Here is a 144,179-nt window from a genome sequence, read left to right as displayed (position 1 = left end):
GTGACTACTATATTCCGCTTCTTTCTTACACATACTAGGATTTTTTTCTTCATCTTGTTACTATTCATGTTGTATTTTTGTAGAACTTAATCCAATACGATTTACGACAGGACCTTTGAAGATCCTCCTCGTTTTCTGCTATCATTGCTCTTATCTCTTCTCCATTGATCCTAATTCCGTTTAATCCGATGCCTTATGCTTCTTTATTGCTTCCTCCAGATACATACTGAACAATGCAGGTGAGAGCTTGCATCCTTGTCTAACTCTTTTGTTAATTTTAGCCTCCATATAGCTTCCATCTCACATTCGCACTGTGGCTACTTCCTTCTAGTATAGATAGCTGATAGAATGTTCTTCTGTCGTTGTAATCTATTCCGAGTTTTTCCAGCAGTCCAAATATCTTGTTTCGTTCCACTTTGTCGAAGGCTTTCTCCAAGTCCATGAATGCCACATACAGTTGCTTTTTGGCATGTATTGTTTTCACTAGCATGATTCTAAGACAGATTGTGGCTTCCCTGGTTCCTCTGTTCTTCCAAAAGTTAAATTGATTTTCCAATTGGTGATCTTCAATTTCCCTTTCCATCCTTCGAATTGTTATTCTCGTAAGTACTTTTGATGCATGCGACAAAAGGCTTATGATTCGGTGTTCCTCACATTTTTCATTCGTCAACTTCTCTTGTACCGCGATCATCACATTCCTTTGAAAGTCTTCCGTACTTGTACCTATCTTTGATTATTCTGTATAGATTTTCCTTTGTTACCGAGTGCCTTGATCCTCCGTCGAGCTTGTATTCTCCAGGAGCTTTGTTTTCTTAAGGTCTCTTACTGTTCTATCGAATTCGCTCCTCAGTATGTATGGGCCCTGGTTTTCGTCATCCGTTTAACCCTCGTCCTTCATCAGCTTTTCTTCCAGCGGCCTCGGATCTTGGTAGAGTTCTTCGATGCATTGCTTCCATCTATTGCCAATATCTTCACCTCCTATCGGTATATCCCTGTTTACATCCCTGATGTTGTTGCTTATCATTTTCCGTTCTACGAAATTTTTCTTCGCCAGTTCTTATGCTGTGTCGGTATTCCCCTTCTTCATATTTTCGTTGATTACCTCGCAGAAGCCTTATATCCAATTCTCCTTACCCTTTTTGCATTTTCGGTTGACTTAGTTCTTGGTACACACACACATACGAGTGTGTTTGTGTACCAAGATGTGTGTATGCATATACCGGTATATATATACTTTCACTACATTCACATGGAAATATACAGGTATATACAGGTATATATACAGGTATATATATATACTTTCACTACATTCACATGGAAATAGATATAAGGAAAAGGGATAGGAACACATATGAAGGACGAACACAGTAGAGATGGGGAAGGTGCCATACTTTGAAAAACTCTCCTAAAATTTACTATAATTTTGTGAAATTATGAAAAACAACAATGTGACGTAAAGCTAAGATTCAATTTTCATTGATTTTTATCGCTACTTTTATCCTAGAACCCTTTTTTTAGGCTGAAAACTGAATTTTACGTCTCCAAGATATTTTCATATTATATTGTGTATAAAGGAAGCTATTATTTATTAATGGAATCCTTACTTTAGAAGCCAATGATCATCGTTTGGTTCATATAACTTTTGCTTTCAAGCACATTAATATCTATGAATAATTTATAGTGTAAAAGTATTCTTTATGAAGCATTCACACCTACACTTTATTCATTGACACAAGGAATGATTTTCTTTAAATGCAACGGGAAATGAGTTGTCCGACTACTTCAACATACTTTTTTATTTTCACCAATAATTAATGTGAATGAGTTTTATGTACTGAATTCAAGTATTTACAAAAATAGTTCAAATTATGGGAGGTTAGTACATGTGCATAATTCCAGTAAAATGGGCTCTCTAGGAGTCCTTTATCCTGTTTTCTCACACGAAGGGCGTTAATTCGATTGTGAAAATGTGTTAGAATAAATGCGACTCCAACTAGGATGTCTGTCCTTTTCTGTGAGCTCTTAGCGAACAGACTGATGAGGCGTTGCGTCCGAATCTTAGGAAAGTTAAATTTGATCAGTACTGACGCCGATTTCCTTCCACTCTTCCGACCTAACCCTAATTACCCATCTCTTTATTTTCGAAGGTAGGAATGATACCAGTAGTTTCTCCATGATGCTGCTTTTATGAGATTATCATAGCAGCGAAAATGTGCGATAAAATCCATCCAAATTCGCCATCAGCGTTCGGCTGGTTTTAAGACCGGTATAATATTTTACTTATTGAACGAACAAATTCTAAGTTATTAGCGGCAAACACTTCAATGGATAACTGTAAAATAGTATGTGCAGAACACGATTCTTAGTCTTGTTACTAACCTGATGGGTATAGTATTTTAAGGGAGAGCTGTGCAGAATAAATACTTATGCAGCATTCTAAAAGAAATATCGTTCTGTGTAATCACCAGGTGCTGATTTATAGAACATGAACATACTTGAATGCAATGATTTCAGGCTCTACTTTGTGAAAATTTATCATCACTAAATGAGTAAACTTTGTATTTTTTCACACTAAAATTTATTACACTACCACTGGTTTCGACGCAAAGGCTACATAATCAGGTATAATGGCAAATCTAATGATGCGTCAAAAATGGTAGAAGTGTATTAAATTTGAGTTGGAAATAATACAAAGTTTACTTATTCAGTGGATAACATAACAGTGGATACTCGTTATAATTTAGATTTTGATTAAGTGGATTGCTCTGTAATCCATGATTCTTATTTGCCATCTGGTTGTAAAAACTGAACGTGATACTCCTGCGCTTAATTTTGCCTTATTTTTCAATTCTCCAGCACATAATTGCTAGGAATTCAAACTGATATAAAATCCTGTTGCTGTTCAACGAGGTGAATATTCTGTTTCGTAATTCATCATCATATCGCACGGGATTCCATTTTTCTCTGTATTTGTGGGCTTAATTTAAGCGAACGAGTGATGATCATGAACTCTCCCTTGCTTCGTGGAGTTGGGAAAGGGAGCGAGCGCGCTACCCACAGGTTATAACCCTGTTGGCTTAAGAGTTATCATTTCATAAAAAGTATCACTCAGATTTGCTTTAATTTTTTCGCCACGAGATAGGAAAATTTTCGTTCGCATAGGGCATTATTCTCCTTTCCCATAAGCCCACTGTTGTTCACAAGCTAGTAGATAATTTAATCTGAACAGCGATTTCTTTAACAACGAGGGTTTTTATTTTTTCGGATAATTTCGCCGTTGGGTTTAGCGTACCGTGAACGAAAGTTGTGTGGATTATTCCCGTTTTCTGTTGAGGGGTTCGGCGGGCATGTTTCCTTTCTGCTCTGCTCGGATTCCACCGCCGCTTTACGTAACTTTTCTCGTTCCTCTCCTTCACGCCTTCTCTTCACTCCGCCGTCTCCTAGCGACGCCTCCCATCCCCTTTCTCTTCCACTATTTTCACTCTTAACACTTTCAGTGGTGCCTCCGACCCATTCAACCTTCGACACCTCCCATCTTTGAAGCCCACTCCCTGCTCTCCTTCAAGTTAATAAGCCTCTCTACTTTACGCGCAGCCCAGCCTTTCATCTTCTTCCTTGCTGATAACTTCTAAATCACTTACACGTCATTCGCTCTCACGCTCTATATTTAGGATTCGATTAATCGATCGATTAATTAAAGCAGATTAATGTGGTCGCAAAAACCTTGGCTGCTATCGCATAACTGCTCTTGAGCAACATCTATTTGTTATTTCGTTAAGAATATTGGTTTTGCGAAAATTCCTTTGGAGCATTTTGCTTCCTTATGTTTTCTACTGATTTTCAAAAGACAGCAAATGAGATGAAATTCAGTAATGACTGACTTCTTAAGAGCGTTGAGATACAGAAAAAAATATACATATATCTTCTCTTCATTCACATAGAAATAGATATAAGGAAAATGGATAGGATCATATGCTCGTATAAAGGACGAACAGAGGAGAGGTGAGGAAGGCGGAATCAAGCAGATCACAAGCGCAAAGATATTTCCTTGACCGGGACTTGAACACCGGATCTTTTTACTGGTCGGGCCGATGCTCTGACCACTCAAGCTTTAGAGGAAACGTAATTTACACTGAAACCTATATCTAACTAATATGTTTAAATATATGTATATATATACTCGTGTGTGAATATATATAAAGTCCCAGTACTAAGCCCGACGGCGTGTGAAATTCACACATCAGGGTAAGGGGGCTAGTTCCTTTCTCTGTACCGGTTATGGTTTTCCAGGAAGATCTGGTACCCGAAAAATTACATAGCTTGGGTGGATCTGCAGGTGCTTTCCCGGGAATCGGACCCGGGCCCTCCGGTCAGTGGTTTAACGCTCTACCCCGGGACTACCACGACCCATGTTAATTATATATATATATATATATATATATATATATATATATATATATATATATATATATATATATATATATATAGCGCTAAAAGAAATGCAATGATTATACAAAATAAAAAAGCTTCAATTTTCAATAATCTGGAGAAGTTTAGAAAACCATTATGTTTTAGCAAAATAAGAATACGTATACACATTCTGGGAACTTCAAATATGAAACTCAGCTTCAACCTATGAAGAGTCAACAATTATATTTGCTATTGCGGAAGTAATATATTTAAAAAACGTAGATACGGGTATTTTTAATTGGTATGAGAATGTAGATAAGAGTTAAAGCTTTAAAAAATGGATATTAATTAACTTATCGAGTAAAACATGGGAAACACGATAAGCAATTAAACTGGCGTCCTTTAATGAAGTAACTCGGAACATCGCTCGCTTTTTTCAGAAAATCATTTTAACCTACAACCTTCCAAATTAAATTTGAGCTAGGATAATATTCGGGTATGTTCAGGCTAATGCGGACAATTTCATTAAAGGGACTGAAAGTGACTTCAATAAAAAATGAATTAAGAGTACAGATACCGTTTCATATTAATTACGCCGTTAAACATGATGTGTTCAGGTGTGACTTTGAGGCGCTTCATGTTGCGTGTGAAAGAAACAAACCTCGTAGAGTACACGAAAGTGTTGTCAATTACACCAATTTTTTGTTTCATTAACTATCCAGGCTATATTTAGAGCATACTGCCGGCATTTGTTACCCATTTAATTAAGAAAGTTTCAAATGAGATTCTGTTTATTTGTAAAGAATCTTATAGAGAGAAAAGTATGTGTTATAGGGTTGTAAAAAGGAATGAGAAGGGGGCTCTCCAAGCATAAAGAAAGCAAAGCAGACTTCGGTAAAAGTTCAAACCAATCGAGGTAACATCTGGCACCGACGATATTATTTAGAACCCTCACATTTTAGACCCCCAGAGTACATTATTTAAAAGAACTATGACACTAAATTTAAATGGCCATTTGAAAAATTTTGATTGCAGAAAAAATTAAAAACCATAAAAACATAATATTTCCACCTATATTTCAGAAAACATTTTAAATATTTTCAGTAAATAAACGAAATTCTCTACATTTCACTGTATTTTATGGAGATAATTTTAAGAAAACCTTCCTTCCAATGAAAAAATACAAAGAATGAGATGACGTAGCACTTGTATGTTTATAGTCATATCAAACAAGATCTGTTTTTCCTACAATCAAAGACACCCATGACAGAACGTAAGAGCCGATGCATTAATACTCACAGCATTTAACGTACCCATCAACTCCTAATTCCAACTGTTGAAAAAAACAGAATGAACTAGTAGAAATCATAGCTCGTTGTAATTTTTTTGCAATTACTTATCAACCTTATCAATTTCATCTCTTATAACACGACAGTACAACAATGAGTTACGCAAAGTGTGTGGCAGACATAAACACATTTTAAAAAATCCCAAAATTGGTTTGCCGCACGATAAAGTTAAGAAAAAAAGAGAAAGGCAGTCGAGCGAGCACAGAGTGTGAGAAACAAAGGATTCCAAGCTTCGAGGATTGATACACAAGTCATTGGAAGCTTGTGACGATAAACTTTTAACGTGTAAAGACGCAGAAATGCAGACAGAACACGTGCAGTTGATGGGAGGGGACATGCATAATATAGCTGGGAGGAGAGAAAGAGAGAGAGAATGAGGCGAAGGGAGGCAGAGAAGAGAATAGAAAGATGGAAGTGGGGCCGTTGAAAGGGAAGTGAAAGAGGGGAATGGCGCGGAGAGGAGGTTTTCAAACGGATGAGATGAAAGAAGGGTGAAACTTGTAAAACCAACGCCATGCACTCCTCTCCCGCGATCCCACCACCCTCTATCTTTCCCGCCTCCCACCCACCCCGCAAATCCCCGCCACCCGTCGCACGGTGCACAGGGTGGAGGGAGGGGGGAGAGAGGAACGGGATGCTTCCTCAAAGCCGCCACCTCCAACGCATTCCCCTTCTCCTCCTCCTCCACCCCCCCCCCCGGCCCATCCGCGTCTCTTTACGCCGTTCCCATTCTACAGGGTTAACAACCGCCTGAGTGGACGTGCCCTTGCGGGCGGGGAGGGAAAGGTCGAGGCTCGGAGGGGGAGGCGGTGGCGCTTGGGGAGGGGGTTGGCAGTAGGAGAGGGTGCAAATAAGGGGTGAGAGAGTGAGTACATGTGTGTGTGTATGTGTGTGTGTGGGTGGGTGGGGGTAGGGTGCAGAGAGAGAGGGTGGAAGCGAGCGGCGCAGGCGCCTAGGCGAGGGGAAAGAAGGCATGGGGCCAGGGTCGGGGAAGGGGGGAAGGGGAAGGCGGGGACCGCGAAGGCGTATCGTCAGAAGAACTGGGAAGCACGTCCATTTCGCCTCGCTGGGACGCGCCGGGCGAATGCACCCACCCCACCGCCCCCTCGCCCGCTCCCCCGTCACGCCTCGCCCCAACCCCCATCGACATACTCGAACTCCCACCCCCGATGGCCGGAGCACGGCCACTCTCCCCCCCCCCCTCCCCCGAGAGATGGAGACTACCCCCCAAAACCCCCATTTGCGGGGCGAGGGGGAGGACAAACTGGATGCGGGGACGGAACCGTGCGGGGGATCCCTCTTCAACAAGATGGCCCTTTTTTCTCATCGAAGGAATTAATGAAAGAAGAAATGTCTCGGACCAAGGAATGAACGGGCAGACCGATGGTTCGCTGTCTGGGGCACAGTGAACCGGAGAAGGGTGGTGGGAGCGGGAAAATGGAGAGATGAAAAGAAGACAAAAAAAAGAGATTAGAGGAGATGGGAATAGTTTTGCTTGGGAGGGGGTGGGGGGGGGGGAGACCGGCAAAACGGGCGCCTCTTGTGTTTGCATGTTTAGGCCCGGTCCTACATCTCTCCTCGACCGCACTTGACGCAGCACGAAGCACTCACTCGCTCGACGTTCCTACGCCCGAATCGAGTTAATGTGCCGTCTCGTAACAGCCTGCCTCAACACGGCGCCAAAAATAGCGCGGCTGGGCCCCAGTTCACATCTTCCAATCCCGACCATGTAATGAAATTCAAAACTAATTTGGAAAATAACACGGGAACTACTCGCCTAGGAGGTTAAATATTAAAAGCACGAAACTCTCTTCCCCTCTCTCTATCGCCGTCATGCAACTTGAGCTTTTCCTAACTCATCGCAATCCTTTCCATAGTGGAGAAAACTTACACGCACGGAACATGTTTCCACAGGATCTCGATCCACACTAGTGACCTTCAAGTCGGGCGGGAAAGCCCACCGTCGGGCAGATTAGGGCGTTCCGTCGGCGTTACTAAATGCCACTCCGATGCCGAACATGGAAGGCGGACGTTGACCTTATTTAAATTTGAGAAGAATCATCTTTAAACACTCTTTATACATTGCAGGAATATAATTTCACAATCCACTGTTAAGTTTTCTAATATTGTACCAAAGCAATTTTCAATTGCAACCGTTATAGGCAAATGGATTCGTGAAATTGCAAGCTAACCAAAAGTATAGTAAACTGATGTTTCATAGCAACGGTCATATGTCTCTACAGCTATCTGCAAATTAATGTCCAAAAACATTGCAGTGTTGATCAAAAGCAACACATTAAGGGACTGGTCACGGTTGCATAACCGTGTACTTTTGAGTGAATGAAAACCGAGAATGAAGTAGAAAGGTTCTCAAGAGATGGTCGTAATAAAAGCTTTGTGCCTCCAAAAAGCATAGTCGGCATTGAAAATGCACCAAAAATATTGGAAGAAAATGAAAAATGCAACTGACAAACAAATAATCCTCTCTATATATCTTTTTGTAAAATTTACAATTTTTAAATAAAATTTATTTTTTGGTGACTAGATATTTTTCCCATTAAAAAATAATTCAATAAAAACTGAAATTCGGTATTTTATGATATTATGATCATTAAATAGATCATAAATATCTCTCCTGACCACCATATTTAAAACGGAGATCCGTTAAATATTTTGTCAATGAATTCCATTGCTTCATATTTTCCTCAGACATTGCTTCTTCAGTTTTCTCAGCAAACTATATCCTTGGCCAACGGAGAAACAATACAAGAATGTGCAGGAAAGTGTTAGATAATCGTTTCATCGGAAATTTATCTTTAAAATTCTCCATTATATTTTTTTTTAAGTTTCTGGAAGCATGGGATCCTGACGTAAATTTGGCTTATCGTGAATACTATATAGTTGAAGTCAAACTATACCAGGAAGGTGGATGCCTATACCTCAATGGTATTCTGTGCTACAATAATAGCGTTAAGAAGATTCAAAGGTTGGAATTAACTGGTTCAGTAAAAATACTCATAAAAGCTCATCAATGTTTGTCGTTCTATCAGTTCCAGCTCGTCCTCGTTCCATTTTGATCCCCGGGACCGTTGAGCTTAAATCAGAAAAATACGAGAATATACTATAAAATATTTCACGAATCCTATCTTTAATAAAAAATCAACCATAGCTTATATTTTCTGTAGTTTACTCTCCCATCCTACGCTTGTCTAATAGCCGACTCTGCATAATTAATACGATTTCTGTACAGAAGATGTAATATTTTGAGAAAAATAGTCTGCCTAGAACAATAAGGCCTTAGACCCCTTGGAAGTACTCCCCTTAGGACCTCACACACTTATCCCAGCGTCTCTAGTACTTTTTAAAACAATCGGAAAAATCATTTTTCGGTCAAATGGCCATCGGCTGCCTCGTCGCATTCTCTTTTACCCCGTCAAAGTCATGAATGTCGTGCTCCTGCTTTGGAGGACTTGCTCCTAGACACAAACAACGGCCAAGGTTTTCTAAAAAATAAATAGAGATGAGTCATGGGTCAACAGATATGACCTTGAAACAAAAGCTCAGTCTTCCCAGAACATTTTGAAAAAGGACTTCTCCGATTGTTTTGAAAAGTAAAAGAGACGCTAAGATAAGTGTGTGATGTCTCAAGGGGAGCACTTCGACTAAGGTCGGAAAGACCTAGTTTGTTTGTGTGTACGCATGTTTGTCTCATGGATGTGAATAATAATTTAAACGAAAGAGCGAGAGGGGTAGCCAACAAAAACACAGAGATACACCTACAAAAGAACACTCACACGTATTCCAAATTTTCGGTGGCCAAACCACCTTCTTCCGGGCAAAGAAGGTTTTCTTCTTGTGTCGACAGGATATACAATCAATCAGAAGTAATAATTGTGGTTATTCCTGGAAGGAAGAATTTATAGTGATGGGGGATGGGAACGCGACGGCTTACGGAAGGATAGATGATAGTAAGGTTCGGGACTATGGTTTAGCAAGAAGGAATGGCTGTGGAGAGAAACTATAAGTCTCTGTAAAAGACAGGGCTTAAACATAACGAACTAGCAAAATATATGAACAGCAATATAGGTGTAGGCAGATTTGGGAAAAACCTGGAGATTCAAAGAATTATCACTTTGACTGTACTTGTGTCATGGGAAGTTCTTATACCACACATTCCCTCGAGAGTGGATATGGATTCGGAAAATCATTTCGTGATAATAAGTTTTAACTTGAGATTCAATAGGACAAAACATGAAGGAGTTAATGGAATCTAGATTATTTGATCGCAACGAAACGAAAGAAGCTATTGAAGGTTTTAAAAAACAATGAGTGAGGACAAAGAGACAGGCACGAGAGAATAAATATGGTAATATAGCAAAAAAAGACAACGACAGCTGCAAGTGCAATTATAGGAATACTAAACAAAAAAAGGACATTAAACTATGGATCAAAGACGAGGTGATCAGAAAGATTGACGAGAGAAGGAAATTAAAGATTGTAAAACCAGATTCAGGTATTGAAAATTTCCAAGAATTGAATAATAAACAGAGATTAATCGGGCGAAAGAAGCGTGTTGGAAGACGTAGCGCAAGGATATGGAAAGTTTGCAGAGTAGCAGTAAAATTGGTGCACTGTGGAGGAAGATGGAAGCACTGGTAAGAAGTAATAACAGAAATTCCGAGCAAAAAATCAAATATCAATCAGGGGTATTATTAAGTAAACTAGATTCGAGAGATTTGGAAAGAATATATAAGGGAACAATATGGTAAAGACATAAGACATCAAAGCCAGCAAGTGATGATGTAGAAAGAGGAAATTACGTCACCGTAAATAGCTAGGGTCCAATTGTACATGATTGCGTGATGGAAAGTGCACTAAGCGAATTAAATGAAATAAGACCACGAGGGTAGATAATATTCCCTCGAAACTAAATCAGGAAAACGTGGAAGGAAGAGCTTTTATGGACTAAGTCTTAAGTATTTATGAGGGAGAAACATGACCGGAAGATTTCGTTGGATCAGTTTTAGTCCCTGTCCCTAAAAAGCGAAAGGCAGCTATAGTATGCGAGGAATACAGAAGAATAAATTTGATTTCGCACGGAGGTAAGTGGTTCTCAGGATCATTATCAAGTGGGCGGAGAGAAGGGTAAACGATGACTTAGGGGATAATCAGTTTGGGTACAGGAAAAGGAGAGGCATGCGTGACGCCATAGCTGTTACTATTTATCAAGTACTTTACGGGCAAAGGTATGTCTTGGTAGGGCACAGACTATACAATGATAGTAACGATACATTTACTTGCCTCTCCTACTTTCTTTCATTGCGTCCAATTTTCGGATCCAATTCCAACCCTTTCCTCTCCTGTTGAACGTTCTTCGCCTTATCATAGCCTTTAAAATCCCATTGCCAATCAAAATACTCTGCATCCATCTTTCCTGCCTCCTTTAGATTTCCTCCAACATTACCATCTCCTCCGCCACCATTTCCTCGTTTGTTTACTTTTCTGTTCTCCTAACCCCTTTTCTCCACACCAAGATTTCTTAAGCTTCCAATCTAAGCTTATCATCGTGCTTCAATAACCATGCTTCTGCGCCGTACAATACCACGATCTAGGTCTAAGTTTTAATGAAGCTTTTCATTACATCCTTTTTGAGCGTTCCACTCATCAATTTTCTCCTCCTGAGGAAAGTTAACCTGTCCAATGTAATAATTCTTCTCCAAAACACTTCGGAAATAGATAAATTGTTCCACCTGCTATAGTTTATTCCCTCATCTATCTTCCATCAAAAAAAAGGAAAATGCATTTCTATGTGGTGACTATAGAAAAGTAATTTTGACTTTAAACGCAGCTAAAGTGGTAGTCAAAATCATCAGAGGATGGAGAGGAAGGCAATTGATTACTTGGGGGGATGACAATCAGTTGGTTTGGGTTCAGAAAGGGGAGAGGTACGCGAGACACCGTATCAGTACTGAGGTCACTCAACGAGACGAAAAGAATCAAAATGTATCCATGTGTTCCGTAGATTAAGAGAAGGTATTCGAAAGGCTGAATTTGGTAGACTTAATGAACGCATTGCAGGAAATAGGAGTGGATTGAAGGGATAGGGGACCTTCCCGCAAATTGTACATACATATCTCAGACTACCTAGTCCGAGGGGAGGTTGACGAGTCGGGATGGTCAGCGTTAGGAAGAGGGATTTGATAGGTACGTCCATTGTCACCTGTACTTCTCAACATACATGCAAAGGGGTTGGGTTTCAATATACATGCAAAAGGTTGACGAAGCATAGAAAGAACAGGAGATAGGAATGAAAATCGGTGGATAATTCATAAAATCAGTTAGGTTTGCGATCAGGTTTTAGCTTGCCAGTCCGACAAGGTGTTACAACCATTTCTGAGGGTATTGAAAGTCAGTTCTAGAGATATAAATTGAGAATTAATGTAAACAAGCCAAATGCTAAGCAGTTTTAGAGGAATATTAATATTATATATTAAAATAAGGGTCCAAAAACTTGAGCAGGTAATAATTTATTTATAGTTTAGTCATAAATAGTTTAACCCTAATTTACTATCTCAGAAGTGTTTTGGGTCACAATCGTCAAATTAATAAGGGCATAAGAAGAAGCTTTTACCAGGAGTGCCTTTATGGCAGGGACTTTTAGTAAGAATATCAAGAAAAGGCTCGTTACAACTCATATGGAGCGTGGTTTTTTTAGGGCTCGGAAACGTGAGCGTTAAAGCAAGACGATAGGCGTAGATTGTAAGCTTTGAGCGTGTGGGTGTGGAGAAGGATGGGAAAGGTCAAATGATTACAAAAGAAACCAAAAGAGGGAATAAGGGTATATTTTCATATGTAGTCCTGCGGAAACGTTATCTACCTCAATGGCTTTATTTAATTTAAATTTCCTCAATGCCCTTTCTATCTTGTTTTGATGTATGCTTGGACCTAAGCTATCTAAAATTGCATGTATCCTCCTATCCATGTCCATTCTTACTGACCTTATGTTATCACAATATTGTTCCCTATACATTCTTTCCAAATCTCTCGAAACTGGTTCACTTAATAATACTCTTGATTTATCTTTGACTGTTTGCACGGAATTTCTATTATTGCCTCTTGCTAGCGCTTCCACATTTCTCCACAGTGCACTAATTTTACTGTTCCTCTGTGAACTTTCCCTATCCTTGCGCAGCATCTTCAAACACGCTTCATTTGCCCCTATTATCTCCCATCTTAGTTAATTATTCAATTCTTGGGAATGTTCTCCACGTGAATCTGTGCTTTCAACCCTCAATTTCCTTCTCTCGTCTATATTTCTAATCATCTCGTCTGTAATCCATGGTTTTGTTGTCCTTTTCCTATTTACTAATCCTACAACTTGGTTTAGAGCTTTCGAAAATTTTTTTGGAATGTTAAAGATAGCCAGTAATTTAAAAGGTTGCAAGCAAACTTTACTGAGCTCATTGGGAAGTCAGTGCGATAGTCATGGGCTGAGAATTGATGTAAGCAAAATAAATGTAAACGTTTCGAGGAGGGAAATTTAAGGGTAAAAATAGAAAAGTAACATAAAGAGCAGGTTGATCAGTTTATGCATATTGTGTCTTGTACCAATATGGTCAATGTAGTATGGAGATTAGAAGTAATACGTTGAACAAAGAAGCTTTCACAACAATGAGAGAATTAATGATAGGGATGTAAAGTAAGGATGTTAAGACAAGACTAGTGAAAGCTTTCGTATGGAGCGCGTGACTTTGTACCACTCGAAAACATGGCCTTTGAAGCAAGTTAATAGATTTAAGATTTAAGGCTATTGAAGCTTGAGTGTGAATAAGGATGAAGAAAGTGAAATGGATAGAAAGGAAAGCAAACTAGGAAGTTTTAGGCATGTTTGTGGAAGAGAGATATTAACCACCAAAGGAGGCAGGAAAGATAGCTGCAGGGTGTTTTGGTTTGTAATGGTATGTTGAAGACTGATGTAGACGGAAGAACGTTAGGTAAACGATATATGGGTTATGTAATGTATTAAAACCTAGTTTAAACGGTATACTACGTGTTTACCTTAAACTACCAAATTATGATTATGTTTATATATACACACGCATATATATATATATATATATATATATATATATACACACACACGCATATATATATATATATACACACGCATATATATATATATATATATATATATATATATATATATATATATATATATATATATACATATATTTATACGTATTATTTTACTCTCCGATGTCAGGTTATGCTTTGTTGGGAGAGGCAAGTAAAAATATCGTTAAACCGTTGCAAAGGATCTTTACATCCAAAACCTACCTTAAACGGTAAAATATCATTATTAATTATATATTTAAAGTATTTATTTTCCGATTTTCTTACCTTCATTTGTTCTCCTTACCATGGTGCTACTATAATGAAAGTGAGTAATATTGTATGTACATTAATATAGGTATTTGGAAATCTACTTATCATTCTTTTCACATTCACTCAATCGACTAAAGTGAATTTTTATATTTACTCTAAATTTTCTCATACCCCAATACTCTAATTCACTTTCTGAGGTACTAGGGATTTCAGTACCTTTACTTTATTATTAATTATCTACTTTCAAAAATAAACTTCTTAGAATACATACCTAAAAAATCTATAGACCAACCAGCTCAACCTCTATTGAAATTATTACACTTCCGAAAAGCCTTCTATTTAAGAATTTCCTTACTTTATCCAATAAAAAAATTGTACATTTGAGGTGACAGGGGTTCATATCAAAACAACAGCTCACCTGACCTTCAGAGAATTAAATTGTGGCATACGAGGTCTGTTCAAAAAGTATCGCGACTCCTGTGATTTTCAAAAATTATTTATTTATTCATGAATATCTATTTTCCCCCTTCAAAGTAATCCCCATTAGATATACTTGTGCCAACATTGTTTCCAATCCTCGAAGCACTTCAAAAATCTTTTTTTGTGATCTTGGTCAACTTCGATGCAGTCTTTATCTCGCCAATCGTAGGGTAGTATCGTCCTTTCATAGGCCTCTGCAGTTTCGGGAAAAAGAAAAAGTCACTGGGGGCCGGATCTGGGGAATACGGTGGGTGCGGCATCATCAATTTGTTGTTTTTGGGCAAAACTTCGCGCAAAAGTAGCGATCTGTGAGCAGGGGTGTTGTCATGGTGCAAAAGCCAATTTTTGTTCTTCCACAAATCCGGGCGTTTGTGGTGGGTTGCTTCGCGCAAATTGTGCATAATTTGCAGGTAATATTCCTTATTTACCATTCAACCCTGTGGCAAGAACCCATGATACACCAAGCCCCGAGCCCACGAGCCAATCGATATGTTTATGCCCTCAGTAACTTCTCTAACAGTGATTCATCGATTGGCCAATACTATTTTCTTCACTTCATCAATGTTTTCGTCTGTTGTTGACGCGCTCGTGCGTCCGGCACACTCTTCGTCGTTCACATCTTCTCGGCCCTCTGAGAATATTTTGTGCCACCGATAAACGTTGCTTCAGTCCCAGATAGCTTCTCCATTTGTCACTGTCAACATTCGGGATGCATCCGCGCACCTAATTTCGTTTTTCATACAAAAATTGATACAGATTTTTTAATCCATTTTTTGGAACAGGCAAAAATCGAAGAAAAGCCAAAACACGTCTCAGCAAAATAGCTGCCAACAAGTAACTGAACATTGAAAATGGCCGAACTTTTTGGCATAAGTGAAAGACATAAGTACCAACACAGTGTCACAAAAAAATTGAAAATCAAACAAATGTAACCCACGACAGTTGAAAATATGTGATACGTTTTGAACAGACCTCGTATTTCCTCTGTGCGAACGGAACGTTAATCAGAAACTCACCATCCGGAATAAGGCGTCGTTCTTACTTATAGATGAAATATTTTTAACACAATAAAACATGGATAATCAATTAAATCGCAGTTAGTTCTGACCCAAAAAGAACGGTTTTCGATTCGATAGTTGGTATAATAGATAGAGCCCACCTCGTACTAAGTAAGCCCAATACCCCGAGTAAAAGTCACGTATCAGAGTAAGGGAGCCAATTACACTGTTCCGCCTGAGTTTTCCCTGGAAGTTCTTATGCCCCAAAAATTCACTCAGCTTGGCTCAAGCTGAGGTTATCCCAAGATGTACTGTTTAGGACTGTTTATTTGGGTTGCTATTAGATACTAGTATTAAGAAAACCCCGTCAAATTAAAAATAAGTTGCACGGACTCTAAAACAAATGATTCAAAAAGCGTAAAAACATATTTCCGTAGAATGGTTATGATTTTTCTGTTACCTAATTTGTGAGCGATATACTGAATTTGTTTAAGAAGCGGTCTTATCACATACAATCAAAAAACAATAAACATAACATTGTAAAGTCTTAACATGGATATGTCATACAACATTTCCATACACTTAATAGCTAGTTTTACAATGCCATAGACAAAATAGTTTCACAATAACCCAAGTAATTTTCTTCTTTAAATAGTAAAGTTTTTCTTAGGCATAACATAACTTACAAAATTCAAGCTTGTAAAACCTAGTTCACTTCTATTTGACCTGTTTTGTATTTATTGCTATACACTTTTATGACTTGATAATAAAATGAAAAATCCTACGTAGAGAGATATAGTTTGATGATGAGTCGTTAGTAATTTTTCTTTAATTCTTATTTGACATAATATAACACGTAAAATTTCTCATAAGTGGAAAATTAATAACAATTTTATTTAATAGCTTAAAAAATTAAATTATGTTTTCACCCAAACGTAATGTTGAATTTACTCCTGCATGTGGTATTTGGAAATTGCAGCTAATAGAAAAACTAATATGCCAGCAAAAGTGGTTTCATCCTTATTTTCCTCACAAGCTAACTAAAATCTGTAGCAAGAATGGTATGGGCAGAATTATAAAAATTCGACCGAGTCCAGTAAAAACAAGAAGAAAAATGGGGGAAATCTCCATAAGAAATATATTTGAGAGTGTGCTCCGTGGGCTTGGCGCTCGGAGAACTCACCACTTTTACTACTCATAGCTGGGATGACAGGTCAAAGAAAATGACCCTTCGGCATGCTATAGAAAACATTTTTCCCGCCCGTAGTTTAACGACTAGACCTTTCCTAACAACTGTAAATCGTTCCACTCCAATTCCTTAGTTTCCAGGGCTTCATTTTAGGACCCATTTTCTGCCACCAATCTCCTCCACGAGAAGTACGCAAAGCGACCCCGAGTCAATTACGGAAATAGATGTTATTCATGGCATTGCACCGCTCCTCTCCGCTGCAAGTCAGAAATGTCTCGACTGGGATTTGCTGGGCATTACGACGTGACTACCGGAATAGCGAAATCACCCTAGAAGCATTTTACTCTGTAAAGGAAGGAATTCTCATGATCGAAAATGCCATCAAGTAGTTCATTTCAGCATTTAGGGCAAAGGGTGCACATTTTTAATATCTTAGATGGAATAAGTGGAGTACTTATGAAAAAATAAAAAAATAATGGTAAACCTTCTCTGAACAGAAACTCCATCTCTGCAAATTACAATAATAAGGAAAAATATTGAGACGTTATCACTCGATATGGCGATAACCTTTTTATTTAGTCATATCGCTTCAATTTAGAGAGCCAAAAACGGCAAAAACATCATCGCATGGTCGCCATAAAATTGAAGATAAACTTATCCAAACAAATGGTAAAAATTTCTAAAATAATTTTTACCAATTTTAATCTTTATCATTTTAATCCTAGCAATTGATTCAAATTGATACACTTCCCATCTAAGCAATCGATCACCGCGATAAATCATTATGACATTTTTGGTGCTTTATAAATATATCATATAGAAAAACAAATTGAATGACATTCGCCTAAAATTACGAGATGATTATAAATATTCATCCCGAAAAAAAAATCTATTATATATCTGAACAAAATGAGTCAAGCGAAGATACAATCGAGAATTTCAACAGGTTTTAATGGTAATATTCACCTCCATTTTGATAATTCTGGACAAAGATGGTCAATTCTAATTAATAAATAGAACCAAAATCCCAATGGCGCGGTACGTATTTAAATTACAAAATCGGTATTAAATTCCTAAAGAGCATTTCTAATGCTACAACATATGGTGATCTCTATCACTTATGTTGGTTTCGTTGAGTTGGGCTTCGCCTCCACTATGCTTCTCATCGCGCACAACTAATGTACGCACTAACGCCATAGTATAAACACATAAATAAATGTCACAAGGCACGTATGAGTAAATGAGTCTCAAATAATTATTCCTGCTCGTATGCCTCAGTATTGTCATTGATTCAATCACACAATATAAATCAAAGTTATGAGAAACAAATTAGCACATTTCCACAGATTTATTGTAACGTACAACGCGTTTCAGTTCATCCAACCATCTTTAGGTACAAGGTCTTGTGCCTGAAGATAGTTCGATGAACTGAAACGCATTGTACGTCACAAATAAATCTGTGGAAAAGTGAACATTTTCTTCTCATAATGACAAACTTCCAATACATCTCGCCTGAATCTGTTGAATAAATTAGATCAAAATATTTCAAATTAATATTTTAGCAAACAATTGCTAACTATTTCTACAGAAATCAATCATTTTTATTTTATTTGATATTATATTACATTAGATAGCTTTGAAGATTTTTTGCTTCCATGCTCATAAAATATATTTTGTACGCTCTTCGACTAAATTGCCCATTTCTTCAGCATAAAACTTTACAGACATTTACATCGCATATTTTCGTACACATCGCACGCTTCAATTTGTCGGTTATTTAGTCCACAAAAAGAGAGTAGTTAAATCTATACATAAATAAACAAATAACCCCCAGCTTTTTATTTTAAATAGGTATTGGCATCAGAATAATCCTAATATTCGTCAGTAATCTTCAATGCTCTTTATTCCTTCGATTTCTTTCCTCCCAAGTTCTATTAACCTCTAATATACATTAATCTGTGTGGCAGATTTAATTTAGGTTGATATCTGCCTTCAATGCCTATTCATGGCACAAAACTCTGGTTCCTGGATCAGAAAAAGCATTTGGTAAATTTACCTCTACAATTTTGATGAATATAATAACATAATTTTGTCTCCATCCTAATAACCCTCAAAAAGTAATTACGGCGGAATGGATTAGACCAGCATGAAAACGGAGAAACTGGACTACAATCTTCAAAATAGATAGTCTACTAATCATTCATTACTGAAAACTAAATTCGCTACAACAATGATCCATAGTTTTAATACTGAATATACAAAAATTAGCCAATGTACTCCAAGTAATAAAATGTTCGTATATTTAGCATTATATTCCAAAGTGCAGGATTACTCTTGAGAACTTAAAGTATGAAACATTTATCATAGTTTTTATTAAGTGAAATGTGTGTTCAAATAATTGATAAGCACAAAAAAGAAAAATTTGGACCAGAAATTATATAGGAAACTTTCGGTCAAGCCGGGATCGGTGGAAGCCAATTTTATGCCCCTCCACCCGCCCTCCGTATGGAGGCTGAGATGAAAGGAAAGAAAGAAGCGCTCCAAGTTGCTCGCAGCATTTATTTTTTCAAAATTCTACATTCACACTCAATTCGATTACTAATCCTTTTCTTCTTCTCCAGAAAAACGCGATGAAACTACGCAGCTCGCAATGAGTTTGCATTAGTCTTCATCACGATTATAACGAGAACTAATCTCATCTATTCAGGTCGATTATTAAAAAATATACTACCTTGATCAAAAAGTTCCCGGAATAACCACCGTGTGGCGCTCCCATCGTTCCGATTTGAGTTCTGTTTTTTTTGTTAAATTGGTACATCTGTTGTTGATATTCCCTTTAAATCTTAGTGTCATAACTTGACATTTGCAAAAGTTACGTAGCCAAGAGTACATCTATCTCTGTGTGTGTTGGCGATTTTTTACAATTGCAGAAATGGATTTAAATTTGCAACAACGAACTTGTATTAAATTTTGCGTAAAAAACGGATTTAGTGGCGCACGGACGTTGGAAATGTTGGAAAAGTGTTTCGGCAACGATTCTCTAAAAAAAACGGTCGTTTACCAGTGGCACGAGCGATTCAGAAGTGGTCGTGAGTCAATCGAAGATGATGAACGCAGTGGCAGACCATCGACATCGAAAGTCGGTGAAAAAATTGATAAAGTAAAAGAAATGTTGGTCAATAACCGCAAATTAACCATCAGAGAAATAGCGGAGGACTTGAACATTGCCTATGGATCCGCCCAAGACATTGTGGTTAATAATTTGGGTTTCCGTCGTGTAGCAGCAAAGTTGGTGCCAAAATACCTCAATTTCATGCAAAAAAGAGACCGTGTTGACGTCGCAAAAGACATGATTTGCGAGGCTGAATCCGATCCCACATTCATCAAAAGGATCATTACTGGAGACGAGACGTGGGTTTATGAGTACGACACGCAATCCAGACATCAGGCAAGTGAATGGCGTTCACCAAATGAGCCGAGACCAAAAAAACCACGTCGTTTTCAGTCAAAAAAGAAGGCAATGCTGACGGTTTTCATGGATTACAACGGTGTAGTGCATCATGAATTTTTGCCAGAAGGCCAGACAGTAAACAAAGAGTATTATTTGGGCGTTATGAGACGTTTGCGTGAAGCAATTCGCCGAAAGAGACCAGAAATATGGGCAGAAAACTCGTGGATTTTGCACCATGATAACGCACCGTCGCACAGTGCTATCATTATTCGTAATTTTTTGACGAAAAATGCAACAAATACCATCCAACAGCCACCGAATTCACCTGATTTGGCTCCCTGTGACTTCTTTCTGTTCAATCGAGTTAAAAAACCATTACGGGGAACGCGTTTTAGCAGCCGAGAGGAAGTAATGGAAAAATCGCAGGAAGCACTGATGGACATACCGAAAACCGACCGTAACTTTTGCAAATGTCAAGTTATGACACTAAGATTTAAAGGGAATATCAACAACAGATGTACCAATTTAACAAAAAAAACAGAACTCAAATCGGAACGATGGGAGCGCCACACGGTGGTTATTCCGGGAACTTTTTGATCAAGGTAGTAATATCAAGACGTCAACACATTAAAGAAAAAATGTGGGCAGAGAATTTAGTTGTAGAAGGTTATAAACTGGATAAGGCACATCGAATGTGAGGAATCGATAGATAAAATTTGAAATGATTATAAAAAGCCGGGAACCGAAATGGAAATGTTGAAGAAGGAAACATGAGAGCTGTAGAGGAAACATTAGAGCATCAAGCACGATTAAAGTTTAAAAGCTTTAAATTACTGGAGAAAAGAGAGAACATTGGCACTGACTTGAGAGAATAACGTACACAGTACAGAGGAATATGAATAAATACATATACATGGTAGTTGGAGTGATGCAAAGTTACGAATGATATCCAGATAGGTAAGAAAGGGAGATACAGAAAGGTGAAAGAATAGTCAGGGAATGAGAATACACAAATTATTCCGACTATAAGATTTAAGACAAAAACTTTATTGATAAGTCATAATAGATTTAAAGAATGTAGAGCAAATGCATTGAGGAAATTTATGGAAAAGACGCAGAGCCGGAACTCGTAGATAAAGGCCAAGAATGCGACGGGGATGAGGATGGCTTGGTTCTAGGAATATAAGATTTTGAGACAGAAAAAGCAATACTGGAAATGGAGAAGAATATAGCACATAGATAGATAATATTCTTTTAGTTACTAAAATATTCGAGAAAAATGTACAGCTAAAACTTCGTTACAATAATGTTAATCGAAGACCATTTGGGTTTGAGAAGAGAAAAGGTAAATGAGATGCACCTGAGATCAAGGAAAATAAATAGAGAGTAATTTGGTAATTAATAAAGCCCTATTTATTTAGGTGGTGGATTATGGAATGTCTTTTGACAAAGTAGATAGAAAAAAGTCAAGAGAACTATTCAAAATATAAGAGCAAACTTTAAAGATGTTTTATCGGAAAGTTTAACACCCATCATGATTTACAAGTTACGATAAGGGATTGTGGAATGAAATCGGAAGAGATAATAATGGGAATGAGGCAGGCTTGTCTGTTATGATAGGGTTGTCATCCGCTATCCTAGCTTATCTATCCTGGAAAAGGTAGGAAGGGTGAGGGAATAGCTGAAAGAGGAAATTAAAGTAGGCGAAGAGCTGATTTAGTCAAAATCGCCAATAATAGAGATATGGTAATACACAAGAGTACAAGACGAAAGCAACAATAAGAATAAGAAAACGTACTAACTATTATAATTATAGAAGACAGTACCATAATAAAGCAAAAATAATGATGACCTCAGTAAGAAGAGTGTCAAAGTGAAACAATCAAAGAGGAGGGCATGGGAATTTAAATATTTTTCTTTCTTTTCGGGCCAAAACAGGCACTGGACTGAGGGTATTCGGAGAAAGATTGCGTTATGCAAAGAGGCACCGAATAAAAAAAGTGAATGAGCGACCAAGATTCTGAATAGTGACGTAAGAAAAGATCAGTCAAGGAATTTAATATGGGGCTCGGAAACTTCTTTCTTAAAGGGAAAATGGACGGCTATACCGGATGCTTATGAATTTAGAATGTAGAGAAGGATATGAGAAAATAAGAAGAAGCGAGGACCAGACAAAAAATTATTAGGAATGTTAGAAAGAGAGAGGAGTTTGTTGAGAAAAATTCTTATTTATGTATACCAAAATAGTACAATTTAAGCGCCCTGCCAGCCTTTTATGAAACAACGAAGACTGCAGAACAACTGGCTCTGTAGTGAGATATTTAAGGCGGAGATAGACAAAAGACATTTTGGCAAGCAAAGTAAGAGGTTGGAAAAGATTAGGAGAAATAATGGGAAGTGGAGCGTATTGGGAACAAAATGAGGAAAAGTTTAAGACGAAAGATGCTCAAGTTTAGCCCTTTGGATGGTAATAAGATTTGTCAGGAGCTGGCAAAAACCTACCTCGCATATTAGGCAGCCTATTAAAGAAAAATGTCAAGACTTTCACAAATAATGGCAGGACTAATATCAGTTTTCAGTAGTAAACTCAAATATCACTCACCCATGTTGCTATAACAAATATGTTTGATGTTTTCACTTTCACTTTATACTTTTTTATTAGTAAAATTATAAGATAAATACACAAATTACTAACCTATTACAATGAGTTATTTTCATCAAAAGTGTTGAAAATTTTACCAATGCGTTTGCAATAAAATATTTTATTTTTTCACAAAATGTGTTCGTTTTTAGTAATATATTCTAAAACTGCAGTAATCAACCCGAAGGCTGGTTTGATTTTCGTGGGAGGAGCTCACCAAGTACTAGGTCCAACGGAATGTAAAATCCACACATCAATGAAGTGGAGGCAGTGATTGTGCCGCCTATGGTTTCCCGGGAATATCTGGAACCCAAAAAATCACCCAATCTGGGTGAAGCTGAGGGTGCTCAGAGGCGTTCCGGGTAATTTAACTCGTGTCCTCCAGTCAGTAGTCCAACCCTCTACCCACTGGACCACCACATCTCCCAGTTATATAATAAATACTGTAAATATTATTAAAGCGTGATTTCCGGTTTTATACTTCCGTTTACGAATATTTCCTTTCATTATTCTTGCACAATGTGATTCACTGTCCACTCTGCTGTAAAGGAAATTTAAATTTATTCGGCAATTTTCATTTTTTATCCTAATTTTAGCTAAGAAGAAAAAATATGTCTTCGTATTAATTTTAACTGTTGAAATAATGCTAAAACGTATAATTTATTGTGTACACATCTTAGAAATTAATTTGCCTTACAAGTACCCCATTCCAAACGAAAATGAATGATTAAATTGCGATAAAACGGTTCGGTGTAAGTTTATACCACAAGACTTAGCCGAATTTGATTGGAAGCGTTGTTTATGTGACTCCAAGGCTAAATATTAGACATATAATGAGAATAAAAGTCCAAGGTTGTTGATGTGGGAATAGGATAGAGCAAGAATAGAGAGAAAGAACAACACAAATGATAGATCAATCAGTGAAATGAAGAAGTATTTGGAAGAAATAAATGTATAAAAATTGTATTTTAGAGATAGGCAGACGTAGAATAATTTAAGTGGCAAGAAATAATGCTGTTTTGAGTGTAGAGTATGAGGAAGTGCTTTTTAAGTCTACTTCCCGTGGACTAATACAGCACTTCTCAGCTATAGTTTCTTGTGTAATAGTTTCCAGAAACTGTCCAAAATCTTCATTAATTCGATTATACTTAATCACAATAATAATTCAATTTCACCATTATTAACATTTTTACCTTGAAAGCTGTGCCCTGTCAAAATACAGTTAACCTTCGAACATAAACATCATCAGCTGAATGTAAGGATGACCTATCCCTAAGCCAAAATTCATTCCTGAAACGCAAAAACTTCGGAAAACAGGAGAGAAGAATTGAATACAATAATTTTACAGTTCATTAAGTTAGTAGCACAAAAAATATTAAATATACAGTCCACGTTAAGTATACACATACAAAATGTAACTAAGGTGACTTCGCCGGATAAAATCATGTAATATAATTAAAAAATCACTATTGGAAAATCATTATAAAAATATAGCAGGATAATTTACTGCACTAATGGGAATGCATTAAAGAACTATACTTTGATATTATTCACACATTATACACAAAACAGATGTTCATAGAAGCAATAACACTGGTCAAAAACATATAGTAAGAATAAAAATCGAATCATATTTAGTATAGATACACTTGTTGAAAAAAATATAAGACAAAGGGGCTCATTTGGTCCCTTCCCGCTCAGCTTTATCATAAATTAAATAATTTAGAGAAAAAAAGCAAGATGAGGTTAAAATACGGGTAATAAAGAGATAAAAATTACCCACTGAACTAAAAATGTCGCACAGTTAGCTGAAAAGAAATATTCCACAGCGACAGGCGATACGGAAGCTGAGATGAAGCGGCATGAGATCAAACAAATAAATTTTTTATAGAGCTTAAAAGTCTTTATCCGGATAAATATACACATAAGAACACAAATTTCGAAAGAAATAATTAGGCCAGCAGTATATACAGCAGAAATAAGAGCGAACACAGAGGTCGCACGACGCTTTATAGAGAAAAAAAGAAATGAAAACGCTTTAAACTATACAAAAACTAATCTTTAAGAGACTGAGTTAGAAGCAACGAAATTCGGGGCAGCTTACAAGCAGAGAATATATAAAACTGAAGAATAAAGCTCTCAAAAGATTGGAATAAGGCACATGGAAGAAAATATTGTGATGAAAACAACGGCGGTGGAATATATCCCCACTAAGGTAAAGAGATATTGGACTACAGGAAAAGGTGAGCGTGATAATCTGGAGGAAACGGGACATACTATTCCTTTTATTCTATCATTTGAACTGCATCACCTATGGAGGGCAAAGTGCCTTTTTTATAATTGGGCAATGAGAAAATACAACATTTTTATTCTTAATGAATTCATATACATGAATTTTGCATTATTTTCAGTAGAGGAGTCATTATTGTCCTTATCTTTAGTAGCCATATATATATATATTTTCCCATTTGCAGACTGGGATGCACATATTTTAGCTTCTTCTTTGGGACATTCATCACCATGGCAATAAAGAGGAGGAGGATAACTAGAGTCAATTTAGAATGGAGTTACACTCTACCGAATCCTAAAAATTGAACGGACGAGTGAACAAATATTTTTTCAACTAAATTATTCTCCTAATAGACCGTAGACTTTCTTAAGTAACATAAGAAATAATTCCCATATTTTCTAATGCTATCATTTTCTAAAGTATTATTTTACTCACAGAATAGGGAAACCTTTTTTTTAATTTATCTAAATTAAAAAAAATAAAACTCTATTAACTCTCCGAAAAGATGAGTTTCTTAAAAAATAATTCATATCTAGAAAACATGAACAATCTAAATTAGTGTTTATCTCACTAAATTGTGAAAATAATAAATAAATGAAATTCTCGAGGAAAAAATGTTGAAGCCGTAAACATTCATTCAACCTGGAATGCAAATCTAGCAACAAAGAAATCTGTGCACAATCACAGAGTTTTCTGCAATTAGCACTTATAACTTTAGATAGTAGGCCGATTTTCGTGGAGTAAGATTCATTACATGGACAAGAAAAAAAAATTACCTCTTCACCTCGGGGAATGCAAAATGTTTCCCTGTCCAACGTGTCTCATACCATGAAATTCTTTTGAATACCAAATACATTTTTTGAGAAGCATGAGTAGTCATTTGATTTAAAACATATATTATATTCGAAGGTAAAATATTAATTTGGTATTGATTAATTAATTCGAAGGTAATATTAATTTAAAAATATAACCTGACTGAATGAAGGACTGTTTTTTTTTAAGTTTCTAGGTAGCAAAACAGATTTCAAGTGAAAATTTCGATCCCTAAATCGCTGTGTGGCCAGAAACGCCATTTAAGCCTCAAGCATGATTCTACTTTGAACCAAAATAGCCATCCCTTCCAAAATAAAAAGCCAGATGAAGTAACAAACCAGATAGCTATCGTATCAGAGAGGAAAGGATGGGAGGGATCAATCTGCTGGAGATTGCGAATCACCGCTTCTCTCAAAAGCAATTTCCGTCCCGAAACCGTCCCCCTTTGGCAAATCAAAGATTTGATCTGAAACGCGCTGTTCCAAGTTTTCATCCCCCTTGCTCCCGAGGGAGAGGAAATGTTTTCCCAGCGGACAAGAGCGACTCGGTGGTAGAGACGGGCCCCATCTAACTGCACATTATTTTAAAGCATAAACGTACCGTATTGCTCTCATCCCGACTAATCGGCAAGAGAGGCCGAGGCGAAGGAGTTTTTCTGACCGGTAGGAGATAAGAGGCGGCGACCCTGGGGTGAAAGCGAGGGGCAGCGGGGCAGGAGGGTAGCCGGCGCGCGGCGCGATGCCCGCGGCGCTGCGCAGGCCACCCCGGCGCCTCGGGGCATCCCGACCGTATACGGGGTCAAGCGGCGCCGTCTGCTCGGCGGCGACCGGAGGAGGTTGAGACTTCTCTCGGGGAGTGCAGGCACGTGCGTTCACGCGGACGACAGAAGACTCGGGTCTACACGGGCAGGCGAAAGGGGGCGTTCACTCTTGCCTTCTCGTTCGTCGTTTGCAAGGAATTCCGATGGCTCTCTCGGGAGAAACAACACTCTCACTGGTCACACTACTTATCTCTCCGTAGTGATTCTTTCCTCCCTCAATGTGGGGGGATGAAATCGACCAAATACGGGGGGGGGGGGTTTGAAAATAAAAAATAACCACTCGAATATCCAATAGGACAGGTTCCGTAGCTTCCTCGCGAAAATCCTTTCAATCCTTGTTTATCCTCGTCAAGCTCCCGGGACGGAAAGTTTAAAAAAAAGTTCACTATACCACAAAAACTGTTTTAGGCCGACGGCCGCAACCAGCGGTTTCTCTTGCCGCGAAAGTGTCGCCGGATGGTTCACGAGACACTGGTGGGGAGGTCTTCCTTTCCCCGGCCGTGCCCTCTGCCACCCCCCAGGCTTTTTCCCCTCTTCGCCTCCCCTCTCTGCCCTCGAACGGCTCCTTGCCCCCAACCCTCGCCACGCAACCCGCCAGCCAACACTTTGATCGATCAGGGAATGTAGATTGCGGGGAGGGGAGGCCACCGGGGCTCCTCTGCTTCTAGCGAGTAGTTTGCTCGCCTACACTCACTCTTCGTGGTGCCACCGTCACTTTTCGAGACCTGAGCCTTTCCTGCAGAATACACACTACTCAAGTGCCCAGCTACTGATGTAAAGGTCAACGACTGCTTCGTCTTTGAAACTCCACCGATTCCGCGCTCCAACTTGGCGTTTAGGTATCACAGAACGGGAGAATTATGTTGTTATGCGGTAACAGCGCCGCAAAAATTTTCTTCGATGATGATTTTTCCCGTCCAGGTGGAAACAAACTCATAGGTATTTTACAACGCAATTTCTTCCCGGACGCTTTTCAAAATTCCGATGTACAAATCCAGCTTAATTCTCATTACCGTACCCTTACTTCCACACACCCTGGTCAGCGACTTCCCCCACACGCCGCTTTCGACGCCAGCGCGGCCACACTCAAAACTCTTGCTCCTAAGTGTTGGTGTTGTGATCACGCTGTAGATGGCAGCAAGGTACACAATGGCGCCAACTGCAAACCGTAATGAAAACAAATACCCCGTGTGAAAATTTCCGAGACACGATATGTGTTGCAAGTAATTTTTGTGTTCGTGAAGTTTTCTGTATCTAATAAAATAAATCGTTTACGGTATTTCCTTTGGTAGTTTTTCATCATAACAAACATGATAACTCTTCCGCAGAATGACTATATGAACAATCGACTATGATATTAAGAAAGTATAATTATACAAGTATAGGTTCTTGATTGTAATTAATTGTATAAATACTTTATTTTCATGCCAAAACCCGTTATGCTAAACTATTGGTATTTCAATATAGACTATATTAATCCATATTGATATAGAGCGGTAATAAATAGGTTTAATTATTTCCATTAATGCTCCATATTTTTTTTAGAAATAGCATTATCTAAACTGGACTCTTAGTATAGTTTGAACCGTTCAAAATCCACATTACATGTGTTGTTATCGGTTGCCCAGTGTATGTACACAACGGGAAAACATTCCGTCATTGTATTTTCAAAAGCATTTCATGCAACTATTGCACAGTTTAAACAAATAGTCAAAAATTAAATAGCAGCAGAATTATTACAAAAATATTTACCATACAATTAGTACGATATGTTTACAACAATTATTATTTTCAATGATTTCGTTACTCATTTGTCAAAGTATCTCGATTCCTGAGCAGACGAAGGTGAAGTCCGAGAGGCGCAACAAAGTCGCCGAACATGGAGCCTTGTTCCTCATCGAAAAGAAAACCTTTAAATTATAATAAGAAACGGAAATCGCATTTACTTCAGAAATTGTACCAGAGAGAGGTAGATAATAATATTTTTTACTTATTTAAAATGTTTTTAAAGCTGCTACAATGAAATCTGGTGTTTACGATCGGATGCAATTTTCTTTGTCTGGGCAGCCGTTGAATATGTCAAACGATAGGCATCAGATAGTTACGCGTGAATAATTCTTGGGCAGTTAACGAAATAAATTAGTTAAACATTTTGTTTTAAAAATTACATATTTCCGTGTTATATTTTCGAATTATGGGATAATATTTTGATTTTTAGTGTAGTAATATGATAATGAAAATGCTATGTTGTTCGTGTATTTTTAAAATGCTAGCTTTAGTGTGATGTTGTCTAGGACTGCAATATTTTGCATATATGTTTGAATTAATATTTTGCCGAATTCCATGGCTACTATTGTATTAATTTCGTTATTGTATACTCGCCTGGCAGATACAAGGCTCGTATGGTCCTTTCGTGCGAGCTGCAAATCAACCTCTGTTCAGTCGATTACCTCACCGACTTGCTTTCAACCTTCGAGAACTTGTTCCTGAATCTGCTTTAATTGCTGGGTACGTATGTAGTATTTTTTTATTATTTTGTTTCGTGAAATCTCGTTTTAATATGCATAGCCTTAAATTTCCTATATTAAATCAGATTTCATTGCATTTGTTAGGTGGTGAGAGTAAGCGTTGCAGTAAAATGTTTTCCAATTTTTTACGTTGATTGTATTATTTCAGTTTCAACTAAGCCTGCAGAACCTTACTTGCACCCATTCCGCGATGAATTATTCGCTTCGTTCTCCGTAACTATTTACATTGAAACTAGTATCAAAACAGCTAAGATACAGCAAAATCTTTCGAAATAAATAGGTACATTTTACGTTTTCAAGTGCGGTGTAACTATTGGTACTCAGTTACCACTAATATAAATTAGTTTGTCTTTGCTAGTCCTTTTGCTTATGCTTTCATATGCCATTTTCGCTTTCAGGCAATATTGTTTATACCTTCCCTATCCCACAGAAAAAAAGTACCGCTTTTGCTAAGTTTGTACTTACGTTATTAGTTTGATTGGGATACATATATTTGGGCTTCCATAGTTTTTCATTTTCTCCTTGGAGCAGCTGGCATGTTGCATTTACAAACCATTGTGTGTAGTGCAGGGGGTGGTTCATGCACAACCAGCCATAAAAAAATTAACATGTTACATTAAATTTCTTGGCAGCATGATGCTTAAGTCAGTAGAGCCTTGTTCTTTTGACTGAAGGGTCCCAGCTTTGAATCCAGGTGGTGCCTTGGGACCCCCAGTTAAAATGCAAGCAGCTCAAGATTCTAGATACCATAATATTGTGAAAAACTACACCAAACCGTTGGACTGTAACTCTACCCTGAATATGTTGGGTTCACATTCCATAGGCTTTCTGTGTGGTGATCTTTTCCATCACCTACCTTATCAACCTTAGAGTTTAAAACTGATAGGTTTTTTCTCTCTATTTTGTTCCATATCCTTTCATTTTGGAGTTTTCAAGTCTTGTGAAGATAAGAAAATCTAAACTTAATTGAGTTTTAATCTTGGATTAAGATATTTGCCATTTATATTTCATGATAAAATTTTCTATTCTCTTATATTTTAAATTTATTTATTGTATTTCTTCACATTTATCTTTAAATTCTTTCATGTCACACTCATTGAACTTCATATCTGCTGAAGTAGTTGACAAAATTGAAAAATTTAGTGTTCTTGTGCATATTGATGACAAGAAGATTATTTTTCGTGAATATGTTAATTGTTGCAGTCAACGATATGATGAAAACGAGCTAATTTAAAGGATAACAGAAGAAATTTGATTGAGGTGTCAGGATAGTAATAAAGCATTATTTCCTTAGTGTATAATGTGATGAATGGATAAGTTAGTACTTCCCCTTGTCACCTATAAAGATGGTTGATCATTGGAACAAATGGGGATTGACCCTTTCCTCCACCCAACGCTGTACATACCTTTTAAAGGTTTTTTTTTAAATAGCCTCTGTCAGTTTAATTACTGTTGTAAATTATTAGGGAACCCAGATCAGAGAAAATGAAATTACTCAAGGGAGAGTAATGTTTTCAGTTCAACATTCCAATGTATTCTGTTCAATCTAACTTCACAGTGAGCAAGGAAAAATGAATAGGTAAAAACAAAATAGCTTTGGTAATGAGGCTAGCATTATGAAAATAGATAAAAATTTCAACACCCTTCCTAAATTTATCTATTTCCTTTCAAATAACATATTTACCATGGAAATACTTTCAATCCTATAACCTTTGTATATTTATGTTTTACTTCGCATAAACCTTTTGTCAAAATATCTGCAATTGCATTCCCTGTGTATCCACAGCACTAATTTCCTTTCTAACACTATCTAATTTTTCTCAAGCACAATTATGCATTTAATCAATATGTTTGATTCTGTTGTGATACATATGGTACTTGTCCGTATTTTGTGCTGACTGATTGTCATTGACTGAAATTATGAATCCCTTTAATCATTTCAAACCACAAATCATACATTGTGGCTTCTGTCATGCCTTTTATCAATGTCATATATACTGCTTCTTGATAATTGGCTGGGCTACAGCGGGCTGCTTCTTATTTTCCAAGTATATACTTGCTCCAGCTAGAGTAAATACGAAACCAGGTACATTAAACCAAACCCCAAACACATAACTTATTAGCACCTTACAAAACTTTTAAGCACCAAACACATGACTTATTTTCCTTAAAGATATCGGAATACATGCTCTGCCCCATCCAGTGGCCAGCAGTATAATGTTGAATATAGAAGTATTTACTACATGAGCAATGCCAGGTGTGCTGTAATCTACTAAATTCCAACGAATTGTTGATAAGGCAGGTCTTGTGATCTCATATGACCTTCAGGTTTAACCAACTTCTTGCTGCTGTTTATTGCAGCTTACAGATTAACAAATTATCATGCTAAACCCTTCCAATATGCACTCAATGTATTGCTTTTGGTATACATAAATGTCTCCATCTTTCCCTCTGATTCTTAGCCTGAGAATCTTTTTAGCAATTCATTTTAACTGTTGTCATCAGACTTTTATTTGTTCTTTGTTTCACTCTTGAACACTTCTTTGTAAACATTAAGAGGGTAATAACATACATCTCCATCCATTTAAATCCTTGCAAGCTGCTGCCAGGACATGTAGAATGCAGGTATAATCTGAAAATCATTAGCAATTTTATAATATACCCGTGGTTCATCCTGGACTGCACCCCTATCTATTAAAGTATTGTCTTCTCATATTGCTTGATGGAAGACCATTTAAAACCAATATGTACCTTATTAACCAAACATATTTACTCCCCCATGCCTTTAACTGTAAAACATTCAGGTTGCTTTGTACATATTTTATTATTCTGCTTATCATGAAAGAAGGCAGTTTTACATCAAAATGGCATATGCTCATATCCAGTTCTACTGCCAGATCTACAGTTGTTTACTATATTCAAATCCATATTTTTATGTAAAGTCCCTGCTTCTGAAGATGCACCGTATGTAGATACACTAGCATATTGTCCCCTTTTGAGTTTTAAGCAAACATTTGTTTTACCTATGGCAATTCTGCAAGTTCTCCAGCAGCATAATGCTCAAAGGAGTGTATGCATTATGGTTCTTCCTCCATGGCTTGCCGCATTACTTTTTTATGAATTCTCACCTGAGCAGAATACCTCAGCTGCATAGGTTGGTTAAACCATAACTGCACTATCAATTGTATCTCTGGTCTCTGTGTCAGAATTTAGCCATCATCTGACTTTTCTTCTTCCGTAATTAGAGTGAAATGCTGTTGGACTTCATCTGCTTCATTTTTCAGTTTTCACTTATCTTCAATAAAGACAGCATCTTTGACAATTATTATCTTCTTATTCTGATGGTCAATGTAACTTGTAAACTTTTGTTTTTGTGCTGTATCCCATAAAATTCATTTGCACTTTTGCATTGAAGTTTTGTCCATTGGGATGTGAACATATGCTGTAGAGCCAAATGGGAAACAAGACGTAAAATCACCTTACCTCCAGTGTGCGCTTCTTCTGGTCTGGAACGTGTTCAGTGTTTTAATCAGAATTTTTTGTTTTTAAAGATGGCAATGTTCACGGTATATGGTAGATAAGTATTTCTTTCTTGATATTCATTTCTTGAAAAGTATCTTTAGTTGTTTTTCTTTGATGCAGGAAATACGTAGGGTACCCAATCTGCTGGAAGAAAAACTTCACACCATATGCTAACCGTTGTTTTAACAGGTTCATGCCTGGTCAAGTGACCATGTCACCTGTGCCGAAATTCATGAGACTCGGTGATTGCAGAGCACCTCACACTTCAGGTACTCCTGATTCCATGAACATGTTTGACATAAGTACCACATCACTAGATTGCTCTCCTCTAGGTGCTTTTACAAAATCTTTGTCTAGCTTGAATGTGTCTACTGCCAAGGCAAATGTCTCCCCTAGGATTCTGTAGTCATCAGCCAGATAGAATTGACATCCCCTTGAAGAAATGCTGCAAACAGACTATCGTTGACTGTTCTCACAACTGACGACAAATTAGCCTTGTAGCCTTCTTTGTCTCGTGCTGTACATATACATGTAGATAAATACATGGCCAATTCTACCACTCCTATTCCTGTCAATGTTTGCAACCATTACTTCAGATGCTTTAGGATACACCTTGTGATTAAAAAGCCACTCCTTGTGCATAGTGTGAAGTTGCCACCTAATTCAAAAACCAATCATTTGATTCAAACCTCAGTACTGGCACCAGTTGTAATCCCTTATTATGATACCTATTCTGTTTCACTCCCATTTCTTTATCATTGGAAGGGCTTTGTTGTGATTATGATTCCTACATCTTATCTATGATTTCTTTAAATTTGGGAATTTTCCTCTCTTGTGGCCTTCTCCATTATGATTAAAGCACCCAAATCTTAACCTTTCCTGGTGGGGCATTCTTATTACTCTTAAGTAGTTTTCTGATCTCAGTATTGTCTTTTAGTTCATATCTTCTCGCCAGAGATAAGTCTTCATTAGGCCACTTATGGCTTCTACCCCTGAATTTCCTTGCACCACAACCATCAAAATATGTGCACCCAATACTAGAATCACTGCTGCCACAGTTACCATAAACATTGTTGCCAGTTGTGGAGTAAGAGGCAATATTTAAAGTCAAATCTACTTCCTTGCTTCCTTGGTCTTTTAATAATTTAATTAGAATATGGCAAGGGCTCATAGCAAAGTGAGTCTTCCAATAAGGCTTTAGTTTTTTATACCTTTTTGAAAATTTTCCATGCCTGTAAAGCTGAGGTTGTATCTTGAATATTTAATCAGCAGCTGCTTTTTGCAGTAAATCCAGTCAAGTGACTTCCATCATTGCTTCCCTGTTGGTGTAAATTGCATGACTTCTGATAGGCATCCACAAGACACATCTTCAAGGAAAAATGCCTTAATCTTCAAGGAAAATAAGTCCTGATAATGTGAAATGTCATAAACATGGAAAGCGATGCAAAAACCAAACTTTAAGAGAAAAAACGACCACAGTTTTAAAATGATAACTGTTGTTGAATGGAACCAGTTGTCTGAAGGTTTTTTTGAGCCTCTTCCATCAAATTTTAGGAGTTTTAAGAATAAGTGTAAAGCAGCCACTGGGTGATAAACTTTATTATTAAGTTATTGGTGAGTGATTACTATACTATTGTACTAATTTAAATATTGTGCTGTATGTGATGTGGAAGGCATGCAAAGTTGTATTGCAAAAGTGTATGATGTGTAAATGGAGCGTGATTTTGAACAGTATATGAAATTGAAGATTGCGTGATTATGGAAGTTATAGAATGTGTGGTGTGAACCTAGCCCATGTGTGATGGTAAAGGTGTCGTTGTTAATCTTTTAGTGTCATTGTATGCATGAGCATTTTGTCTCATATCTATTCTTCTTATATATGTGTATAATTGCATTGTAAGGGTGACGGTTGCAACCAGGACAATTATCTAATTGCAACAAGATTTATATAATAATAATAAACCAATCTGTAGGTGAAGTTAAATTGGTTTCCAAACTTTTGAAGCATTCTTATAATACTTAGGTAACTCAGCACCCTTGCAAAATGTGCAGGTGAGCCTGACTAAATAGATTGACTTTTTGTTGTTGTGGGTTGTAAATGCAATCATTTGAATCATTTGCATTGTTGAATAGGTAAATTTGGTGGCCATAAAACCTAAAATGTATATTTTCCTGAGACAAGCAACAGGGTATATTTTCACCACACATTCATCTATTCCATGAAATCCCCCATTTGAAATTTCTCGAATGTTAATGTATTGATGAAGGCTCTTGGTTGTCAAATGCATTGTTTGTATATCCGTGCAACTTCTATTTTACCTGAATAATTGGCATCATTTGATATAATAGTACTATTTAGCTTTTTCAACTTTGATTTGATGATGTGAGTGCAGTTCATGAGGTATCAAATGTATGTTTTGGGGTCAGTACCACCCATGAAATGGATCCTTTTAAGGGAGGGTAACAGAGTACTGTGCACATGATAGTAATAATCTTGGAATTATATAAATGAGTAGAAATCAGCGCTGGGCTTTGTACTTCATATAGTTTGGCAAACTCATGTTGGCTACAGTATTTCAAGCAAAATAAATAAAATTTCTTCAGAATATTATACGAAAGAAGTTCACAAGATGTTCATGTAATGGTGCAAACAAATTAACATTTATATTCAGTGCAACCTTTCCTGTAAAATGATGATTATGCCTTTTTAATCTGAAGTGCTTTTTGTGCTCTTGGCCTAGATTAATTATTATTTGGCTTTAGTTAATGTTGCAATCTTTTCTTATTTTGGAAATTTATACCTAAACTAATGTATCCTTTTGAGCCCTAGATTTATCTTTGTTTCTCATGGACCATTAATTAATGCTGCCTTAATCTTTTGTGTCATTCCCTGAGTATATTACCATTTTTAACTTAAACAAATTTTTCAAGTTAAGTTCAAGTTATCAAGTTGTAAATAAATTTTTTCTTGTGAAGTGTATGTCTAAGTGTAATAAACTGTAGTCATGCAGTTATTAAAACAACCATACACCCATTTTTTTTCATACATACATCAATTTAAATTGAGTTGGTTCTTTTCAGATTGTTTAGGTTATTCTCATGTGCAGAATGTAAGAAATGGGCCATAGCAGTAGATTAATATTTCCAATTCCTAGTCACTTCTCATTGCAATATTCGTAATCACCATATTTGGGAAAAGTTTTTCAAGAGAAGTTACTCTTGTGTTGTCCTTTTCTTATGCATTTTTACGGTCTCACTTGTGACATATTTTTGTCTTGCCCAACTGATGTCTTCTTTTCCTTTTTTTGAAGGAGCATTAGCTCTTAGAGATCAATTTTGTGGACATTATTTCAATTTCATTATTATATGAATGTATATTCATGAGACAAAAGTACTTTAAAGTCTCATGCTCAACCTGATGACAGGGATTTTTTGTAGCACATTTCATTTTTATATTTTTTGTGATAGCTGAACTCCTATGCAAAACCATGCATTACTCTTTCTCATCTGACATGAGCACCAGTAGATTGAAATAAAGGGGTGAAGGAAGGACTAAGAAAATATTTCTTATTAATTATTACCTTCCCCTAATTCTTCTCTTTTTCCAATTCTCATTCCCGCCGAAGTCATTTCTTAAACCATTTCAACCTGAAGGAATTTTGTTTTGGGAAATAGCATCTTCACCAAGCTTCAAGAAAAATGTGGTTGAAAGTGCAAAACATTTAATTTTTTAGTGGTCCATCAGCTGTTTTTTATAATCAATTAAGATGACGATTTATAAGATAGGTTTTGTTTCATCATGATACAATTTAATATGATTTAGTGTTTTTTTACTATGTACTCTTATTGAAATAAAAAAGAATGTTAATTAATTTTGATTGTAATAATATTTTAACTGATCACAACTAATTTTATCCATCCGTCAATGGATGACCCCGCTATGTCTGTGCTTGGAGCTCCCAAAACTGTTACAATGCTGCATAACTCACACTTCCACAACTCTGACATGTGATGCCACAGCTCCCTGTGACCCCTTGTCTGGTCGCTGCATCGTCTTCTGTGAACCAACAGTCATCTTTGAGCCAACCATGCCTCAGTCTGATCGAGGATGCACCATCCACCCTTCATCCTTTCCTGTCCATAGCTAAATCACCATAGCTGTCGGTTGCCTCCCGTAAATACTACTACTACTACCAGTCCTCTTGTTTCACAGTTTGGCTCACTCTCTTAACATTCACTTGTTCAAAGTGTACAGTCCCAATGGGACTTCATTCTCCAAATAAGTTTAGTTAATGCTCACTCATAAGACCTAGAGTCTTCACACTAAGTTTAATCTACTTATTGGTCTACCATAAGGAAATGTTGTCTTAATCCTCATCTGACGCCATCTGCTAAATGAATGAGTCTCGAACGAGTCTAACTCTCTTCTCTAATGACTCCTTTATCCCCAACAAAACCATTTCAAACCGTTGCACAATATTTTAAAACTAGAATCCAATATTGGAAAACACACGATCAAGACAGTACGAAAACAAGACTTCTAGAAATAATACATCAATCACACAGTCCAAGAATCAGAAAATATATTATTATGGTTAGACTAATATCATACACAGATCTTGTTGTTTATTATTGAAATATCCGGATTTAGCTTGCCTATTTTGATAATTGTAACAATTGATGATTCCAAACCAAATAAAGAGAAAATGGCAGAGTATTCAGTATGATCTAAGCTAGTTTAGATGTTTTGATTTAGTGATAATGTTAAACAGCTGTTAGGCCTATGTTATCACTCTTTAGCTGCAATTGACTGATTTTGTCCTGATAATTTGTGCACGTTAATTCAGCTATTGCTTTAGGTCAGGCTCCGTTATTATTTTTTGCATTTTTTAATATTTGATTTTGCCTAGTTATGACCAAACTATAAATATTATGTTTGGCCTTTCTATTTATAATTGTAATTGATCGCAGTGATTTTCCATTCAAATAAAAAACATGAGGCCTGTTAATATTAGCCTTTTTTCAACTTATACCATAAATGACTCAGTTCATTAAATGAAGAACACAATGTATTTTTCCAATGTTCTTTATTTTGATACCAGTAGTTTCAACGCTTTGGCATCATCATCAGGTACTTTATTGAATTCATTCTTCATGTCATTGAACATGAACCTCCACAAAGTTGAGCCAAAAACATTGAATACAGAAACCATCGAATGACTCAGTTATTCTTAATCATAACAAATAAAGAAAATTAGACTTATATTCAACAAGGTCTAGATCTAATTTTCACCAATACCTACTTCTTTGAAAAAGAAAATTATTGTAAGTGACACAAAAATTGTATACCAAGCTTTTATGAATAAAATGTAGCTTTCTTGAGTTGTAATCAATGTCTACTGCCTTTCTCATCCATAAAGTTTTCCGTTAATTGAGCTTCAGCAGGAGTCTCCAATATCTAAAATAATTACTGAAGGCTACGTAGTGAATTGCTATCCATTGAGATTTGCCTTTGAAAAAAGGATCATGCTCTTCTACTATATTCCTATTTTTATTTTTCTTGAGAAACATCCAGTCATGGTTTTACAACCAATGCACATGGGTTATTTTAATGAATTTACATGCATTACACTATTTTAATTTGAGTTGTAGATAGTATTTTAAATTTATTTGGGAAATGTTGTGGTTGGAGTCATTGAGAAGCAAAGTTTCACGAAGAATGATCATTCTACTCAATAAGATATGCAATTACCTTATGATTAGACAATTTTAGTATCAAGTAGTTGCCTATGACAATGTTTTTGCTTTGTTTTGAGGTTTGCATGAAGTAATTCAATAATGTGCTCCACCTGTTTAAAAATGGCTCACCACTGGGCTGCAGTAAAGGGGCTCACCTCATCATGAATTGTTGCACCAGGAGCAGGAAGTAGTCATATATCATGCAGGATATCTATGCACTAGATTCTTCTTCAATCTTTTCTGTTGATATGCATATGCAGGTTGTCAGATCAATCAGTCTGTGTTGGCATCTTCATGTCACCTGAAATAAATGTGTAGTGACATATCAGTGTATTATTTCAGCTTTAAGCAGGTTTAACTGAGTAATAATTATTTAAATAATTTCTTTCTTAATGCTACTCCAATATTGATTTACCTCTTAGCTTGGAAGAACGCACTCAGTTAACTAATTTTCATAATAACTTGAGATTCATCTAATAGAACTGAAGTGGGAAGTGTCCTAATTGCATTATGGTATTGTTCTCTATAAAAATGCCATAGTATTATCAATGGGACCTTCCTGGGTGCTTCAGGCTGTGACATCAGTTTGAATGGTAAACACCTTTGAAATGTTGTAAAATACCAGTGGCAAAAGAGGGATTTGAATCTGAGACCTATGAGTTTGTGCTCAAACTCGCTTCCATACTGCCATATGTATTTAATAATTTGAAAAGTTTCTGATGGAACTCTATCTATGGAAATAATTGATTTTTTACATTCTGATAACTTCCCTAATTTAATGTTGAGTCATTATAATGACTTTTTAATTTTAATTAATACTTAATTTTCATTTCAGCCATGTTTTCATGGGATTGTCAAGATGTGGCCAATTCCTTATGTCATACACACACACAGTGGAACCAGACCTTTCCCTTAATATGGTCTACAAGTATAGGCTGCATTGGTGGTCGTTTGTGCCATCGCAACGCTCTCGTAAAGTAGCTGAAGTAACTCTGTTCAGTGATGCTGGAGTTGGTCACAATGTCTTCATATCCATTAGCCAATGGCCTATGGATACGAAGCATGTCCTCATTTATGGTTGCAGGTTAGTCAAGATATGCATTTATTGTGGCTGCATTTTTTAGCATGGCAAAATTCTAATATATTTTTTATTTAATGTGTGTTTTTCAGCGATGATCCATTTGAAAGATCACTTAATCAGTCAGCACACTGCTACCTCACTATTACTACAGTGCCATCAATGCATAACTGTCCAGATTGCCTAAAGGTTGCTGCTTCCTATGAGGATGAAGGTAAACATCAGCATGTAGCCCATTGCTTATTTTCTTGATCACTTAATAACATATGTAATTATATTTACACAGTTTAACCTTCAACATAATGTTAAAATGTTCTTATTCAGAACTTAAAAGCTTTCGAGTGCTTGGAATAGTACATAAGACTTGAAAAAATCATAAAAGTGATCCTTTTAGGATGTCTAGTGCAAGTAATACTAGAGGTTTTAAAAAAAATATTACTTTGTTTGTGAGATATTAAGACACAGCTGTTTATTTTCCTATTGATTGCTCAAGCTAAGCTAACTAGCTCTGATTTATAATAATGCCATTGTGCATTGTTGCATTGTAATCAGTCATTATGGATGATTGTGTATTAAGGTACTTAAGCGTATGTTTATAGTGTCATGATAGTAATCACTATGATTGAACTTTTCTTTCACATGAAAAGACTTGGCTGCCAGCTGGGATAGTTGTGTCCGCTTCAGCTGCCTCCGTCACGGCCTAACCGTCCACACAACTTTTGATGTGGTGCCACCTTTCCCAAAATTTGAGCCACGTATCAGTATGCGTCATGAAGGCACTGTTGTCATAAACACAGGAAACTTCCTTCATGCTCTACATGTGAGATTAGAGAATATTCCAGGAGGGGGAAGTGTTGGAGGTGGGCCACAAGCCAGTTACTGGACGGGGGGGACAAGCCACAAAAATGAAACTGAGACTGAGACTACACCAGCAGAGGGGCAGGAAGATGATGAGGAGACAGAGGAGGAGGAGGATTTGGTGGTGCTGGAGGCAGAAGTGGGAGGCATCTGCAAAAGGCCTACGACACGCCCTTCTCAGCAAGTAAGGACTACATGCCCACGGCCATGCCTCACTGCCCCATTGCGCATCAAAGAGTGTGCAGATGGCGATGAAGGGAAGGTACGATGTAGGGGTGGAAGTAATCGTCTGACTCGTTTGGGTGAAAAGATCCGTCGTTGGTGCCGTCCCGATGAGGTGGAGGTTGAGTGGGCCTGCTGGGGAAGTTGGGAAAGTCATGATGAAAGCAACAGTGAGGAAGGTGCCATCGGGTCTCGGCCCTCTGTCAAGATGGGATTTGTCGAAGTCTGGGGTTGTAGTGAGGAAGCAGAACTTGGAGGCAGGAGAGAGGTGTCGGACTTGGCAGATGCGCGACGGGAACTGAGCATCACATGTGGAGACACTCCAGCATCACCAGTTACTTTCCTATCTTACCCATCCACGGGCGATGAGTCCCTCGGAGGAGGGGTAAGGTCAAGACGCATGGCAGCAGAGCGTGCATATGAATTCACGGACGAGTCTGATTCATGGGGTGGAGGAGCATGTGAGAAACTAAGTGTGTTCCGTCGGCGTCGCCTGGCTGACAAGAAGTATGAATTCTGTGATGATGAAGATGCAGAGAATGTTGTTCCTTTTTGGGTGATGCGTGGCTCATCTGCTCGTGGGGAGCTGAGTGGAGGGAGAGCATGTGGAGGGGGCAGAGCATCATCCCCTGCCACACCGTGCACTGCCACTTCCCCTACACCACCACCTTCAGTAGCAGCTACAGCGTCCCCCCCTCATGCTCACCTTCCTCCAGTGCAAGAGTTGTCTGGATCTGGGGGTGGGGAGACAGCCTCCCAAGTGGTGTTGAGGCCCCTGAATAGGAACACCTCGACTACTGTAACAAATGTCCATCACGTGAGGGAAACGACAACCTTGGGAGCTGGTGACAGGAAGTCTGCTCCTCAGGCTGTGGTGAGAGTTGGGTTGCTGCCTTGTGGAACACCAGTGCCAACCACTACCTCACCTGCTCCTGTTCCAGCTCCCATCCAAAGTCACTGCCAAGTGTGTTTTTGTTCCTTTCTTTATTCTTCTTTAATATTAATGAGATACAATATCTTGATGCCCCACTTATGTTTGTTTACCTGTACCTCTTAATGTATCTTCAGTATGTATTAGTTGATTTATTTTTCCTTATTATCCCTTCTTTAAGCTTAAAGAAGTGTCTCTGTAGGCCTTCTATGTTGGTAACATGACTCTGCAGTAATTTTATTTTATTGATTGTTTATTTTATGCTTATATAGAAATACTTTTTACTGACTTACTGAAATTCACCCACCAAGATTGACTGGCTGAAGTTGAAATGTATACAAAATACAAATTATCATAATTTGTTTTAATATTTTGCATAAAAATTGTTTTGGGATTTGAATATACAGGCTGTAATCCAGCCTTTTTGGCTCTCCCCTGTTGTTAAATATTTATTAGCTGCATAATAGTTTTCTCTTTTTTTATCTGCATTCAGTTAAACAACCACATAATTTCACTACATATTGATTATAAAATGCCTTTCCATTTTCCTCTATTCATATAACCGAACTAATATTAATGTTTTATTTCATTTATCATCAATAGTCAGGAATAGCCTCATCTACGGGTTGCTCTGTGCAGTATAAAAGGTGGTACCTTGAAGTTGATGATGAACTAATATCAGTTATTACTGACATTGAAGGTAATTGAATTATAATAGACTCTTTTAGCTGTCTTCATAACTCTTGCATTTCAGAAAGGTGTTTTTCTTATTCAAATGTTAATACATATATGTATATATTTAAGATTTGTAGCTTTAGAAAATAACCCTCCATCCAAATACACTTGTTGGAAAATCCTAGTTAATTTTTCTAACTTGCTACTAATTTGCCATTCTTTTGTCAGATGATGATCTCAGTAGCAGTACTGGTTATCATAGTGCCCTTCCTTTAGATATACATGGCTCAGGTTATGCTCAAATGCAGATGGTCTCTAGTGCCAAAGTTGAAAAACTGGTAAGATGTAGTTTTTACAGCATAGCAATGAATACTTTCATGTGATGCTTGACAAATTTGAAAGAATTTTTAGAATATTAATTGAAATATTCTCCATTGATTACCAATCTCAAATCATTTCACATTCCATTTACAGCGAGCTCCCAGTGTGTTAGTACATCAGATGACTTTAGATGTGGAGCAGTTTTGTCATGAAGTAGCTCAAAAATTGTGTGCTGATGCAGGAAAAAAGTATTGGTTCTGTAATGACTATGATGTTGAGATTGTGGCTGTGAGTATTTTCATAAATTTTTACTACTTATTCCCATTACAGTAAGTCCTTGATTTCATTTGTTCTTCTATACAGCCTTTTAATGCTGTGTATGTGTCAAATGCTACCACAGTGCAATACCATGGGGCAACAACTCACATATGTCCCAACTCTCTCTTCAATCTGTAATCAAGCATTTATTATTACTTTTCTAAAGTATGGGGTCTTGAAAGATCCAGTTTTTTATGCATGCCATTTAGATCAATGCTCCCAATGCTCCAATGTAAATCAATGATTTACTGTATTTTATTAATTTATTTTAGGATTTCTTTGTGCATTTCACTGTGCCTATTTGAATTTTCAATTCAGTATTTACTCTAAAAAAATATTATTATGACATTTATTATCAGGAGTAATCAATATTTTCAGGTCTGTCCAATCTCAGGAGATGTGATAGCTGTGGCAGCAATGCTCATTCAGGCAGCAGTGAAAACAAAGGGTTTAGCCAAGAGTCAGAGGTAAGCCGTATAATATTCCTTGAAATCATAAAGCTAATTGTTTTCATAATTTAAAAAATGAGAACTTTTAAGGAAATCATGGATCTGATAATAACTGTATTAATTAATGCTTGTCTCCTGACTAGGTTTAGTGTTTCGATTTGTGAAAAGACCAGTGATGCATATTTATGGCTGATTTTCAGGTATCCAGTGAGTAGTGTGCAGCGGAGCAAATACCAAACAAGCGTTTGCTTTGTTTGGAACCTTGACAGTGGCAGATACCAGGTGGTGGATGCAGATGAGTTGAGAGAGGTACCAGAGACTGAAGTTAGTGGAGGAACTGCCCGAGGAACTGAGTCCTCGGAGCGTAGTGATGTAGACTTTTGGAATGAAGTGTGGAGTGGTGTTTACAATGGAGGAAGTGAAGGTGTGAAAACAAATGGTGAAGGTCCACGGTGGCACCCAGCTCGAACAGACAGCCTGCAGCTGCGCCGCCTCATACCTGCACCACTTTCCCAGCATGGAGTTCGAACTTTGTCAAATCAGAATGAGCTGAGAGGTAAAGTATGGATAAGCTTTCCTGCTCCAAGATTAGCTTTTGATCTCACATCTTTTTAATTTTTTAAAGGTTTGAATCTTTTGGTTACTAGAACCTGTGATAGTTAACCCTCTTATTGTCACCAAAATTTTGTGGTACTAGCAAAAAGTGCCAGCACAAATTTGAGAGTTTTATAATACTTAATGAAAAAACACAATATGAAGTTACTATTTTAGATATGAATGTAATTTTTTTAAATTTTGCTAAAAATGAATTTATTGTTTATAATATTTTGATTCATTGCATAAAAGGTAAATATAATTATAAGACAAAATTAGTTTGAAAAATAATTTGCTACAGAATAAGTTGTGTTTGAGCCAAAAAAAGTAGTGCATTATTTGTCACATACACTAGAGCAAGTGGAATCCTTCATCTGCCTGGGCAGCAGCATAACACGAGATGGAAGAAGGTTGACCGACATCAAGCGAAGAATAGCCAAAGCCAGTAATGCATTCGTGAAGAAGAGGCAATTGCAATGTTCAAAGAACCTAAGGCTGGAAACAAGAAAGCAATTCGTCAAGACTTTCATGTGGAGCATGGCCTTCTATGGATCCGAGTCTAGGAACATTGGAAAAGTGGACCAGCGAAGAATAGAAGCCTTTGAAACATGGTGCTGGAGGAGAATGCTGAAGATTAAATGGGCAGACAAATTAAGGAACAAGGAAGTATATAGAAGAGCAGAAGAGGATAGGGCCATATGGAGAGAGCTCTACGGCAAAGAAGAAATATGGATTGGACACACATTGAGGCACAATCGATTGATTAGGAATATAACAGAAGGAAAAAAAGAAGGGAAGATTCCACAAGGAAGACTAAGAGACATGTACGTAGGACAACTTGAGAAGGATGTGAAACAGAGAAGGTATCAGGGAGTGGGAATTGACATTGAATTGAGTAGAATGGAGGGCCGCAGTAAACCTATCCCTGGAATGAAATACTGATGATGATGACACAAATAAAACTACAATTATTATATGAATTAATTCTCTTGGGAAACCTATAGAAAAGTCATAATAAAATAACCAAAATTTAGTAAATTGCATAACTTTTAGTTGACCGCTGCACACTGTCATTTTCTAATTCCTCATTTTCTTTCAAACTCCTACCATTGGGCTGCTCATCTAACACCTATGTTAAACCAGACAAATGCTATGGGCACCTTTCGTCCATGGACAATAAGGTATCTCGGGGAACGACGAACTGTTCATCAACCCGTTTGTTTAGAGTACAAATATATTCCATGGACTTCTATGAAACACAAATTGAAATAACCAATGGGGTCAGCTTTAGGTGGTGGCATATGTTTGTGTCCTGGGATTTCAGCGTAACTGAAGTTGGTAGGACAGCAATTATCACTGTTTTAGGCGACTATCCTGAACTCTGATGACTGTGTTAAAACAGCATCATCACTGTGAACATCGTCGTCACTACGCACATTATCTTCACCACTATCATATATCACTCTAGGTTTTTTCCTTTTTATCACAACGTCACGGTCATCGGAATCAGAAATCATTTGGTCTCTGCCGCACACACTCTCCTCGTGGTGATTCCCTGAAGAATCATTGTGCGATAACAGATAATTTTCCAAATCGTCATCTATTTTTTTATCTAATGTAGTTTTGGTTGCCATTTTACGAGAAAGAAGGATGATTTTCTATTTATCCATAATATTTTCAAGCCTGAGTTTCATCCACCATTTTACTCACAAAGGAAGAACTGACTGATTCTCATTGAAGAAAACAGATATTATATTCGTAATAAATCGCAGCATATACCTTCTCAACCACACGATATGAACTAAGTGATCCCCGGTGTCAGAATTGCTGACGGTGTCTCCCCATGCATTGAATCACTTGATCATATACAGTTCTGATGGATGGCAAGACGGAGCTAAGTGTATACGAAGTAATTTCTTGTTACATCATCAATGTAGTCGACTTTCTTTACACATGATAAAATTAAAGGGTGTTTGCTTCCTTTGTAGCAATTCACGCTAGTTAACACTCTGAAAATTAAAAAGAAACTATCTTGTTTCAAATGTCTTATTTATTTAGGCTTAGCGATTTGTATATCTATGTTAGTATGTTTGTCTGTCTATGCCATCTTAAATGGCCCACTAGAACCCCAGCAGAGGGAAGTTATGGACAAATTTGTGAAAATATACCATAAATTAAATCTGAATGATATTTTCCCTAATATATTGTGTGGTAAATTATCCCATTTGGTGGAATTGCCTTTCTAGTAACTCCCATAAACAAAGAATTCATTATGAGCATTTTGTCCTTGGAGTGCTTAATAAGAAATACTGTATAAATCATTGAATGCACACTCATATACTTGTGTTTGGGATCACAAGTGTAAACTCTCAGTATTCATAAATTCAAGGAGATGTGAAGTGAATCTCTATGGATTATGACAATGTATAAACTGAGCATGCTAATTTTAAGTAAAATTCAAAGATTTGTTTAAATTTTCATATTTATTTTTTTATTCTTTATTTCTCAGTCTTACTGGTACTAAAAGGTGCAGCAGATTTATTGCAAGCTGATGTGTCTAGTTTTCTGTCATTTCCCCCTAGATATTGGTGAACTAAAGCAATTGTTCATGGTTATTAATAATTATTTATTGTAGGTCAGTCTGCATATTGTTTTCTAGTTTATTTTTTTATCATGGTGGATATTTTTTATCCCTTTAGAGGACATGATTGTTGGTGCTATTGTCACTTTTTCTTGTGTCTACATTTTTTTTATTTCATTTATTAGTGCTGTCTACTTTTAATAAATGATTTTGTTCGTAGTATTATCTAGATGAATAGCTTTAATGGTATCTCTTTTTTTATGGATGATTTCACTATATTTTATGCTTTAGTTGCATAAATTCATCGTATTTCAATTAATATCACAATATTTATGATGTAAACTACTCAGGAGACACTGAAGGCCCCTGGAACAGGCGTAATATATTGAAGAAAGAGTAGGAAGAAATGAAGTCATGTAGGCAGTTTAATGATAGGACCCTAATGATATAGTTCTACAGGATATGGAAGTGTTGCAAGCAGCATATATTGCAGTGTCAGGCCATACAACTGAAAAAATTAACTACATATATTTAAAACCAGAAATCTTCAGCTCTGGAAAGGACTAGCTACGATGAATTGTTATAATACAGTGGCAAGAGAAGGCAGAAGAGGAAGCAGATTAGGACAGTTCGAACTGGAAATGCCAAACAGTGAAGGCCAACTTGAGTTCTACATAAAGAAGAATATTAAGGTGACAAAAGAAACACATTTTAATCAACATCAGTGGAGGCAGTACAACTGTGAGAAGCTAAAAGTTAACTGATAAAATCCTTGTGGAGCCAGAATTAGTTAGAGCAGTGCAAGTAACATCTCGGGTCAGATATGAATAATGACTACCACCCTGTATTCAGGGAGAGTAGCCTGTGTTTCAAGATAAATAAGGTAGAGCATGAGTAAAGATGGGAAAATACAAGGGAGAATTTCTCAATTGCTGTCAATGAAAAACTGGAGCGAGGCAAAGAGGCCAGGACTTACAGAAGGTCAAATGGACGAAAGGTGAGACATTCATAGTCCATTCAGTGGGATCTGGTCATCACTCAGTCAGTTGAGTTTAGTACATCTCAAATAATAGGTAATACTAGTAATACTTGGGAGGGATGACATTTGCCGACAGCAATCCAGAGAGGAAAGAGTAAAGAGAAGGGAGGCCTGTTTTGTCCCCTCCACCCAAGTAGATGAGCTTGTTTTCATCTGCTTACGTGTGCCTAGGTAATGCACTCCTATCAATGGTTGGCACTCAAAACTCAGGCTCACCTGAACCCAAATTAGTCACTGTACATGATACACACATTCCCTTCAAACTTACCTACCCTTCTCCTGCACTTAACTACCCTCTTGCATATTGTTATTGCCCATGTTAACAGGAGCAGGCGCTACAAAATACCTGGATAAATAGTCAAGAATAAAACAATGGATGCTGAGGGATAGTGTAGGATAACAAATCTTTTTCTATGAGGGAAGAAGTTGAAAAAAGTGGAATTTTTTGCCTACCTCAGATGCCTGCATGTCATAAGATGAAAGAAAATCCCTGGGCAACAAGTGCAGGTTAGCTCAAAGTTAAGATGGATTTCAAGATGAGACAGCTATTATGCAATGGAGATATCAACATTTGGAAAATAGTAGAGAAGCCTTCTGAGCTAACTAATTATTTTGAATGCTAAAGATGAAATTGATAGGTACAATGAAAAACAAGGAACTATATTACAAGAAGAGGAAAAGTCAATTCTGAGCACATGGAAATCAGATGCATATGGTGGTCACCACAAATAGTAGTGGTAATTAGGGGAGGCAACCAACATCTGAGGTCATTTGCACCATAGGGGATGGATGAGAAAGGATAAAGGGAGGAGAGAAACCCAGCATCGGCATTAGCCTACTCTCAGAGAAAGGCGCTAAGGTGTCTGGCGCTTAGTATCCCATCTGACGGACGGAGTACTCACTCGAAGTGCTCCCCTCAAAGCACCTCAAGTAGGGATCTGGTTATCACTGAAAATTATCTGCCGCCTCCGTGATTCAAACCTGGGCCCTCTGGGTGGGAAACCAGTACGTTAGCCATCGCACCATTCCGATCCCTGTTACCCTTGAGATACCACAGATTTGCTAGTTAGGTTTATGTTGAAAAAATAAATGTTCCTGATTTCATTACTTGCTAACACCAAAAGAGAATGCAAAAGTAGGACTCTATTTGCAGATCCGTACCTAAACATGTTAATTTCCTATTTTTCGCAAATAATACTGATGAAGCATGAAATTTAATATGTGCAAGAGTATTTTGCATGAGTTTGTTTTTTTATATCCCTAGTTTAATTGTAATTGGCATTAAATATTGTGGGCTATAGTTAATTTTTCAATGTAATCAGTAACATGAATTAAGATACATAATATATTTCATAATACATTTCTTAAATTTGATATGCATACACTCTCTCCATATAATAGGTATCAAAATAGCATATGCACTGCAGCATGTGAAATGAGTGAAAATTCTCCATTTAAAAATTCCTGAATAGGTATGTGCCTATTTCCAAGGTTCTCCCTTCTAAAGTCTGATTTATTTCAATTTCTTTTTAGGCATTTCCCTGAAGAAAATATTAGATGTGGACAATATGGTGGCTCTGGTTCTTGATGACTATGCCTGAGTATTTCCAATGATGAGTCATTGACTGTTCTCTAAGTGAGCCTCTCTTCATAATTTCAACTTCAAGAATCTCAAAGCAAGAGATGGCTCTGGAATTTGTGCAGGGATGTCTTTGTCAGCTTATGAACTGTTCTGTCGGTTCCTTATTGCTTTTTCTGTACAATTCCGAATGGTTTCACATTTTTCAGATTGTTTCAAATATTACTGTGTAGCTAAACTAGCTACTCAGGGGAACATATTTGCCCAGCTAAAATTGCCATATGTATGACTTGATGAATGATTATGCGCTTTGAACTGGGCGCTAAATGGATGAATTTTTCCCATCCAGTCCAATTTTAGCTCACAAAGAGCTGTTATTTGTTTTGTAAGTTATTATTTTAATGAAATTGCTGAGGATTTAGCTAAATTGACTGTAAACCTCATCTGAAAATCCTAGCATTGCATTTGAAATCGAATTATATGTCAGTTTTTTGTGTCTTCTGTATTCCTATGTGAAAATATCTTCATATCTAGATAAATTTTACCTTGGCAAAATCCGTCAAGGCAAAAGGATGGTCTGGATATTGTACAGAAATACCTTTAATCAGCTTATGAAATGATCAATTGGTATATTGTTTTTTTCTGTGCAATTTCAGATTTTAATTTTACTGCATACCTTGATTAGTTGTGCAGGGAAAAGTATTTGCCCAGGTGCAATTGCCATGTTCCTTGATGGCTGATGATTTTGTGTTTATGATCTGGGTGGCAGATGGATGAATTTTTCCCATCCACTCCAATTGTTGCTCATTAAGAGCTTTTATATGTTCACGTAAGTTATTGTTTTTAATGATATTGCCGAGGAATTAGCTACCTTGACGATGAACCTCACCTGGCAATTCTAATCTACTAGCGTTGCATTTGAAAATAAATTGTATGTCAAAATTTTTGTGTCTTCTGTAATCCTATGTGAAAATATGTTCATGTACTTGTTTCTTCATATCATTCTGTTTTTCATGATGAGTGTGTGAGAAAAGTGTAAATGTTAAAAAAATGTATGGTTGAATAGGCCTATAGCAAGACCATTAAATTTCATTCATGGAATAAGTTTTTTTTAATTATGTTCTTCCATTGATGGCTATAAATGAGTAAATAAATATAAGTTTGAGAAATTCTCATGTTTCAAGGTTTTGTGTGGCAACCAAATACATGGAGAAATGACATTTCCTTCAACCTGAGTGTTCGCAATTTTTATCAACTTAATGTTTATCTTGACGGTTGAACTCAGTGACTTGGATTAATAATAATTATATTTAGAAGTAGCATAGATAGCTTGGTTGTAAAATTGGTACTTTAATTTCATCAAGACTGTGAAGTAATGTTCCTGTAGCCTATAATAAGCAATTTCAGAATGACTCCAATAACATAATTTCTGTCAGCCAGTGACCATCAATGGAGAGAGTAAAGGGCTTGGCAGTGAGAATACGTCAATGCCAAAGCACTGTTCAATGCCAAGCGTCTTCTTTCATCAAGACAGATTATGTGATAGTTGAGTTTATCCTTAATTATTTATTCTCTTAATTCCGAGTAATCACTGTGCTTGAGACCCTAAACTTGATTACCTTTATTTTAGTTAGGTTTAATAAACATTTTTGTCTGATAGAGAAGGAATTATTCCAGAGTATAATGGCATTATTCAAAGGAATTTACAGAGCTTTATGTTTAAATTAAGTGGTTATAATTGGTAGAAATTATTTGTAAAACTATCTTTTATGAACACGTTATTTCGCACATAAAGCTTATCCTCATCTAAGTTCTCTAAACTTACTTGTTTATTATAAGTATGATATTATGTGCAAATTGGCTGAAGAATCTCATAAAAATTATAATTTTCTACAGAGCAATATTTGAAACCATACATTGAATGCTAGTAAAGCTGATTTTTTCAAAAGTTTTAATTTTAGAAGGCTGCAAAAGTATAGTAATGTCAATAGAAAAAATAAATCAAGGAATTCTATTGAAATGCCACAGTACCCAGAGTGATGATGCAGAGGGAATCCAAAATTTGCCATGTCAATAGATTTTTATATACACTCATTTTCTGCTTCCCTTTGCCAAGCCTAGCTCTCTAGCCACTAGAATATAACGCCTAACATTTTTGTTTTTTGAATTTTATGATTATTTAATAAACATATTTGTTGCACTCCCATTCCATAAATAATTTTTTTCGCTGATCCAGGTTTTAACTATGTAGGCATACAGTCATACCTAAAAATGACTATGTAGTATAAGCCTATTTCTGCACGAAGTATGGTCTGGTATATATAATCAATTACCTAATAGGAATCTGATATAAAGGAAAAAGTCCAACTTGCCCCAGCAGTGATGTTATTGAGGTCACCGTTTTGTCAGGGTTCATTTAACCTTGCATTATGAAATGCTTTGTTGTGAGCTTAGGAGTCCTTTTTAAATGGACAATTGTTCTACTCTTCCAATAAAAATAAAGTTTTTAATGGAAGAATTTAAAAATAATTTCATAATTGAATAAGGATAGATCCCATATCCTTAAGAAGTTTTGATAAGGAGAGCAGTATTTTACAACAATTCTCAACCATTACTATGCATATGGCACAATAGCATAAGTGCTTTAGAGCCATGAGTCACCAACGAGCATGCTCACTTCGATTATTATTATTATAAGGTAACCGGTTAAGGTAGGTTTTGGATGGACACAAATACCAAATAAATATTTTGTGACTCCTAACAAAAAACAATGCAGCAACCTACTCTACATAAAGTCCTACTTTACCTCTGTGTACTTCCTTCATCCTGTCCAACATCCGTATCCTGTTCCTGCCCTTTCCTTGTTTGCCTACCATTCTCCCCTCTGTTACAGTTTTCAGCATCTCACTGCCGATCAATGCACCCTTCATCCATTTTTCCTGCCGCCTTAGGATTTCTCCCAACAAACCCCTCTCCTCACCCACCATACCTAGTACTTCATTTGTTCTTTCGGTCCATTTCACCTTCTGTATTCTTCTCCACACCATGTTATCTACCTCCATGGTTTTATTTAATTTAAATTTCCTCAATGCCCTTTCTATCTTGTTTTGATGTATGCTTGGACCTAAACTATCTAAAATTGCTTATATCCTCCTATCCATGTCTATTCTTACTGACCTTATGTTATTACAATATTGTTCCCTTTACATTCTTTCCAAATCTCTCGAAACTGGTTCACTTAATAATACTCTTGATTTATCTTAGACTGTTTGCACGGAATTTCTATTATTGCCTCTTGCTAGCGCTTCCACATTTCTCCACAGTGCACTAATTTTACTGTTCCTCTGTGAACTTTCCCTATCCTTGCGCAGCATCTTCAAACACGCTTCATTTGCCCCTATTATCTCCCGTCTCAGTTAATCATTCAATTCTTGGAAATGTTCTCCACGTGAATCTGTGTTTTCAACCCTCAATTTCCTTCTCTCGTCTATATTTCTAATCATCTCGTCTGTAATCCATGGTTTTGTTGTCCTTTTCCTATTTACTAATCCTACAGCTTGGTTTAGAGCTTTCGAAATTTTTTTTGGAATGTTAAAGATAGCCAGTAATTTAAAAGGTTGCAAGCAAACTTTACTGAGCTCATTGGGAAGTCAGTGCGATAGTCATGGGCTGAGAATTGATGTAAGCAAAATAAATGTAAACGTTTCGAGGAGGGAAATTTAAGGGTAAAAATAGAAAAGAAACATAAAGAGCAGGTTGATCAGTTTATGCATATTGTGTCTTGTACCAATATGGTCAATGTAGTATGGAGATTAGAAGTAATACGTTGAACAAAGAAGCTTTCACAACAATGAGAGAATTGATGATAGGGATGTAAAGTAAGGATGTAAAGACAAGACTAGTGAAAGCTTTCGTATGGAGCACGTGGCTTTGTACCACTCGAAAACATGGCCTTTGAAGCAAGTTAATATATTTAAGATTTAAGGCTATTGAAGCTTGAGTGTGAATAAGGACGAAAAAAGTGAAATGGATAGAAAGGAAAGCAAACTAGGAAGTTTTAGGCATGTTTGTGGAAGAGAGATATTAACCACCAAAGGAGGCAGGAAAGATAGCTGCAGGGTGTTTTGGTTTGTAATGGTATGTTGAAGACTGATGTAGACGGAAGAACGTTAGGTAAACGATATATGGGTTATGTAATGTATTAAAACCTAGTTTAAACGGTATACTACGTGTTTACCTTAAACTACCAAATTATGATTATGTTTATATATACACACGCATATATATATATATATATATATATATATTATATATACATACATACATATATTATTATTATTGGGTAATCTACCGGTTAAGGTAGGTTTTTGGATGGACAGATCTACTAAATAAATATTTTGTGACTCCTAACAAAACACAATATCCGTCATCCAACTCTACATCAGGTCCCTCTATCTCTGAGTACTTTCTTCCTCCCTTCATCCCATCCAACAACCCTATCCTGTTCCTTCCCTTTCCTCGTTTGCCTAACATTCTCCCCTCTATTACAGTCTTCAACATCCCACTGCCGGTCTATACCCAATTCATCCATTTTTCCTGCCTCCATAGGATTTCTCCCAACAAACCCTTCTCTTCACCCTCCATACCAAGTACTTCCTCATTTGTTTTCTTCTCAGTCCATTTCACCTTCTCTATTCTTCTCCACACCCACATTCCAAAAGCCTCCAATCAACATCTATTCTCCTGCTGCAATGACCACGTTTCCAAGACATACATATCTACGCTCCATGCCAAAGTTTTTATGAGCCTTTTCTTAACATTCTTACTCAAAGTTCCTGTCAGCAACTCTGTCCTCCTTGTGAAAGCCTCTTTGTCTAGTGCATTTCTTCTCCTTACATCCCTGCTACTTAGGCTGTGTTGGTCCAAAACACTTCCTAGATATGTAAACTCTTCTATCTGCTCTATTTTTTCCCCTCCAATTTTAATGTTAAGCTTAGCCTTTTTCTTTTTGGAACATTGCATAACCTTTGTTTTATTAATATTGATTCTCATCCCATATCTATGACACTGAATTTCCAATTCACTCAGCAATGCTTGCAACCCCTTGACTGACTTATAAACTGAAGCTTGGTTATCAGCAAACGTACCTGATTTTACGAAAGCCCCTCAGGCTTTCATTCCTACCTCCAGTTCTTCCAATGCCTCTTTAATCATTTCCTCTACATATAAGTTGAACAGCACCGATGATAATGGGCAACCCTGCCTTACACCACTTCCTAACACCACTCATCTGGACTCTCCATTCCTCACTCGCACCTGAGCAGTCAGAGACATGTACAGATTGTGGATTAGCCTCCTGTCCCTCCAATCTATTCCTACTTTCTGCAATGTACTAATTAGTTTTTCCCAATTCACTCTATCAAACAACTTTTCGAAATCTATGAAACAGGCAAATACATCCTAATTGTATTCTATATTCCTCTTGATTAATGATCTCAGTACTGCAATGCATCACGCATACCTCTCTCCTTCCTGAACCAACTCATCATTCCCTAAGTAATCATTTTCCCTACTCTCTATCCTTTTGTTGATAATCCTGAGAACAACTTTAGCTGTGTGGGATTTCAAACTTATTGTTCTGTAGTTCTCAAAAGATGTAGCCTTTTGCTTTTTCGGAATAGGAACTAACACTGATCTCACAAAGTCTTCCGGCCAAATTCCTTCCCCATATTTACTACGAATCAGTCCATATAGAGTCTTCCTCCCTCATTTTCCTAAGCGTTTCACTAGTTCTGCAGGAATTAGTCTTCCCTCAAGGCCTTATTTGGTTTTTATCTCCCTTAATGCCCTTTCTATCTCATTGTCGAGTATGTCTGGACCTAAGCTATCTTCATCTACATCATGTGCCTTTTGTATGTCTAAATTTGTTGGCCTAAGTTCTTTACCATACAGTGCTTCTATTTATTCCTTCCATCTCTCTTGGATATTTACTGTATGAAATATTATCTTACCTGACTTATCTCTAACTGTTAGCATAGATCTTCCCTTCTTACTTCACAATAGTGTGGTATTTGTGCTGTTCTTAACCTTGTTGTATAGCACACCAATTTCACCCTTCCTCTGCAAACTTTCCATATCCTTGCACTGTGTCTTCCACCATGCTTCTTTTGCTTTATTTGCTGACCATCTTAATTTATTATTTAACTCTTTGTACTTCATTTCGCGTAACTCTGTGTTTATATTCTTCCCTCATCCATCTTTGTAATCATCTCATCTGTGATCCAAGGTTTCCTTGTCTTTTCCCATTAATGGCTCCTATAGTGTTAGTGTCTTTTGCAGCTTTCGATATCCCCATCTTGATACATGCCCATTTTTCTTCGATAGTACTCAGCTCTTCACCAGCATCTATGATTTTTTCTACAGCCTGCTGATACTCCTTCCTTCTTAGTCTCATTAATGCTTCTACATTCCATTTCCTAACCCCCTGCCTTATCTTTTTGAAATGGACACTACACTTCATAACAACTAAATTGGGGGTCAGAGTCCGCATCAGCTCCCGGGAAGCTGTGAGAATTGATCACCCTGTTCCTAAATCTGTGCATTAGGCAAATATAATCTAACTAATACCTTTCTGAGTCACCTGGCATTTTCCATGTAAACCTACGACTTTTTTGGTGTCTAATCCAACTGTTGGTGATGACTATTCCCTGTCTACTGCAAAATTCAATGCTTTCTCCCCAAGGTCATTCTTTGTGCCTAAACTGTAGTCCACCACCACATCATCTCGTCCTTCGCCTACCATCGCATTCCAATCCATTATCAATACAATCAAATGATTCCCTGCTGAAACACACGTGATTATGTCCTCTTAACTGATGGTATATCCTATCCACTTCTTCCTCCTTATGATTGATTGGTGGCATGTATACCTGAACAATGACCAAGTTCGTCAGTTCTGCTTTTATCTCTGCTAGTAAAATTCCACCCGTGCTTGTTCTATGTTTTACTACCCTTCTTCCTACCTCTTTTTTCAATATTATGGCAACCCCTCGTTGGCTCTTGTCCCTGCCGCTTTATATTATTCTATAACTCTCACTCCAGTAATCCCTGCTATCCTTCCATATCACCTCACATAAACCTAAAATATCTATATTTCCACTTTCCATCTCTCCCTTAATATTCTCTTATTTTTCTGTCCTCAACATCGTCCTAACATTCCAAGTTCCTATTCCAACTGATTTGGTCTTTTCCTCCTGTGTGTTCTAGCCTGCTGCTATCGCTTTTCCCTTGCAAGGGTTTCGTGGGATGATGACCATAGAAGACTTGCCTCTCTCACTACCGGACATGACACACAGCTGATTGGGCTTAGTCCCGTAGTTACCAGGACTAATATTCTCTACTGTCCATCATTATGCTCTTGGGAATGATAATTGAGGTGGTTTCCCGTTGCCTCCCTCAGTAGTGTTTTTAACATGACACCATCACTAAATGGCTGCCCCATTAGGGTCAGATGCCTTTTCGATCTCCTCACTAAGGAAGAGACGCTGCATGGACTACCTTTCATCTGGCTCCTAACCTTTGACCTATCCAGCATGGGTGACCCTACCAGGAGCAATTATCATTACTTCCGCCAGCATAGCTCTAAGGGTCATCGGGATGCACAAGCCCTTCCACCACATCAAGATTGTAGTCCATGGGAGGGTCATTAAGCTTATATAATACATAAAAAAACATTTTTGACCATGAGCCGTCAACCCTTATGATTATTCTTTATGTGCAAACATTTCCAACAATTGTAGTTTTGCCTTGAGGACATATACTACCTTGATCAAAAAGTTCCCGGAATAACCACCGTGTGGCGCTCCCATCGTTCCGATTTGAGTTCTGTTTTTTTTGTTAAATTGGTACATCTGTTGTTGATATTCCCTTTAAATCTTAGTGTCATAACTTGACATTTGCAAAAGTTACGTAGCCAAGAGTACATCTATCTCTGTGTGTGTTGGCGATTTTTTACAATTTCAGAAATGGATTTAAATTTGCAACAACGAACTTGTATTAAATTTTGCGTAAAAAACGGATTTAGTGGCGCACGGACGTTGGAAATGTTGGAAAAGTGTTTCGGCAACGATTCTCTAAAAAAAACGGTCGTTTACCAGTGGCACGAGCGGTTCAGAAGTGGTCGTGAGTCAATCGAAGATGATGAACGCAGTGGCAGACCATCGACATCGAAAGTCGGTGAAAAAATTGATAAAGTAAAAGAAATGTTGGTCAATAACCGCAAATTAACCATCAGAGAAATAGCGGAGGACTTGAACATTGCCTATGGATCCGCCCAAGACATTGTGGTTAATGATTTGGGTTTCCGTCGTGTAGCAGCAAAGTTGGTGCCAAAAGACCTCAATTTCATGCAAAAAAGAGACCGTGTTGACGTCGCAAAAGACATGATTTGCGAGGCTGAATCCGATCCCACATTCATCAAAAGGATCATTACTGGAGACGAGACGTGGGTTTATGAGTACGACACGCAATCCAGACATCAGGCAAGTGAATGGCGTTCACCAAATGAGCCGAGACCAAAAAAACCACGTCGTTTTCAGTCAAAAAAGAAGGCAATGCTGACGGTTTTCATGGATTACAACGGTGTAGTGCATCATGAATTTTTGCCAGAAGGCCAGACAGTAAACAAAGAGTATTATTTGGGCGTTATGAGACGTTTGCGTGAAGCAATTCGCCGAAAGAGACCAGAAATGTGGGCAGAAAACTCGTGGATTTTGCACCATGATAACGCACCGTCGCACAGTGCTATCATTATTCGTAATTTTTTGACGAAAAATGCAACAAATACCATTCAACAGCCACCGAATTCACCTGATTTGGCTCCCTGTGACTTCTTTCTGTTCAATCGAGTTAAAAAACCATTACGGGGAACGCGTTTTAGCAGCCGAGAGGAAGTAATGGAAAAATCGCAGGAAGCACTGATGGACATACCGAAAACCGACCGTAACTTTTGCAAATGTCAAGTTATGACACTAAGATTTAAAGGGAATATCAACAACAGATGTACCAATTTAACAAACAAAACAGAACTCAAATCGGAACGATGGGAGCGCCACACGGTGGTTATTCCGGGAACTTTTTGATCAAGGTAGTATTTTACTAACTCGTTTATTTGCCAGTCCTTTCAACTGCATAAAACTATGATTATACAGCATAACTCCTTTTCCAGCAGATAATATCTCTCAGCATACATTATATCAAAATCTGGAGACCTAACAACCTCGTCATGGCATCAATTTTGTCTGTTTGCATTGTCCCTGTTTAGATAAGAGTACAAAGCACACACTTTTGAATTCAGCGATTGTTTCGAGCAGTGGCCTTTCATATTTTTATACATTCCATAGTGATAACCTTTCCAAAAAAAGCTTCACTCTGTACGCAAAAAAAGTGGTTACAGAATTTAAATATGAACATTTAAACGTTTACTTGTGGTTTGTGTGCCATCTGAAGTTCTCTATCTGCACATGTAATTTTTAATAAAAATAATATGGATTGTTCAATGGTTGTAAGATCTATACATCCAGAATCTTTAGAAATTAAACAAATTTTTGCTTTGTGTACATGTAATTTCCACAGGGAAGAATTATACATAAACTGTTAACCATATGACTTGGACCCAATAATACATTTACATTTAGACATTACAACAGCATTTACCTACATATTTCCAGTAAAATTTAGTACAGCTTCAATGTCATGATAGAAAATGCATTAAAATTACATCATGCATACATAGCAAATCTTGACTGATATGGACCCAATACATAATTCCAAGCTGAGCAGTCATACACAAGAGTTGGCCAGGGCAAGAGCAAGTAACAAGCTTTACCACAAATTTACAAACTTTTATTTATTTTTACCATAGTATAAATGTGACCGTTCAAGCAACCAAAGCCGTGACTCTAAAAAACAAAATCTAGTAAAAATGAAAAGTGAATGAAATGTTTCATGTTTTACAGAAATGGTTTCCATTGTGATAGATTAATAGTACCAGTTAACTCTAAAGCTAATATTTGAATTATTTAAGCACAAACATCTTTATCGTGGTAAATGTTTTATCCATGTGAGTTTAACCAAGTGTTCATAATAAAGTATAAAATGTGGTACCATCTTACAATATTACACAGTTACCTTATCACCTCAGTTAGAACACGCAAGTGCTGAAACTCAATAACTCCTCTGTACTTTTTATTTCTTGGGCATCAAATACCACCACCATTAAGAGATTCCACCTCATCACCATATCCAAAAATACAGCATACCACCACATCCCAAATTATGGTGTCAAATCCATAATCCTTCAACACCTTTCATATTGCAAAATGTTTAAATATTCTGAGTTATGATGTAGCCATCATAAAAGCAATTTGGAATTCTATTGGCAAATTTAAGTAGGCATTTATTCAACTATTCAAAATACCCTAAACTACCACATTAATTTTATAAATTCTTGGTCATATTGCACATGCAAAACTGACTAGGCACAAAAAACTTAATCAACATGGACGAATTCATAAGATTTCCCTGTATTGTTCATTTTTTGACCCATTTCCAAAATACATAGCAATTCACACAATTAAGCTTTATAAATAATATGGCATAGTTTATATACTAGTGGAGAATGAAGAAGCTCAGGAAAGATCTGAAAATAATGATCACTTTGCTATGTTTAGCATAATCAGGAATTGCATTACACACTCTTACTTTCACTCAAGAGAAACCCCATTCAGCCATGCACTTACTGAATATTTCAAGTGCATTATTCTTTAGGTTACCACCTCCTCTTCACTGATCATCCAAATAAAGTTGGCAAGATCTCAATTTATCTTTTACAAATTCCAATACCCAATTATAATACCTTTGAAGAATATTGTTGACCATCATAAATTGAAAAATATAAATGCCTTAAGGGCTGTCTCTGGTCAAATGGAATTTCTAGAATCTTTCTCATAATTCTATTGTTCCTAAATCACATTTAAATTGGAATGTCAAAGAAATTTGAAACTTCCACTGCATTTCTGTCCAAGAAATCTTTAGCATAACTAGTAAATTTTATAGAAACCGGTTAGTCATTTAAAATCCAGGGGCAACTATGTTCAAAAAACATGAACAGATATGAAAGTACATGTATGTTTTTGCCAGATGATTCTGAAGTAAATTGTTTCAATTTTGTGTGATATGGAATTAACAGAGTACTCAAAAAGCAAGTATTCTTTGCAAAGCCATAGATCTTATACCTTGAAAAGGATCTCTAAGCATGACTAGCTTGGCAGTTAGTAGAAAGTGCCCATATCATTACTTCTACTTAGCACACTTCAGTCGATTAGCCTGGCAGTGGTAATGCATTTGCTCCACAATTCCATTTTTCATCTACCAGCTTTTTATCAAAATATATCCATACAGAACCTATTTACATATCAATAAATAGGTGAGTTAAATCACATCTTTTTCTCGAAAACCAACAAGCATATGGCCACAAGATATGTGATACCATTCATGCAACTATCCTTACAACCTTCATTTAAAATGCATATCCAAAAGTTTAGATCTGACCATATTTTATAAAAAAATACAGTCCTAAGCATTCTGAGCAAATAAATATAGCGTATATCAAGCTTGAGATGAAATTTCAGGATAAAAATTGAAAAATTAGTTATTATTATTTTCCTGCACAATCTATTGTCATTAGTTACGCAATTCATGTGAAAGCAAGTACAGACACAATGAGAGCAAGAGTAAAAACCGATAGATAAAATTCTGAACAAACAATCTAATATTTGACAATATCTCAGGTAGTATGCTTAGGTCAATCTACTGATCATATTTATTCAAGCAACAGCCTTATTGAAATAGATGATCATGCACATTCTCATGCAAAAGCCTGGCTTTTCAGATCTGTATGTAAGAAATACTACTTGGCCTAAGAATGGATGCTTGCCAAAGCATTATTCATAACAGCAAGGAAGAAAAAGGTGGAATAATTCTTAAAAAGTTTAATAATTATATATAATTAATATATATTATCATAAGCTGAGTAGATATATCCTTAAGCATTCAGTGAAAATAAATATAAGTACAATTTCCTGAGACATAAATACAATCCAGAAAGTTCAATATACATAACACATTTCAGAGCTTGAAAAAGAACAAAAGCCCCTATGCATGTATTGATTCTGAATTGCACTTGATAAAAGTATCGAGACTTTCATAGCACAGCCAAAAATGTTTGAGACACATTTGAAAAATACAATTATTCTTTAATGGAATGGCTGAAGGTGATTGATATTTTTAAGTGATTTGTAAATCATAAACTTTTTCAAATGTTTCAGTACGTTCAGTTCTTTGCTTTAACTAACTTTTTTGTGATTAATAAGTTGCTACTTAACACATCATACTCAAGCAATTTGAGGTCACAGATGATGTGCCCTTTAAAAGACGCAAAATAAGATCCCTATTCAATAAATTAACAAATGGGAATGTAATCAAAATACATAAAAAGACAAGAAACACAAATTAATGGAATTCAATGAAAATGAGGATATCAAGTTGAGAAAAAATGTAATATTTTTCCAAAAGAAAAAATGCTTTTCTAACCCAACAAATGACTTTAGATGGGCATAGCCTCAGAATTCCTGAGTTTGGCCTGTACTCCTATTGATTGCCTAAGTATGTATGCATACCTAAAATAAAAGCATGTTGAGCTCATGGTGTTGGATTAGAAAAAATAATGAATTTTGATGATGATATGTCAAATACGAAAACGATAATTTAAAGTAAAGTAAATTACATAAAAAAATATTGAATAATAAATAAACAAGTAACATTAACAAAAATAAATCTCTTTAACAAAATATCAATGAAGTCAACTTGAAACTCGAAGTTTAAATCTGCATTACCTTCGTTATCATCTTTCCCTTCAAAACTCACCCAGATGTAAACGCAACTACAAATCAAAAGAAAATCTCATTTGAACCATGTTGGTAAACAGGCTGAACTGGAATTTTTGGCTCAGATATTGTCTCCAAGCATAGAGTAATACATGGACATATAGCACATAACATTAATGATATAGTGTGCAATTTGAGCAAGCACATCCATAAAGGAAGTCAGCTGCTAATTTGAGATGGGGGATCCAAAAATTCCGCAGATGTAGATTCTAATCCTGAACCACCATCTACCGGACTAGATGATGATGCTCCCTTTATCACTGGCAAAGCATCTTCCCAGGCACTGAGAAACTAAAAATAAAAGTTAGAAACAGCACTAAATGTAGAGGATATGAGTCTAAATAATCACTTGCAAACAAGGCTTGTATTATGCATTAGTACATTATTTTATGACAGAAACATTATTAAAATATAATTTCTGCATTTTTCATAAAAACCTCTTTCCTAATGCTTACTTTATTTGATGAAAATTCTTCCCAATGCACCACTAATAAATTAAGAAATAGAATAGCTAATGATTAATTACTGATACCACGCAGTTTCTGCATCAAACAACATATATTTTGGATCTACATTTTAGTCTAGCATTTCAATAATTTTACATCACTTTTTAAATTATTAAACTAGGTATTTCGTAATTCATTCTTTTCAGTGCAAGTGATTTATGTATTTAGCATTGTTACTTAGAAATTCAGGCAATATGACTATAATTACCACCACTTTATAAGGGCCATCACATTTTTCAATAATCCAAAAATTTCCACTCCCCAGTGAAGTTTATATGAAGTTGAAATAAGCTTTTTGATCATATGAATAAATAGTTAGCATAAAATGTGGGCAAAAAGCTAGATTAAGATTCATTTCAGTGGCATACTGTTAAGTAAATTTCATTTTAAATGGATTGTCATGACAAAAAACACATAAGAAATTTGATCACTCAAACTATAAAAATTATGTCAAGGCTTCAATAAATGTACAAAGAAAGGCAGAGTGTGGACCAAAACTTATTCTTTGAAATGGTGAAATTTTGAATTTATGATTCAGTTAATAACATATTATTTATAAAAACATAGTAAGTAATCAAATGCACTTTTCAAGTCATAGCAAATGACACACCTTCAACTTGTGACAAGTGACACAACCACAATAAACTTGAGGAAAGTACATAGTTCTTATTTTAATTATAGATGCCAATATAAATACTACACGTAAATGCCATTTACATGTAGCGACACTTAATTCAATTAGGTTTTCAAGTTGAAATATTATTATTCGCCCATCTCAACTTATTTTCCTTTGATATCCTTGCTTCAATATTCATTTCTTTACTTCCATTGCTTTTAATTTACTTCCATTTGCTCCACATTTAAACTTGTGAACTCTACATTAGTAACATACATTTAAATAACTTTTCTTGCCTCCCAATGGAATCAAAATTAAATTATTTCAAAACAAATAAATACATATCATTTATAATATTTACCTCTTGATATAGTTGCATTTGCTGCTTAGCCAAGCCAATAAATAGTTGTTTAAGATCATCTTTCTTTTCTAGATGCCAGCGCTCTAGATCTGCCCTCAAGTTTTCATTAGCACATTCCATTTTATCTTGATAATCCTATCAGAGAATTGTATTCAATTACAACAAATCATAGCAAAAACAAGAGCATCAGTCAAAAGTCAGGCCACAACTGACAGCAATGTGCAGTGTTTTAGAACCTAATAACCACCTGCTTCATTGCCAAAAATTTATGTAAGCATATTCTTCAGAAGTCCTGATATGTAAAAATGTAAGAGACAGAAGACACACATAATTATTACTATTTGGTAGTCTATTGTCTAAGGAAGATTTTGGATTAGATAGACTTCACATAATCATGTTTCTAAGAATATGGAATATAATAGAGAATTGCTCCAAGGATAGATCTTATACACACCTCAACCTGCTGCACTAATTCTGGAATGGTTGTGCTCAGACGACGAAGCTTCTCTTCTCTTGCTTCGCCAGCACTCTTCCAAAGTCCAGAACCTAGTTGAAATGGGGCACCAGCTCGAACCTGGGGAGCACAACCACCTTGGGCCTCACCCAAATCTCCACTCAAATCCCCCACCTGCTGCTGCAGCAGACCTCGTTCAGCTCTCTTCCTCTTTAGTTCATCCACATATGCCTCATATGTGGCCTGCACTGCATCTCTTCGAGCTAGGGCCTCTTTGACTGCCTACAAGCACAAAAATGTATGCATGAAAGTCCAGAAATGGAGAGGGAAAAAATGCATATTTTATGCTCATTGAGAGAAAAGGAACAGAAGTTTAAAGAAAAACACTTAAGAATCATGGATGGTAATATTTCTTAATATGAGACAAAAATTGTCAATCGATCTTTGGGAAAGGAATATTTTTATGACGGAACACCTTCCTCTTTTAACATGCAATTGAGTTTAACTGAATTTTCTAAGCATTAGTTTCATATGTTAATATGTTTCTATCGTCCAACACATCCATCAACCTTTATCCATTAAGTTTTAAAAATAGGAACTGCTTGAGCAATCATACCTCAATATATAACAGGTATTCCCTAAGGGGCCTCGCTACAAGTGTTGAATGGGCTGCAGTCGCTGAACGTTCAGCTTTTGCAGCCCTCTCAACAGCAGATGATACTGCTGATAATGCAACTCCAAGGCCACCGACTTTAGTCCCAGCCTCACCATGACTGCTATCAGGTTCTGCTTCAGATGCTGCCCAAAGGCTTAAAATGGGATGAAGCTGCTGCAATCCATTCAGGTGTTCTGCCCATGAGTATTTACAATATCAAGATGAAATGTGAGTTTTCTAACATGTGCAACAAAATAGTAATCATTAATTAATTAGCATTACTAATTGCAAATTGTGGAGAGCCACGGAGACCTTTAAAAATTTGAGACTCATTATGCAACTTAATGTTCTCAATGCATGAAGAGAACTTGCAGCATTTTCTCAAGATTGATCCATAAAATAGAATTTAATCTTTTCAATGAATCCTTCAGTTTCCCATAAGGCATTAGCCCTTCGGAAGCAAATGAAGTTTTTCCTATAAGGCATAAATTACATGCTAAATACTAAAATTGAATGGTACATTAATGGCTCAATCGGTCCTTTTATAAATTCTCATGAAGTAATTCTATTTCATAGATAGCCTCAATTAATACTTGAAATTAAAATTTCAACTTATGATAATTTCATAGAGCAATGCTTGCACGAGTTTACACTTACCTAACCTCTCCTTGTGGATTCGTGCTCCAACTTTGTCTACATTGGCTAGTTTATCTCCAAGACTGGCCACATATTCACTCACACGTTCAAACTCCGGAGGAGCCCTCTCTCGAGCCAAATATACATTTGCAAGATTATGAATGGAGTCAGAGAAGCGGCCCAGGAACCCTCCACCCCCAGACCCATCTTGCCGTTTTGTCTTTCTTATAATCGAAAATTCCTATCAGGAACAAATTTAAAAGAAAAAAATCATAACATAATATTAAATATCCTGGAAATTAAAAGTGAACTATCATCACAGACTCCATAATTCTTTTATACTTAATATGACATAACATATGACATAATTCTTTTATACTTAATATACTTAAATAAAGCAATGTCCCTACTAGGCCTTCTTTACCGCTTCACCGAAATTAAAGATCCCATTGCACTCCATTCATACTTCTCAATAATTGTCCTTCCCATCATATCATATTGCTCCCCCATTTGGTCCACCTCATCCCCAACTAACCTTAAATCCCTTGATTGCATCTCTAACTTCTTTGCCAAAATAGTCAAACACCGAGTCCCACATTACCCCAATATGTCCTCAAATGCTGTTCTGTCTTCCCTATCCATTTCTAGTCCCCATAGCTGCAGACTTAAAGCTGATATTAAACTCCTCTACAACACCATAAACTCGGCTGTTGACTGCCCTGAACTGCTATCTTTCTTCAACTTCAGGATACCAACCCGATCCACCCGCACCCACTCCCTACTCCATCTGCCTATTCCTAGAATATCTCTCACCAAGCGCTCACTGTTATTTCGCCTCTCCTCTCTTCTAAATTCACTCCCTCACACTGTCGACCCCTTTAACTTATCATGCAGCAACTTCACCACCCAAGCTTTATCCCACCTTTCAGTAAATTAAAATTTTCCCCTGTCCATGCTTGGTTCTCGTTGTTATTGTTATGCTGTTATTGTCTTTTGTCCTCTTTCATATTTGTTATATTTCTCACTGTAAAATGGCGCCACTGCAGTTAGTGAACAATGTTTTAAAATAAATAAATGACAGAAAAATTCAGTCAGTAACGTGAAAGATGGATTATTTTTATCATACCATCCATTTTCACAAAAAATTACAGTTAGATTGCACTGCTGAAATGCATAAAATTGTGTCATAAGGAATAACTTTAAGGGAAGATTTACTATTTCCATCCTCTGCCCACTATACACTTCTAGGTCTTTTATGTAAAGTAGGTTTGCATATTTTTTCATTTAATATGCATCAGCTGCAAGTACATGGATATACACACAATATACATAAAAAATCATAAACACAGTAATAAACCCTAAGGTCGGTTTGGTAGGTGATGGTAGAGTTCACCCAGTACTTGGCCAGACAGCATGTGAAATTCACAGATCAGGGTAGGAGGGCCAGTCCCTTTCCCTGTCCCAGCTTTGTTTTCCTAGGAAGACCTGGTACCCAAAAAATCACAAAGCTTGGGTGGAGCTGGAGGTGACCAGAGAGGCTTGCACAGGAATCAAACCCGGACCATAGTCCAACCCTGGACTACTATGACCCCCATAATATTCATAAATTTACATAAATATGGGATAAATATTTTGCCTATTAATGCATATTATGTACATTTATATTTCTTTTCTAATTGTATTTAGAGAAGGTCTATTTTACAGAATGTTGCCTTAATGATAAATAATATTTATTTATAAACAGCAAACAAGGGTAGGTTGAAGAAAGAATATTGTTAGAATTTTCCATGTAAGTACATGGAATCCATGTAAGTACACACCACCATACATAGCATGATGATATAAAGCCAAAATGCAAGTATGTCCATATATGAAAAACATAATAATCTCTTGGTGCATCTACAGTAAATGTGGAAGTGTGGCACAATGGGTTGAGAGTGGTGCAATCTGCGGAGGTTTGCACATGCAGCAGGAATTTGGAACCATTGAGAGAGATAAGAGGAGTCGGGTAGCAAGATGTTTGGGTAAAGAGAAACTGTTCTTTTTGTGTGAGGGACACATTGCGAAAGGATGCAGGAAACGTTTTCATTTGGCAGTTTCTCCTCTGTCGATGCAATTTTCCAAGGTTAGAGCTGATAACACTGATACACATGCAATGCAATGGCCACCACATCTCCCTCACTTTCTCTCCTATTCCCATTTCTAGTCTCGCCTCCTTTGCTCTACGCCAAGAAATCTTTCCCCCACTGCCTCCCATACCTCTTTCCACTTGAGCACACTCACTTGACCATGGGCAGTACTTCATCACCATTGTCTTCCCCAATATCAAGTTCTCACTTCGGTTGATGGTCACCTAGTTGACCAAAATATTAGTCATAGAGTGCCACAAAAAATCAATATCGCCTATAGAATAGCCACCTTATAAACTTGCATGCAATAGTTCATGCCCTCTTCATTTTAACATTGGCAATGGACGAATGCATTACACTCAATAACAGAGGGATGTCACATAAATTATTTCTAACATGAAAATGTACATATATTACTGGAATTGCAATGACTAACGTTTGCAGCAATGTAAATGATGCAAAAATTACAAACAATAGAATAAGGATGTTTCTCATGAAAAAATACTGAAACGACAAAACTAAGGAATCAGGGTGAGGAAGTAAGCAAACTTAACACAATGTTGAGAGAAGGGGTAACTTGATAGTTTACTCAATGGCCTTGGCTAAGAAGTGATGGCCCCAAAGACCTTATCTTTGGCTAAAGAAGAACAAGAAGGGTGTGTCAAAAGAATGACCCAATTTCCCAAGTGCCTTTTATGTAGGCCTGAGATAAAAAGAGGAATGTGTACCTGGTACACAGATCTATAACCTGAGTACCTGTGCTGCAATATACATGTATTTAGATTGACTACAGTGATAACAGCACCATTGCTACCCACTAATGCCATGATGATACAGGGTGTGGTTATAAAGTCAGTCTTAGACTCTTCATGTATCATTATGATTACAGGTAGAAAAGGATGTGAAAAACTGGTTCAAAACCAAGCGTCAAAATAAAACACAAAGGATGGATCAACTCCCCATTAGCATCTTAAGACAGTATTTGATCTAAAATGAATTTCATGTAATAAGATTCATGGTAAGAGTTTCTACCAGTTATTAGAAGTTGGAACTCAATCCAATTATTTTGGCAAATTGGAGAATCCCAATCTTTGCCCAATGGTTGTTTTAGTCAGTCAATTTGTTTCCTCATGATGCTACAGTGGAAAATGGTGCTTCCTGACCACCTCAAAATGTGGTTCAAGACTCGAAGCATATTGGACTAACAACAAGTTGCTATATGGGGCAGCTTCTTCGTCCATAATGCATATAAACAGTCAGCGTGCAAGATGCAAAATTTCCCTGTTAGAAATCCGTTAGATAGCCATTCCTGACATTCTGTTCTTTTGTGAACACTGGGAACTGGTTAGCAAGCAAGGAATTGGCCTCTTCTTGACTTACTATACATAAAATTTTGGATGTATTCTGTCACGTGCAGTTGAATCAAGCACGATTTCAAGAAAATAGGTACGTTTTTATTTTTTCTTTCACCATATATAAAGAAAATAGTCCACTGGCAATGATGACAAGGCATCAATACACTAAAAACATCATTGAGGGTCTAGAGATGGAATGCTTTGGTGAGACGAAGTTTTACATATCTCCTCATGTGGGTAGATAAAATGCTGGACTGGAGCAACTCACAGGTATAAAGGTAAAGAATTATGTAGCTTGTTGTGGAATAAATGGCCGGGAGAGAAAAAAGTCATGACCATTGTGCATACATTGTAAAAAAAATGCGTGCAAAGCATTTGTTTAGTCAGCCATATATGTTAGATGAACGATCCGCCAACACCTGTAAGGACAGACTTTTCAACAAAATGTGACTTTGCAGAGGCAGACAGAAAGTTATACCACTGAAAAGTAATTATTTTTGTCATAATTTTTTCCATATGTCTTTTTAGTTAATTTTGTTATGAAAAAAGTGTTTTCAAAAAAATGTTACTAAAAATGTAAAACTATTGCTTATTAAAATCAAATTTTTATTGCTAAAAAAATTGTTCCTACTTTGTAGACTAAAACAATTATAATTCTTTTGTAATAAGCTGTACTTTTAATTTTTAAATGTTACATAATTCAGTAACTATACAATAAAAACCTGCACGTTGATATCTTTAAAAATGTCTTCAAAATATTTTTTTCCCTCAGATAATAAATTTGACTAAAATTGCCCTCGGCACTTTTCGCTAGTAATGCTGGCAGAATGCAGCACTTAAGAGGGGTAAAGATTTGATTCTCATTATGTCTATTATATTAAGGCGAATAAAGCTTCAATAAAGCGTTTCCCTTGGCTGGGTAATTCCCACAAAAACAATGCTTATTTCACTGTACCCTTTTATTTTTAGGGTAAATATGATAGGCAATTGAGGAAAAACATTTTTACAAATGCATATTAGGTAAAATTATTAGTAACATTGCTTGTTTAAATTTGTTCACAGTGATTATTTGTTCTTTTTACCATGGTTGACATCTCTGTGTCTCTCATAACATCCAATTGAGTGCGATAGTCTTAACTAGGTGCATGCAAACCTACATTGGTCAGAAATATCTTTTCACCATTCACAATTCATGTTACAGCCAAAATATTAATATCATTGGAAAGGAAATTTGATTGTATATATGAATACCTTTTCATATCCCTGAAATCACAAATATATGATGGAAAAATAAGAACTTTCTGAGGATTTCTGTATCTATCCTAAAAGAGGGGTGGTGTTGGCACTGGGCTACTAACAGGAGGGCCCAGAAATGATTCCTGTTGATGCCTCTGGGCACCCTCAGCTTCGTCCAAGCTGTAAGATTTTTCAGGAAGAAGATCTTTCCGAGGAATCACAGGCAGTACAGGGGAAGGAACAGTCCTCCCTATTCTGATGTGAAAATTTCTCATGCACATGGACTCAGTACGAGGTGATCTCTACCTATCAAATCCACCAATCCAAATCAATTTTTTTATTGACATAACTGTGTAACTACTGAGCTATTTCAACAAGTATCATAGAGAGGAAATGTGTTTAAAATTGCAAAATCTACCACCTCTCATTCTATTTGCCATCTCTTTTTCAACAATCTGTACATAGGTTGAATGGGAAGGTTTTGAAGCAAACTAAGCTATGCAAAGAATTAGTGAGCTCCTACAAGGACAAAGTTTGCTGGCAAGATAGGGGTTGGGAGTTTTCATGTAACCATTCACAAGAATAGGATATACTATCATGGCATTATTCATTAATTTAACAGGCATTAAGCATTATATCAATTACTACCACATTATTTTTCACTAGACCGACATATATAAAAGCACACTGGAGAACCAAATGAATCACCCAGAATGCATTAAAGAAAACAAACATATTATTGAACTCATTAAAAATCAGTTTCTCTTTAAAATCAGTCCTATGAATAGATTCATATTATAAAGTAAGGACTAACAGTATTGGTCATTAAAAGTTATACTGCTTTTGGTAAAAATAGTGATGTGCTTGGCAGCCATAATATTGGGCATTTTCATGAAACCAGCCTATTTCTGTAAGGATTACTCCCACCTGAATCTCATGAGGTAACATTTAAGCTAATCATTAACAGTATGGAAAATCTAAACTCTGATGGAAAAAGTTGGCTAATTCCTAAGTTATCCATTAAAAATTGATTAAGTTTTGTTTGTTTGTTCAAACTATTATTTGATATGCTAAAGGAAAAAACACTGCAGGCATACCTCTAATTAATAATCACCAATTTGGAATAGTCACTTCGAATTTTTAATTACTGAATGATAAGGCATCCCACTTATGAAAGTGATAAACCAACAACCACAAACAAATGATAAATATTGTCTGAAGGGACTCACTGAGGGCTTGGCAGTCAAGAAAGAGCGAACTGAATGATGGCAGCTTAGAACAGGATGATCTGCTACTCTATTCAGGAATCGATGAAGCAATGCCATTCTTGCAAAAACAAAATCCCTGGAGTAGCGATCCAACTGTCCAAGGAGTGAATGCTTTTCAGGAAGCGGCTGCAAATGATCCAAAAACAAACAAATCAATACATAAAAGTTAAACTAAAAACACACGTACCAAATCATGAAAGACTTTTTTTGAATGAGTCTCAATAAGATGACAATAATTTAACTGATCAGATGCTCAATTTTTATGGCAAATAATATTTAAAATCATGAAAATAACTACATATATTAGTAAATAATTCCTTCAATGGATAGAGTCATTTACAAGAGATCAAAGCCCACAATTTCCTAATTTTCCATCCAAAAAAAACCTCACCGGAATCAAATGCGTAGGAAAATCTTCCACTAGTTTTTGTCTCAGCCAAACGAAGTCATTGTAGCGTCTCCTCACTATATATTCAGTTTCTTCATACTCTGCACGGGATGTCTGTAAGACAAAATAATTTCTTAATATAGCATGAAGTTACTTGTTCCACAATCTATTATGTAAATCCCCAAAATATGAGGGTTTTCAATTGTACAAACAAGAGATTTCATTGTGATCAACACACATGTACAATAACAAATACATGGATACAATCATTTTCCTTAACAGAATTTCACGACAGGGAGAAAGGGAATCCATGTTTGTGCTCAATTATGATGTAGGTAGAGATACAAAATTTAACTGAGAAATATGACAAAATTGGTGGAGGCATAATTTAGGTCTGGATATATACATCATTTTTTCATTCATTATTTTACTGAGGAAATCACAAATTATACCTTTAGATTTTTCAGTTTTTATCCTATAATAATGGCAGAATTATTTTAATTTAGAAGTTCACCATTACAAACTACTACTAGGAAATAAAAACATGGGACAGCAATCTCACCAACATTTTCAAGATGGTCAATTTGATCAGCAATACTACTATGTATTCAGGCAATATAACAGGTATAAGGCTTTTCATCAATCAATTTCTATGCAACGCTTCTACCAATAGAAAAACATATTTTTTTGTAATCAGTTATACTGCTGATGGTCGAATAGCTGTTTCAAATATTAGAACTAGCAATGACAAAGAAAAATATACTGATAATACCCAATGACTGGATCCCTAATCTATTAGCAGGCTTGCTCAACACTACCTATTCCTTCAACCATTTTTACTGGAAACATAATTTTTATAATAAGATTCAAATTTTTTTTTGGCAACTACCTCAGCTAAACAATTGAGTTCTTTAGTATTATGATATTTTTAAACTAAGTATTGTCACAAAAACTAATTCCAAGCATGAGTGGGAGAAAAAGGAAGGTAAGAGTATCCTTTTACAATGACAACAGAAAAGAGGAGGGTGTGACATGTTTGCACCTAAATCATTTATCACTTTATCTACTTTAAGAAGATGCACATTGAAATTTTTTTCCCGTTTCATGACACAAAATAGCACACAGCATGTGGATGGCCAGAATCTGTTAGTGTGTTAGCAGGATATATGGTCATTCAAGGGGTGACAGTAGTAGCTAGTAGGTTTCTACTGCCCCATCACCTTCCAACCATTATCAATCCATTTATTGGACAGCCAAAACTTCCATTGTGCGAGCTGACCTAAGACATTTCTGAACATTCAGCACATATATAAATTGCTAGAAGCCAACATCCGCTCTCCAATTTTCTGGGGACTCTTCTCTTATGGCTTTTCATGAGAATAATTATCATTTTTAAGGTTGAATGAAAGAGTGTTTTGATCATCCCCCAAATACATATCGTGCAACCTTCCCTCTTAGATTGGATCAGGAAACACCAAGAGTAGGCCTGGCCACTGAATGTATTCATATTGCTGGAAATTAATCCTTTTAATTCTAAAATTTTCTTTCTAACTTTCCTTCCTTTACTTATTGTGACAGCAAATGATACTGCAGCCTCAAAATTGGTACACGAATGGAAGCAAAGGTCTCTCGGGGCTTTATAGCAAATGAAATTATGATATTATATTGCCAGATATATATACAGTAGTCAAACATATAGACTAACCGGTCAACTATCATAATGAACGAAATATTTAGCTCTTCCCTCGACGCAGACAATACCTTAAAAGATAAATTGGAATTCCCAGTTAATTGTGTACGAACATGTAAACACCATTCATAAAATCGGATACTTCCTCGCTTTCTAAGAACACATCATCATGAACTGCCCAGTGCGTGAATTTTCACAGGATAAAAACACTAAAAAATATATTATAAATTATATAAATTGAAATAAAAAATAGGGTGTCTGCCTGCCAAATACACTTACTCTGGTGGTAATTCGGAATGTTATGAAGGTTTCTAGAGTGTTGAGATGTTTTTGTGGGTTATCCACCCTAACTTGTAAATCTCTCGTATCTATGCCAAATTCTGATCCTTCTTGATCGGGCAATGTTGAAAAACTCTCTATCGAAGGTGAGGCCACCTAAAAACATTTTTAAAAATACAAACAGCATTATGCTCATTTATATAAATCGTTGAATCCCATTTATTAAATTGATGTTTTAATATTCAAAACAAAATTCCAAGATATACTCACAACGGATCCTTCAACAGAATTACTCCAACGGGAAATTGTATCATTATCTCCACTATTTTGACTCAAAAGAGGGGAAGGTTTAATTTCTGCGGAAACTTCCAATACAGCTGTCTCCCCGTCATCCGCCATTCTTATTCAATAGTTATGCACTAACGTCCTTCTTTTATTTTATATCTGGAAGAATAGGATCGAAGCAAGATGGTTGTCAATATACCGGTATTGTGATAGATGAGGGTTGTCATTGGTACATCCCTAAGAAATGGAACAGGATACATCAGTGGGAGAAGAAAATAAATCGGACGAAGATGTAGCTACGACTGCAATTTTTAGTGATTTGGAACCTGTGGCTTGGTTGAACGATGACGATCCCGAGGGGATGTTTTTCCATAGAGTGAATTCTGATCAAATTATATATCAAGCAAAAAAGAAAAGATGTAAAATAATTGGAAAGTATGTAATGGGCGAACTACTTGGAGAAGGTAGCTACGGTAAAGTAAAAGAATTATTAGATTCAGAAACACTCTGTCGGAGAGCTGTTAAAATCTTGAAGAAAAGGAAACTGAGGAGGATTCCAAATGGCGAACAGAATGTTCAAAGGTACGAATTAATAGAGTGGTACTCGTTCATTTACTCTTAATTAAATTTGAGTTTATTTAGTGTCGTAACTTTGTCGTCGCAATTTAAACTCTTGGTCATTCCTTAACCCTAGGGAAATCCAGTTGCTAAAAAGGTTGAGGCATAGGAATGTTATTGGTCTGGTTGACGTTTTTAACAATGAGGAAAAGCAGAAAATGTACATGGTGCTGGAATATTGCGTTGGTGTGTTGCAGGAAATGTTGGAAAGTACTCCCCATAAAAAGTTACCAATATGGCAAGCCCATGGGTAAGGAATACTATTGAAGCTATATTATGGCAACTATCCCCCTGTTCACTATCTACTCCATGTAATTTTAATCATTAGACGATTTTATGAATATCAAGTCATTTTGTTTAAAGATTATATTGGGCAAATTTTGAGCGATTCTATATCAAGTCCATTGACTGTTGTTGATGTACAACTATCTAAGATTTTTTAATTCGTTAATATATGTCGCTCATCCCATCTGCATATTTTATCTTCTTCAGTCATCGGCATCTATGACGCCTTATGCTATTATTTATATTTCTAACTACATTTAACTTAAATGTCCACAGTTACTTCTGTCAATTAGTTGATGGCCTCGAGTACCTGCACAGCCAAGGTGTTGTCCATAAAGACATAAAACCCGGAAATTTATTACTCAGTTTGGATGGAACTTTGAAGATCTCAGATCTTGGTGTAGCAGAGGTAGGTCCCAACTCTTTGGCCCTACCTTAATCATGCCTTCACAATATTGTCCAATATAATGTTGCAGAATTATTTTGCTGTTATAAAATCGATTTTGATTTCATCATTAACGTAAAGTTACCCATAGTAATTTAATTTCTGATAGGATTTTCTGAAAATGATATTCAGCTTGAGAAAATTCTGTAGATAGTATATACCTATATGGTTTTAATGTAAAGGCCGATGTTGTCATCAAGTGCTACCCTGCTTTTTATTCTCATAATCTGTTGATTTTTAATTATTTTTTTGTTGGTATGATAATTAGCAAATTTAACTCGTGAATGTGATTAATTGCATGCCATTACCTGCCTTATGTCCATTTCCATTGCCTGCATGCCATTGTTTTAAAAAAATTTGCTCAATCGGTTTGTTTAAAATTTGTTTAAATATTTGCTCGCTAATGACTTTCCTGAGAATCGGAGTATAATCTGGACTCTTATTTACTTTTGTTACCTTACAGATGCTGGACATGTTTGCTGAAGAAGATACTTGTCATACAGGTCAGGGTTCGCCTGCATTTCAGGCCCCTGAGATAGCAAATGGTCTTGAATCATTCTCAGGTTTCAAGGTTGATATTTGGAGCAGTGGAGTAACGCTGTAAGTAATCATCTCTATATTATTAACATTGCGATGAAGTATTTACAAGTTTATGCTCATTCATTCATATATGTATGAGTTTATTCTATATACCATTGAAAATGACCTTCTGGTAAATTTATGACGTTACTAAAGCTGCATGTACATTATACAGAGCTTTTTAATCTGATGTTTTCCAATATGCATTAGGAATATGCTTTAATTTCTCACTTTACATGACTCTTGAAAAAATTACCACTCTCCAATTCCCAACTTTAGTACACCTGCAGCAAAGAAAAATGATTTCAAGCATCAATAATGTAGTTTTAACTCATTCTTTGAATATATTTTCTCTATTTGTGTAGTCAATTTTGGTATAACTGCGTGTGAACGCACTCCATAAGCATTACATTCCATCTGTGGCAGACTTCCTATAATAGTAAAAATCCCTCTAAAATGAATGTGGTTTACTTCTCCCTCTATTAAAATGGATAAAAGTTTATTTTTCTTCTGTTAAAGTTAATGATAGTGCCAAATAATTCATTAACAAAACCTAATCTGGTATGCGTGAAATAGAATTAACTTACAGCTATAATTTCTAACATATAGTGGGAGTAATGATAATGAATGTAGTAATTCCATCTTCTCAACTCAAAATATGTACGGTTGAACCCAGATGTGAAAAATAAGCTTCTGAGTATCTATGCATGTATTAGGAGCTTTGCCCAAAATACATTTAGTAACTTATTATTTATATTTAAAGTCAATTGGTAACAGTAAGGCCTGCATTTTTCATTTCATATATGTTCATGTTGTATATCAATTGATATTAGTGATTTACATCTGCAATATACCTGGAAATCATTAAATTACCCCAATGTTTTACGGCCCAGTGCACATTTTCCACCGCCATATCCTGCTTATGCATAATTTTTGGGAGCATGCACTTTTGTTGAGTTGTTTGTTTTCTGGGGGCTTTATTTCAGTCAGATTGCTACACCAACATTGCCCATTAAAATTCTGGAGTCACTGACTGCCCTATTTGATGACTTTTTTTCGGTAGAGATGTGCATCAGGATAAAGTGCTTAATATCAGAGAAGCAGCATGAGTGAGACTTAATTAAGACAAAAGTTGATTATATCAGTTGCAGATTAGAAATGTTGTGATGGTTTAGTGGAAAAGTTCACATGGTTTAGTGGAAAAGATTTATGAATGAGCTGCCAAAGTTCAAATCATGGTCCAAAGAAGATTCTTAAAGGAGTAGCATCAATATAATTAATTTAAATGAGATGAAATGACTTCTATAACCTCCTGTCTGATGAAAAACTTGCTGCGTTATTTGCACCAAATGGTGATGGATACAGGGAACCATTTTGACCTACAGAAAAATATTCTGTCTTGTCTTTAGATTTTTGTTCATTGGTTTAGATTTACCTTTTCACCTTAATTAGAGCTTTGGTCACCACTAGCCAATAGACAATATTTGAAAAACCTAGGTTAGTGTAAGATGATAGAATTTATAAAAGTGTCAATCAGTAGTTTAGATCTGAATGATCTGAAACGAAATAAGCCTATGTTTCCCCATTTCACGTGTGAGTTTTTTAGTTTAATGGTTTTCTGCATATAAATTGAAATTGTATGGAAAATACATATTAATATATCATCACATAAGAAAATGTACTTGGTACATAATTTCACAGGAGTATTACAGTTACAAACACCATGCAACAACATCATCCGTGTCGTAAGACATTGTAGAAAGTGTATTAACAAATAAAATGTCCAAACTTTAGTAGTTGCAACATTATTGCATTTTCATTAGTATCACATATCCATTTTGAGTTGTGATGTATAACTTCCAGAAATGATGTACCATGCTCATCACTATTAACTAGCAAAGTCCCCAAGGTTGACCATTGGAAATGATCGTTGTTATTACAATATGTTATGTTACGTTGTTATTACTGACTGAAGGGCCCGAGTTCAATTCTTGTGGATGCCTCTAGGCACCCTCACTTCACCCAAGCTAAGTGATATTTCAAGTACCAGCTCTTGCAAGGAAACTATAGGTGGCAATGGAAAGAAAATGGCTACCGTACGGTTCTAATGTGTATGTGAATTTCAAATGCCGTTTGACTCGGTATTTAGTGAGCTCTACCCTTCCCTATCAAACCATTTTTCAGGTTGATGTCTGTGGTATAAAGATATTAGATAATAGTTTCATGGTTGATATATTTGTGCTTCTGCCATGACGGTCATTGGCATTAGCTGATAAATAATTATAAAATTGCCATTGGTAATAACAAGAACTTGATAGAGTGAGTGATTTTGAGGAATTGTGAGCCCCTGTAAAATTAAGAATCCTCAGTGTGTACTTTTGCCCTAGGCATCTGTAATCTTCACCATAATATCAGTTGGTTCTATGCAGGACCAACAATTTTGTGATATACATATTGCCGACCATGGTGGCGGCAGGGTAACGTCCTCATCTGCCATTCCAAGGGTCACGGGTTCGATTCCCACCAGAAAGGGCTTTCCTCCACCAAGGGCTTGGGTGTTTGTAAATGTGACCATTGTTATCATTGATAATAGTGCAATTTAAAGGCCAAAATGTGCTGTTTTCGGACTAATGCTTAATAAATAAATTCAAACGCACTGTTTAGTTACAAGTTGGTGACTTAGTTGGTGATTTGATGAGTTCAGCAAGCATGTGACATGAATTTTTATGTACCAATATTTGAGTATTTTTTTAGAAATATTTGACTCTTTATTATAGGTACAACATTACCACTGGTAAATATCCTTTTGAGGGTGATAACATTTACCGTTTATATGAAAAAATTGGGAAAGGGGATTTTACCATTCCTGAAGATTTAGATGATGAACTATTAAGATCTCTCCTAAAAGGAATGCTTAAAAAGGATCCAAAGGAAAGATACTGTTTGCACCAGATACGTCATCACCTGTGAGTATCCCATTTCTACTGTCAGCACTTTTTCAAGTTGTTCAGCTGAGATTTATTGTCTCAATTAGAAGGCTGCAAATTGGGCCGTGGGTTGTTTATGAAATCAAGTATTGTGATTGTATTATAGGATTAAAAATATTGAGATCACTGCGCTGAACATTGATCAAGAAAAAAAGAGTTTAAGTTATAAGAAATGTCATTATAATTACCAGTAGGTCTCTCATATCTCATGTGTCCATAATTTTGAAAGCTCATGAAATGAAATAATCAGTTAAAGACGTGTCCAATTCTGCATTTAGTAATATTAGCCTGAAATTCCTGACCTATGTTTTTCATCATAGTTGACCCTTGCCTCTCAGGTTCATGAGCACAGTTAAATTTAGCATGTGTGAATGAGAAAAGACATGCATTTACATACATGAACTGCCTGAGATTTTTAAATGAACTAGTGGAGATGTTACAATTTTCAGAGGTTTAAAAATTAGGTGATGTAGTATAATTGTTTATGAATTCAGCTAGAATCTCTGCATTCAGTAACAACCATTGACTTAAACAATGTAATTGCCCTTTTGTTTAAGCTGGTTCACGAGGAAACCACCAAGGTCACTTGAGTGGGTGCCTGTCCCACCTCTTAGAGGAGATGAGGTAAACCCGATGACTGTGCTTCCATACTTGCACCAATTTCACTATAGGGATGAGGTATCCCTTCTAGAGATGGAGGATATTGACGAGGAAATATGCAGAACTTTTGAACCTGCACAGCATCTCACACCCCATCAGCATGGTTGGTTATCCAAGTTTATTTCCATATTCTTATAAGATTTGTTAATGGGTGAAATCATGAAATTGTTGGTGTGATAAATTTTCAGAGGAGAGATTCACATAGGTGTTCAGTTTATTCATGAATGACACATTAAAATTCTTTCAAATTTGTCTTGCTGAATGTGATTTATAGCTGTGCCAAAACTTATAATTTAAATCATTTTACATTGCTGTTATTTTGATTTCATGATAATTTTTCTGTTGATATAGATAATACGGATCCATCTTATAATGCAACCATATCGAAGATGGATATCAATGAACCGTTTTAGCAATAACACACTCATGTGCATTATAATACTATGCAATTCTCATTATTATACATCGTCTAAATTTGTACATTTGTTCCAATTAAGTGTTTTCTGAAATTTCACAATTAATAAAATTCTCAGTATATAAATAATAAGTATATAAGATATATGATTCAATGAATTCATGTAATAATATTTCCATTCTTGTGCCTTAAAATTTAAATGTCTATTATAAAAAATGTTATGGTAAAAACTAATCCAATACAGCATTAAAACAGTTTTACCATTTTCTTAGTCACTGTTATTGTAATTATTATCAACAAATGATTCCAAAATTGAATTTTGTATTTAATTTCAATTTAATTAATAATTCCAAGGAGACTGTGATCAAGAAATATATGTGCTGAATTTTAATAGTATTCATCAAAATAATATAACTAAGAGTAATGCTGAAATGTTAAGATTGGAATGGGTTCATAGTAATATACAAATAATGGGCGCATAAAATAGATAAGCAAAAAGTCCTTTTTTTGTTGAAAAAATTCATGGAAGAATATTTATTCTTTCATTCCATTTTCACTCTGAAGGTACTAATGTAATAATAACTATTCTCTAGCTTAGTTTGTAGTGTCACTAACTTTCCTGGTATTGTTTATATGTAATTTTATGATTTTATTTACATATATTGAACAGCAGTAATTGCAATATGCATACATACTAGGTACAGTAAAAATATTATATTCCTCATTCAATCTCTTTCATATTATTTTTAAGAAAAATCGTGAGGAGCATAGAACTTTTCTGAAATTACAACAACTGAAATATGTCTTGAGGTACTTTTTTCTGTGTAGTTATGAATGATAGGTCAGCTAGCCAATAAGAACATGTATACAATCCCTCTTTATTTAGCTTCAAAACAGGAAGAATCATGCTAATTTAATATCGCCTATCTCATTACCTTTTCTTTGAACATATTTCTCTTGTAAATGCGTAGAAAACCATTGAGTGCATCTACCAGTTAGGGGATTGAGAATCTTCATCTGTATAGAAGTTAGTTGATCTAGATAATACAAGTTCATCTTATAGCCCAGCATCATTTAATAAATGTGTATGAGCTGTTGAAATCAACTAATAATTGGTAGTGGGTTTAGAGCAGTGGTATTTATGTGAATGTGAGGGTCTACCATAGGGTAATATGGCCTAAAATTGTTACAAAACCCAAAGGTAATGAATGGTGTGACTGGGCCAGTAGCTGTCATCAACCAGTTAGTATCAACCATCTGAAGTCACCTGAAGGAGGGAGCAGTTGTTGTCCTTCATATGAGCAATTGGTGGAAGCCAAGTGGTATAGACAGTAATACATTTTCTGCAGACATACTTAATGTTATTTTAATGACTGCATTACTCCAATTTGAAAGGGAACCAGAAACCACCTCATTATTACGAGAAAGGATAATCAGTTCTTATACACCTGTTCTGCTTTTCACCATTGAATAAGAGACTTGAGGCAACCTTACTGGATGAAATATTTCAGCGCTTAACTTTTGACTCATTCAGATCTCCAAGTAAGGGCAATTCGAAAGATTTTTCATCTGGTGTATGTGTGATTCATTTTTGATTATGTGGTGTGTCATCTACAATAGAGTCTACTCAAAAATGTAAATGGAAGGGTAATGATCAGGAGTAATGCTGTGGAAGAGTTCTACAGTATTAATTTGGTGCTTCCTGCATTATGATGAAAAATTAGTCATGATGAAAATACCAATGAAGTCCATGGGCAATGCATTGGTACACATTTAAATGCCTAAAACATATTACAGCTGTAGAAAATGCATGATTATGTCCCAAAATATCGAAATATGTAAATAAGGAGAAAATGTAATCTTAATTGACTGGACCGAAAATTTCTAGACATCATGAAGTTACGATCAAGAAATTTAATGACAAAAAATATTAAATGAATGTGTACAATAGAAAATAGGTATTGCAAGCATGTTTCAAAATCAATAATATAGGAGATCTATCTGGAATACTCATATGGGCATGGAAAGATTCCAGATTGATTGATACAATTACTAAGTCTCCTGCTAAGGAATTGAGTCAAGAATTTGAAAGGCTAAATTAGGGAAATTGATTATATGACCATAATTTAATGCAAAATAAAATTCATCTTACATTTTTAAATGGAAAAAGAAGTGGCTGCAAAAGAATTTGTGGTTCAGTAACCTAAGTAAAGCATTACATTAAGAAAAATAAATGAAAAATGGTGGTGCACAATATGCTTCAAAGAATAATGGCAAGATGTGATGTGATGAATATTGGATACCAGCAGAAGGAAGTCTTGAAAAAGGAAATACTGGAATATAAAATAAGTGTTGGTTGTTCTAGAAGTTAGGAAAAATATCAAAATCTGAGGAGGGGCATGAATTTTACTTTAGAATAGGAAATGAAGTCAGACAAGAAACAGAAATTGCTATTTAATAATGGTTAAAGATCCTTTTCACATTAATACAGCATGGTCGTGTCCACTCAAAGTCAAATCAAAGTTGAGAAACATGAAATTTCACCTTCATGGACCCTGAAAATTTGAACTCTCAAGAGTGAAGTTTTATTAAAGCTAAAGATAAAGCAAAAAAATGGAGCATCTTTATGATATAAAGGAAACACATGCAAGAATAATCCTTAATAAATATTAATGGCATGATCTAAAAAGCACCATAGAGATGGTGTAATATTCCATTTTAAAGTTCCAAAATATGTAGTTTATATTATTCTGTCAACTTCATAAGAATTTCATAATTGTTTTGGCATCATCTGTAACTCTCCCCTTCCAAAACCCCAAAAATGGACTTTGCTTAAATATTAATCAGCGATACTCAAAAGCCAAGGTTGGTTGGTGTGTATGTAAAATCCTCAAATACATTTAAGTATTTTCTTTAGTGATGCCTGTGGTCTCTAGGTTACAGAAAAGATACATTCCTTAGGATGCCTCTTTTGGATTAGTACATGACTCAGGCCCCAGTTACCAGTGCATGCCTATACTTTATGAATAATATTTTGCCATGGCAGTGGCTCATATTTTTAAATAAAGGCCTGATCATAAGGGTGAAATTAATGCTTTATATGAGAAATCATATACCCATACAATGAATAGCCCTGGCACAAACATGTGTTGCCATTCAACTATACCGGTGTTTTAACATGCATGGAAGAAACTAGTTCCTGAATTATGAATTTAATTTTGAGCCATCTATATAGAGAGTCTTGGAAGCCTGTTCACTGAGAATTATTGAAAGCAAATAATGAAAGACATCAGAATAAGCTACTTAGAAAGGATGAAAAATTGCCAGTCAACAGAATAGCTTAAAAGGCTGGTTGGCAAATCCTGGCAATAATCAATGAAAATGATGATGAACCATATTTTGGATTTGGTTTGATCTGCCATGCTATAGGTCATACGCAATGCAACAAAGTTGTCAGATTACTTATCTGATGGTTGTTTATTAATACTTACATTGAATTAAATATTTATTTTTGAGAAGTACTAGGAAATAGCATAATTGAAGGGCTAGAATTTATGGAAGATTAGGAAAGTTATGAAAATAGAAAATGGGGCTTGTAAGCTTGTAAACTTTACTCAAATCAGTTGAAATAACTTGAAGTTCTGGTATTTGGGAGATAAGTCCTACGAAGTATATCATTGATGTAGGCATTCCAAAGTTCTAGTATGAGTAATTTTGTAAAAGTGAAATAATACCCTTATAGTTTCATGTAACTTCTCATGTACGTGCATGTGTTTGTGATTTTAGTATGATATCCTGGTCTAGAACTATGACTGCGGGGCTATTACTTCTGTGATTCAAGTTCTAATTATTCTGACTCCTTAGGTGTCAAATTTTTCCAGCCATCTTGCCACTTAAAGTCTCGTGTGGAATATCTTGCCTTAAAGAGTTGATAAAACTCATGAATCAAGGACTATACTAACCCTTTGTCATAATAGGTTAAGAAATGTATAAAGGCATTAGAGATGGAAAATGTGAAATTGCAATCTATTACATTGTTTTATTTAGAAGTATACAGATTCTTTAAAACTTTCCTTAACATATTTATTTCTGACCTATTCACATGAAAATTAATATATTTCAGCTTTATTCTGGTTTTATTTTTAGAACTAATGTCGCATGCTCCAAAAACTGGTGATTTTATAAAAAGATTGATAGACAGTATATGTTCCCTGCAGCAAATAACATTCGGTAAGAAAAATGTCTCTCTCTTGCTTAGTAGTGTTAGGCTGTTTTTAAATCTTGCACATATTTAAATCCTCATCTGGCTAGAGTTAAATACCCAGGTATCTCGCTGAAAACCTCCCTGTACATTGAAAAGATAATAATCATATTTTCTCATCAGTCAAAATAATGAGTGAGATATTTAAATGCTCATTGGAAGTTGCTTAACCTTCTCCCTACAGATTTATCCTTAGAGGAGAAACTTTTTGTTCAGAGTGATAATCTGTGAATATTGGTATATGTAATGTGTGCATCAACATATCACAGTACCTTGTAGAAATGGAAGTTAAAATATTGAATGAAGAATCTAAGACAAAATGTAATCCAATAAATAGATACGGAGATGTTGAATACCTGAGACCAACCATAGGCAGAATCTATGTAATAGTCAGAGCCTTAGGATTGTGAGGTCATATATGGCAGGCAATTTAGTTCGTATCAGGGCCCCAACCATGTAAAATTATCAATTTACAACATAGCATCCCATAAGTGATCAATGTGTGGTAGTTCTCCGTGGAGTTGTCAAGTACCATCCATATGAGAAATTTTTCATTGGAAAAATGATTTGCCTACGTAGAAAGTCAACCTTAGGTCCTTCAATTTCCGACCAAGTTCCTTTGCTGGTTAAACTACCAAGGCTTCTTCTTACACTGTAAATTTCTAATGACTTTAGAGGAGTGATATTTGTTGACATGCATACAATATCACAAAGTTGCTTTTGTTTGGGGATGTGCCTAACAGCTTAGGTCATTGGTGTCATTATTACAAAGTAATCATAGGCATGAGCACAGCACCAAATTACATGAGGTTAAAGCCAGCATTTAAAGACGTTGGTATTTGCCTTCAATATATTCAAAGAAACTGCTGTAATTGCCACAATATTAACATGAGCTTGTATATTTGTTTATTTAACAATCCATTGGATTATATAAGGGAAATGAGATATTATACATAGTATCCCAAAAACATTGAATATTATTTTTTTTATGCTTTGAAACCTAGAAAAAAACATGATATCAGAAACTAATTAATTGCTGGCCACACTGAGGGATACTGTTGTTAGTTCAGGAGTGCCCTTATGCAGCATTTAGCCATAATCATTAGAATCTGGGTGTTTGGAATGTCATCATTATTACACCTCAAGGAAGTCCAAGTGACACAAGAGCACAGAGGGGAGAATGTTAAACAAGGGTAGGAGAATGGAGGAGAAATTCCACGGCTAAGTAGGACTTAGTGAAAGAACAGGACAAAATTGAATGCCAAACTAAGTCCAAAAGCATTTAATAAATCCATGACTGTGGTTTTCTTCTCCTCTTCTAAAATTGCCATATTACTTTCACATTCCAGAGAGTTCATTTTCCAATCATTTTTATGGTTTCTTAAGAAACTGTGATCTCCAGTTCATTTTTTACACTCATCACATTTAGACTACAGTGTGAGCAGTAGGTGGCTTTCAGCGAGCTTTGTTTTGATGTCACCTTGACTGCTTGAGGGCTGAGTTTGAAGCCAGTCATTTTCCCTCCCCATCCATGTAAAGAATTGCGACTCCGTGCTTCCACCCATTCTGTATACTCTTAGTTGTGATTGATTGACCATATATATCTCAGTATATAACTGAAATCTCAAGTTCTTCATTTGATTCATCACCTGTCTTTTATCTGCCGTCTGTGTCTGGTAAAATAAAGTTGCCCTTTTGCTATGTCCTATTTATTACTAAACTTTCAATGCTTTTTCAGAAATACTACCATGAGGCCACTTATCTTGTTGATTAGTAGATTAATCACTGAAGTGATATAATTTAAATAATTATAATTTATCCCAAATGGAATATCACTTTAAAAATGAAGTGTGCGTCACTGTTGTAAATGGAGCTGAGGTCAAATGCCATTGGAAAAAGTTGAGTTAGACCAGAAATTGAACCGTAGGATTTTCAGTTTAGTTCAGCTTAATAATTCTTGGTTCCCTCTGCTACTCAGGATATCTCTTTCCAAAGCCATCTGGGAATTTTCATAAACAGAAGTAATTTTCTTGAGTTGCATGCATATTCCCAGTAATCAAACAGTCCATTATTCAGTTCCCAGTGGAGATAATATTTTTCAATGGCTCTGAGACTTGCATTCAAAGTTCATTTTCAGAGTAATTATCGGCTCATTCTTCTGTTCAGAAACCTTAAAATTGGCTGTGGAAAATATGATTTTATCCTGGTTTAAGGAGCAAAAACTTTAAAAGATACCTACTTCTGCATTTTAAATTTCATATTACCAGAGGAACTAGAAAAATTATGTAGGTTTCACCAACCTTTATTTTGGTACGACCTGTTTCCCACACAATGGAACTCACGCAATCAAAAAAATGTTAATAGTAAAAATTATATATTTATTTCTTAATGGAATATATCATAGTAGAAGTATCTACCTTAAATCTCTTTCAGTGCTTGAAAAACTGCATTCACTGTAATATGCGTTTTTCCATTATTTTGTTCATTACAGTTATTTTTATGAGGACATTTCACTAATATTACAGCTCTCGTCACAAAACTTCACAAATACTCCTGAAACACACTATTTATATTTTTATTGAGTACAAATTTCTTTGTATTAGGTATTTCATTTTTTATATTTGTCAGAGCACGTACATTATATTTCTTAATTTCTCAATAAGAATGTTATCCGAATTCTGTTCCCTACACTAGTGTGTTTGTGAATATTTGATTTGATTTTGTCTGAGTGAATTTTACAAGTTCCAGTAGTTTGCTAGTCCTGTATTTTACTGGTATTGTGAACTGTGAACAATCTTTATTTTAGCAAAATGATGCAATCATTTTGGTAGCTAAATTTTAACCAGTTATGATGTACATTGTACATCTGAAGTTTTTATCTATATGTTTTGAATTTAGAGATAGGAAAATTTTAATGTATGTACATTTTATTGGTGCCTACAGGATTTTATTTATGGAAAAGGAAAGTATAATTTATGTGTTTTTTGCTGGAAATGCCTTTTTTATTCAAGTAAATATAATAATCAGGAGAGCAGAGTATTTATGACTTAAGTGCTGACAAGTGTAAAAGACAAAAACCAAGCATCAACTCTAAGCAGATGACTTAGCATGCTTTGTTTAAAGCAAATCTTCATGCCAGACATAGTTGACATAAATGTTTTCTCCAAAATGGAAATAAAAATTTTTAGTGCTGCTTTTAGGCCTGGAAATATTTGATAATGAAACTGTCCAGATATAATTACATCAAAGATAGACGTATATAATTATATCAAAGGAAATAAAGACCCCTGAAAAAAATCTATGAGCATAGTGGTTTCCCTCATGTGAGGGCATTATCATGATGGGCAGATGATGAATGTACCAAATACTATTACATAAGCTGTGTAATAGTTGGCATTAGTATTGACATTCATTTTTTGCATTGAAACTGGGTTCCCTTTTTCATTTAAAATTTCCAAGAAGTCTTAATTATCAGTGGCTAATTTTATGATTCCTTATGGCAATAATATTTGTTTATGATACATTATTCATACAGCAATGACTATTCTACCAATATGATATTAACATACACAGAATTTTCATAATGAATATCAGGTTATATTGATTTGCACTTAGACAACTTCATCTCATTACATTTTATACCAAGAGTGAATGAGCAGAAAATCTCCCAACAGCAATTACACAAAGAGGAGACTGATTTACTTTTCAAAAATTTGGTGCAATGCTAATAAAAATTAGAAGGATAATTTTTCTTGTTGCTTGATTCATGTCAAGAGATTTTCTATTGTTTCGTTCTTTGTATTAAATGAAATATGTATAAAATATTTCTTATTTATCAATTAATATTGCTTTCTATTATGCCTGGCGCACTATATAAGCAAATAAAATAAACTTATCTAAAGAATATATTCTATTGTTTCAGGCTTCACTTCGTGGAAGTAATTGATATCCATTATTGAAATAGAAAGAAAGACTCGTACTTTTCCACAGATTTTATTATACGGCACGACGCGTTTCACCGACTTGCGGCATCATCAGGTACAAATTTGCAAAACAGACAGAGCAAGCATATATACCCTCAGGACAGAGTGGGGGCCTGAGGGTATATATGCTTGCTCTGTCTGTTTTGCAAATTTGTACCTGATGATGCCGCAAGTCGGTGAAACGCGTCGTGCCGTATAATAAAATCTGTGGAAAAGTACGAGTCTTTCTTTCTATTTCAATAATGGTTATCTAAAGAAACTTAAAATATAACTATGGATGTACAATTCTGCGAGGATAATGAAGGAAGGAAATAAATAATATAGTAAGATTGTCAACGCATGTGGGCTTCAAAACATACATACAATAGTAAAGATTCACAAAGTGGTTTGAAAAAACAATTGAGTTTTATTTTTTAAATGAGGTCTTCTGCTTTATGGTGCCTATAACTGAGACAATTGATGCATGAATTTTGAATTCTTATCTTCTTCGTGGATAAATGGACATTGTTTTCACACTGCATGCTCATTCACTTAAAATGTGCATACTGATTTTTAGTGGTTATATGTATAGCTGTTGATTTTTCAACCTATTTCATATTAACAATTGTTATTATTTTCTGAATGCTATGAAATAAATTCATTGACAGAGTCAGACATGAGATTGAATTCGATTTTCAAAGTAGGAGTCTAAAACAAAATGTAACTGACTGTTAATGAAATATTTAGTTTAATATTGAATGACAAATAGGAGAGATCAATTCATTTTTTGAATGAGTATGTATGATTGTAAAAGATTTTTTTAAATTTTCATGATTTGAATTAATAGAAATCTGATGGTGCAATTTCAGGCAAATCACCAAATTCCATTGCAAAAGAATTGCAGGAATTGTGCTTTGAAAAACCAGGAATAATGTATAGTATCGATAAACTATTGAATCAGTTATCACTTGGTGGAAATGATTCATTGTTAAAGATAAGCAGACTTGATTTTTCCATTAATTTTTTATTTCAACATTACCCAGAATTAACTTTGCTAAGTCATCTTCAGATAAACTGATTAAAATTATTTTACGGAACTGGTCTGTATACTATTGTGAAAATGTGAGATTTAGGTTTGTGAGCAGGGGATTGGTAGATTGGGTTAAGAAGTAGGGAATGCAGAGACAGGGAGTCGGGAACCATCACATTGGGGGGCGAGAAAAGATCCCCCCTAGACCTGAAGACCATTTCAATGAGTAGTAGTATCGATAAATTACTTCATAGATGTTATAAAAGTTATCAGTAAGCATTATTAAGGAGCAATGGCACAACTTAAAATAAATATCAATTAAATAGCCAATAAATATAATAATAATTATTATTATGAATACTGGAAAATATTGTTTTATGTATGTAATACATGATAAGGTGGTGAAATGAAGATGATGATTATTTTAACCCCTTCCAAGAGGTCCGATTCCTCTTATGATTTGTTTCCATGTAGGTGTTAAAAGAAAATATATTTATACATTAAGTGTGCTCACTTTCTCACAATTCTCCTACTTCTGCCATTAGTAAAAATAAATTTCCCTACTTCATCAGAAAATTGCACTCTCTGATCATCTTCATCATTTGCTCTTATAGACAGAGATAAATCCATCAACACTAGAAGCCTTTTTTAAATTTTAATATCACCTGTTAAAATTGGTTCTTGAATAATAGTAGATTTCTCTAGACTTAAATATCCAGTATCCATTGCCTTTATTTTAAATAAGTAATTATTATTTATGCTGCAATTAAATGAATATCTGGCCAGCTGAAAGTCCTAGATATAATGGACTGAAATTGTAAATTCTGTTATCTTATTTTGAGAATTAGTAGATCATAGAGTCATTATTTGGCAACATATAGACTATACTATAAATTGTATAAATAAGATGAATTATTTTTTGTGACTGATCCTTTATCCCGGAGTGTTTATCTATTTTGTGCAATTTTTGGAACCAGCTATCTGGTTATGCAAAGGATGCCTTGAAGACTGAAATTCTATTGAGAAAACTTGGAGAAGTTGGCATGAAATATGTGAGCGTCCACTTAATGTAAACTTTTGGGCTTTTAATCCTTCTTGTAGTCAATTGAGCAACCACGTAGAGGAAGTTTTCAAAGCCCAAAAATACATATATCTTTGTCAAGTCTGGCCAAGCTCTAGTGATTTTTGTACTCTTATTTTGGTGAACTTTTGTCCTGTCTCATATCTATACTAATGCATATGAACAAATATCCTTAAAGATGCACAAGAGCTGGTATTGAGTTGTAGTATGAATATTTAATGTCATTTTACTTGGTATTGAGTATCTAGAAAAAACTAATATCAAGGCATCTCACTAATTTTTGTATTTTGGGAAGCTGTAGTGATTTTTGTACCCATCTTTTGGCGAGCATATGTCTTGTCTTACATCCATAAATTTTTTTGGTAACTTGATAATGAAAGCAACTCCCAGAAAAATTGTTGCTTAAGTGTGGCTATTGCTTGAGCCTGTCCTTGTGATAACATTCAGGTTGAGTGCAAATCTATGAGGATCAATACTTTGTGTATCGATAGTAGTGATTCAATTCACATATTTAAAACATTTATTTAACTGATTAAAGCTTTCAAAGCCTTTCAGTGAATGAAGAAGCAAGGGTACCATTCATACTGATGACTTCCAATGTTTGCTCCTCTGCTAGAGACTTAGTCTGAGTGGATTGATTTTGCTGTGTACCTCATAACCAATATTAGCGTGGATGATTTCCACCAGATTTGACAAGGAGCATCCCAAGAACCTCTGCTTTTTCATGGCAATGTGCATTTCCTTGTAGTTAAGTTCATGTTATTTCTAGTTTTGCCCCTTAAATTTTAAAGTGAAAACGAGAAGATCACTATAATCATATTACTCATGACATCAAAATCATTGTAGTAAATACATAGCTAAATAGGCTAAGAGTAGAGATGAACCTGGAAGTATATTTTATGTAATAATTTCATAATATCCATATCAAAGATGGAAATTTACCTATTTAAATTGAACGAAGCCATTTTTTGAAAAATTCCCCAAAGAATTGGTTGTAGTGAATTGTTTTTGTTCTGTGCCTGAAAATGACATTCCTGTGAATTCCACTTATACTGTGTTGGTTTATGCTCAGGGGGCAGAAATTTGTCAGCTGGAGACTGGGAAAGCATTGAATGTGCTCATAGCAGTCGGAAAGGGGTATCTGCCAGTGGAAAGAAACGGTGGCGCCGTCCCATGTCATGCATAGGAGCCAAGAAGTTTCCTAGCTGCAAGCAGTCATGATTCAGGTCTCGAGAGTTTGTGCCTCTTTTGAGATGCTTAGGGTTCCTGTGGAGGAAGTAAGAGAGGAGTTAATGGTGGAAAGAAAGAGAAGAAAAGTGATTTTGATCCCTCCTTTTTTTGAAAGTGACTGGGGGGAGGGGAAACTAATCGGTAGGAAAAGATGGATGTTAGCTCACCCTTCCTCTTCTCCAATCATATTTTTCCCTGGGAAACTCCAGCAGTGAATCAAAAGACACAGGTGTTAGAAAGAGAAGGAAAGAGAGGGAGTAAGTGAAAAAGAGAGAGAGAAAAAGACTGCCCATCTGTTGCTGCTGCTGAAGGGAGGATATTCCCATGCCTGATCATTCCCTGTGCATCCATATTGAGTCTGGAGGTCTACACTGCATTTTGACTATCAAAACATAAAATGAAACGATCTTTCTAATACTCTATGGAGGCATGACTTCCTAGTAATGGATAGTTCCAAACTTATGTCACTGTCAATTCCCTATATTTTCATTGCAATGAATTTCCTAATCAAACTGTACTTCTCCTTACTTTCTGTTCCCTAATCCAAATGCTCTTCAATGAAGCTCTCTTTATCACCTGAAAGCAATCACAATTTTTTCTATTCACTGCATGAGGACCAGCACTATTCAAGTCAGGTCTGGCTCTCATTGAACTTCTTTGAGTTAATGTGTTCAACACATGCTGCTTGATGTGTTTTGGATGTCATATCTAAGTGGAATATTATGACATCGTCACTGTCCAAAATTGATTAGGTGTCTTCAGGTTCTCTAACTTAAAAATGTGAACTGGTTAATATTTTGCAAACATTTTATTCACTTCCTTTGGTTATTAATTTTTAACATATCTGAAAGCAGCTTAATAAACATGCCATATCACTTTCTAATTTAAAATCAACAAAAAGACCTTTAATGTGCCTTTGCTCCAGGTTTTTTAAAGCATAATACCTAAGCCAAATAGCACAAAAAGTTGGTGATGGGTGCCATTTTAATAATTATTTTATGTGTGTTAATACTTTTCCAAATGTTCGTAAATTATAATGACAAATTTCATCCCATTGTGTTTGTAACTAGTCATTAAAGAGAGTTAAACCTTTGGCACATATAACCAAATACCTATTATAAAGAGCGCTCCCTACTCATACTTAAACAATTCTACTTTTGTGACAGTACAAACGGTGGGCCTTCTCCTAATTGACTGGCTATTCTCTGGGAGAGACCTCATCGCAGAATTGTAAAATTGTAAATAAAAAGAGTGATATAGTGTATCTCTTGTTTTTAACTCTTTCTTTATGTCCCCACTCTATAGAAATTTGTGTATTTCCCTGTTAAAATTAAACAGGAAAATTTGTTATGAATTATAAAAGCTGTGCAAAAAATGTTATAAATGATTCTATATTATTTATTCTTCCTGAATTAACCTTACCCAATCAATCTAACATAATATTTGCTGCATAATCAAAATAGACGACCACTGAATTTAGCCTGGAAAGAACTGCAGTTGTGAAGCACGGAAAAAATGATATGCCATTATAATTTTGCTTGATTAGAATACTGAATATTCCACAACAATTAGGTTGGCGGCAAAAAAGATTTGGCTCAAGCAAAGGACCATACTCTCTTCTCAAGCCTGCTGGTGCTAAATATGGTGTCGGTTTGTGGAAACCTGGGTATGGCATCATTTATCAGGTATTAAAATTTTTATGTTTACTCAGCTGTTACGATTTCCAAGTCCAGAATTGTTTAAATAGGGACAGAAATTGATCTGACAAGCTCATTTGAAAAATATTTAGCTTCATTCAAAATTAGAGCAGCAGCCACTGAATGAATGCTGAAGTCAAGTCAATTAAACTTGAACCAGTTAGTTGCACCTTTCACTTAAAGCTAATATTATGCCATAAAGTTAAACTTTTGCATTATAGATTCCATAAATAAAAAATATACGACCACTTTTTATTCAAAAACCCATGTAGGATAATGAAAAGGATTTAAGGTATTTTTCACGGCATTGACTGCTTTTCAAAAATTAAGGGGTGATCTATGAATAATGTTGTGTGTCCTTTCCATGTGCCAGTATGCTGCATTTGTGGACTATATTGTTAACTAGCTTGAAAATGTGTCTGGTGAAAATATAAACTTCTAATGTATGCTTCATCTCCAACGACATCTTGTCACTGCTTGATAGGCAGGGAGAGTAAAGATTGTATTTTTGAAACTGCATATGCCTAACAAGTTCATGCGGGTGGTGTTCCCTCACTCTGTTTTTGCTTATAATGAGGTATTTGATTTTAAAAGAGATGAAATGCTGTTGTTAATTTAAGAATATTCATTTTCTTCGTGATAATGATGCCCTTTTTTGTAAAACAAATATATCAAGTAAAATAAGTCCTTGCCCAGGAGATACTTTTTTCTGCTGAAAATGTGCTCCGAAAATCAGCCTGAGTAGTGTATACGGTATAGCTTTGACCTACAAGGGTTGTATGAGAAGTATCGGGAACAACTGATTTATTTCAGATATTGCTACTGTGTCCCAAAATTCTTCAGAGTACATCCCTTGAGCATCGACACTTTTACCAGTGGTTTTTCCATGAGTCCGCAGGCACTTAACATTAAGTAGTATGAGTGTTGTAAAAGCATGGAAAATGTTTACTTTTCATACAATTTTTATAATAACAAAATACAAGCAGAAACTAAGCATTGCACAAAAAGTTAATCCTCTTCGGATTTTAAGAGAGAAGATTGTCATACAGCATTTCATTTAAACTTGAATAATGCTTCAGAGCAGGGAAACAAGACAGCTGAAAGGTGTTTTGGCCCACTTCTGACTGAGAAGAAAATGTGAAAATAGGGGAAGCAGAAGATTGATCTGGTGAATGAAGATATGAGTCAAGCAAACTTTATGCTCATGTGTTCCTAAATGGACAAAGTTTGAGGAACATGTTTAGAACTGGATAATGAATCACAGAAAGAATGGGATTACTGATTTCAACAAAAATGATTTTACTTGAGAGAAAATAAACGATGGGTATGTTTATCACCAGATTTTCCCTGGAACAGTGTCATGGTTCAAGAGATTCATGAAGAGAGATAGTCTATGTATCTCATCTACAATACCAAAAAAAATTGCCGCTTAACATCAAAGAAATAAAAGGTATCAATTCACAACATCATGTTGACAGGAAAAATGAAACCAGTCAATTTCTAGTATTTTTGATTGGCTGACATAGTCCTGGCAGGAAGTTTAAAGTGAGACATAATGTATTTGTTAAGAATGTAAACTTGGGAATAAACTAGATGAGGGTGAACATAACATTGAGTTGCGGACACAATCTGAATAAGCTCACATTGAAGGTAAAAACTAGCCTCTCTTAATTACTTCTGTTGAATTATGTGTGTATTTTATTTCTAGATTATTCTGGAGAATTATGCCTTCCCTGGTCTTCTCGTTATTGGAACCGACCCTCACACACCAAATGGTGGTGGACTTGGCGGCTTGTGCATTGGGGTTTGTGGTGCTGATGCTGTTGACTTCATGGCTGATATTCCATGGGAACTGAAATGCCCAAGTGTATGTTTTTGTGTGTCCCTCAAATTACATTGCCAGTACAATTAGCAGCCATTGAAGTAATTTTCCATAGCTTTTTCTGTTAAAATAATTTTTATCATTTATTTCACAAATAAAATAACCCTGTTTAAATATTATAGTAGAGCTGTCACATTTTAAAAGTTAATTTCCTTAATATTCTATCCCAATTAAAAAGTAGCATAAGAAAACCTCCTTACAAAGTGAACTTGGGTGGTGGTTATTACAATATCTTATGATACTTATATCTAGTAAACCTTATGAGTTAAAAGCATACGCGAAAAGGCATAAAATATGCTTGAAAACTTATTGACGCCAAATACATTTCAATTTCAGGTTAAGCTATTACTTTCTGCTATAAACTGTACAATTAGGAAAATGTTAAGTTTAAGTGGTCTGAATGTATTTCATTATTATATTGATTTATTGAAGATATTGTAAATGTATATTAGTGTAATTTCTGCATTTGTATCTATAATTGTAGAGTTCTAAGTAAATTTACCTCCATTTTTGGTTCAGTTTTTTGGATAAAATAGTTAATTTAAATGAAGAATACAATGTATCTTTCCACTGTCCTTTATTCACGTACAACTAGTTTCAACGCTCAAGCGTCATCATCAGTTACAAATTAATCAAGTCGCATTCTATTTATATACCATTCATAATGGAGAGGAGGGGTGGGTGAGAGAGGGGGGAGAAGGAGGAGAAAGAAAATGGGGTTGTGATCGGCGTTGATGGGGAGGGGGGAGAGGGGTCACGGGGAGGTCATTAAAAACACGTTCAGAGGAACACAAACACTGTTTCAGGAACTGTGACCTCCAGCAATCACACTTCACCAAGCATTTATGGGAAGAAAATCATGGGAGTGATTTCAACCAGGAACTCTTACACCAGATAAAAAAAGGAATGTGGATGGACAAGTGGGAAGAGCTCGAAATCAGGAAGAATTTAAAAACAGGTCATTTGGTTAATGATTTATTGTTTGAATACCTCTCCCCAATCCTGGAAGTACCCCTTTCCTTCACAGATAGACCCGACAAACCCCCCACCCTACTGTAAACCAACCAATCACCTTTCCTGATGCTTAACACCCCTCTCCCCCCTCCCCATCAACGCCGATCGCAACCCCATTTCCCCTCAGTATGATTGAATCTCTCTGAATTATTCATACAGGTAATTAGTATTAAGTTAAGTGGAGATTTAATGTGATTAAATTACTTTAGTGTGCCAGAGGAAGAGTTTTTTCCAATGGATGAAATTTCTATTGAAGTTGAGAGAAGGGGTGGGAATGAATAGAAAGGGAGGCAATGTCTCTTGCTGGGACTGCCTGATTATCCACTAGAAAGATAATCGGTAATTAACAATTAGGTAATAGCATCAGGTATGCCACCCTGCTATTATCAATCACGAAATGCTCTGATTGCATAGAAATGTTTATGTGTCTTCAACATCAAATGCAGCTGATCACCATAAGTTTCTGTGATCCATGATATTTACCTGATATTATTACAGTGATTTTTTCAATGGTTACACTGCAATGTTTTTAGGCATAGCAACTATCTGCAAAATGGGGCAGAAATTGATGCAATAACCTGGGTTTTCCCTCAGAATTACAACATGAAAGATTACCTGGTGGCCCCTGGAAGATCAGAAATTGCTCAGTAATCTGAGAAATATCAAACACTCTCCTAAATGCTGATTCCAACGCTCCATATGACCAGGTTGGTATAATTTAAAGGCTTTTTTAAGTTATATGCTTTCATTACTTGTTGTGGACTTCAGTATCATGTGGAACTGGCTGGGTAGATTGCTTTGCATATGAATGGAGGATGCCAACTGCAAAATCTTTGCTGCCTACTGCTAGTGTAAAAGTGAAAAATGCTCAACTTCAATTGCTAGAGTGATTTGTAGATGATAATTAGTGTCATGTGCCTTGAAAACATTTAGGTTAACTATTTTGGTCTAGCTGGCTTAGCATACTGCTGGATAGCATATCCAACACCAAACATTAATGTCACAAGTTAGTGTGAAACCACCTCTGTGGTTGATTAGCCTTAAATTCTGTGACTTCACAAATTCTAGGGATATGGAGATCATCAAAAGGTAATCAAGGAAAAAGATATTACTCTGTAGATGCCATATTTTACCCCAGAATTTTTAGTCCCTGTACCATAACCACCTTCAGCCAGGAACTTTTGTTTTCCCAAGGAATTCTGTTAAGAGAAATGTTTCCATTGGTTTATTGTAGTAATTAATAATTGTAATAGAAATACCTAAATCCGACATTAAACATTTTGGTGAGATGTGGAAATAAAAATTAAAAATGTTTCAAAATGTAGCAAATATTAAAATTCATTTAAAATATTATAATATTTTTGTCCTTGTGAACTCCTAGTGATGATTTCATTTTCAAATAATATCTCTGTGCATGCATCATTCAAGGTCAACTCTTTTTGTTTAAAATATATGGTATAAAGTATTACCGAGTAATTTCTGGCTTACTTTAAAACCACTCCATTTTGTAATACCTTTTCTTAATTAATTATATACAGTTCTCAATGGTCCTATAACATGAATGACCAAGTGACATTTGGTTGATGAGAGTAATTCCATCTATGTTTAAATTGTATCTATCAATAAATACATCAAAATTCAGAGACATTATACAGGAGGTCTTAGGTAAACTATTCTTGAGTAAAATCATGAAGTTTGATGTTTAAGCACCTCAAACTGTAATTTTCACGAACGATTAGCCATATGTTCCAAATATTTCAATTTTTGTTGCCATATTGTTTTATTGTCTTGGCCACTCTCTCTCTCTCTTCCTCAGCACTTAAGATGAAGGGGATGAAGAAATTTTGTTATTTAGGTTCTTCTTAACTCAATTATAAATTCCCTTGCTATTGACATTTTATAAAATTCCAGCTAGTTATTCTCATATCATAAAATGTTTTGAAAATTTCTAAGATAGAGTTTAGATCCTATGATACAGTGCAACATGATTCAATAGTTGACTGTGTAACTTCCTCCATGGCATCCATATTAATACTCTAATTTGTGTGCTAATTTATGACAAAATATGTAATAGCAATTTTCCAATAGATAATATTTTTTTGCCAACCAAGTTTCAATATATTTTACTATCTTGTGGACCTAAACCTGAAGATGAAGTGGTGTATGGAAACCTGGTTAGTAATAAATTTTTATTTAGTTGAAAGGGCAATCATTTAGTCTTTAACTAGTTCCAATTTCACTGTATCATGTGTGAGACTAGGCATTTATCGGCTAATTTCTTGAATCATCTCTTCCTCATAGGTCATTGAAATTAATCTTAGTGAATTGGAGCCTTATGTGAATGAACCGTTCACTCCTGATCTTTCTCATACTATCTCCAAGCTTGGTGAGATAACCAGAAAGAATGACTGGCCTCTTGAAATTAAAGTTGGTATGTTGCACCATAACTTTTACACCTTACCTGAAAATTTTAATAGTTTTCCCAACAGCAAACAGTGAAATATTCTTTTCAAGGGGACCCTATTAACGCTTGGGTCAAATAAAATTTTGTACCCCTATGTACATAGGAATATACTCCACCTAAGGTTCACCCAGTGATACTCCTCAGTTAAATTGAAAACCTGCATCAAATCAGTTGACTGCGGCTAATGATAAAAATTTTAATTTTTTAAATTAATTGTTTTCCTCAGGAATATGCATTTATGTCTATGCAGTTCATGTGTGCGTCATTTGACCTGCTTTGTTCTAATTTATTGACTCTATATCAGCATGTGCTCTTGGTGCAAGAAAATAATTAATATGACAAACATTTTTTTTGTTGACTTAATTTAATATTTAAAATTTGATATTATGGTTAAATATTTGAAAATGAGTGCAAAGTACAAATATATTATGGATTATTATCATTTGCATTTTTCCATGAAATACCTCCTGATATAAGTGCCCATAGACTTAATTTTAGTTCATTGTTTCAAGGAAAGTTCTTATTAAAAAAAGTGGATGCTCTTAAAAATATGATAATGAAGAACATATATTCTTTCTTTGTGGATAGGATTGATTGGTAGCTGCACAAATTCCACCTATGAGGACATGGGTAGCTGTGTAAGCTATGTGAAGCAAGCCCTGAAACATGGCCTCAAGTATAAAATTGCTTTCAATGTGATGCCCAATTCCAAGCAAATCCATGCTACCATTAAACATGATGGAATTGTAAGTCATATATTTTGGTAGCTAATCTTTTCCTTGCCACTTGTCAAATGACCCCTAGATCTGTGCTGGTAAGAGCATTGATTTTCCTCCTGGTAGGGTCCTCCATGCCGGATTGGTCCAAGAATACTAGCCAGATGAAAAAGGTATTCCTGGTAGTGCCTGCTCCTCAGTAAGATTCCTCAAAATATTATCAGTAGAAGCATAAGTTAACAAACTTGATTATTGTTCAGGTATGTATGCATCTAAGCAATCGTAGGGAGGGAGAAGTTGCTGGTGTATACTCATACGATCAGTTAAGAGTACGTAATCGTGTGTGTTCCAGAAGGGAATATTTGATAATGATGGGGGATTGGAATGTGACAGTATGCAAAGGAAGATTGTGATGAGGTGGAAGGCTACATTTAAGTGCAAGGAATGACTGCAGAGAGAAAGCAATAGAGTTCTACAGGATGCAGGGGTTACTCTAACAAGCACCTGGTTTAGATCCCACAAAAGGCATAGGTATTCATGGAAAATACCTGGAGATGCAAGAAGATATCAGTTGAATTATATTATGGTTAGACATAGATTTAGGAATATCATGATCAATTTGCATTTTCCTAGGAGTGGATGTGGACTCAGACCATAATGTATTAATAATGAAGTGTAATGTCCAATTGAAAAAGAGAAAACAGGGAAGAATGATTAGGAAATGGAATTTGGCTTTCACCAGAAGGAGGTGATTGATGACAGGGAATTGAGTAAGAATTTTAACAAAAGGCTCATCAAAACTTTGATATGGAGGCTGGTTTGTACAGTGTGGAAACATTGTCATTGAAGCAAGACAATAGGTGGAAATTGGAGGCTTTTGAAATGTAGGTGTGGAGAAGGATAGAGAAAGTTTAGTGGGCAGAAAGGAAAACAAATTAGGAGGTGGAGGGTATGGTGGGGGAGAAAAGGGGATTGTTGAGAAAAATCATAAGGAGGCAGGAAAAATGGATGAAAAGCATGTTAATTGGCGGTGGGGTACTGTAGACTGAAAGAGAGGAGAATATGAGGCAACTGAGGAATGCGCAGGAATAGGATAGGGATGTTGGACGAAATGAAGGGAGGAAGAAATATGAGGAATCAAAGAGGGGCTTACTGTAATGTTGGATATCAGGTAATATTTTCTTGAGAGAGGCAAGGGAATTTTCAATGTATAATTTGGTAGCTTTTGTCCATCCAAAGCCTACCTTAACTGGTAGATTACCAATTAAAATAATACTATTCATTAATGATGCTTTGAAAAAACTAATTATAATATTTTGAACAAATGAGCCATACATTTCCAACCAGGTAGCTTTGTTGAATGACAACATTTTAAAGAAATAGCTCACTCTTTGTCTTTGCGATCACTTTATCATGATCATGATGATGGAATGAGTTAACTTGAGACATCAGTGTTTGACAATGCTTTTGAGTGGGAAACTCGGAACTGCAAGAATTTTTATTCAAATTTTTTGGAAGGCCTAACTGAGGTCTGCAATTTTGTGTAGTAGAAATGAAGAATATGCCCAGTTTTTTTATTTTAAAATGACAATACCGATTTTTTTATTTTTCTGATTACTATGTTGATTGCAGGCCCAAACATCGCGAGACTTAAGATGAGTTGTTTTAGTAAATGCTCATGGTCCTTGGATTGGTCAGTGGGACAGAGGGAAGTGGAGAAGGGGAAAAAGAGCACAATAGTGACCTCATATAACAGGAACTTCACCGGTTGCAATGATGCCGACCCAGCAACACATACGATTGTGACATCTCCAGAGTTGGTGATGGCTCTATCAATTGCTGGTACCTTGAACTTTAGCCCTCTTGACTGATAAACAGAATGGAAAAGATGGTGGTTGAAATAGTTGGATTTTTTGTGAACTGTTTTATTTGTATTTTGTCCTGGGAAAATCAGCATTCCATTTCTATAACTATCTTGTCATGTTGTAGGTAAGGATTTCCTTATGGATTCCCCTTTTGGTAATGAACTTTCAAAGAGTGGATTTTATCCTGGTTTGGACGCATACCAATCCCCACCTGCTGATGGAAAGACTTTGAAAGTGAATGTGAACGGTGTCTCAGGGACAGGAAGGTAGAAGAGGGGTTGACTCATCTTCTCCGGTGACATCCGAGGAAGACACACATAGGTGCTGAATATGGTGGTAGATGGGTTGTTATGGTACGCCATGATTATTTTTTTTAAATAACACTTTAAAATGGTTTCATAAAAACTATTTTAAAACTGCAGTATTGATATTAGTCTACATGCATAGTAAAATAATTTGAATTGCTTCCTGGAATTCTGGACTAATGTCTGTCTTTGTCCTTGAGAATAGATGAGAGAAGCTGCAGGGAACATACAGCTTTGGAACCTTGCCATCTTGGAGTACATACCATAACAGTGTAGTCATTCGCCTACATTCATGAGACCAACCTGAAGAAGCAGGGGCTTTTGCTGATGACATTTGCTAACCCATCCGATGACAAAATTCAGCCTACTGACTAAATTTCCCTACTTGGACTTGCCAATTTAACCCCAGAAGAGGCAGGTTTCCAAAATGTGACCTGTATATCTGGCAGTTTTATTCTTTTCTTTGGTTGATTGACTATTCTTCAGCTGGGATATCAAAGTGCGTAACAAATACCCGGGGAAAAATCCCCCACCCTTTCTTCCTCTTACACACCTCAACTCTCCTCTCTTATCTTGAGCACACTGAATGCTCACTTCAACACTGATGTCGACACCATTCATGCATCTTTCCACATAAATCCAGGGTCCATTTTAGGGAAATTTGAGAAACTTCGGAAATTTCCCTCTTTAGGATTTTTGGAATTTGGTGTGGTTGATGGAGTGTACAGAGGGCATTCAGCTTCTGACTAACTTGATGGTCCTGGGCATAGGATGATGAACCTTGACACCCCCAAGCCTCACTCAAAATGTGTAATTTATGGATGCCAGATCTTCCTGGGGAATCTGAGGCTGCTGCACAGGGGAAGGAAATGCTACTAATGCTAATGTCTTTTTAGTTTCATGTTTAAAATCATATGCTTCAAGGCTTAGTGCAGGGTGGTATGACTTGCCTATCTGACCCGCCTTTGCGTTGATTATTATTTATTTTCTGTAAAAATGCTCTTTTGATGGAGGAATGCTCACTATGTATTGCATTCAGTAGTGTAAGAGTTCAGAAAAAGTGTGTCAAGAAATGTTATCATAACAGTTACATTTTGCCTTTCATGTTTATTCTAGCAGATTTATATTCATTTAACTTATGACTCGATGATAGTTGTTATTTATTTATAAATTTTTTGTTTAAAGGATGTGTGTAGTTTTTTCCTCAGCCCTGCAGTTGTCCAGAAATTTTCTAATGCATGTTAGTAATATCAAGTTTCCCAATTGAATGATGGCTCTATTCAATTTCTAACCCTGAAAGTGACTCCAAGGGTACCCGTTTCTCATGTCATTATTTAACTCTTTTTTTCATGTACAATTTAGTAAAACCTAAAAGATGCCCTGGATAGTCATTAAATAACCATTATTTTCCCTTGGAAAAAGTTATTCAATTGAATAATGTAAAATAAATTGAAATGAATTAAAAAACCACAAAATATATTGGTGGCGAACATACAGAAAGCCCTCAACTTAGTTTTCCCCTTCCTGATTGAGACCACCTTGTTGACTTAAGTATTGATATCTAAGAAATGTGTCTAGTGTGCCACCTTTATGGCATTGATAATGTTCACCTAGTGGTGTCTGGCATTTAATGAACTCCATACCCTTTCTTTACTCTTATAATAACTTAATAATAGGCCCTTAAAGGCTTTGAATAGAAATAAATATTACATCCTCTGTTACTATGACTTATGGCATATGCTTTTGTGTTTTTCAGCCAATCAAATCCAAAATCAAGCATGCTCATGGAAAGGGGGAGACAATTACTCTAAACCACACAGTTAATGAGCAACAAATTGGATGGTTTAAGGCTGGAAGTGCACTTAACTGTGTGAAACAGATTTCCATGGAACAGTAAAAGACTGAGTGAATTATTTTGGCAGAAAAGTTTTCTTAAAGGAAAATTTAGTAAATTGATAATAAAACTGTTACCCAAGTATAATTACCGTGTATTCATTTGCATAACTGAAGGGAGTATTCAAGACAGTGGATGATAAGTTTACATGCACAATGTGCTCCAAGAATATTATGGAATATCAGGTTTCCATTAGATGTGAATCAGGTTGCAACTCTATTTTTTCACAATTCTTATCTGGGATTATCAAAATCCATAATGAGTGAGGTCAATTCAAGCACAATCCTGTACTTTTGTTCCAAATTTTGTGACATCATGCCATTCAAGCTAATTCAAGCATTCGAAAAGGGACAAAAAGGAGTCATTAACTGCATGTGAATGAATTTCAGTTAAAGTTAGCCAACTTAATGGAGGAGATAAAGGCTCAGAATTTGTTAATTTAAGCCTTAACATTAAAGCATGGGGGGGGGGGGTAAGGTTGATGCACCAAGTGACACTGTATGCGCAAGAAATGGCCATTAGTTCATAGACCTGGATGTCATTAGTGTAAGAACAAAACAGGGAAAGCAGAGAAAACAAATGAATTGAAGATGATCCGGATTAATTATAAAATTCCTCAAAACAATCCAGAGATGCCCAAAGTGAGTTCAAGTGTCACTCAAGCAGTGGCAAAAAACAGTTTGCTGATGTAGTGAAGGACTACAATCCATAAACCATCGGCTGAAGTGACTGACCCCACTGAAAGTGATAACTTCAAGATGGTTCAAAGCAGGAGGAAAAGAAGAAGTCTTCTGTATGTTGGAGTAGCAAGCAATGATTCAAGGGAATCCCACAGAAAATACATCTTGGGGGTTATTCCCTAACAACGGTGGCCAGTGCTGTTTGCTTAAGGATACCATTATGGCTTCGGCTACGTGTATTGGAATGAGAATAAGAAGAAGTAAAAGGCACTGATGCTATTTCTGGATATTATTTCAATGTCGGGCTGCTGTGTCCATGGCATAACGGCATCGCTGAAATAGCATCAACAATGCATTGCTCTGTGGTAGTCAATTGTCAAAATCGTCATACAAAACACTATGTAAACATGAGAATTGAAGATAAGTTCTATTTAATTATTGATTTTTAATGTTTATCAAGTTTTCCACAAACTAAGTGTAAAAATGGTGGTGTCGGTATGATGTATTTATGTTAATGAAAATGTGGCTTTGGATATACTTGAGATAAAGGTACCCTTTACTGATGAATTATGCTTTGAATGTATGGCTTGTAACTGGTAATGTGATAACTTTGAGCTTGTATCACTTGGGGTGAATCGCTCCCCCTCAAGTGATATCAAATTATTAACAGAAAAGCTGGATTAAGTATCAAAATTATTGCATTTTCCAGAGAGAACTATTATTCAAACTGGTGACTTTAATTGTGAACCTTTTCATTTCCCCTTTCAATTTCATCACTTTCTCAATGATTAATTGTCCAAGCATATTTTAGAAATATGTGCACACATAGTATGGACACATGAATGTACACTATGCCCTGCTGTGTCAAAGATGAATTTTTACCGGACAAAATGTCACAGATATCCATCTCTTTGGTGGAATTTACTATCTGCAAAGGTATACTTAGCAAATTGCTGTTGCATTACACATATGCATCCCCTATTTGTCCCACATATTAAATTGAGTGCGCAAAGGAATAAATAGGAAATAATTAACTGGATAATACCCTTTTTGAATGAACTGGTGGATTTTTACGGTTTACTGTTGAGATTCAAAAATAGTGTGTTGAAAGCCAAAAATAATATTTTTTGAATTTTCAGTTTTTTCAACAGTCAATTCAATAGGTTTTTCACAGGAAAATAAACAATTTTTACTCAGCAAAATCAACAGCTTTTCAACTGTAAATTTAAATGTTTTTGAACAGTTAATTCAACTGCCTGAATTTGTGAATGAAATTTCTACCAGTTTTTTCGCAAAGGATGTACTGACTTATTCAAGTATAAAGTTAAATTACAAAATATTTTGATAAACATGTATTTCAAAGTATTTACTACACAACTTTAACATACTTCAATGAAAATGGCAACTTGTGATCAGCAAAGATGAAACTTTACAAGCAGCAGGGTAATGCTTTTCTATGGATGAAATTTGCATGAGATATTACCAATACCTTGCTGAATTAATGAGTGCTGACTAGGACAGTGTTATTCATGTAATAAGATAAACATTATCTGTACATTAATGGGATGAATATTGTGTTTAATCTGCTGGTAAAATTGGGGGGCAAGTGCACACAAGATGTTTATCTCCATAAATATCGTCAATCCGCCCCACTCTTGGCCATACCTTATTTTCAGGTCGAACAAACAGCTAGATATGCGAAGACGTGTCAATCCAGAGTAATTTAATTTATTGCAGCATCATAGTCGTCATTGAATGGAACATGAAAAGGAAATGAATTAATAAGATACCTTCAGATTATTTCATGGAAATCAAGTTTTTCATTTTAAACATTAGTTAATTGGATTGTTTGGAGAAATCAAAAGGAGGCATAAAAGGTGTATGCAGAGCATTTTGATTGGTTGTGGAATGCATTAAACTATGGAAAGTGGGAGTTGATGTAGGGGCAGGAAAAGGATGAGCATGTTGGACAGGAAGAAGGGAGGTAGGAAGTTTGTGGGAGAGAACAGTGTAATGTAGTTTGGGGTGCCAGGATGTGTGTTGCTAGATAAATCTAAGAAATACAGTATTGTTCAGTCTGTGTCCATCCAAAACTAAACTCCAATGGTGGATTAACATTAATAATAATACCATAAAAAAACCATAAACACAGTAATCAACCCGAAGTTCAGTTTGCTAGGTGATGGTAGAGTTCACTTAGTGCTAAGCCTGACGGCATGTGAAATTCACCCATCAGGGTAGGGTGGTCAGTTCCTTTCCCTGTACTGATTACGGTTTCTCAGGAAGACCTGGTTCCTAAAAAATCATCTGGCTTGGGTGGAGCTGCAGGTACCCGGAGAGGCTTGCCCAGGAATTGAGCCCTCTAGTCAGGAGTCCAATGCTCTACTGAGTGCTAATGAATTAAATTTTTTTTAACTTTTCAATTCATTAGCACTTCCTATCATTAAGACATTGATAGGAAGGAGGACCGACCAGTTTTCTTTCGTGTTCATGTATTATCCATGATGACAAAGAAAGAAATATTGATGGTTTACAGATCAATTTATGCTTGTTTATAATTTGATGTCATAGCAAAAAGTCTTTAATTTTTATTAATATTTATTGTTTTCATTTTAGCCGATTTTAGCAAACAATAACTAACTAGGTCATCTTGATCACCCTTCCATGTTACCATTCAAGGTGGACTGAACAGACCCATAAGCGAAGGAAGTTTTATGCTAGCCAAAAATTACCAATCATTACAATCCTCAGAGCATTATGATGAATGTTAAAGTAAACTAAAAATTATTTTTGTCTTACCGCTGGAAATGCTGCTTGCTCCCGAGAATAAGGTCGATTCCAGTCAGAAGAAATTACACATTCCTGAGTATGAGGTGCCATCTTCAGTGGATTGGTACGGATATCCATTTTGCCCTCTTCTATGCTTTTGATTTCTTGCCTGATACCTTTGTGAGAGTACACAAAAAATTACAAATATAAAAAAGTGATGAGCAGGGTACATATTTTGAGTCAAGACGATGAGACTTGAGATTATATCACCCTAAACTGTATTAAATCAAGCGCAAACCAATACGGTGGCCACACTCTTGAGTCCTTTGGGTATTTTATTTATTATTACATTTTCACCTTAGGGTTGCCTTTTAGAAAATATTAATATCTGGTACACTGTTTATTATAAATTTGTACTTCATATTCTAAACAAAATATCAAAAGAGAAAATAAAGTTCTGAGAATAAATACATAAGTAATGTATTCTCACCCGTGACCAAAGTAAAAAAATGAATGCATTATACTCACTAATCATTGCATCACAAAAACGATCTAGTTCTGCTTTGTCTTCAGATTCTGTGGGTTCAACCATCAAGGTTCCTTGGACAGGCCAGGACATGGTAGGAGCATGAAAGCCTGGTATGGAGAATATGCACTTTTATTCTGTAGAATTACTTTACAGAGATAATAAATTTTTTCAATTAAAAAAAATAAAGGCCTAGAACCAAATACACTTGCTCTACATAATTGCTTATGTTCTAACTAACCATAATCCATCAACCTCTTGGCAATATCTACAGCTTCAATGTTTGCAGTTTTCTTGAGGTCTCGTACATCAAGTATGAACTCATGTGCAACAAGGCCATCCCTTCCTTTGTATAATGTAGGATAATGACTCTCTAATCGACGACTCATGTAATTGGCATTTAAGATTGCCACTTGTGTAGCTTTTCGTAGGCCTCTTGGCCCCATCATCTGCAATTAATGTGACTCGATATGAAAAGAGTTGGGAAGAAAAAGAACATATATATATTTCAGCAATATTATCAAGTTCATTGTGTGCATGTCATTTCTATACAATAGCTTTGTGCAGGCTAATATGGTGGCCAATATACCACAGGATTTTAAATGATGGTCAAATAGCAATATGGTGAAAGAATTAAATAATAATTCGAAAGATTTCTATTTAAATAAATGTTTCTTCATAAACTTTTGGTGATACTGTTCAAAGATTTGCCAATTTTTATGGCACTAAGAGGCTTTATCAGCATTGTATGATTTTAAATATTGTAGCAACAAAGAAAAGTTGAATAGTTGGATCAATCAAAACTTTTATTCACCTTAATGTATGCCCAGGAGATGGGAAGGATAGCCGAAGACCCAAATGGAGCAGCACTCACCACCCCAAATGATTTTGCTGCTCTTCCCAGGTCGGCCATTGGATTTATTACAGGATGACTTGGCAAAAATGGTGCTAAATGATCTTTTCTAAAAAAATAAGGTGGTCTTAATAAATGATTTTCAGTGAAGGTATTTAAGGAATTTGATTGCAAGTAAAAGCAAACTGTAATGCATCCAAATGAATTTCTTAGTATAGGAGAAAAAATATCACTACTTACACTTTTAAAAAGAAGTGATATTGAATTGTACAAATCAATTTGTTAAGTCAATGCACACCCAGCTCAAATGTGCACATATCCATGCAAATCTCAGCTGAATGTACATTGGCTTCACGTATGGATTTGCATTCATTATATAAAGATATAATTATAAACAAACATTTATTTTATCAAAGGAGTAGTCTTGAGTCCCCTTCTCCTCTGCATTTTTTTAACTCCTGCTGTTGATCAAGATAGCAGATGGAAGAGAAGTCATGTGCTATGTCCACCAAATTAGAATAAACCAGTATTTTTTTCAAAATGGATGACCCATTGCAAATTTCATCCAGTGCAAAAAAATTCATGCTGCACTGAGTATTATGTGGAAAGATGATAAGATTATAGGGAGGTTAGCTGGACAGACATATCTGATCATCCACTACGAAAGAGGAAGGTTTTAGGGCTACAATTGGTATTGCATAGTAAATAATGTGTCTGTTGATAAATTTAAGGTATTTTTAAAAGAATACATTCAACCCATCGACAAAAATATGATTCATCAAGAAATCAGAGAAAGTTGTTTGATAAATCAAATAGTTTGGAGTCAGAATAATATAAATACGTAATTCCTGCCAAAATGCTTTCCCTGCTATGTATTTTTCTCATGTTGAGTGTATTTAATTGTAAAAGAAACCATTGAAATTTTTAAATAAGTTGATAATAATTCACCCACCACAATCAACTTAAAATAATTACTCACACTCCAATGGGTCCCATACCAGGCCCACCACCGCCATGGGGTATACAAAATGTCTTATGTAGGTTCAGGTGAGAAACATCAGATCCATAATCACCAGGCCGACACAATCCAACTTGAGCATTCATATTTGCTCCATCCAGATAAACCTGTATGTTTTATTTGCAATTTTTAATTTCAAATAATGGAAATTTCCACTTGTCTCACGTAATCAATAATTACCTGTCCTCCATTGTCATGAATCATCTGGCAAACATCTCCAATAGTTTCTTCAAATACTCCATTTGTTGATGGGTAAGTGATCATAAGGCAAGCTAAATTCTTCTTATGCTTTTCAACCTGCAAATTTTTAATAGATATAAACATGATTTTCTTAACAAAGAATACAAAATACATACATATAATATGCAATTTTAGCATATTTTCATCAAAAGTCTCACTTTAGCTTGCAGATGTTTCATGTCTATACTTCCATCTCGAGCAACATTTATAGGCTCGACTTTCATTCCAGCCATCTGGGCTGAGGCAGGGTTTGTACCGTGAGCTGAAGTAGGTATCAGACAGATGTTTCTATGACCTTCATCTCGTGCTTCCAGGTATGATTTTATTGCACGCAGACCAGCATATTCTCCTTGAGCTCCGCTGATTCAATAAATTATGAAAATGAAAGATTGCTTCAAATTATTAAGAAAGAAAATATCAAACACTGGCTTAAAATGATGAACGGTGAAAAGACATCTCAAATTTGAAATTTTATGTTTCTTAGTTACTAATTTATCCTTTTATGTCCCTTCATGTACTATACTGTCAGATATTATGAATGAAAACTAAGTAGGCAGTTTGCTCAAATTAGCAGTCAACTCATGAATAACAGTACCATAAAAGCAGTAGCTGCATCTTTCATTGAACAGGATAAATCCTGAAGTATATGAAGTATGTATGGATTAAATATGAAAAAATAATGGAAATATTTGCTGAGATAACTGCATGTAATGTGCATGACAGGAGAGCAACATTCTTAAAAAAAAATCTGCAAGTAGGATGTAATTCACTGTGATGTGAATTGGTACATTGAAAATACAATAGCTCAAGATTGGTGTTATTTAGTGTATGAAATATAAACTGATATCTCCTTTCACATTATTGCAAAATGAAAAAACAGATCAAGTAATTTCTGCCCACAGAAAAATAATAAAATTTCAAGGAAAGTGACTACCTATTGGGTTGGAAGGATATCCGATCGTATCCTGTTATCTCACATAAATCCTCTTCTAATTCACGAAACAGTTGAAGGTACCCTATTGATTGCTCAAGTGGCACAAATGGATGGAGCTCTGTGAAGTCCGGAAAACTACAACCCATCATCTCGGTAGTACTTGTCAATTTCATTGTGCATGACCCCTGTAAAAGTGACAAAAGAAATTATTATTTTGACCACTAAAGAAATATATATATATAGCCACTCCTAAACAAACTTTAAAGCACAATGCCATGATATCAGACTGCCATTAAGAGGTCAAGCATGCCATCTATTTCTTGGTGTATTTTTAAATTTTGTGATTATATACATGTGAAAATAATGTTGAAACAATTGGTAAAATTTGCCCCTTATATAATTCCCCAACCTTAAATATAATATTTAAGTTTTACTCATGTGAAATCATAATGTGAAAATAATGTTGAAACAATTGGTAAAATTTGCCCCTTATATTATTCCCTAACCTTAAATATAATATTTAAGAAATACTCATCAAATCTGAATCAACAGTAATCATTCCTTTCTTATCTCCACATACTACCTTGATCAAAAATTTCCCGGAATTTATTCAGAAAATTAAAAATACAAGTTTATTCATCTAAATCTATATTGTCCCCTTCAAAGTAATCCCCATCGACTGCAACACACTTATGCCAGCGCTTGATCCAATCCTCGAAACATTTTTTATATTCGGTTTTCGGTATGTCCATCAGTGCTTCCTGCGATTTTTCCATTACTTCCTCTCGGCTGCTAAAACGCGTTCCCCGTAATGGTTTTTTAACTCGATTGAACAGAAAGAAGTCACAGGGAGTCAAATCAGGTGAATTCGGTGGCTGTTGGATGGTATTTGTTGCATTTTTCGTCAAAAAATTACGAATAATGATAGCACTGTGCGACGGTGCGTTATCATGGTGCAAAATCCACGAGTTTTCTGCCCACATTTCTGGTCTCTTTCGGCGAATTGCTTCACGCAAACGTCTCATAACGCCCAAATAATACTCTTTGTTTACTGTCTGGCCTTCTGGCAAAAATTCATGATGCACTACACCGTTGTAATCCATGAAAACCGTCAGCATTGCCTTCTTTTTTGACTGAAAACGACGTGGTTTTTTTGGTCTCGGCTCATTTGGTGAACGCCATTCACTTGCCTGATGTCTGGATTGCGTGTCGTACTCATAAACCCACGTCTCGTCTCCAGTAATGATCCTTTTGATGAATGTGGGATCGGATTCAGCCTCGCAAATCATGTCTTTTGCGACGTCAACACGGTCTCTTTTTTGCATGAAATTGAGGTCTTTTGGCACCAACTTTGCTGCTACGCGACGGAAACCCAAATCATTAACCACAATGTCTTGGGCGGATCCATCGGCAATGTTCAAGTCCTCCGCTATTTCTCTGATGGTTAATTTGCGGTTATTGACCAACATTTCTTTTACTTTATCAATTTTTTCACCGACTTTCGATGTCGATGGTCTGCCACTGCGTTCATCATCTTCGATTGACTCACGACCACTTCTGAACCGCTCGTGCCACTGGTAAACGACCGTTTTTTTTAGAGAATCGTTGCCGAAACACTTTTCCAACATTTCCAACGTCCGTGCGCCACTAAATCCGTTTTTTACGCAAAATTTAATACAAGTTCGTTGTTGCAAATTTAAATCCATTTCTGAAATTGTAAAAAATCGCCAACACACACAGAGATAGATGTACTCTTGGCTACGTAACTTTTGCAAATGTCAAGTTATGACACTAAGATTTAAAGGGAATATCAACAACAGATGTACCAATTTAACAAAAAAACAGAACTCAAATCGGAACGATGGGAGCGCCACACGGTGGTTATTCCGGGAACTTTTTGATCAAGGTAATAATTGGGCAAATGCAACAAAATTTTAAGCAAATTTTAAGTTTGATAAATGTGCAACTGAAGGATGTGTGATTTATTTGCATTGCTCTCATTGCACCACATTTGGAGTGCCTACCTGTCTAGTACTCCATTATCAAGGGAAAAGTTGATATTTTTGTAGCAAATAAGTTCAATTGTGATCAATCAGGTTGAATTAATAATAAATTTCAGATAAAGTTGCCTTGAGATTAGTAATATATCTGAGCATCATATATTCAAACCATGTAGTTTATGGTTTGACTTGATGGAAAATTTCCTTATTGGAGAGAAACGATAATTAACAATTGTGGTTTCCACTACCCTAGTATAATAAAAATCACAATTGTTAATTATCGTTTCTCTCCAACAAATTCATTTAGTTGACCACATGCAGTTGACATTCTTGGATGACCAATAGTGAAAGTACCAATTATCCTACCAGGACTTTTAATTATACACAAAGAAAGGCAGCCTATAAAGTTTCTAAATCCCCACAATCATCACAAGAGATTATACAAAAGTTAAAAATAGAAAAATAAACATGATTTAAACAATCATCAGGAAAATTACCCAGAGTATTTTACCAATGGGGTGTCATTGGATTTCTAAAAATCCTTGATATGCCTCCTCTTATCATTTTCATTTTACCCTTACCAGAGGAATCATTGAATGCACCAGGGAAATGTCTTTATTTTCCAAAGACTTCATGTAACGAACAATTCTGCTCTCAGAATGGTGGCTGTTAAAAACTGGATGTGCCAAATAGTGAGATGTCCTTAAGAAAGGAGATGATTTAATACCATGGCTTTGAATCATTTGTAGTCCACATCTTTCAACCAGCTGAAAAAAAATATAAATGAAGGATGTTAACATTGTGAGAATAAAATTAAAATCCCTCAATTCTCAAAACAGAAAATCAGTTGAAACTTTAAGCAAATATGTAATAATTAGCAAAATATTTGAGATAAATAAATTCCATGGGCATATTTTGATTTTTGTGAAGTTTATTTATAAAGCAGTATTCATGAAATGGTGTGTCTTAGAAAGAGAGTAGGTTGTTTTAAATTTTTTATAATGCTTCAAATCATGGCAATATCTTATCTAAATAAAGACTGAGGAGCTTTCGAAAGGATTCACTCTTTGTTGCTCCAGGTTTAAAGTTGGTTTGTATTGCTTGAGAGTAATCTAGTCAGACCAGATATGTATGGATGGAAATGGTATTTACATAATTGTTTTTTAACACTGATTTCACGACAGATAGTGACTGAATTGTTTAAGGCGCTAAATGGTAATCAACAAATACCTTCAGGATAATGTCATTCTAAGTAGCCTGAACTGGTGAGAAACAAAAAGGCATGGTCACCAAATTAAAGTAATTCAATTTGTCTCAAATAAAGTTAACTGTGATTGCATAAAATTTATGAAATCCTATCTTTATGTAGACTAAAAATAGATAAAATTAATTGGCCAGCATTAAAATATGTAGAATTTAAATCATTATCATTCTTTTTCTGCTGGTAAAGGTAGGTTTTGAATTGACACAGCCTATATAACTGTATTGTGATATATTTTTTATTGCTCCTCCTAAAAAGACAAACTCTGATATCCAACATTACTATAAGCTACTCTTCCATTACATGTAGATAATTCCTTCCTTCATTCCATCCATAATTCCCTTTGCTATTTCTACCCCTTCCTTGTTTGCCTAAAATTTTCCCCTCTAGCACTATCTTCAACATCCTACTGCCAATGAAAATGCTCTGAATCCACCTTTAGTGTCTCCTTTGGATTTCTTGTTTCCATTTCCATCCATTTTACCTTTTCCTTTCTTCCCCTCAGCCACATTTCAAAAGCATATACCTGTCATCTTGCTTCAATGAACATGTTTCTGTGTCACGCTAAACCATACTCCGGATCATGGTTTTTATGAGCCTTTCCTTAAAATCTGTACTCAACATTCCCACCATCAACTCCATCTTCTTTATTAAAGATTCTTTGCCTAATGCAATTCTTCATCTTATGTCCCTCCTTTTTTACCATTTTGGTCCTAAAAACTTCCAAGATAAGTAAACTGTTCCACCTGCACTAGTTTACCAACTCCTATTTTAATATTGAGGTTAGCATTCCTCTTTCTCAATAGCTGCATAACCTTTGTTTTGTTTACATCTATTCTCATCCCATACCTATAGCACTGATTTACCAATTCACGCAGCAATGAAACCCATTGGCTGACTGGAAAATTAATCTTTGTTCATCAGCAAACCTAATTGGTTTTAAGAATTCCCCATAAATAATTTTTATTCATGCCAGTTCTTACCATGTCTCTTTCACTATTTCCTTCAGATATTCACTGAAAAGCAGAGGTGATAATGGACATCCCTCTTCCTAACACTGCCCATCCAGACTATCTATTCCACACCTGCACCATAGCAGTTTGAGACATACACAGGTTGGATTAGCCACCTAACCCTCCTATTCCTATTTTCTGCAATATACCCAAGAGTTTTTCCCAATTCACTCTATCAAATGCCTTTTCAAAATATACAAAACAGGCAATTATATCAATATTGTATTCATTATTCCTCTTGATTAGTGATCTCACCACTGCTATGGCATCATGCACGCTCTCCCCTTCCTGAACTCAATCTAACCATCCCCTAATTAATCATTTGCGTGCTCTCTATCCTCCTGAAAACCTTTTTAGCTGTATGAAAAATCAAACAAATTGTTTTGTAGTCCTTGCATATGGCAAATAATTTAGGTGATTTCCATTCGCCTTTCTCAATTGTGTTTTCAATGTGACACCATCACTCAAATAGCTGCCCTACTGGGGTCAGATACTTTTGTACAAGGTGAAATCAAAAAAGACAGGACTGATTTTATTCTGCAAAAACCATCCAACGGATCGAAATGAGACACAAGGTGCCATCTAGCAACACATCTGACGACTAAAATGAGAGGTGTTGTGTTTGTTTACGTCTAGTTGTTACGCAGCAGCAGCGTCTAACCTTTTCGTCGCCGCGTGCAACGGCAGCAATGAAGGAGCTAGAGGAACAGCATGTGCACGTGAAATTTTGTTCCAAACTTGGCAAAAGTGCTACGGAGACATTTGGAATGATTCAGCAAGCCTTTGTTAATGAAGTTATAAGTCAAAGCCAGTGTTTTGAGCGGTACAGTCATTTTAAATCAGACAGAACCTCGACAGATGAAGATTCACGAACGGGGTGGCCTTCTACTTCCACAGACCCCAACCATGTCAAATCAGTGAACGATTAGGTGCAGGCAAATCAACATTTAACTGTTAGGGAGATAGCCGAGGAAGTGAACATTAGTTTTGGATCCTGTCAGACAATTTTGACGGACATTTTGATAGATAACGCGGGACAGATAACGTGCCGGCTCTCACGGCGCTGATCATGACAGTTTTTCACTGCCCTACTCTCCTGACATGGCTCCATCAGACTTTTTTGTTTCCAAAGTTAAAATCAACCTTCAAAGGGTGCTGATTCAGCTCCTTTGCAGACATTAAAACTAATTGTACGGCGGACCTGAAGAGGATCCCTAAGGCGGCTTACTATGCAGGGTTCGAGAGCTGGAAGAAAAAATGGCAAAGGTATGCCATCAGCCAAGGCATGTTTTTTGAGGGCTACAAGTTCGATTAAGCAGTATCCATTGAAATAAACAAGTTATAAAATCAGTCCTCTCTTTTTTTGATCACACCTTGTACGTACCTCAATAAGGCACAGAAGCTGCACTGACTACCTTTTGTCTGGTTCCTACCCTTCAACTTATTTGGCATGGGTGATCGTACCAGGAGCAAATATCATTGCTCCCACCAGCACAACTCGAGAGGTCAAATGATTGCATAAGTCCTACCACCTAATAATGGTTGTAGTCCATGAGGAGGAGAATATAATAATATAAAACTAATAATAAAATATCACAATTGTTAAAAACAATAATGTAGATCTTCATGCAGACAGATAAATTGTGACATTTTCTTAGAACACATAATTTTATTTTTACACACATTTTCTCAATATAAATATATTTTCTCAATATAAAATATATGGGCATAATGAGTAATGATATAATAAGTGGGAACATGTTATCACAAACCTTATAATACTATACTATAACAATACACTATAACATATACGTATTCAAAAACATCTGTAATGGCAGATAAAAGAAATATTGATAGATCTGAGGAGTATTGGAGGGGAAATTCTTGTAGATTGGAAGTGGGTCTGTTTTAGGAGAGGTTTTGAATACTAAGGGCAATGTGAATAGGGAAAGGCAAGCACATTAAAGGTACAAAAAGTAGGAGAATAATCAGATAAAAATCAAAAGAGGAGACTAAAGTGACATGGACTTATAATGAGGGGCAGGAAACTGTACAAGGAGGAGTGGAACTTTGAGGAAAGATATAACTTAGGTGAAAAAAGTATTAGGGATAAACAAAATATAGACTGAAATGGTAGAGGTGGACCAAATTCAGCAATCCCAATTTTTCCTTAAAAACTGATGTTGCAAATCCATCCATTAAAATGCAACCGTTAGAGATGAATTAATTTAAGTTCCCACAGTCTTTATTAAAGAAAGGGGGGAAACATTTACAAAGAATCATGGTCATTCCTATTCTGTTCATTTACCTGCTCAGTTTTTCCAATGTATCCAAATACCCACAGTAAATCATCAATGTCCTTTGTAGTGACTGTCTCATCAAGCGATATGCCAACCTGGAAGATATTTTTTTACTTTATTTTGCATACAGTATAGTCAGTTTTCACTAATATCATAACTAGTACAATAGATTCTATTTGGAAATAACTCCATCTCACCATTAGGAAGTGATTTTCAATACATCTATTTAGTTTTCTTCTATATGAAAGAAGCACTCTCAAGACTATATTACAATATCAGTTTCATTATGGTGTCTCAAAAAAGAATTAACATTTTCATCAATCATGTCCCCAACAAGCACTTGAAGATATTTATTTTTGCTAGTAATATACTTAATATTTAATTTATCAATATTTATTCAAAATGTCAAATGACTTTCTGCTGAAGATCAAGCTCATGAATGTCTTTAAGCAATACTTTTGCATAGTTATTGTTGTCATTATGGTTAAAATAATTGGAATAGTGGTTGAAAGAAGTGCTTGAGAATAGGAATACCTGTACCATCTATTCATTATCTTGAAAATGGCCCTTGACCTTTAATCCTCATGGTTCATCGTAGCATAATCAGTGTTGTCATCAACAACTTTGATTGCCATGAAGAAAGTATTTATATTGTCGAATACTTGTGTGTGTGTCCAATCATTGAATCAGCTTTTGGCCACACACTTGATTGGACCTTTTAGGTGCCTGTAATAGTACTCAGCCACTTGACTGTTCCCATCTAACTCATCATTATATATACCTTGAACAGTCCTCAATTGATGGCCCTGGTTTACACAAATACCAAGAGTCAGACAACTAATTGCAGCGCAATAATGAGATCACTAATCAAGCTAATGTGGCTTTATTTTTGGGTGTAATTATATTATTGGTCAAGAAAAATATAAATAAACTGGTAAGTTTATTTTTTTAAGGGATGGAATTCAAATATAATATACCTTCACAGTTTCACTTCTGAAAGAATGAAATGATGATGTGAATTATTTTTTTGACAGATATCATGACTGTAACCCATGAGCAGGGTCTCGGCGCTAGTGGTATGTAATGAAGCTTCTAGCTGTTTGTTTTTTTTCTCTAACATTAGAATCAATATTGAAAAGTTTAAGACATGAGTTAATGTTATCTTGCATCTCTGTCACATTATTAGAAACTTAAGTTTGTCTTGTTTGCACAATTGATGTTTAAATATTAAATAGGTACTTATCTCCCCATCTTTGAGCCATGTTTAAAATAACCTCTATGATCTGTATTCCATAAATGTTAAAATCCATGATTTTGGCCATAGTTCCTCTGCCTGCATACCTATATTTCTTTGCCATAACTCCGAGTAGTTCTTTGAAAGTAAAGGCCAAATACAACAGTAAAATGCATGAAAATTGTGCATAAAACTTTTCATGCAGTAACCACATCATATTTTATGCATGCAAATTTTTCAAATTTATGAGAAATGCTAATTTACTTTCCCTATGATCCACTCACATTTTGATGAATTTAATTCATTCACAAGCAATCACCAGAGTTATTTTAAAATTTTCTAAAGTTACTACAAACTGCATAGCTCTCCAGCGTAGGTATATGCTTTGCATTGCCCATGAGAGCACATTACATCTACAGTGTATGTGATTGTATAGATAATGATGGTTACTAAGATTCTTCAATCAGAAATATCCTATAATATTCTACAATAATGTCATGCAAGCCCTTTCCTATAATAGTTCTCTCTCATCCCAGCAAAACCCAAAGGGAGGACTTGATACCCTGTAGGACAGACCCTATCCCTCTTTCCCTTCTTTGTTTCCCATTTAAGAGGGTATGAGGTGTCATTTCAGCATCACAAGGGAGCATACCTCTGCTTTCCCCTCTCCTTTCACCCCCCAATTCAAGAAGATAATTAAACATTCTGAAACCTTGGGGAACAGCATATTTATGGCAAAGGAAGCATAGAAAACAGTTTAAAAAGTTTGTAATATGAATCATTTGATAACTAACCCTCTCATCAGTGTAATATCGTAGATTAATTTCTTTTTGACGTGCCCTTAGTTGAATTTCACTTTGTTGCATGGCAGGGACAACACACAATGTGTCAAAGAAATGTTCTTCTTTCACATCATTCCCAGCTTCTTTTATTCCTGGATGGATAAAAATCAGAAACTTATTAATTGGCATGATATGTAGCAGTGATGGGAAACTCTAGGGCCAAAGTCAAGTGAGTTCATTTGTATTAGAAATAGCACTAAACAAATCCCAGTCAAACTTGATAGGATGAAAGAAAACTAGAAATAATGAGACAGCATGTTGAAGACTATCTATAGATGCCTTTCTGCCCTAGGCATTTTTTTCAATTAAAACAGTGGGGAAACTTTAAATTCTGCAACCACTAGGGTACAGACCTAATTCATTGAATACCTTCAGTGAAAATGGCTTGATGAATGGCTTCATGGGCGTGGGTTTGATATTTAGCTCAACTAGTGGCTCATTTAAGTAGAAAAAATTGGGTGGTTTCAGGTTTGATGGGGTGGAATGCGAACATAATAAAGAAAATATAGTAACAATTTTCCACCAGATAAGTTTGATAGTACAACTGGGATTTGATGTATTACATCATCTTCAGGTAAAAAATGAATACAATTGCCATCTTATATACATTTTTGCATCCCGGGAAGGGAAGGAAAAGAGGGACGGAGGAGAGGAAGTTTGGTCAACTAACCAATAGGATGCAGAATATAAAGTTTGAAACATGTTGAAGAAAGAGCACACAATGTCTCAGGGGTCCACATGGGTGAATTGCCAATGACATATGGGCAGTAGGGATGGTCTCAGGAAGCCAGGGGGGGAGGTGGTGGAAGTTGCTGGAAAAGAGGGAGGGGAGAAGAGAAAGGTTGGCATTGGATTATGAAATACAAAGTTTAAAGTTTTAAAAACAATTCTCAAAAAGTCTCTGAAGACCACTTGGGTAATTAGCAGCCATATTCAATCACTTAATGGTGGCAGGGAAGAGGGGGGGTATGCTTGGTAAGGGCCAGGGGATTAAGGTCCCGAGGACGAGCGGGGACGGAATGAATTCCTTACACTAGTACACATATTGGGGATGGGTGGGGGGATAACAAAACAATAAGAAGGAACAGATGTGTGTCACACATGCCCACACCTTCCTAGTCACACTATTAAACGTATATAGTGGAAAATTTTTGCTATCTTTTCTTTATCATGTTAGTGGAGATACACAAATATACACCCTATCTGCACCTTTGCCGTGACTTTATTCATTCCTTGAACATTAAATGGTAGCCTGAGTATTGGGTACCCTCATTCAAGGGTAACAAAGGGAAATGACATCTGTTGGCAGGTAAAATCTCAGTGCTAAGTGGGTGACACAACAGTTGGGTACCAGTTTGAATAAAACCATTATTGTTAGGCCAGAGAATTTAGAAAACCTGCAGAAACACTTGAATTCAATAGATCACATGCCTAATTTTCAGGCAAATACTATTATTCAAGTTAAGAAGAAAAGTGAGTCAATTTAATAAGATCATAAAAAGAAAACTAGCTATGTGCACATATCTACTTGAAAATGACTCAAATATTATATTGCTCACAGGTTCTAAAATGTTTCATCCAACAGTAAATATAAGCATGAGCTAATTAAATTTTACGTGACTCACAGGGAACTTTCTTTGGTTACACAACAAATCTGTATAAATTTCCAGCATTTTGAATGGTATTTAGGACCTAACCCTTGATTTTCCTGATTTTCTAAGTTAGCGAGAACAGAGAAATTATTCTTGCAGCAACCATTTTGATAGTTTTAAGCATAGAGATAAAGACATTCCATCTGGCATGAGTTTAATTGTAAAGATATATGTGTACTGCTTATTACTTCAAAGCATGTAGTTACTACCAAAATTCTACTGATCAAGAATTTTAATGGAGTTCCACATATACATATGTGCACACACATACACACACATACACACACATATAAGTATATATAGATATTAAAAGATAATGTCCATAGACGATATCTTTCTAACCTGTGGCCAATACAAGTGCTTGATTGTGTATTCTTGAGGCGATCCTCTTCAAGCCTTTAGGTCCATGATAAACAGCATACATTGCCGCCATATTTGCCAAAAGTGCTTGAGCAGTGCAAATGTTGCTGGTAGCCTTATCTCGCCTTATATGTTGCTCTCGAGTTTGCAAAGCCAGGCGATAAGCATCATGTCCGCTTGAATCTCTTTAAAAAAAAAGTTCATGCTCAAATAACTAATGACAGTGAATAAAAAGAGGTGCTTACTATCAAGGGGTGATGAAAACTTAGTTGAAACAAATAATTATACAAAAGACATATGCCTACTCACATTAAACAAGTATGTGGTAAATTCCACAATGAAGTAATATATTTGTCTAAGTTGATTTAGTTAAGCTTTAAGCTTTATGCTCATTTATCGTCCTCATCATTGAAGGGAATCTAAAGATTGGTTTTCTATAGCTCTGTACTTAGTGATCTTGGAATGCCATTTCCTGGGACATGTACTTCCCATTTAATAGGGTTCCTACTCTATTCTTACTTCCTGAGTTCATCTTTCTCATTTACACTCCAGGTGTAAATGAGAAAGATGAGGTACTCAATTATTTAGTTTCCATCATACAATTTTCTACACATGGCAGTTTTTAAAGTAAGTCTTTCATGACTATAGTTGAATTAGCGAGGATTTCCCCAAATAAGTTCTGCTCCGATGGCAGCAATATCACTAATCTGGTGAAAAGGAACCTAATAATATGAAGAAAAAATGAAAATGAGTGGATATATTTTAACAGAGACATAGTCATTGATGGTGATTAATCTCTTAAGTCTTGGCTCTTTCACGAGACTTGTCATTATTGATAAGTTCTGATATTGCTAAAATAATTGAATGATAAAAATCCTCAACTAAATATGTTCTTAATATATTCAACAGATTTAGGCGAGATGTAGTGGAAGTTTGTCATTATGAGAAAAACAAAATTTGCACTTGTCCACATATTTATTTGTCATGCACAATGTTTTTCAGTTCATCAAACCTTCTTCAGGTGCAAGACCATCTTATATTTGTTGAAATCTGTGGAAAATTGTGCAAATTTTGTTTTTCTCATAAATAAGTGCTCCTAATTTGATGAGGACACTTACTTATTTTGCAGATAAACAGTGCATAAAGATTGAAACACTAACGGCAGCACTATAGACTGATTAGGTGAGGTCTAGCTAGAAAGAGCTCATGTTATTTATTTACATATTTATTAATGGCCTTCTCATGGACTCTTATCTTGATGTGGTGGAAGGGCTTGAGAATTCTGATGACTGCTAGAGCTGTGCTGGAAGGATCAATGATATTTGCTCCTGGTAGGGAAACCCATGGCAGATAGTTCAAAGGCTAGGAGCCAGATGAAAGGTAGTCCGTGCAGAGTCTCTTCCTTAGTGAGGCGATTGAAAAGGCATCTGACCCTAATGGGGCAGCCATTGAGTGATGGTGTCACATTAAAAACACTATTGAGGAAGAAAATGTTTCACCACCTCAATTATTAATCCCATGATTTTAATGATGGACAGTATTGAGAAAATGAGTCCTGGCCACTATGAGACTTGGCCCAATCATCCGTTTCATGCCCCAAAGCGGGAGAGGCGAGCCTTCCATGGACGTTATTACACAACAGCCTTGTAAAGTAAAACCGACAGCAGCAGAAAAGAAGATGCAGAAGAAAACCGAATTAGTTAGAATAGGAACGAGGAATGTTAGGACAATGTTGAGGACAGGTAAATTATAGAATATAAAGTGAGAGATAGAAAGAGGAAATATAGATATTTTATGTCTATGCAAAGTGAGATGGAGTTAGTCATTGATCAGGTAAACACCAAGCCAAGTCACCAAGACACCAAGCAATCATAAGGAAGAAGAATTCAATAGGAAATACGATCAGTTAAAGGACATAATTTGCACGTGTTCCTGCAGGGAAACATTTGATAGTGATGGGGGATCGGAATGCAACATTTGCACTAAAAATGAGATAAATGCACTCTATTTAAACTATTCTGAAAGCTGTGAAATTTTCAAATTCAAAATCTTTTGAATCCCAAATGACATTCCAGGTTCTTCCTAAGTATACCGATGGCATAAATATTTTAAGAAGAATGGTATATCATTCTGGAATTCAAGTTATTTTGGTGAAAAAGACCACAAATATGATGAAATCTGAAATATAATGAATTATATCGCCAAAATTATATAATTTGTGCATCATTAAATTCAGACATTGAAATCCAGATAAAACCGTACCTAAATGCAGGTTGTCCCAATTCTTAAACACCTAGCGTTAGATTCATTCAAATCATACCTGGTGACTCCAATCATTCTGCCTGGCATAAGTCTCACAAGAGACTGATGGCATGCAAAAAAACCAGCATGTGGGCCTCCATATCCCAAAGGAACTCCAAATCTTTGTGTAGACCCCACAGCAATATCCACATCAAATTCACTTGGAGGACGAATAATAGTAAGTGCCAATAGATCAGTGGCACAAACTACTAGAGTCTTGATGCATAAAATGGAACAACGTTTTGATGTTAAAAACATGTGTAGCCATAGGACCTTAAAGCAATCTACAACTTGATACCCACCCCATTTTCATGAGCCTTTGCAGACAGTTCTGAGTAGTCTCTCAGAGATCCATCTGTATCAGGATACTGGAAAAGGATGCCTGACACATCCCTGTTCTCTAAGATTGCATCAACATTATCATTAACAATATCTGTCATTACAACATCAAGGCCTTGGGCTTCAGCTCTTGTTTGTACAATACTAATTGTTTGTGGATGTAGCTTTGTAGAGAGTACAATCCTTCTTCTCTTGTTATGCCTAGAATTAATTAATAGGCATGTTTATGAACATTTGGAGATTATTTAAATGACCATATTACTTAACTATTGTCATGGAGCAGAAACAGTTTGAAAAATTTCATCTTGTTCAAATAACTTTGCTCCCATGAATTTTTAATATTTTATCGATTAATTCAAGTTTTTGCATTGGGTTTTCATGGATTTATTGAGTTTTTATTTTTCATTACTGGGCCAAGTTCAATAACTGACTTTCAGTATGTCTGAAGTGAGTCTTTTAATGTATAACTGACTATAAGAGAAATAAATTATATTTGCTCTCATACAAATGAGAGTGATCAAAAAATCTTACAGCGTTTTGTTTAAAAAACAGGTGAACAGCTTTGGGTGAGGAAGTTATGCCTAGGGCCCATAGTTAAAACTCCTCACACCCACCTTTTGCCTTACAAATATGAGAAAAAGCATGTTAAAATGATGAGTTCATGACTATAGGTGCTGTGATAGTTGAGGTCATATCAAGCTATATTCATTCTTACCATAAAAATACCTCATACATTCACATATAACTACATAAAACACATGACCTGTATGGAACTGTCCTTAAATTACTGAAGTCTCTATGGAGAGTGGAGAGTGGTGCTTTTCCATTAGTTTTCTTATGGAGGGTGTTTGGGGTTCAAGTATAGCCTATTTAAAGGGACTAATCTCCATTTTAATAATAGTTTTACGGCAGGGTGTGGCCATTTCAATGAGGGCAGTCCAGTAGGAATATTACCAAATGTTTATAATTGGATTATTTATGAAGAAATTCAATTATCCTTGCTCACCAAAGAGTGCAGTGAAAATTCTCATTATTGGAACTATTGCTTCAGAAATATTTAAGCTATTGTTTAACCTGTTAAAAGATTTTTGAAATGTTTGTTTCATTTCATGGTATGTTTTCTTGTACCTCTAAATTTAAAAAAAAACAAACTTCATTTTCAGTTGTTACTTCTTTTGAGTAAAAATATGGAATTGAAATGATCGATAGGTTATAGTAGACAAAAATGCTTCCATTTTATCTAAATGCACTCTCTTCAAAAAAAGGTCCCATTTCAAATCGGCAATGGTAGTACCAATAATTATATAATTAAGGGATTCATATCCAGCCTATCCTTACATTTGGAGGAAAGCTGAAAATGGCCTAATATAATTTAAGGCTGGCCCCAAATGGTTTCATTAGACTGGGAGGTATACTGCCCTTCATGATACTTATGGGTAAAATAAAGTTTTGATGGTGGAAATGTAGAGTTCTAGCTAAGCATTCAAATATCAATATTTAGTTATCATTGACATCCCCAGAATGCTATTATTTAATTAGCTTTCTTCTATCTTAAATTATAAACAGCTTATATTTGCTACATATATAGGTTGAATTATATATACCTTGTCAGTACATTTACAGTTGTCAATTTAACCACAAATGAATCAATATTAAGCCTAAGCATCGCTACATTATCCATGAGCTGAATAAAATGTAGCCGTGGTTTAGATCAATTTATTCATTTGCCAGCCAGCCTCAAGTGATTGGGAAAAAGTTACCTGTAACAAAGGCTCATAGCCTCTGCTGCTGCAGTTCCTTCATCCAATAGAGAAGCATTGGCGACTTCCATACCAGTGAGATCAGAAACCATTGTCTGGAAATTCAGTAAACCTTCCAGCCTTCCTTGAGCCACTTCAGGTTGGTATGGAGTATACTGAGTGGTCCTAAAAATAATGGGTAGAATAAAATAAACTATTGAAAACCTCTGATTGGAAATAAAAATGAGGAAATGAGCATTATTTATGCACACAACAGAACATTTATGAATTAAGCTTTAATAAAAAATGCAGCAATTCAAGCAGCAATTTATGCTACATTTTTTAAATTTCAATTGATTGAAAGATTCCAAACAATAGAAAGCTACATGGTCTCCTTACATTGCAGAAATTTTGCTTTGCATAATCATCAGAAAAAAAGAAAATTACTTTCTCCAGTTATTCTCCCTTGCATTAGTATGCTAGAACATCATTATCAGTATAATTAATCATATTTAACATTACCATCCTGGATTCTCAAACATGTTCCTCATTATGGAATGCGGCACATGGCAATTATAATATCCCATTCCAATATAGCTGCGCCATATTTTATTCTCCTTCCCAATAGCTCTTATTCTCTTGAGAAGACCTGATTCAACTGAAAGGTAACAATTATATTGATTAATTAAATCAACAGTATTCAAACATAAATCTCATCTGTATTTTCTAATTTACAACACAAAACTGACATGCTTATCATTCAAGTATTCAAAATACTCTTAATAATTTTCAAGGTAATGTGAGTATTAAGTTTATTTTAGAAAATTTAGAGTGACAAGGTATTAATATCTATTTAACAGTTAGAGGAAGAAAGAAGGTAAAGGCTAAGCATTAGTATTATTTATTAGCCTGCAACATATCAACTAAAAGCAAAAATATTTAGCTATTGAGTGATTGTGCTACATTAAATAATGAATTACTAGTACAGCTGAAAATATAAATACTGCAGATTGCTAAAAGCTCAGCCTCAATACAAAATTATTTTTTGCTGTTTATCTGCTGTCAGGGGCATGTAGTTGTTGATTATACAGTATTAAATAGTATGGCTTTCACTTAAGATTGGTTCATTAGTATATCAGAAATATGTTGTAGATGAAGAGGAAAAAGAGAGAAATAAAGTAACATTGTTTGAGGTTGAAAAGAGAAAGAGGTACATTTAGGCTCAACCCTCTAAAACATACAAGGTACATGTATTGCATGAAGAATGTGAGATTGAAAACTAAGGAAAGAAAACGAAATTGGGAAAGAAATGAAGAGTTTTAGAAAGAAATCATTTTAGTAAAAAATGACAATAGTTATTTGAAATCTCTATCAAGAAAGAAGTGTCAGATTGAGTTTAAGATCAAGAAAAGTTCCTTGATAATCACTAAATTCCTTCTTCCTCCCCACTTCTCTTTTTCCAATTATGACCTACCTCCTCCTTTTCCTGGTAGTTTTAAATGGTAAATCAAATAAAATGCCTAGCATGCAATATATCTGATATTCATGAGAGCATTTAAAAACTAGAGAGAAGTAATGGCCGCCATAATAATCTATATTTTTCAGGTGCCCCTTTTAGCTTCCGAGGCCAGGAAAGGGTGGAAGAATTATGATGACCTAAATGCCATTCAAAAACTAAATTTAGTAATTTTTAAACAGAAAAGTATATAAAAAATTGAATCATTCTTACAAAAACATTTAATGTAATGAGAAGAACATATACCATTACATTGAACAAATTTTTTCCTTCTTCAGATACTGATCCTTAAAAATATTTTACATTAAACCCAATGTGTGGTATAATTAACAGAAAATATGAACAGCAGCTATTTAAGCATTCAATTGAGATATAAACTTCTGTGAATCGCTGCTGTTTGTGAACAGACACACATTCACATACCACAACCACAAATTCATCCGTCATCAATGGATGAGTAACGTTTATTCTGCAACATTTGCAACCCACACTCCGTCAATCATAAAGCTGCCATACAATGGATATGAGTAAATTTTTTGTGTTCCCCAGTGCTTTAGTTAACTGCGGAGCTGAGTATGCAAAATATGGAAGAGTAGAAGCAGAAATGTATAGTTCTGGATTTGCTTGGTAGATTCTAAGCTGCCTGGTGTGGAATTGTGGAACTAATGATTTTCTCCTTTATGAGAGCACTCAAATAATTAAGATGCATTACAAGAATATGAGTTTAATGGGATCTATGACTACATTGTAGTATAGTAACTGAATGTTGTTAAGGTTTGTTAATTTAATTGAAGTCTATTGAAATTAAAAAATGGCCTAAATATATTAAATAATGAATACATGTAATCTTCTAGCAAACAAGATAAAAGCTAATTATATACATTACTTATTATTATTTGATATTCTTCCAATTAACATTGGTTTTGGATGGACACAGCCGGCACAACCATAGAGTGATACATTTTCTTACCTCTCCTACAAAGCACTACTGACATCAGGAACTACAATTAACCCCTCTTCAAATCCACATACTTCTTTCCTCCCTTCATTCTGTCCAGTAAGCCTACCCTACTTTTTACCCCTTTCTCACCAGCCTAATGTTCTCCCTTCCATCACAGTCTTCAGCATCCCATCACCAATCAAAACACTGCATCCATCTGAACTGCTTCATTTGAATTTCTTCCAATAATTCTCTCTCCTCCCCCACCATGCCTAACTTTTCCTTGTATTTCTTGTATCCTACCTTTTTCATCCTTCACCACACCCACATTTTAAAAGCCTCCAATCTATGCTTATCATCTGCTTCAATGCCCATGTCTTCTCACTGTACAAAGACATGCTCAGTATCAAAGTTTTGACGACCCTTTTCTCAACATCCTTACTCAATGTCATCAATGCCCAACTCCTTGTGAAAGCTTCTTCAATGAATGCAATTCTTCATTTATGTCCCTGCTACTTAAAACCATTTTGGTCCAGAACACTTCCAAGATAAGTGAACTGTTCCACCTGTTCTGGTGTCGGCCCTCCTATTTTAATATTAAACTTAGCCTTCCTCTTTCTTGAAAAACACAATCTCTGTTTTGTTTACATTTATCCGTATCCCATACCTATCGATCTGACTTTCCAATGCACTCAGCAATGTTTGCAGCTCCTTAGCTAACTGGCAAAGTAAAACTTGATCATCCACAAATCTAACTTATTTTATGAGTTCCGCTCTAACCTTTATTTCTACGAGTATCTCCAGTTCTTCCCATGCCTCTTTAACCATTTCTTAACACTGCCCAGTCTGACTCCCCTTCTGCTGCTTGTACCTGAATAGTCTGAGACATGTAAGGGTTGCTGATAAGTCTCCTGCCCCTACAATCTAATACTATTTATCCATCCAATCTAATGTTCTTTTCTGCAATACAATCAGTAATTCCACCCAATTCACTCTATCAAACGTCTTCTTGAAATCTATGAAATGAACAAATATATCCTGATTTTATTTCTTTCTGTAGTTCTCACATGTTTACCTTTACTTATTTTGGGATAGTAACTAACTATTACATAACGAAATCTTCTGGCCAAATTCTTCCCTCATAAATGCTATGAATTAGTCTATAAAAACTCTTCCTCCCTTGTTTTCCTATAGCTTCAAGTAGGTCTATTGTAAATCTTGTCTACCCCTATAGCCTTATTGGATTTGAATTCTCTCAATGCCATTTCTATCCTGCCATGAAGTATGTCTGGACCTAAGCTATCCTCATTCATGCCATACTATTTTCTATGTCTAATATGACTGGCCTTATGTCTTTACCATACAGTTCTATATATTCCTTCCATCTCTCTTGGATCTTCTCTAATTATACTTATATTGATCCTGACCTACTTATATCTAATTGTTTGCAGCAATTTTCACTTCCTGACAGTGCTCTCACCTTCCTGTATAGCGCACCCTTTCACCCTTCCTCTCTACCTTCCTCCTACCGGGATTAACTTGGCCTGAATACTCAGTTAAATTGATACAATCGTAAAAATAGGAAAACCAGTATAATTTAAGTACTGTAAGACTATTACAGGGTTCGTCCGGAAAATAAGTGTACTGATTTTTTCCCGCCGCTCCAGGCGCGCCCAGCACCGCTCTGACGGGATGCAATTGGAGGGGGGTATGTTGGCAAGCGACGCTGAAAAAGGCAGTCGGCTCTGAGCTGTGGTGTAGTGAGGAGCTCTGTTAACGCGAACCTCCACGCTCGACCCACGTCACGGAACGCGATGCCGAAGCAGCGTTATTCCATCAAATTTGCGGTAAAGCTTGGGAAATCGTCTACCGAAACTGTCGGTATGATTAACCAGGCTTACGGGGAGTCAGCCATGTCCAGAAACATGATCTTTCGGTGGCACAAGATGTTCGTGGAGGGCAGAGAAGAGGTCGACGACGAACCACGGCCTGGACGCCCATCAACGACACTCACCGACGAAAATGTGCGAAAAGTTCGCGATGTACTGAACTCTGATCGTCGTCTTAGTGTTCGGATGATAGCAGAGCAGTGTAATGTGCCAAAAACAATAGTGCACGAGATTATTAGGGAGCAATTACAGATGCGAAAAATTTTTGCAAAGTTGGTGCCGAAAGTGCTCAGTGATGATCAAAGACTCAATCGTTTGGAAATCGCGACACAACTTGCGGATCACTGCAAAAATGATCCACATTTTTTAGAAAACGTTGTTTCGGGTGACGAGACGTGGATCTTTGAGCACGACCCGGAGTCGAAGAGACAAAGTGCGGAGTGGCACACCCCATCATCACCCCGTAAAAAGAAAGCTCGCATGAGCAAATCTCGGATCAAGGCGATGCTCATTGTCTTTTTTGACAAAAGGGGAGTCGTCCACTACGAATTTGTACCTGAACGACAAACTGTAAATGCTGCATTTTACGTCCAAGTGCTCGACAGGCTTCGAAAACGAGTCGCCCGCGTCCGGCCAGCGATCAAAAACATCTGGCGGCTGCATCACGACAATGCGCCGTCTCACACCGCGCTTGTCGTGTCGGACTTCTTGGCCAAGCACGGCGTGGCAACGCTGCCGCACCCGCCCTACAGCCCGGACTTGGCACCACCGGACTTCTTTCTGTTCCCGAAGATAAAGAGGAGTTTGAAAGGAACGCGATACGGGACTTTGGAAAGACCCCGTCAAAGAGGCCGTGACGACGTGTCTTCGAGAGGTTCCCGATGATGCCTTCGTGGGAGCGTTCCAGGAATGGGAACGCCGCTGGAACAAGTGTATCGACTCACAAGGGTCCTATTTTGAGGATTATTAGCTTAAGATATGTAAAAGTGTAATAAATTTTTTTCCTGAGCTCAGTACACTTATTTTCCGGACGAACCCTGTAGTTTGATTTCACACGCCAGGTAGTACTTAAGAGCATCAGTCAAAGGACAGAGAAGGGAGAAAATAAGTACTTATGATCAGATAAGCTTGGATTTACAAATCAATAAAAGAATAGGTGCTCATAATCCCAAATCAATAATGGGGTCACTATTTGTATGATGTATTTTCTCTCAATTTTGAGAAGTTGCTTGACAGAGCAAACTGGAACATTTAACATGAAAAGTTTGCAGGAGGGATATTCGTCTTATGCAGAGCCTGTAAATGTGTCAGACTTCACAGGTACTGAGGATGGTGAATGGAGAGTCGGGATAGGTAATGCTGGGCAGCCGAGTAGCATAGGGATACCCATGGTCACTTTTTCTTGCCAACATATATCCGTAGGAAATGGAAAGGCATGAAGGAAGGGCTGGAGGTAGGAGTGAAAGTATGTAAGAATAAGTATCTCTTGGAATCAGGTTTGCGAATGATCAGGCGTTGGCCAGTCAGCCAGACAAAATTTTACAATAATTACTTTTGTCGTGAAAAATCAGTGTAATAATTATGAGAACCTAGTCATTACATCATCATTTCCTGGGTTAAATAATTTAGGTGGTTTCCCGTAGCCTTTCTTACACCGTGCGCTAGCCATTCGTCCACTCGCGCACTTCTAGATAGCATTAAATACATTATTGACAAAAACCTTCTTTCTATATTTACGAGATTATTTTCGTCGCTCAAGAAAGTATTTATTATATCGCTATTCAATAAAAATATAATGTTATTTTTATATTCGAGCTAAATTTCTACCATTTACTAAATTCATCACGACTAATTGCCGTGATAAATATTTACAAGTAATGTGATGACGTTTTCATGCATATTTAATTCACTGTAAAGAAGAGTTGAATTTCTTGAGAGTTATAAAAATTCTGAAAGTTTAAGTATTTGTATCCTTCGAGTACGATTCGGCGGCAGATATTTTTCAGTGGTATCTCTACGAAAGGTGCTTTGTGGAGAGCACTTCGAGTGAGTGCGCCGTCCCCGACGGACGGCGTACTCGCTCCCAAGTGCCCTCCACTAAGTGTTTCAAGTAGGCATCATCATCAGTATTTCAATCCTAGGATTGGTTTACTGCAGCCCTCCATTCTACTCTTTTAAATGTCAATTCCCTCAATCCTCGATACCTTCTCTGATTTCCGTCCTTTATAAATTGTCCTATGTACAAGTCTCTTGGTCTTCCTCGTGGAATGTTCCCTTCTATTTTTCCTTCTACTATATTCCGAATCAATCTATTGCGCCTCAATTGTTTACAGAGGTCTTCTTCACTCTCATTTCTTGGATATTTGTATTTTTTTCTTTCGTCTATGACACCTCTTATTTGAGCTGTTATCCATGGCTTCTTAGATATTTCCGCCTAACTCACAAGGAGCTCATCTGCAGCTTTAGTAACTATATTCTTCATTTCTTTCCATCGACCCTCAGTGCTGGTATTTTCATTATTTCCTTCTCCCGATTGCCGTGGTGACATTTTCTCTTGCGATATTTTCTTCCAGTATCTTTGTGTTCCATCTGGGTTGTCGTGTCTCTTTCTTCATCTTCTTGTATCATAGTCTGCCGTCCGTAATCACCAGGTTAAGATCGCTATTTATATTTGCGCCGGGGTAGCTCTTATACTTCTTAATTTGATTCTTGTATCTCTTCCTGACAAGGATGTAGTCAATTTGGTATCGTGCTTAGTCTCCAGGCATCTTCAATGTGTATCTTCTTCTCAGATGTTGATTGGAGATGGTATTTTCCACTAACATGTTTTTCTCGTTGCAGAATTCTATCAGTCTCTCTACCGCGGCGTTTCGTTTCCCCCATCCGAAGTATCCCACACTACTTCCCTCTCGCCCCTCGCTGACCACAGCTTTCCCATCTCCCATCACTCTGTGGTTTTCCTTCCCCTTTACTGATCCTAGGACCTCTTCCAGTTGTTCGTATGTTTCCTTTATTTCCTCATCTGAATGGCTGGACGTCGGAATTTACACCTGTCCTATCACTGTATCCGTAGGTTCTGCCTCTAACTTTATCATCAATATCCTTTCATTATATTGCCAGCACGATATTATTTTCCCGTAGCCGTCGCTCCAGAAGTCGTCCGCCCCCGCCCACTTAATTTCGCTCAATCCCAGGATGTCTATCCCCAGCCTATCCTTCTCTATCTTGGCATTTTCTAATTTCCCTCACACCCCTAGTGATCTAACGTTCCATATCCCTATTCTGCATTTAACCACCTTGGCTGATATTCCCCTCCCAGTAGTCCCCACCCGGATATCCGATTGGGGGACTAGTTTACGTCCGGAATTACGTACGGAGTTTACGTCGCCGGCCCCGGTGGCGGCGGGGTAACGTCCTCGTCTGCCATTCCAAGGGTCGCGGGTTCGATTCCCGCCTGGGTGAGTTTCCCTCCATCTAGGGCTTGGGTGTTTGTAAATGTGACATTGTTATCGTTGTTAATAGTTCGATGTAAAGGCCTAAATGTGCTGTTTTCGGACTTATACTGAATAAATAAATAAATATAAATAAATATTTTACAGGGAGGAAAGCCATGTTGTCATATTTGAATGCATATTCTAGGGAGAATAATGCGGTGGTTTCCCGTTGCCTTCCACATCGCAGTACTGCAGCCGTGCACTTCACTCTCGCCCGCAGCTGATGCCGGGCCGACCCACTCGGTCTTCGCTACCAGTGCCTAATGGGGAAACTGCTGCCTTTCACCATGGGTTCAGGGGTCTAATTTTCTCGTTGCCTCGTTCCCAAATACCATTATTGTATTTTTTCTGTTAATGTGTAGTTACCTGGTTCCGAAAAAGGATTAACGAAACCCGACGAAATTTTTTTTGACTAAAAATTTTTCGTCAGTCACGGGAACCAGGGACTTTCGGCTCCAAAGGGATACACGCCACCTTTGGCCTACCCCCGTCCCCCTCAAGTAGGGATACCACTGAAAAATATGCGACGTTAAGCTGCAGACCCCTTGTCGCCTTTTGTTAAGAGTAGGCTAATGCCGACGCCGGGTTTCTCTCCACCCTTCATCCTTTCCTGTCCATCCCTAACGGCGTAAATGGCCTCAGCCAATGACAGCTGTCGGTCGCCTGCCCTAAAACTACAAGTAATACGGCTTACACCTGATACTACGTAGTGGGTGACCCCTCTAATCAAACAAAACAATGGCCTACGTATTCCTCTCACAACGATATTCTCACCCGTCCCTGCCCACAGCACGCCCATCGGGAATTTTCGCATTCGCGTACTGTTTCTTGAAGTTTAATTTGCTAATGTCTCATTCAAATGCGAACTGTTGCGTTCAAAATGAAGAGGTCAAAGGGTCCGAAAGATAGCGACAATCGGAGTGCCGACAAATAAAGCGAATCCAACGTAATGTTAAGTTTCAAAATGTAATAAGTTTAATTTAATTTGTCTAACAACACAAATAAAGAATATGGTTTTACAAATTTTTGTATGTATACTAATAGTAGCTGTACTTCAGCTTATAAAAGCCAAAAAAACAGATACAAAATGCGTGTTCCTCCGCGCACGGCGTGTTTTCCTCTTGTTTGTTTACTGCAAAACGAAGGTTATGATTATTGTCACCTGAAGAATCATTTTAAGAATTATATTCCCTAGAATAAAATAAAATTAGTTGATTAATTCATTTTTATCGATATCCAGGGTTTAAGCATACGACATTCCATGACATACATGTGCATACTAATACTACGCCGGTACAAACGTCAGCTAATGTCATTCAAGGACATTTCCTTTATTTTTTAGTTTTTTTAGCGTGTGATTCGCTTGTATGCTTGTAGGCGAAAGAAAATTTTAATTACTAATAATGTCAAAGATAACGTCTTAAAATCGAGTCAAAACGTAATTGTAACCCCATTAAAAATGTGATTATCTGCATTCCTTGTACACTCGCGTTCAACCAAACAACAGCATGAATATTACTAATAAAAATGCGGAAAATTTCCCTCAAAGTGATGAAGAACGAAAACTTGGGCGCCCTTGCGGCGTATTTGCATTATTCCTGGCAATGCGTCGTTTTGGATGGAGGGGATGTCGATTAAAGGTCTCCTTTCGTGACATTCCTGTGCTGCCTTCCCCCCGTCCCAAACTCTTATGACCCCTTCTACAAACCCGTCCGACGTCCCAGGGGAGACAAAGACATGATGTCACATATCTTGAATAAAATACGCAAATGCTTAGATCTGTTGAGGCGAAACGTCATACCACCTTTGTACTATTTGTAAACTACAGGCCCATGTAATACGACAGCCATAATTTGTGCGATAGGCATTAAATACGCCTCGCGACCTTTAAAGCCGCTGACATGCGTGTTCCTCAAGAATGAACTATTTAATGAACTGACGCCTTGACTCAAGTCACTTAGTGTTCGAATAAAATTCTAAATTCGGTGGCCACCCTCATAATTTGAACGACTAAATAGAGGCAACGAGAAAATCTATGACGAAAACCACATCCCCACGTCAATTATTTCCCGCAAATTCATAGTGAAAATTATCTCGGTTGCCAGACGTTAAGCTAAAAATGCTGACAAGAACGAAATTGCCAGCGAGCGAATGACTGCATCGGTCACTCCTTTCCCACCATCCATCTAGATCGATGTTAGGTCACAAAGCCAATCTGCTACTAACCCGCTTATCTGAGATGTGAAACAATCTTTACGCTGACCTCAAGAAAGATTGCCCCCCGCTACGCTCATGACCTTTATACTAGGGAGTTTTCATTTCTGTAATCGTCCAGCAGGCCGATCCAACGTCAACGTACACAAACCCAGAATGCTCGAGGTTATTTCGTAACGCGATTGAAAACATCAGATGCTGTCCCAAATCAAATGATGGCTGTTAAATTCGCAGGCAGCGGGAATATTTAAGACGAAACTCAATCGGAAATCATCGAAGAATACTGAATGAAACAAGTAATATTAAATATATATATATATATATACACACACACATATATATATATATATATATATATATATATATATATATATATATATATATATATACACACACACACATATATATATATACATATATACACACACATATATATATACATACATATACATATATATATATACATATATACACACATATATATATATACTATATATATATATATATATATATATATATATATATATATATATATACTAGTGTAGTGTAGTGTATATATATATATATACACATACATACATAATGATGTATAACACTTAGCACCAGTGGACAATTTTTTGTGTGTTTTTGTTTGTGTCCACCAGTGCTAAATGTTATACATTATTATTCGTCCGTAGGACTTTAAAAAAGTGTTACATATATATAAAATAATATATATTTAAAAAAAACCAAAAACACAGTAATCAACCCGAAGGTCGGTTTAGTAGATGATGGTAGAGATCACCCAGTACTAAGCCCTATACGGCGTGTGAAAATTCACACATCAGGATAGGGAGGCCAGTTCCTTTCCCTGTGCCGGTTATGGTTTCCCAGAAATACCTGGTACCCGAAAAATCACTTTAGCTTGGGTGGAGCTGCAGGTGCCCAGAGTGCCTTGCCCGGGAATCGAACTCGGGACCCCCCGGTCAGCAAACCAACGCTCTACCCACTGGACTATATATATATATATATATATATATATATATATATATATATATATATATATATATATATATATATATATATATACTATATATAGTATATTCAACTTTCAGTTACATTTCAAATGCTTGTTACTATATAAAGATAAACGTGTACAAGTTTTCGTCCAAAGAAAGTGACTGGACGTCAGGAAAAGAACCCCTTTCTCTAAAATAAGTCCATCAAACAATGGAATCGAGTCACTATTAACAAACATCTTCATTCAATGAATAACTTTGCCATATTCAATTCCTGCTCAAAAGATCGCATCTCAGTCTGCTTCAGGGCTGCCTAATATAAGTTACAATTCTATATCATCCCAACACAACTACGTTTTATTAAATATCTAGTCCTAAACATATAAAAACACAATCATATTCAGACAACCCTAAACTCACTAAACAGTATACAATTGATCCAATAACAAGACTGTTAATTGCAACGAAATGAACTGCATTTGAAAGTCATGCATCCCACAATATACAGTTTTTGATTCCCCAATGTGAACTTGAAGCCAACTCTAGTTCTCTATCAACGCCAAAATCATTGAACTACAGCCATGGAATGAATGCTATTGACTCAGTTACGGACCGACTAGCAATTATTTGTACATATATTTCATGAAAAATCAGCCATAAAATAGACAACAACTTCGGAAATGCAACAAATATTTAAAAACAGAATTGTATATGTACGCCATTCATACCTAGATCCAATGAATGAATACACGTAATTTCCTTCTTTCCGAAGGATGATGTTCTTTGATGTGTTGCGTCTTGAAGACCAATTCGTAAAAAAAATCGATCTAAGTATTTTATCAAGCTCCTAAAATCACGAGCAAATTTAGCCAAATATTATGGCACTTTCGGAAGAAAGATCTCCCGCATTGCCTCGCTAGCTTTAACTGATTTAAAAAAATAAATGTTATTACTAAAAAGTAATCCCATTTACGTTTGTATTTTTTAGAAATTAAGGGTGAGTCGATTCTGAAAAATTACACTGCGCAAAGCAGGTTTACTATTGTTGCACTAGTGTTTACCGCGCAGTCTACGCACATTCGCGCACTACGCAAAAATAAATCCCTAGTTTCCCTTCTAAGGTTACGGATAGTATGTTCTTCGCCCCTTCTTTATTCAAACCACTAAAGCTTCCGAGACGAAATAGCCTTCTATTGCCGCAGGCAGACATTGGAAGTCAAATAGCAGAATATCTATCTTTTAGACGATATCAGCGTGAATCCAATGAGGAATGCTTCTCAAGAAAATAGCTACGAACTGCCCTTGATGAATGAAGAAATGCCCACTGTCAAAATCTTACAGCTGGGCCAATCTTCCGAGAAAAATCTTACAAGATTCGTGGAACGATGTACAAGTCATTAGCCTGGAATGCATACAAGCTGTAATCGCCGGCTAGAGGAAGTGAAATGAGTGTCACCGTCTCTTCGCATGCAGTGACCTTCCACTAGTTGGACGGAGAGGACTGGCGATTGGTCGATTACGCCCGGAAGGCAAGTGACCCATCGTTTCCAGGCCGATCTAATGCAACTGAAGCTCCAGCTAAATAAACTGCCTGCTATTATAAACTCAAGTTGACACTTATTTCACGATTACAAACTTGAGGTACGGCGGGACGGCAAACAATTCATGAAAAGCAAGCAATATGCAATTAGATGAAAGAGCAATGACCTGAACGGCCAAGGGAGCAGAAAAGGGTCACCTTTTGCGCGATCGAAACAGATGATTGGGAATGAAAGAATAGGTTCGCTCCAATTTCACCCTCCCGCTCAAAAACACAAGCAACTGGCGTCATATTAATTTCTCAAGTCCCTATTTTCATAGTTTTCTTTATATACCACGACTTCTCCCTTCAAAGTGTACAAAATATCCACTCACCTAAAGGTTCATCGATACTCAAATCACGCTTTAGTCTGATATTATCCGGAACGGCATGATCGGTCATCTCGTCCAGAGTCTAGAATATTTTTAAAACAATATTTTTTAAATACCTTTTTAGCCAATGTCCTTATAAATCGAGGAAATAGCCCAAAAATGTTTTTTTTTTCACAAATCAAATTTCACTCACTTTGAATCCGAGAAGGTCTAGCATTTCAATTTGGTCATGCTCCCGAGGTCCGATGTGACGGGACTGGAATTCTTCACGTTTCGGAAATAATTTATCGAAGTCCGTTTTCGACTGAGAAACCACGGAACAGCTGCGTTTTCCGAAAACCCTGAAAGCCCTGAGGCTCTGGAGAGCCAACGTTCTTCCCCCGACTCGATGCATGGCCATCACAGCGAACCTCGAGAGGCAAATGGAGAGACTTCTGTCCCGGGAGAGGTTACTTGCTCAAGAGATACGAATTACGTCATGACCGAACCGATGCGAGCGATTGATAAAAGGGAGGGATGGGAAACCGCGTTCCGCCAGACATGGGTTTTCAAGACGGCCAAAATGTGTTCGCCGCCGCACAAGGAGGGAAATTTAAGTCGAGGAAACTCTGTTTAAACTAATTCTCGCATAATAGCAATGTCAAAGAGAGCTTAGCTTTCATAATTTGAGAGAAGTTCATTTCACATGTGAGGAACTCACATAGTATTTGATGTTACATGTCGTTCGGAGAAAGCGCTACATTTTAAAGTTAAAAAGGATTGCAATTCACATTCAAGCATTGTGCATGCGTTCATCTGTGGCAATCAGCATTCAATTTAAAAAGTAGGCGATTTATATGTATATTTGTCTTATCGGTCCGATATTGTTCATTTTATGCACCAATGACATCGGGTCTCAGGTTTCCAGTAAACTGCGTCTATTTGCTAACGATGCCGTAATATATAGGGAAATCTCTAGTCATAAAGATGGAGTGTCATTAGCTAGCCACCTAAATTGAATTAAAAGTGGTGCGAGTTATGGGAGCTAAAATTAAATTTGAATAAATGTGTTTCGATAAATTTTCGGTGGACAAGTATTTCACCCGCAAACACACTATACAGGGAACCAACATAACACGCGTAGAATCGGTAAAATACTTTGATGTAACGATGACTAAGGATATGTCCTGGGGAAAACACATTCGTGAAATTTGCGGAATAGCTTATAAAAAGGATACTTGGGAATTGCAATGAAAGGGCCAAGGAGCGTTGTTATGTCACGCTAGTTAGGCCCCACTTTGAGTATACAGCAAGTGTATGGGATCCTCATGAATAATGCTTAATTTTGGAACTAGACCGGTGCAACGTAGTACAGCTAGGTTTGTGAAAAGTTGTTATGGACAAAGTAAAACGATCATGACCTTATGGGAAGGATTAGGACCGTAAGCTTAAATACAGGTTTGATTTACTGCGTCAATTTGAGGCAGGTTACTTACCAGAGGATTTTAAAGACACATTACAGACTCCGACTTAGATAAGATCACCAACGTAAAATCGGTGCAATTTATTGTAGAACGGATAGATTTAAAATGTGGTTTTTTCCTCGATCCAACAGAGATCATAATAGATATGACAGCAATCGCGCAGGAGATAATTAAAATTGGTAGTTATATATTTGTCGATATCCTGCATGCTATTCTTTTAATTTCATAGACCCATCTTTTTAACAGATAAACGACATGATTTGTTGAATATTGCTGCATGTTAGAACTTTCTTTCGTGTGATTAAAATTTATCGAGTGCATGATCAAATTAATATTTGTGTAGAGGAAACATGTTTGGTTTTATTCTATTTTACAGGTGGGGGCCTAACACCCCCCACCACGGCGGCTTGCTGGATATTATGTAGATGTTGAGACATCCGGGTCGTATTTAAACAATGTTCCTGGTTCAACACCCACCAAATTTCAACAATTATAATCTTATTGTTGGTTAGTTTTTTGACTGGCAATTTGCAGAAAAATCCTTTGCCAATTTTTAAATACAAATTTTAAATTAAATTAAACTCTGATTTCCATGTATTATGAGGGATGTTAACCATTTTCAACCTAAATTGTTTGATCTTCACCAATGGCAGAGTGCAAAAATCGAACCTTCCATCGAAACTTAATTCCAGAATGATTTTTGCAAACAATGCATTTTTATGCAGGCGAATTTGTTAAAAAAGGATTATAAAATTGCTAAATTTCTTCCCTTTAAGGCCCAATATTTTAACTAATTCATTTTGATTCATGGTACCATTAATATTAAGTAATCTACCAGTTAAGGTAGGTTTTGGATGGACACAACCACCGCATAAATATTCCCTCTCTCCGAACAAAACACAACAAGCTATTCTACAACATTCCCCTCCATCTCTGTATACTTCCTCCCTCACCTCATCCCGCCAAAAATCTTTATCCTATCCCTCCCCTTCCCTCGTTGGCCTAACACTCTCCAATTAATAACAGTCTTCAACTGACAATCAATATGCTTTTCATCCGCTTTTCCTGCTTCTTGTGATTTCTCCTGAGAATCCAGTCTCCTCGCCCACCATACCTAGCACTTCCTCGTTTTCCTTTTCGGTCCATTTTACCTTCTCCACACCCACATTTTAAAAGCCTCCAATCTACTTCTATTCTCCTGCTTCAGTGACCATGTTTCTGTGCCGCACATAACTACGGTCCATATAAAATTTTTAATGAGCTTTTTCTTAACATCCTTACCCAACGTCCCTGCCATCAACTCCCTCCATCTTGTGAAAACATCTTTGCCTAGTGCAATTCTTCTCCTTATGTCCCTTCTATTTTCACCATTTTGGTCCAAAACACTTCCAAGGCATATAAACTTCCACCTGCTCTAGTTTTTGCCCTCCTATTTTCATGTTAAGCTAACCCTTTCCCTTTCTGGAAAATGGCACAACCTTTTTTTTGTTTATTTTGATTCTCATTCCATATCTATTACACTGAATTTCCGATTCACTCAGCAATGCTTGCAATCCCTTAGCTGTCTGACAAACTAGAGCTTGGTCTTTAGTAAACCTGACTGATTTTACGAATTCCCCACCAACTTTCTTTCCTACATCCAGTTCTTCCCATGCTTCTTTTATCGTTTCCACTACATATCGTATACATTAAACAGCCACGGTGATAATGGACAACCCTGCCTCACACCTCTTCATAACTTTGCCCATCTGTACTCTCCGTTCCCCACTCACCCCTGAGCAGTCTGAGACATGTGCAGGTTGCAGATTGGCCTCCTTGCCCTCCAATCTATTCCTATTTTCTGCAATATGCTCATTAGTTTTTCCCAATTCGCTCTATCAAATGCCATCTCAAAATCTAAAAAAACAGGCACATACTTCCTCATTGTATTCTATATTCCTCTCGATTAATACTCTCATTACTGCAATGGCATCAAGCGTACCTGTCCCCTTCCTAAACCCAAACTGATCATCCCCTAAGTAATCATTTGCCCTGCTCTCCATCCTTTTTTTGATGATCCTGAGAACCATTTTAGATGCGTTATCCATTACCACCACCAAGTTTAGGAGGGTCTTTGACAGGAGTTGGTTTTGATGCCACTTAAAGAAACGTCCTTGGTTCATGTCAACTTAGTAGTGCCCTGTCTTGAATCCAGATTTGAAGGTTAAAAGAGCTCCAGGGATGAAACCCATTTCTCCTTAAATAATAAATCTTGCATTTTTCAAACACTGTCGCAAATACTTATTTCAATGCAGACTTTATATGCATTATCACACTTTTACTATATTAGGAATGAAATTAACTAACCAGCATGATCAATAATCAATTGCTGCCCTTTGGGTGTCTTAGCCCAGTCACTCCTCCGCTGAAAGGGGTGGAACTGGAAGAAAGATTATACCCTTGTCCTTGTAAATTATAGGACGACCTTCCTCCCTGAACTTTGGAATTATTCTTAGATAGTCAATTCCTTTCAGACGGATGTCTCTCTGCTCGCACGGGATACTTTTGTTATTGGAAGTCTTTTTCCACCCGATGAAAAGTGATAAGAAAGGCTTTAAATACCACGTAACTCTTGGATAGATAATCGTAAAAAACCATCACATTTCATATTTGTACTTATCTAAATTCAATCTTCCCCATCACACACACAAATGGAACTGATTTTTCCGAAAAAGTTGGTATTTTCCCTGATAACAGGCGGAAGGGCATGAAGTGTGGGATGCCTCTTTTCCACAGCGTGTAATTGGTGCACCGTTCACCTATAACTTGGACATCGAAGTCGACCATGGTGGATCTTGGACACCTCCAAGGTTTTGTCTTCCTTGGGCTCTTGAAGGAAGGACTCGACCATTACCAATTGCTGCCCCCTCTTTTGCAATGCGTTTCAGCGTGCGACTCGATACACCGGTCGTTGTGACTGCATGCTTGTGCACAGTTTTAAGGGGAACATTGATTTCCTCGACCACGTTATTCTTCATAAAAGTTAAAACTTTATAAATTATCTATCACACCTGACTATGCCTTCCCATTACCTACTTTTGACTCCATGTTTTCCATGGTAAACTATCAATGAAGTCTATGAGTAAACTGAATCTTCTATAAATCAGTATAATTAAATTATCTTACTCTGGATACTAATATCTAAAACAAATGAATATATATGATATATATGTCTTTCCAATAAAAATACCCTATCAAAATGTAAAAATAATATTTAAGGAGTCGCTTGCAGATCCCAAAGATTGGAAAACGGCTAACGTAACTACAATATTTAGAAACAGAGACAAGGAGGAACCAAGTAATTACTGACCTATTTCCTTCACATCCATTTAGTATAAGGTTGTGGAACATATAGTTACTAGTTCAATCATGAGACACCTTGAAAATCAGAAGTTATTAATGAAAAATCAGCATGGTTTCCGAAAAGGTAGATCCTGCGAGACACAACTTGTGCTTTTTGTTCATGATATTCTTATTTTGGGAGAGAGCAATGTTCCAGTGAACACGATTTTTTCTAGATTTTAATAAAGCCTTCGACAAAGTACCCCATAGGATACTACTCGCAAAGTTAGAAGCATATGGCATAGATACATGTATCCGGGGTTAGATTAAAGACTTTTTGAATGGTCGGATTCAAAGAGTAGTGATGGATGGAGTTCATTCAAATGCAGTAAAAGTTACTCCAGGTGTTCCACAGGGATGTGTCATCGAACCTCTTTTATTCCTACTTTACATTAAGATATTGACTCAGTTGTCACTAGTAAGATACGTTTATTTGCCAACGATGCAGTGGTTTACCGTGATCCTGAGGACACAGCAGCTTTGTCAGATGACCTAAATGCTGTACAACACTGGTGCGACACTTGGCAATTAGAATTAAACTTAAAAAAGTGCGTAGGGATATATTTTTGGAAAAAGAGCAATTTCCTCCCGAGCACCTAATGCATTGGGAACACCGAGATGGAATGGGTAGACTCGAATACCAAGGAGTTTCCCTCACTTACGATCTCTCCTAGGTGAAACACATACGGGGAATATGTGGTCAACCTAACAAAAAATTAGGATTTATTAGAATGGGAGTATGTAAATGTGATAAGGTCAAAGAGGAATGTTATCTGTCATTTGTTAAGCCTCATTTAGAA

General features: G+C 36.2%; 4 protein-coding genes and 1 pseudogene across 7 annotated transcripts; 3 read left to right on the top strand and 2 right to left on the bottom strand.

Annotated features, from left to right (window-relative positions):
* Window positions 1–28,695: 28,695 nt before the first annotated feature.
* On the top strand, window positions 28,696–50,400 carry LOC139690862 (uncharacterized). 3 transcript variants are annotated; one of them, XM_071588472.1, is made up of 11 exons: window positions 28,696–28,795; window positions 29,216–29,334; window positions 39,451–39,699; window positions 39,786–39,907; window positions 40,341–41,647; window positions 42,308–42,404; window positions 42,608–42,717; window positions 42,854–42,988; window positions 43,397–43,485; window positions 43,668–44,023; window positions 49,215–50,400. In XM_071588472.1, exons 1-11 carry the CDS (start codon window positions 28,706–28,708, stop codon window positions 49,280–49,282), a joined length of 2,742 nt encoding a protein of 913 aa, XP_071444573.1. In that variant the 5' UTR covers window positions 28,696–28,705; the 3' UTR covers window positions 49,283–50,400. The 3 variants fall into 3 exon arrangements, with proteins under 3 accessions (XP_071444573.1, XP_071444572.1, XP_071444574.1); XM_071588471.1 differs by having other exon boundaries at window positions 40,341–41,737; XM_071588473.1 differs by lacking the exons at window positions 28,696–28,795; window positions 29,216–29,334 and adding an exon at window positions 36,883–37,050 and having other exon boundaries at window positions 40,341–41,737.
* Window positions 50,401–58,878: 8,478 nt separating this feature from the next.
* LOC139691069 (sorting nexin-7-like) lies at window positions 58,879–74,236 on the bottom strand. The gene is made up of 9 exons (XM_071588801.1): window positions 74,108–74,236; window positions 73,838–73,993; window positions 71,872–71,982; window positions 71,442–71,606; window positions 65,514–65,733; window positions 64,818–65,050; window positions 64,202–64,483; window positions 63,748–63,882; window positions 58,879–62,555 (listed from the first exon to the last, which is right to left on the bottom strand). Exons 1-9 carry the CDS (start codon window positions 74,234–74,236, stop codon window positions 62,424–62,426), a joined length of 1,563 nt encoding a protein of 520 aa, XP_071444902.1. The 3' UTR covers window positions 58,879–62,423.
* A 63-nt stretch (window positions 74,237–74,299) lies between these two features.
* On the top strand, window positions 74,300–92,939 carry Lkb1 (Lkb1 kinase). 2 transcript variants are annotated; one of them, XM_071588188.1, is made up of 8 exons: window positions 74,300–74,704; window positions 74,817–74,990; window positions 75,302–75,434; window positions 75,934–76,070; window positions 78,827–79,015; window positions 79,594–79,799; window positions 84,258–84,341; window positions 91,518–92,939. In XM_071588188.1, exons 1-8 carry the CDS (start codon window positions 74,367–74,369, stop codon window positions 91,664–91,666), a joined length of 1,410 nt encoding a protein of 469 aa, XP_071444289.1. In that variant the 5' UTR covers window positions 74,300–74,366; the 3' UTR covers window positions 91,667–92,939. The 2 variants fall into 2 exon arrangements, with proteins under 2 accessions (XP_071444289.1, XP_071444290.1); XM_071588189.1 differs by lacking the exon at window positions 84,258–84,341.
* LOC139691067 (aconitate hydratase, mitochondrial-like) lies at window positions 91,699–103,515 on the top strand (annotated as a pseudogene).
* Window positions 103,516–105,553: 2,038 nt separating this feature from the next.
* On the bottom strand, window positions 105,554–138,969 carry LOC139690745 (glycine dehydrogenase (decarboxylating), mitochondrial). Its single transcript, XM_071588274.1, has 19 exons — window positions 138,729–138,969; window positions 138,539–138,617; window positions 126,096–126,231; window positions 125,595–125,759; window positions 123,798–124,035; window positions 123,515–123,711; window positions 121,177–121,379; window positions 119,135–119,274; window positions 117,115–117,201; window positions 113,114–113,299; window positions 110,533–110,717; window positions 109,757–109,958; window positions 109,539–109,655; window positions 109,320–109,465; window positions 108,302–108,449; window positions 107,729–107,936; window positions 107,490–107,597; window positions 106,992–107,137; window positions 105,554–105,881 (listed from the first exon to the last, which is right to left on the bottom strand). The coding sequence occupies exons 1-19, from the start codon at window positions 138,933–138,935 to the stop codon at window positions 105,771–105,773; spliced, it is 3,009 nt and encodes a 1,002-aa protein (XP_071444375.1). The 5' UTR covers window positions 138,936–138,969; the 3' UTR covers window positions 105,554–105,770.
* Window positions 138,970–144,179: the final 5,210 nt, after the last annotated feature.

Source organism: Hetaerina americana, unplaced genomic scaffold (genome assembly GCF_022747635.1).
Source record: "Hetaerina americana unplaced genomic scaffold, ioHetAmer1.1.p SCAF_3, whole genome shotgun sequence".
Classification (NCBI taxonomy): Eukaryota; Metazoa; Arthropoda; class Insecta; order Odonata; family Calopterygidae; genus Hetaerina; species Hetaerina americana.
The sequence above is the reverse complement of the archived record's forward strand: the minus strand, read 5'-3'. Positions and strand labels throughout refer to the sequence as shown.

Bases quoted from the DNA above. Each gene is read 5' to 3' on its own strand.
- LOC139690862 (XM_071588471.1), top strand. From the start codon at position 28,706: ATGGAGCCTTGTTCCTCATCGAAAAGAAAACCTTTAAATTATAATAAG. The intron at 42,405-42,607 runs GTAATTGAATTA...TTCTTTTGTCAG, and splicing joins AGTTATTACTGACATTGAAG to ATGATGATCTCAGTAGCAGT. The intron at 42,718-42,853 runs GTAAGATGTAGT...TTCCATTTACAG, and splicing joins GTGCCAAAGTTGAAAAACTG to CGAGCTCCCAGTGTGTTAGT.
- LOC139691069 (XM_071588801.1), bottom strand. From the start codon at position 74,236: ATGGCGGATGACGGGGAGACAGCTGTATTGGAAGTTTCCGCAGAAATT. The intron at 65,734-71,441 runs GTGAGTCCCTTC...TGTTCCTGATAG, and splicing joins TCTTGACTGCCAAGCCCTCA to GAATTTTCGATTATAAGAAA. The intron at 65,051-65,513 runs GTAAGTGTAAAC...ACTCATGGGCAG, and splicing joins AATCCACAAGGAGAGGTTAG to AACACCTGAATGGATTGCAG.
- Lkb1 (XM_071588188.1), top strand. From the start codon at position 74,367: ATGGAACAGGATACATCAGTGGGAGAAGAAAATAAATCGGACGAAGAT. The intron at 74,705-74,816 runs GTACGAATTAAT...CCTTAACCCTAG, and splicing joins GGCGAACAGAATGTTCAAAG to GGAAATCCAGTTGCTAAAAA. The intron at 79,016-79,593 runs GTGAGTATCCCA...CTTTTGTTTAAG, and splicing joins CACCAGATACGTCATCACCT to CTGGTTCACGAGGAAACCAC.
- LOC139690745 (XM_071588274.1), bottom strand. From the start codon at position 138,935: ATGGCCATGCATCGAGTCGGGGGAAGAACGTTGGCTCTCCAGAGCCTC. The intron at 138,618-138,728 runs GTGAGTGAAATT...AAAATATTCTAG, and splicing joins TAGACCTTCTCGGATTCAAA to ACTCTGGACGAGATGACCGA. The intron at 109,959-110,532 runs GTAGTCACTTTC...TTATTGAATCAG, and splicing joins ATATCCTTCCAACCCAATAG to CGGAGCTCAAGGAGAATATG.